This window comes from Caretta caretta, chromosome 1 (genome assembly GCF_965140235.1).
Source record: "Caretta caretta isolate rCarCar2 chromosome 1, rCarCar1.hap1, whole genome shotgun sequence".
Classification (NCBI taxonomy): Eukaryota; Metazoa; Chordata; order Testudines; family Cheloniidae; genus Caretta; species Caretta caretta.
Window position 1 is genome coordinate 345,344,002 of NC_134206.1, and position 144,179 is coordinate 345,488,180.

The 144,179-nt window shown below is 49.4% G+C and overlaps 1 protein-coding gene across 3 annotated transcripts; it reads right to left on the bottom strand.

Annotated features, from left to right (window-relative positions):
• Positions 1-366: 366 nt before the first annotated feature.
• Positions 367-93,593, bottom strand: PODXL (podocalyxin like). 3 transcript variants are annotated; one of them, XM_048836686.2, is made up of 11 exons: positions 93,368-93,593; positions 68,849-68,893; positions 66,695-66,739; positions 64,986-65,030; positions 36,906-37,547; positions 34,310-34,572; positions 31,518-31,589; positions 19,211-19,358; positions 16,237-16,298; positions 15,464-15,631; positions 367-8,405 (listed from the first exon to the last, which is right to left on the bottom strand). In XM_048836686.2, exons 1-11 carry the CDS (start codon positions 93,408-93,410, stop codon positions 8,211-8,213), a joined length of 1,728 nt encoding a protein of 575 aa, XP_048692643.1. In that variant the 5' UTR covers positions 93,411-93,593; the 3' UTR covers positions 367-8,210. The 3 variants fall into 3 exon arrangements, with proteins under 3 accessions (XP_048692643.1, XP_048692645.1, XP_048692647.1); XM_048836688.2 differs by lacking the exon at positions 68,849-68,893; XM_048836690.2 differs by lacking the exon at positions 66,695-66,739.
• Positions 93,594-144,179: the final 50,586 nt, after the last annotated feature.

Genomic DNA, 144,179 nt, shown 5'->3' on the forward strand with positions numbered 1-144,179 from the left:
AAGGGCTTGGCTATGCCAGCCAGTGGGTCTGGACTTTGAATTCCCCAGAACGGGAGGACCTTAGTGACCTGGCAGGAGAGCCACGCCATGAAGAGGAAACTGCAGATCTGGGAGTGAGTACGGGCTGCAGAGCAAGGCAGGACGGGGAGAAGATGCCACTGGAGGGAGAGCACAACCCTGGAAGAGTTCATTCCCAGGGTGGCCAGCAGGCGCTGCCACTCACAGTGAGTGGACCCTGTGTCAGGGATGTTTAACTCAAAGCAATCTTAAATATTGGAAATATACTTGCAATTTATGCTTCATTTGTGGCAATGTTCCTTTATCGCAAGCAGTCCCCCCTTCGCCCCAACCAAAAACTAAGTCCTGTTTTACACACAAGAATGTTTATTGACAGAAATACATGGTGTCTTCAAAATATATTTTGTAGGAAAATGCAAGAATTATAATCTCTACAATCCAGTTGCTCAGTAACTTCCAGTGTAAATCAGACTCCTGTCCCTACGAGAGATGCCACTCTACAGCACACAAGATAGCTGTATTGTGTACATGTGAAACATTCAACAACAAAATAGCCTCTTTAAACATGTATTTTCCCTCCCCACAGTCTGTTTTGGGTATAATTTTTCTGTGGTGGCAGTAATATAAACCTCCTGTCAGCTGGACCATGGCATATGACTATGAGCATAAAATATGCATTATTTACACTTTCCTTCTATGATTCTGAAAATAGAAGTCTTGCAAGAACTTGTCTTACCAAAATGTGAAGGTAACACTCTCTATTTGTACAGTGTATCTTTACGTTAAAGCTATTGTTTTTGGGAGGATTTTCATTTTTTTGGTCTAACACACAATTATGGCTACATTATACTATGAAGTTTTAAGGCCAAATATGCTCAAAGTTGCATTTTCTAGTTCTCCTATTTCCTAGCGGACTTTGAAGAACATGATCTATTCTGCATCACTTTCCATTCTTCACAGGAAATCTTTATTTAAAAAGTGGGAGGGGAAAAAATCTATATTTTAAGTTTCTTGTGGTTTAAAAATATGGTGTTATGGAAAAATAAATACATTTCACAATTCCCCTTCAAATGTTTAGTCACTGCTTGCTGAGCAATGTTGTTTGCTCTGAACGAGACCTGTAATTTCAGTGTCAGGCCCTGGGCCTGCACCGTGTTCTTCCAATCTGTGATATCAGGTCTCTGCACCCCGTTCAGCAAAGCAGTTAAGTATAGATCTGATTTCAGTAGGGCTTAAGCATGCGCTTAAAGCTGAGAACCACTTTCTGCTCCAAGTGCAAGGCGCATATTTTTGATCTTGCCTCCTCTAACATAAATAGCAACATGTATATTTAAAAAACAAAACAAAAAACACCCTAGCATGCCTAAACGTGTGGTTTTCGGCTGTGGTTAGGGTGAGAGAACGAGACAGATGTTCGTCACGTGGCAGAAGGCACTCGGGTGCTCTGGTGATGAGCATGGTATAAGAACATACATAGAGAAGAAGTTAGTTGAATAGGGATGATTTGCTGAATTGAGGCCTTTATGATGATATCCTGCAATTAAAGATTCCTTGGCACAAACAAGCAAGAGAGACCCAACATTATGTAAAAGGGCAGCCACACAAGCTTGCAAATGGCTGAGTTGTCCATTAGAACAACTGTGAATCAACATGGTTATGAAAGTTATTGGAAATGCTGAGACTAGCTTCTTAAGGCTTTTTGCATCATCACACCAGCAGGTTGAGCCTGTTTAAATATGAAAACAAAGCTGCTTGTTCTAATGCGACAGCATGCTTCAAAGCCTGTCACTTGGCCACTGTTGGTCAGCTTTAGCCATCCCGCTTCACTCTAGAACACAGCAAGTCTTCTGGGCCTACCACAAATCTTAATCTGCAGCTCCCATTGGCAAGCTATAGCCTGAAATGAACATCCCCTTAGTTTGGGTCAGATTCTCATCCCCCTGCTGCAGGCGAAGAAATACTTGCCTGTGTGAGTACTCCTAGCCATTTCAGTGGGGCTGCTCGCAGAGCACTGGGCTCTGAACCTTCGCTTTATTTCCCCCCCAAAGCAGTGCACAAATATGCAAAGTGTGCTAAGTACATTGCCACACCACTAGCAGTAATATTTACATATTGAACATACACTTGTTTACCACTTTTCAGACTCTCTCAGTGTATGAGAGAAGGGGGAAGGGTTACTTCATATCAGAGAGTTTACCGATTCCTTGTACTGGGTATTCAGTTCTGGTCGAGATCCCTTCCTCCCCCCTAACCTTTAACCTGTGTGAATACCTCGGCTGATTAACACCTGAGACTCCAAAAAGTCTGTTACTTTTTCACCATTCCTGCTGCTCTGCACTTTTCTTGGCCTGGATAGAGAAATGCGTAACACTCCATGCATAGCTCTCTTCCTCAATAAATCTGAACCCGCTCTACCAACGAGAGTAAATATTCCCCTGGATTCACAGATCAGGATCTTGGGTAACATTTTCCCATATTTGTACGTGTCAGACATGTAAGCACCTTGGGCCCATTGGCTTTCACTCACAGTAAGGCTCCTTAAGTGTCTTTTGCTTTTGAAAATAGGACTTTGGTGCTGTTTCTGGAAACTTTACACTTTGAGAGCACAGAGATTAAGGGCCAGATTTTTAAAGGTACGTAGGTGTAACGCTGACAGATCCTGGGTGGGATGAAACCTGGGACTTCTGAGGCTTAGTGTATGAGCCTCTACTGCATGAGATAAAAGCCATGTGCTGCTTAGGTGAGGCTGTAGCAGACTCATACATCTCTAGATGGTCTCGGTGCCACTAGAAGTGGACAGAACATATTAAGCAGGCCTGGGTTACATACTTCCCCTACCTCAGGAAGCATGTCCCAAGCTTCAGAGACTTCCCTGTTATCCTGGGCAAGCTCCCACTTGTAACTGAAACCAATGGAAGTTAGGTGCCTAAATACCTTTTAAAATCCACCCTGAAGTGTTTTGCCCTAGGTTTCCGAGCCAGGGCTAGAACCTATATCTCCAGACTCCCAGTCTAATACCCTGTCCTCAAACCACACTGCCTTTGAATGAAGGAGGTTATTTTCATTTTCTGCATTTCCTGATCCAGCACACGACAGTCTCTGGGTTCACAATGGTGCAGATTAAATTAAAGGGACACGATCCACTTGAGCCTGTTTAAAGTAACTTGTTACCACGACACCTGCCCACGCGACTTCCTGTCACCTATTGTGGTTTCAAGATCTGGTTCCTGTCTTTTAAAATGTTCTCACTGCTGCTGTTGTGTTAAAGACCCACAAAAACAAGAGAGGCTGGTTACACAGGGAAACTGAATTTGATCACGAACAAACTGAAAAGGCAGAGGAAAAATGATTATCTAATCGCTTTCTGTTACAGAAGATGAACAAGATGGTCCTTGTAACAGTCGAGAGTACAGTGTTTAGGGCCAGAAGTGAAGTGAGCTGTAGCTCATGAAAGCTTATGCTCAAATAAATTGCTTAGTCTTTCATGTGCCACAAGTACTCCTTTTCTTTTTGCGAATACAGACTAACACGGCTGTTACTCTGAAACCTAGGGCCAGAAGTGTGATTCCTGTTTTAAAGTGGATGGTGTCCCTTTAAAAAGAGAGAGCAGAAGTAATCGTTTTGGGTTTTGTACTGTGAAAACCTTTTTTTTAAAAACGCACCTAAATTTGGAGCCTAAATAAAGTCAAGCCCTTTTTAGAGAAAAGGATAAAATTATTGGGGCTTGGGGAGTTTTTTGTAAACATTGGTCTGAAGTTCTTATGTAGGCAAAAATCCCTTTGATTTAACCAGCCCTTCTGCTAGCCCAAGGGCTATCGGGGCTCTGTCGTAATGTCTGAAACAGATAATGGGTTCTTCAGCACCAGCACCCCAGCCCTACGCCATGAGCCACACAAGGATCCTCCTTGCACCTATCCCAAGCTCCACTGACTTCGGTGAGCTGCAAGGTGGGCGTGAGGGTCTGCCGGGGCTGATCAGATGGCAGGATTGGGGCCTAGATGAGTTTCAGATGGGGAAATACCCTCTTTCTTGTACCCGCTCAGACTTCTGCTTCTTGCCTTCGGTGACGCCTTTTGCAGATTCTTAAAATTAAGCCTGTGCTGGAGGGAGACTTGATAAGAAATCTGGGAAGAAATTCAGAACTTGCTCAGGTTTAGTTCCTGTAGACAAAGCAGCCCTGGGATGATGATGGGTCTTAGGGGAGAGGAGGGAGACAAACAGACCCTGCAAACTCACCGCTAGATCAGACTTTAAAAAAAAAAAAAAAAAGTGTCTCAGAAATGTGAACTCTTCTGTTCCCTCCTCCAGCACCTCCTGGAATGAAATTTTGATCTGTCCTGCAATCCTGGTGTATTTCAGGCTAAAGCAGCGATGCCCCCTCTAGTGGCTGGAATCTGTACAGTAGCTTGACTTGGCGACTGCCCCCAAGCTAATGCCGCTGCTCCTTTTGCTCATACTTTATCCGCTGGTCCATCCCTGCCCATGACCCAAGCAAGGGCAACACTTAAGAATTGCTCTAGGGTGCCCAGCCATGAAGGGGAATAGCGCTGTACTGTGTTAACGTGAGTGATGCTAGGCTGACCACAGCAACCATGACCTTGGAATTTAAGTGCAGCTCCCTGTGGTTTGCCTTCTGCTGATACCTCTCAAGGCTCTCGCAGGTTTAGATGCCCTGCCTGGCACAATCCAAATCAATAGGTAGGTGATTTCCAAACTGTTTGCCTCCTAAGGTGGCGACATGAAGAGGTGGCTTTTGCTTCACTGACGCTTCCCCGCTGCAAAATCTCATGAACACCTTAGCTGTGGAATGTGTAAACCAAATTGGCCACAAAACAATAGTTTGTGCAATTCATAGCTGCCCTTTCATCTCTGCTACAAGCAGAAGCTAAAGCAAATTCTCTTTTGATTTATAGGTGACTGATGAGTTTGTGGGAGCTGCTAAGCAGAGGAACCTGCAGCCCCAATTATGCATAGGCAGGAGCAGAGTGTAGCCACCCTTCTCTATAATACAGAGGTGCAGCCTACAGGGACCACAGGTCCCAGCACATTTTGATCCAAGTGACTAGGCGGCTCAGATCAAAAGAATACTGCATGTTGGGAGATGTAGTCTCCACACCCTGCACTTCTGTTCATCCCGGCTGTTACACTTTTAACATGCGCCAGGACACCTGCCCGACGTAGCTCACTGGTGAGTTCTCTATGCCTTCAGCAAACCCATAACCCAGCTGGCTCGTGAGAAATTGCTGTGATCGTTCTAAAGTAAAGTAGACGCTACGCTGCAGAGTGGATTTAGTGAAATGGCCTTTTCCTGGGCGCCTTTGTTAATAAACCTTTGCAAAGTGCCCAGAGCAGTGGGGCTTTTAAAGAAAAAGGTCTGAATGTCCAAATCCAGCCCCGGATTTGCCACTGAAGTAAAGTCTTTTCAGCGTGCATCTCAGCACCATCAATCAGCAAACACAGGCTTTTAAAGAAGAAACACTAGAGGGGCCATCCAGACATACCAGTAATACCAGCCTCGTTTGAGAGGTAAAACGGTAACAGAATTGAGGGAACTGTCTGCATGCAGGTGAGAACACTATCCATGTGCTTTTCTTTGCACTTACATTAACTTTTCACAATAGCTGACTCCATATTTAAGAAAATATCCTACACGCACATCTGTTTGAGGCTTTGCAGTTTGTATCTCTTGTAACGTTTTAGATTAAATATTAAGTCAAGCCTTCAGAGCTTGATGCAACCTTCATTCACCTTTCCTACCTTTGAAATCTGTTGATTTCAACTAGGTGTGTGAATTGGCAGAAATTCACCCATGCCAACTGGATCTGGATAGGACATTGGGCGAGCTCCTCCCCTGATTGATTGCTGAGTTCTCTTTTCCCTTGCAGCTTGGCAGAGCTTTCAAATGAACTGATTGCACAAAACTCTGCCAGAAATGGGACTAGCTCACTTCACTCAGACCAGCTCCAATTTTGGCACCGACTTTAGGTTCCCAGTTCCACTGGGCCCTAACACATTCTTCTGCTTATGGCACAGGGAGATTGCTCGTGTGTGTTTCAGCAGGTCAGTTTCGGTCTGTAAAACAGCCTCGGTCTGTTTTCTTCTAATCCTGTGTTGGGGGGCCTTTGCAGTGTTTCTGACTGATCTCAGGAGAGAAACAAATGTCCTTAAAGGAAACCTGCAGTGATTCGCTGACGAGAGAAGCGATTACTGCCCACCATGGAACAGGTGACTGGTTTGGCTCTTTCTAGAAATGCCTGTTGCCGTTTTGCTGTCTCTCTAATAGTGACTGGATTTGCTCTGAGAGCTGCCGGTGTTACTAACGCTTTCCCCCTAGGAAGCCATGTGTGATGCCGCAGAGTCAGAGCTGGGGGGGGGCTAGCCCTGTTCTGGCACATGACAGATTTTCAGGTGTGTAAGAGAATTTTTGGGTTAACAGCAGCTACTTCACTAAGTTTCTCCCCAGCACTAGCCCTTGCCTTACATAATGAGTTTGAATCTCTCCTTTCCATTCATACATTCTTGTCAGAACTGCATTTCCGGACTCTGCCTGCGCACCACACCATCAAGATGGTAGTTTCCTATTTGCCTGCTGTTAGATGCCTTTTATCATCGGTGAGAAACTTCAAGGCGCGTTTTGAGTGAGTTTGTCATTAGCTACAATGATGAAACAGGGAGTTCAGTCCTGCTTCAAATGCAGATCTCACTAAGGACCCTTACGGCAACCCTCCCTAAATAAGTGGTGAGCTTCCTACGCACTTGCCCTTTAAACTTCTATGACCTTTGGGCTAGGAGCTAAAAAAACGGGCTTGGGAATTTCATTTGAATGGCAGAGGCAGAGCAGGTACCTCTTGCTTAGCCTGTTTATGGACACGAGTCCAGCCCAGAATTAAATAACTCTGTTTTATTCGCTGTAGTAAGGACACTACGGTATCTAAAAAATGCTGCATTTTAATGGCTTGAGAAGGCAACATAACACGGCAACATCTACCTACAATGGCTAAAAAACCCCAGCAGAAGTGCAGTCTCGGAGCCTTAACATCACCCCCGTCCTGAAGGAAGGGTGTATCTGCAGTGTCAGTCACACTGCAGGCCAGGAAGGGCCATGTAGGACAGAGGGAGTATTAAGGACCCAGGAGTGATCACTGATGCGTGGCAGGGGAAGCTTTGGTGAATGCAAAGCATTTTCCATAGGGATTCCAGGGAGACTTGGCAAATGACCAGGCAATCATGTGGCTTAGGATGAGGGCAGTCGCTGCTCTTTCCCTTATCTCCTGTGACTTAATAATTGGCACGTCTATAAAGCTTCTCTGCATATAACAAATGGGAAAAACAAAACCACAGAACACCTAAGTGACTTCTTTGAGGTCACACAGAATGGACCCCCCCAAGTCCCCCGATTATCCTACCCCCAAGCTCTCACCACTAGATGGCACTGCCCCCTCATTTGATTGGAGTGGAACCTGGAGGTCTGACTATTGAGCTGCAGGTGACGGTGGAGTTTACATGGGGGAAAGATCCTCCTTCTCCTGGGGAGCAGTGATGGAAAAAGAACAAACAGGATGCAGAGGCTCACAATGTACTGGGCACTGACACCAGGTGATGCACATGACAGCAGAGCAAAGAGCTGACAGTAGATCGCGAGCCCTTTGCCTCCAGCCCTTCCACCCTGAGTAGCATCCTTCGCTAAGGCAAATCCGCTATGATGCTAACTCGGTTTCTGGAGTACCCCATTAGGCACCAGAGGCTTCTGATCATTCTGTATCCAGGGTTCTCAGCCCGGGCAGGGGGTCATGACCACTCTGCCCGTCCCATAATACTAGATCCAGCTAGACAGAAGAGGTACCAGTATGGAAAAGGATGAGAAGCCCTGCAGGACGCCGTCAACTCTCATCCTTTTACGATGGCCAGAAGCTGAACTTTCTTGTCTCCTCTAGTCAAGGCTTAAATACAGGCACTCTCCCGCTATAGAAGCAAAAATACAACCTAGTCTGGACAGTGAATATGTTTTGATTGAACGACGTTTGGGCCAGAGCAAACTCCAGTCATGGTCTCCTGCCTCAACGGGGCATTCAGGCACCAGTGTGTCTCCTTGCTCCACAGGATGCTCCAAGCGATGGCACTTGTGGCTCTGATCATTTTGGGGCTGCTTTTTTGTTTTGTTTTTTGTTTTTGCTGGTAGAGTTTCATGTCACTTATAAATGCGTGTCCTCCTCTCCCTCCAGCTCCTCTTTTGTGAGGTTGTCCATGGGGACAATCCAGCTGTCTCCCAGCTCCCCGTTCAGGTTCACCTTCTTCTCCTGCATCTCTGAGGAGGTCTCCATCACCTCCAGGGTCGGGTTGTCATGGTAGCCATTCTCCATGGTCTGTAGCTCTTCTGTCAGGCGTTGCTGGAAGGGGACAAGAGAAAAAAAAAAACACAGAAATCTGTGGTGAAAACAAGTGTGTGGTCTGTCTGTGGATAAACGTACAGCATTTCCTAGCTGCCAACCTTATCCTCACAACATCTGTCCACACTGCACAGTCATCTCACAACCAGACATGTTAGTGTGACGTTCCTGGCGATGACCAAAACTAGACTAGGCAGGGGTGCTGTAGGCCAGGGTGGAAGTGTGCAGCAATGGGGATGGAGGGGCATGGACTGGAGCAGGCCGGGGTACTGTGGGTCAGGACTGAGGTACCGTGGTGGGGCTCTGTGGAGAATCTTATAACACATCTGCCAGCTATGCCTGCCTTTGACGCTAGGCAATCAGTGAATTTTAAAAAGAGAGTGAGTCTGAAGTGCAGTGCAGCTGGTGGCTCGGTTCTACCTCAGCTCCTCACGCCCAGGGCCAGAGACGGGCAGTCTCCCCGGCTCACCTCACTAGCTCCTGATTCCTTCAGCGACGCCTTTCCTGAGCTCAGCGGCACATCGTCATTCAGAACTAGCCTGCTCCACTCTGTTTTCTGCACCTGTCTTCCTGGCATTCCCAAGGCAAGAAAAACCCTGCTCTTCAGGTCTGAACCTTCTTTAACCGGGGCCACCCTTGGTTTACAGTGCACTTAGTCACAAAGTGCCTCTATATAAATAATACCATGGAGTCCTATCTTAGTCCTCTGTTACAGAAGTCATAGATGGGAAAGGACAAATAGCCCATCCGCTCCATCTCCCCTTAGCCATGAAGAATTGTTCTCCATTCTATGCTCCCCACTGTCTTTCTTGTCCAGGCTCGTCCCAAGGCATTGGGATTCACTATTTCATGCCTGATTCACCTCATCTTTCTAGTGATATGGTGCCTGGAAATGAATCTGATGCTCTAAGAACGGTCACACCAGAGCGGCAGGGATTATTAGTTCCCTGCTCTGGCTGTGATGCCCAAGCATGTGCAGCTGGATATTACGCCGGCTCATCTTGCAGCCGTGTCTCATTGCCCACTCCCGTCTAACTTGCTGTCCATGGTCCCTCTGTTGTCTCTTTGGGCATTGTTGCTCCTCGCAGGTGTCTTGCACTGGTCAGGTGCCTGAGGGAGCATCCCCCAGATGTCCTCACATGGGTCTTTCCCAGTGCATATTTCTTTTCTGCCCATGTTTCCGATCTCTCTCGGGCTCTTTAGAGGATTTGTTTGTCCTGGTTGGTTCTTACCACTTCTTCCAGTTTTGTATCATCAGTCTGTGTTCTGAACGGGGTGTTCTAGCCATGCTCCTAGCTCAGCTATGATGCTAACAAGCCATCACTATAGAATGTGGATAGACTTCTGCCCCAGCTACATTGGTTTACCATTACCTGGGGTTTTGCCTTTTACTAGTTCTTCGAGTGTTCCTATCCAAGCCAGTTCCAATAAGACTTTGAGACGCTACATCAAATGCTTTGCTAAAATCCATTTGACATAGAAACATAGAATATGAGGGTTGGACAAGACCTCAGGAGATCATCTAGTCTAACCCCAAGCTCAAAGCAGGACCAACACCAACTAAATCATCCCAGTCAAGGCTTTGACAAGCTGGGCCTTAAAAACCTCTAAGGATGGAGATTCCACCACCTCCCTAGGCAACCCCTTCCAGTGCTTCACCACCCTCCTAGTGAAATAGCGTTTCCTAATATCCAACCTTGACCTCCCCCACTGCAACTTGAGTCCATTGCTTCTTGTTCTGTCATTTGCCACCACTGAGAACAGCCGAGCTCCATCCTCTTTAGAACCCCCTTCCAGGTGCTTGAAGGCTGCTATCAAATCAAAGAAATGCTATCTTCTCTGCTGCAGACTATATAAGCCCAGTTCCCTCAGCCTCCCCTCGTAAGTCATGTGCCCCAGCTCCCTAATCATTTTCGTTGCCCTCCTCTGGACTCTCTTCAATTTGTCCACATCCCTTCTGTAGTGGGGGGACCAAAACTGGACACACCAATGCCGACTAGAAGGGAATAATCACTTCCCTCGATCTGCTGGCAATGCTCCTACTAATGCATCCTAATATGCCATTGGGCTTCTTGGCAACAAGGGCACACTGCTGACTCATATCTAGCTTCTCGTCCACTGTAATCCCCAGGTCCTTTTCTGCAGAACTGCCGCTTTGCCAGTTGGTCCCCATCTCAGTCCAGAAAGCAAAGCAATTAAGTTTCTGGCAGGATTTCTTCTTTATGAAACCCACCGATTATGCTGCTTATTGCTCGTGGCTCTGTATAGTTACTTGGTGTTCCCCTTCTCAGTTTGACACTGGGTGGAAATTGGCCTTCTGGGCTGATAACAGCCAGGATCACCCTTCCTTCATTTTTTGGGAAATCGGCACTGGATTATACTTGCTCTTCCCCTACAAACTTCTCCCCTGCCCTGTGGACTACAGCAAACTGGCCAGCGGGATGACTGTTCTACCAGGCTGAACGTGGGCGCTGAACCCTCCCGTGTAATGCGGCCCATAACAATGAAAGACACAGCAGGGACCAGGGGACAGAGCACATGTCAGAATGGTGGGTTCTATCCAAACCTCTGGCACTGACCTGCTGTGGGACCTTGCGCTTCTGCCTCTGATTTGCCTACCTTCCACACTCCGTCTGTCTTGTCTATATGGAAGAGTTGTTGTGTGGGCGGGATATTTGCTTTGCTACAGCCCAAGGAGCAAATTTAAGCCGCTACAGTTATAAGCGAAAGGAATTACTATTAATATAGTGGCATAACGTCTGCCCCATCCCCATCCGGCCACTCATTCCTGTGTGTGGCTTTTTTTTAAATTTAGCTTGTGGTATTTGGGAAGGGGCTTAAGCTAAACCAGAAAAGCTGCTGTTCTACCAGAATCAGAGCGTGCACACTGGCGGGGTGGTGGTGGGGTTATACTGGTCCGACTACATGGACATAACTGGCACAACTTTCCTGTGTAGCCCAGACCTTAGGCAATAAGCTCTTCAGGGCTCAGAACTGCTGTCGGTTATGTGGCCGTACAGCACCTTGCACAAACAAGGCCTACTAGCTGCTACTGTTAGAAATATTAAAAGCCAGGCTGCTGCCATGGCAACTCCTCGGGAGCCAGCGGCTGGAAGTGCTGCTTTGTAAATAAAGCCAGCAGCTCTCATTGGCGCTCACACAACTCAGGCCGGCTGCATTCACTTCCATCACTTACATACTGCGGCAGGAGACTCTTCGGCGCTGCGTCCGCAAACCACCCGCTTCTGAATGTTTCCCTGGAGATAGATGGGGAGCTAAAGCGGGTGTTGATCCCAGCAGAGCATCACTCAGCCCAGCCCATCTCCCCATATCTCTCAGAGCAGGGTTTCTTAACCCAGGGGTCGGGACCCACAACTGGGTTGCCAGAATGTTTCAAAGGGTCGCATGGCTGCTCCTGTCCCACAGGTCTGGCTGAGCTCGCCTCTCTGCTCCAGGCACTGCACCCTCTGGGGTCCCAGCGCCCCTCAGGGTTGGCCCAGCCGCCATGATGACGGGAGTCTGGGTAGGCCAAATTTGAGTGAGTGGCCCTGCCACCCCCTGAGCCAGGCCACAGCTCCACTCACACAAATTTAGTCCAGTCAGGGGTGGGGCCAAACCTGAGCCACGCGGAGAGCCAAGCCCAGCCAGCCCCACAGCACTGGAGCTGCAGGAGCTGCCACTGTGGGGTGAGTGCTGGGCAGGACCCAACCCTACTTGGGGGCAGAACAGGTGCTCTGATGATGTCTAAAGAAGGCCTGAAATGTATTTGCCAAGGGGAGAAGAGAGATCATCTGCTTGTCTTTTACATTAGATCTTCAGGCCTCATCTGCCCCGGAAGACTCCTGTGCTCTAGTCCCTTTAGTCCCAAGAGGCTGAGAGCTGAACCGTGTAGCTCAGCTACATGGGAAGGGTTTGCTCTGATGTAGCTGCACCGGTGGAAATCCATGGCGCACAGCTCCTCAGCTGATGGGCAACGGTTTCAAAGAGGGGTAACTACAGAAGGGAAGGGATTTTCAAGTCTGGGTGCTCCACACCCATTGCTTTTTGTCTCTGCTAAGAGTGCCTCTGCTCTAATGAGTGCTTGGGACAAAGTGAGTGAGTGAGAGTTAAAGATGGCACAGCCTGCCCCTTCAGGTGTAAGAACCCACGATACTGATCAGAGCCCCAAGGCCTCCAGTCAAACCCAGGAAGAGCAGATGGGCTGTTCCAATTTCTTAGCTAGCCTTCTAAGTCACCACTAAGGCCTGTCTTCCTCAGGGCAGAGAGAGCCTTTCTTCTCAAGGATGCCAACCTGACTCCAGCCCAGGCCCACGATTACGGATACCTGTTACTGTCTGTGCCTGGCCAGTGGCCCTTTGGCACATGAGTGTGCTGAGCTGCAGTCCAATTCTTAGCAGACAGGTGTCCACATTGCCGTGAAAAGGACCTAAAAATCACACTTCTGCCTGAAAATGTGTTTAAACCTTTGAATGACAGTAGGCAACACCCAGCGCTGACAGGTCATGGTGTATAGTCAGTGTCACTCCTTCCCCCATACAGCGAGTTGCACCTGTTGCTGGGCCTCTCTCAGAGCAAGAAGAGTGAGAGAAACTTGTACGCTCTAGTTCTGTGTGTACAGTGCCTAGCACAATGCAGTCCAGGGCCAGGACTAGGGCTCCTAAGCCCTACAGCAATACAAGGAATTCACACTGATGGGGGGGGCTCCAGCCCAGGTGGGTTCTGTAACTACTTCTAATGCCTTTTCATTTTTATAGTTAATTTCAAGCTGACAGTGTCCCTTTAACATCCCTGGATTTGGCCTTGGCACAGTGACCAAAAATTAAATGGACCTAGAGACCAGCCTGTCTTTTCGCTCCTGCTCACAGAGGTGGGGCACATGAGAAGCAGCCCCGAGTGTAGGAAGTTGGTGCTGTACCGTTCTGTGGATAAACAGAGGACTGTGGTCTCCGGGGCCAGTGATGTGGCACCTTTCATCAGCACATGGGTCTCTAAGGCCTGGTCTACACTAAAGGTTAGGTCAATGCAAGGCTGCTTTATGTCGACCTCGCTGTTCTTTCCAAACTGGTTTTGAAACTGAAGCTATGCCTACACTTAACACACTGCGACGCGATCGCCGTAGCACTTCAGTGCAGACGCTCGCTACAGCGATGGGACGGCCCCTCTCCTTGCTGCTGTTAATCCACCTCCCCAGGTAGCTTGGTCAACGGAAGAATTCTAGTGCTGTCTACGCTGGGGCTTAGGTCAGCTTCACAACGTCGCTCAGAACTGTGGATTTTTCACACCCCGACACGTCATAACTGGGTTGACCTCACTTTTCAGTGTAGACCAGCCCTGAGTGATCAGCCCCTGTTATAGACATTTCTAAGCCAATTGAAAAGAGGAGTCTAATTCTCTGACAAATCCCACACTACCCTCAGGATAACTTGTGAAGACCTCTAGTGGTTTTGTCGTATCATAGGATTCTTGCACATGACTGTCAAATTCCTTCTCTTTTGGATCCAACTTTTATCAGTAGCAGTTGGAGCTGTGTAAACCTAGGGAGCGGTGACTTGTACTTTGCTATCTTTTGGCTCTTTATGCTGATTCTACTGCCAGCCTTTTCGCTCACAAGCTTGGCATCAGGTGTTGCCTTTATCTGTTAGGTTTGAGACCCGACTCTGCAAAGGCAGAGCAAAGGGATTTCCCTAGCAGTGGTAAACTAAAGGGTTAAATTGCTACCGCAGCGTTGATCTGAAGTGCGTAGGGCCGGTGCCCTCCTGTGGACATCAGCCATCTCTGCAAGTCACATCTGCATTTCCTACAGCACAGAGCGATGCAATGACTCTCCAGCAGAGCCAGTGAGGGGATAGTAGGAGTAACTCAGTACAGGCCAGTATTCAGATCGGTGGGGAACCTTTGGGCACAACGTTCCAGCCTGTTCTGCTGTGAGCCTGATCCTCCCAGGGAAACTCAAAGGGACATGAGCAGGAGAAACGTCTGACGCCCTGTCAGCCTACTGTAAACCCTACCGTTCTGCTCACAACAGACTCACCCACCTAAGGAGGCACTCAGGCCTCGAGCCCCAAAGGTATTTAGGTGCATAACTCCCGCTGGGGCTTTGATCCTCTGCTACCTTAGCTACACTGTGAGCACCTAGAGGGATGGAATGCAGGCTCGGGGAAGGGAGCCAAGCTGCCCATCACTTCAAAACCAGCTTTTTGGGCTGCGTGCTCAGGGACTGACCCTGTGCTCGCTGTGTGAGCTGGGCTCCAAGGGAACATCTTGGATTTAATTTGGACGGGAACCTGAGGGAAAAGCTTGCCACCCACTTAAAAATGTCAGACATGTGGGAACTGTCAGCCCATCTTGTCCCATATTCTGTTTCTGATAGAGGCGAGCGTTAGAGCCGTTACAGGAGAGCGTATGAAATTGCATAACGGGCAGATTGTTCTATAACTTTCCCCTGGGGGGCGTCTCCTGGTTGATTTCCTGAGGGGGTGGAGTCTGGGGTACAGCTGGTTGAAAAATTATTTTTTACCAGAAATTTAAAAACCCCCAAAACTTTTTGAAAGAAATCAAATCGCTCTGCGGGGGTGGGGTTTCATCAAAAAAAAAAATTCAGGGGAAATTTTGAAGAAAAAATCCCCAAAACCTGTTTTTTGATAACCAAAATTTTTACCCATTTTTGTTTTTCTATCAGAAAGCCAGTTTCATTGCCAACAGAGTGATTCCCCAAGAGCATTTTTTGTGCTTGACCAAAAGCAATTTGCATCAAAACCAGGTTTCCTGGGACGAAATTCTGACCAGCTCCTGCCAGTCTAATGTAAGGAGTGGGGGGAGGGGGATTACTCCCTATCATTTCTCCCAGCCCAGCCATGCTGACCGAGCCGGCACCCCCCCCTCCTCTGCTTGTGGCAGAAGCCTAGGCCCCGTTCGGGCACAGGTCCCTTCTCCCCCGCCAGGCAGGTCACCCCAGCCTTCTGTCTGCTGATTGACTAAACAAAACGCCCCTCCCGTGGAGGGGGCCAGGGCCGTAACGGGAAGCCCCCGCGGGCGCACGGAGGCTGGGAGCAGCTTACCTGATCCTTCCTACGGGCGACCCGCTGGTGGCAGCAGCCGTAGATGGCCGCGATGAGCAGCAGGGAGCAGGCCATGCACACGATGGTGATGATCAAGGGCATGCTGAACCGGTCCTCGGTCTCCTCCTTCAGCCACTTGCTGGCATAGGTGACGTTGCTGATGCCAAGCTACCACGAGCAAGAAGGTTGAGGGGGCAGATCCAGCAGCACCCACACTCCCTTCCCTCAGGGCCTAGCCTCTGCTGACAGAGCACCCGCCCCCCCAGGTGCCCCCTACAGTCCTCTTTCTGTGGCACCGCAAGTGGCCCAGCTCCTGCCCGCTCTCCCCAGCCTGGGCCTGCATGCAACAGCTAGCTGCCGTTCAGCTGGGCGCATGCAACTGTGGCATACATCACCCAGCGCGGCGGGGGGGGCCGCTACGCTGTCCTGCCATGGCAGGGACTCTCTGCAGCCTGCGCAGAGGGGAGGGATGGATGTCCAAGGACAACAGCTGGGCTGAGTGAGACTCCACGCCTGTGTTCCCGTCCCCTGCCGGTCCAAGCAGCGGGGAACTGGCTCCTCTTCGACACAGGCTAAAGCCCTTTAGAAATGGAGATGCTGATTGCCCTGGGGCTGGCACGGCAGGGAGAAGTGGGACTGTCTCTAGCGCCTTCCAGCCCCAGAGCTCCAGCCAACGTCCTCTCGGCAGCTGGCCCTGAGCAGCGTTCACCCAAAGCCTCCTCCCAAGAAATGGGAAGTGGAGTTCGTCCGGGGGGGGGGGGAGACTGACTCACCTGCTGGAGCTCTCCCTTCTTCGTCTCCAGCAGATCAAACAGCTCCTTGGGCGCGGCATTGGCTGTAGGGAGAAACCAGCCAGAGGTGAACGGCGGCCCCTGCGTAACGGCTGCGAGCGGTTGTGCCATGCGGAGCTCGGGCCATTCAGCCTCTGTCTCACACATGAGGAAACGGTGCGACTTGCCCCAGGCCCTGCAGTGAATAAATGGCAGCCCCCTCCCTGCCGGTGCCACCGTGATCAGTGCCTTGGGCCTCTGCAGAGAAACCCAGGATTAAACGGGGGAGGGAGACCGCCCAGCCCTCTCTGCCGTTAGGCTTGGTGCATGGGGTTAAGGAGGCCACAGGCCCCAGGAGGCTGTGCTCCTGGTTGTGCTTTGCCTACGGCCTGGATGCTTGTTGGCTTGGAGCCCAGGGCTGTAACTCTAATACCTTTCCGCAGCGCGACACCCAGGCCCAAAGCACAGTGGTTCAAAGGAACGTTTAACCAGGGAGATTTTGGGTGCCAGAGCTCCAGCTGGGGGAAGGGCTGCCTGAGCCCTGCATGGGGAGCTATGATGCAAGTGCTGCAGAGCGGGACGATAACAGAAATCAAAGCAGGAGCAAACCTCACAGGACAGCTAGTCCCTGCCCCCGCCTGGGCTGGGCTGGTCCCTCCACGGGATCCCACAGCGCTCTGTCCACTCCAGCTGTCCTGTTTGTGCAGCGGCTTAGGGCCACGTGGTGAGCGGCTGCAGCCCAGGGGCTGGGAGCCGGGGCTAGCGAGATCAGCTTTGGGGGTTGGTTTCCAGCCTCACAAGCACCAAGTGTTTCAAACAATCACCCTAAGCACGTACTTGAGTCCCTGAGGGAAGTCTACACTACAGTTGAATACCCATGGCTGGCCTGTGCCAGCTGACCTGTGCCAGCTGACTTGGGCTAAGGGGGTCGTTCTAAGGGGCTGTGTAATTGCAGTGTAGACGTTCGGTCTTGGGCTGCAGCCCGGCCTCTACGACCCTGCGAGGTGGGGGGGATCCCAGAGTTCAGGCTGCAGCCTGAGCCTGAATGTCTACCCTGCAATTAAACAGCCCCTTAGCCTGAGGCCAGCTGTGGGTGCCTCACTGCGGTGTAGACATACCCATAGCCCAAGAGGGCAGCTCCGAATCACAGCCCCTGCGTACCCTGTGCCCATGCCGCGGGAGGGCTTTTACACCCGCCGGCTGTTTCTGGCCATCAGGTAGTGCTGTGTGCGATGGAAGCAGACAGCACTGGGGAAGGTGAGACAGGGAGGGTGGATGGCTGAAGAGCAGCTCACAGGCCAGGAGTCACTTCCCTGCCCCCAAGGGCAGGCGTCCTTCATGGAGCACGGGAGGGATCGGATTGTTACCCGCAGTTTGGCAAACAGCCTCTGCCAAGCAGCGGGCTCCTAAATCTCCTGAGGAGGTGAGGCTCTTACTGAGGTGACCATGCAGCTGCAGGGGGGTTGGGAGACGCCGTAGCAGGGCTGTGTGCCCAGAGCGCCAACTTGGATTATCTAGGTCTGCCTGAGCTTTGAGATCCCCTCTCTGCACACTCGCCCGCATGAGACCACTGGCCAGGTCTGGTACCAGCAGCTCTCCCTGGTGGGTAGAGGGGGGAGCACCATGCATCACTTTCACTTTCTCTCCCCCGCCCCCCCTGCCCGCCCCACGCCATGAGTGGCATTAAACAGAGAGGCAGGTGCTACCCTCCTCAGCTGTGAGAGCAAGTCCCCGCTCCAGTACCAGCTGCCTCAGAAGAGAGTAAAAGAGCCCCCGTAGGGGGCAGTTACAGAATAGCCTGCCCCAAGGGGAGATCTCTTCCTGACCCCAGACAGCTAGCAGTTAGCTTCTGTCCTGAAGCATGAGAACTCTGGCCTGTCCTGCTTGTGTAAACTGGCTGTAAGCTCCTGGCCTTGCTGAAAGAAGGGGAGTCCATCTCCAGGCCCTGTACAACACTGTCCTCACCTCTGTGGGTGCCCAAAGGAGGTCAGTCCTTGTGGGGCACTTTAACCATTGAAGCACCTGCAGCCTGGACTGAAACCTACCACCTCATTTCACGTCAGCAACCCAACAGCCATCGAATTGACGTTCGGTCACGCCTGAGCTGGGCTGGATTTGAACTGGGGCCCTTGAAGTGAGAGATCACTGCACAGCTACTCTCCTGCGCCTCCATGGGGTGAGGCTTTTCCTCCCTGGGCTGGGTTCCGTTCCCTTGTTGATATTGACTAATGAGTCATAACCTTACTGGAAGATGAAATTAAGCTGGTTCCCACTGATCCACCTAGCAACTAGGTTTGGCACCAGAGCAGTGGCCTAGCGGTTCACTGATTACTGGGGCCACTGGGCTTCCATCACAAGCCAAAGGATGACAGCGGGAACAATGGCGCGGAGCCCCAAACCAGCCCTTAATGGAAAGTACGGGAGTCCCCAGTAAGGCTGATTACACAGCTCCATGATTTCCACCAGGCTTCCCAGGCTTCTCCTGTGCTTCCTGAAAAGACTAAAATAGTGGTGCCCAAACTTCTTCTTGCCTCCCCCGCCCCTGCAGTAATGGAATGTGTCCGCACCTCCACCTTCCCCCACCAGGCCTGAAGCAGAGTCGTGGCCAGGCTGGGGCCAAGAACAGAGGCCTGAGGCCAACTGTGCGAGCTCAGGCTGAGAGCAGGGGCTGGCGGCTGAGCCACAGCCTGGAGCAGGGCTGCAGCTGGGTGCTGGGAGTGAAACCAGGACCACAGCTATGGCTGAGGCCGGGCCAGAGCGGGGTTGGGTGGGGCTCCTCCCTGCCCTCCATCCCTCATGGGGGGCTGGCCCGGGCCACTGCCTCCCCCCGCAAGCTGGACATTCCTCCATGCCCCTGTAGAGAGGGGCACACCCCACAATTTGGGGACCACTGGGCTAAAAGGTCTTTAGCAGTAAGATGCCCCCAACCTCTTCCCTCTCCCTCCTGCAGAGCCCGTGGGCAGCGAGCAGGGCTCACTTTGCACAGAAACACCGAGCACAGCAATCCTGTTGGGGGCATTCCCAGCGGTGTTCAGGCGCACGGTGCAGATGTCTCGGCTCCGGTTGAACGTGGCCTTCACAGCTTTGCAGAGCATGTTGTGCAGGGAGGGATCCCCAGGGATGCCCTGCAGGGACAGAAAGCACACATCAGACAAGCCAGGGCCAACTGCAGCACACAGCAGATACAGCTTCCAACCAACCTTCTGGGCTCCAGGTCTGCCTGGGTCCAGCTCCCCAGGTCAAATTCCACCCAGCACTGTAGTGCAATGAGCCTGACAGTTCTCAGCCCTGTTCTGGGGGAAAGGGCAGGTGTTTACAACACAGAACCACACCAGCACTGGGCACACATTGGCCCCTTTGTGGGTGGAGTGTGAACAACCCTCTTGCCCCAAGAGGTGGTACCAGTGCTACGGTGACCGGACACCTTTGAAATGGAGGCCTGGCCTGATTTAGTTTATCGCTCTACGGTACTTATACGCCCCCCCCCCCCAAAATAACCCCAGTATCTGAGCACCTCCCAGTCCTTAATGCAGTTATCCTCCCACGCTTTGATGGTTTTAGCCTCACAACACGGATGGGAACGAGACACAGAGAGGCTAAGTGACAAGTCCAAGGTTACATGGGAAATCTGCAGCTCAGCCAGTAATGACCCCAAGTCTCCCACACCCCATGCTAGAGCCCTAACCACGGGGCCAGCTTCCGCTGCACTAAAAGAATATGGTCGGGGGCTTGCTTTTGAGACACTAAAATAGTGGCAACAGTTTCCTGCCTGGGGAGTCCTGGGGATGGTCTTGCCGCCAATAAGGTGTTTGTGACACTGCAACCCCTTGGCAAAGAGTGCCCTGTTCTTTGCAAACCCCGCTCCCCTCAGACCTGACAAACTCACTACACCAAACAGGTCTCGCAGGGTATTTGCCAATAAAGAAATGCTCCTAACAGGTCTGGATTCATAATCATGGTGAGCTGTAAATATGATAGTTGATAAGGTATTGCTATTGAACGTATGCTTTATGGACTTGGCGTACAAGTTAAGCCACCTGAGGATAATGTATCTGCGCAGAAAGCAGGTGTCACCTGGCCCTGCTGAGCCAGCAAGGTAGTGCCAGGTGCTATTTGTTGACACCCCCCCCACACACACCCCCGCTCCAACCCAAGACCATCAATGGAAAACCCCCAGAGACAGCTGCAAACAATTGAAACCACTTGGAGATGAAAAGGAGCATTATAGCAGGCAGGCGCTGACCCTGGCTGGGAATAAAGACAAAAGACTAATTCAGTGTATGGCCGGGGGGAAACGACACACATGACCTACTTTATTAACTAGGAAAGGGTGTAGCCCCAAGTCTGGGTTGTTATCATTTTGTTTTGTATTGTAGACATGTTTCCACCCCCTCTCTGTTGTTTCTCGCTAACTCTCGGTTCTTTCTTAAATAAACCGTCTTTTATTTCATGACACATGCTGCGTGGTTTACAGGAACGGGGATTTAAGGTAAAACTGGGGCCCTCGGCTCCTTTGGGCGGCACAACATCTGGGATTTCTGCAAGCAGCCGGGGCTGGATAGCACAGGAGAACGATTCGCAGGGACTCAGGGCCTGGGACTTCCCTACTACTAACCTGTAAGGAGAAGCCAGGGCGGGCAGAGGCCAAAGGAGAGGGCTTGCGAGGATGGTGGTGGCAGAGATCCCCCTGCACGTTTTGCTGAGACTCTCACAGGTGGGAGGCTTGGGGTAACAAGGCTGCTTTCAGGCCCAGGTGCCCCGAGAGGCATCACAAGGTTGCCTCTCTTTCTAGACCCCCCACCTCCAAGTTCTCCAATGACCCACATTGGCTGCCTCCCTCCCCATGTAAACATGGGACCAGTCTCACGCTGGTCTCGCATAATATCCCCAGAGAAGACTGAGCGCTGTTGGGCACCACACCACTGGCTTGTTGAGCGGCAGTGGGCTTCTTGCCCAGGGCTTTTTCTCTGCTGCGCCCAGATGCCCCAGCTGCTCAGGGTCCCATGAGCGTCCCTCCTGGCTGTGGAGTCCACTGCCTCCCCACTTCATCTGCCTTGTGGCTCAGCCCCAAGGCAAGGAAGAGTTTTGAAGCAGTTTCTTTATCACAAGCCAAATCCACTTGGCCGGAGTTCTTCACCAGGGCACGGCCGGCCTTATCTGAGGGCTGCAGCTTTTGGAGTTACAGAAATAGCAACTCCCCGGAGGGGAGCCAGATCACAGGGGTGGGGGGGAGTGTTTTAAAAGGCAAAGCCCAGCCAAGGGAGAGGGTGCAAAAGCCACCCCGCATCACAATAACCAAGTGCCGCTTGCACGTCCCTGGCCCCGGCTTCAAACGAGCTGGGCTGTGCGATTACTGAGACATGGGCCAGGGGAAAGGATGGGGCAGGGTAAACAGAGCCCTGCAAGAGAGCAGGCCCGACGGATTTGTACAAAGAGCCCCAAGCCCCAGAGGCAAGTAGGGCCCCATTCAGCTCCCATCCCACAGGGATGTGTGAGCAAATGGTTGGGCTTGTGACACGGAGCGTGTGCTGGGCGGGTACCTGCTAGTCCCAGGAGAATGACCAGCCAAGCAGCGAGCCAGCCCCGCCTGCTGGCTTTTAGCGTGCTCCGGCCCGCCACTGGCAATGTACTCTGGTTAACACCACCCTCCCCGCCACCGTGGGATGGGGGCTGCCCTCCACCCCATGGTTATAACCCACAGCACCATCAGCCCCCAGGGAAACCCCAGCACAGAGAGGGCCGAGCTCAGACTGTGCCAGCCAGTACGGCAGCAGCAGGGGGAATGCTGAGCTGGGGCGCAGAGTGTGGAGGCTGGCAGGAATGCCAGTGGGCACCTGGAACAGTGCCAGGCAGGGCTGGGGAGCAGAGCCCAGGAAAAAGGGGATGTATGGGAGCTCCTGGAACAGTGAGGGGGGGGGAGCTGAGATGGGGCTCCCAGGCAAAAAGGGGGTACCTGGAGAGTCCCGGAATGGTGCGGGGAGGGGGGGGCTGAGCCGGGGAGCAGAGCCCGGGGGAGAAGGGGGTGCCCAGAAGCTCCTGGAACGGTGCGGGGTGGGGGGGGGCTGAGCCGGGGGGCAGAGCCCAGAGGAGAAAGGGGAGCCCAGGAGCTCCTGGAACGGTGCGGTGTGGGGGGCTGAGCTGGGGGAGAAGGGGGTGCCTAGGGAGCTCCCGAAACGGTGCGGGGGGGGGGGGGGGGGGGGAGAAAGGGGAGGCTGAGCTGGGGGGCAGAGCCCGGGAGAGTAGGGAGCACCCAGGAGCTCCTGGAACACTGCTAGCCAGAACTGAGGTGGGGAGTGGAGCACAAACACTGCTCCCCCGTCTCTGTCTGTCTGTCTCCAGCCACTGCCTGACCTTATGCTCCCACCGTAGCTCTCTGGGGGTAGGGACCGTCCCTCTGTTCTTTGCACACACAGAGCCCAGCGCAACGGGGCCCTACCATCTTGGTGCTACCGCAACACACACCGTACTAGGGCAGCCGGGGAAGCAGATGAGCATTGATGCTGCTGCTGGGAACTGGAGCACAGGGGACAGTGAGGTGGGGAGGAGGCAGCCGGTGTGAGCCCAGAAGAACCGAGCTCCCTAACCCCTCACCTCCTAGTTAATTCCCTTGAGCCATCCCACTCGGCCTCCCTTTAACTCCTGGGCTAGGAGGAGCCGGGCCTAGCCACACAGCAGTGACCCAGAAGCTGATGCTTCCTTTGCCCGTCCTCAGCCCCGTCCCGTGGAGAGGCAAGCCCGGTCTCTCTGCCAAGCCCCTGGGCTGGCAGCCACCAAGAGCAGAGTTGCTTTATTCCTGTCCTCTGCACCCCTGACCTCCCAAGGAACAACCTCGCCCCGTCTTGTCTAAATATTTGCGAAAAGGCGCCCGTGGCGGTGACAGGATGCACATGCTCCAGAGGAAGGAATGTTCCCCAGCTGCTAGCATGGGGGAGTTCGCCTGCATTGTTAGCCCCCCAGCAGGGATGAGGGCCCTTGGCCTCAGCTCCATGAGACCGGGGAGAGCTCCAGGTGCTGCCCATCTCCTGCCCTTTCGCTTTCCAGTGGGAAAGTCAGGCCCTGGCAGGCTCTTCAATCGCACAGCGAGCTCCTCTGAGACTCCCACCTCCCTCTGACCCAGCCAGCCCTGTTCACTGGTCGAGGCAGGGATCTGGAGGTGCTAGGCCTTGGCTATGGCACTCAGCGCACTTGCTGCTGAAGGACCCACAGCAGCGTGCCTAGGGGCCTGCTAAGTGCCACGCGGGGCCACGCCTGCCCTGCTGGCAGCTGTTGTTCCTGGGCACACTCCCAGGGGGCCAGGCGCAGCTCCCGTAGGAGGGCCGGACGCCCTATCCCGAGAGCTGACAACGGAAAGACGAGATGCAAGCAGTGAGAGGAACCAGCAAAGCGGAGGTAGGGCGCTCGGGTGGCCCCCCGCGTTGGCTAATGACGCACAACGGGACGGGGCTAATCATTTACTTATCTTTTTAAATGACCCCTTTAAAAATTCCCTCTCAAACCACAACCCTTTGTGCTCCCTTACCATCTGCCTCTGTCCCTCCCCGCCCCCCGCCAAAAAAGGGCCTCGGCTTGGTATGCTGGGGGAAGGGGGAAAAGGGGGAGCAGCATTGGCTGCCTTTCCCCCCTCTCCCACCTGGCATTACTAGGTCCTCTCCCCACCAGGGACATGGCTGATCCAGGGCTTGGGGTGCTAGCCTGGGATTTAGGAGTTCTGGCTTCAAGTCTCTGTTTGGCTGCAGCTTTCTGTAGGCCCTTGGGTGAGTGGCTCAGGGGAAGGTCTTCCGAAGACACCTATTCGGCCCCTAACGCCGTAGGACCAGGCACCTTGTTGCTAGTGGTGCTTTTGGAAACCTTCTCCCCTTAGGGGCTGTGGGCCTCTGCCCCCCAGATCATAGCACGGTGCGAGCGCCCAGGCACGTTGCAAGGGGAAATCCTCTAAAGACTGTGAGGCGCTCAGCTAAGCTGGGGAGGGGGTTCAGATGAGAACCTGACTCTTTCAGTGGGGCCCGCTCCATCTCTGGGGGGACCTGTGACTGTTAGAGGAGATCAGTGAGTATCAGCCTGCTGGATGCTGGCTCCCAGGGGCGCTGACTCCTCTTAGGCTCTCTGTTCGAAGGGATCTTTTCCATCCCTCCATCCCAGCTGAACGGGCTGAGGAAATCAGTGCTGCCCCGAGATCGGCTTTCTCACACACCCCGTGAGCTGAGTCCTGCCCCATCACAGTCCACTGGCAATGGGACAAAGGCAAATCAGGGTCCCCCCCTGCTGAGGGACAGACAGCAAAGAGGACGTCAGCATGGGGAAAGGCGTGAGGACAGGCAGAGCCCTGCCTGCCTCTGGCACCTCCTGCTGTGGGATCTCACAGGTCTCAGGCAGGCTCAGAGCACACCAACAGGATGGAGCCCTGCCGTTCCCCCACCTACTTTGAGACTCACTTTGGGGCCTCCGGGACTTTGGCTTGAGCGACGACTCTGAACAGCTCCTTGGCAGTGGGGCGGCATCAGGGCTCGGGTGGCTTTGTGAATGCTGATTGCCAGAGACGTTGGTGCACATAGGGATTTAGGGGCCTACAGGGTTAGGCAGCAGGGAAGTGGCAGTTTTGAAAATGCCAGCGGTGTTTAAGAAGTGGCCGCAGGCACCTACCTAGTGGCCATAGGCGCCTGCATCCCGCTGAGGAGCTGGGCTGAAGTGGCTTGCCCCAGGTCACACGGGCAACTTGTAGCAGAGCTGGGAACTGACCCCACTCTCTAGTCTTGGTCTCTTCCCCTCCCTGGCTGCTACAAATGAGCCTGGCCCTGCAGAGCCATTGCTGGCTCGATGGAGCAGCGAGCGCAGCCGCGTTAACATCAGTGTTGCCAACTCTTACGGTTTTTTCGGGAATGGAAGGATTTTGGTTGGGGCTGGATCCGGGCTTCGGCTGATGTGAGAAGCTCCAGTCCTCTAGTGACCCACCAGAGCTGCTGCAGAAAGAGCTCTCTCTCTCCCCTTCCCCAGGGAAACGCCAAGGGAGGAGGGAGCTAGAGACCCCAGCAGCTCAGCTCCTCTCCTTCCTCCTGTGAGCAACCAGGAGGGGACGGTGCCTCTGCTCCTCTCACTCCCTGCAACACCTCCCTGGGGAGGGGTGAAGAGTCCCTGGGAAGCACCCAGCCTGGAAGGAGGAGAGGGGTCCCCACTGCAGCCCCCCAGGCTTGGGAGAGGGGGTAAAGAGCCACAGGAGGAGCAGAGTGGGCTGAACTAGGGAGGTGGGGGCTGGGTGGGATGAACTGATGGGGCGAGGGCTGGGCGTAAAACTGATGGGGTGCTTAGGACAGGCTGAACTAATGGGGATGTTGAACAGGGTGTTGGGGGGTTGAACTGATGGTGGATGGAGGGAAGAACTGATAGGGTGAAGTAAGATGGGCAGAACTGATATGGGGACTGGCTGGGACAGGACTGATTTGGAGGTCAGGGGCAGAATTAATTGCAGGGCAGGGGATGGGGAGATGTTGGGGTGAGAGCTCCTGCAGTGGGGGACGGGGGGCAAATCCCCTTACTCAATACATTTGGGAGAGTGAGAGGCACTAATTGTCTCACAGACCCACGCTGGGGCTGGGCAGGGGGAGTTGAAAAATCAAAGGACAGGCCAAAAAACCACACTACCGTCTTTTTAAAAAATCTCATGATATTGTGGGCTGTCCTCCTGATTTGCTGGGGTTATGCTGTTTGATCTCTTGACGTTCCCAGTACTGCAACATTCCCACAGGGGCCTGTCAATATGATGCTGAATGCCGCAGGAATCGGTCTCCCTAGCAGCTGGCTAATTCTGCAGCACTTACTTAGCGCTGAATAAGGGTGCTGAACTATTTAAACCCTGCATGGGACTCACCAAAGTAATGGAAAGCCTGGCCCCCTCAGGTGAAGGGGGGGCCCACAGAATCCAGAACTGAACTGAAAACGGAGGGCAAAGAATAAGAAACAGGGATGGGGTGCAGCTCACAGGTCAAACTGAGGGACCCAGAGGGGAACGCCATGCACAGAATGCCAGACAGAGTCCACTGCTCCCACAAGGAGTCAATGCAGTCGGCTGATGCCATCCAAGGAACTCTGCACAGACAAGGGACTGGCAAACGGGCCTCCAGTCACAGGAACACTGCCTCCCTGTCCTGCTTTGATGTGTGGCTGTCCTGGCCAGTGCCAGGCGCCTGACAAGGAAGCCTCAGGACTTTGTGGGGCCATGGATGGGTCAGCCCAGGAGACCAAAGGGCTCTGGTTATCTGCAAATGTCAATTAATCACTCTGCTCGGACATGCCCTGGAGTGGCTGCCTGTATGGGCAAGAGGATGGTCCTGCCTTCATGGCCCATTCGGTCACTGCTGCCTCTACAATGACTGCCGGTGGCTATGGATGCCTCTCCACTAGAAACCACCAAGCTCACCACCTACAGGCTCCCAAAGAGCCATGGGACAACTTTAAGTCCCTCCTGACTTGGGCTGGGGTGGGTCTGCTGCCCTCTGAGGCAAACATCTCTGTTCCTCATCCCCAGTCTTCTGAACCTGCCAGTCCCCCATGGTTTCCATCTGCTCCAATGCCTCCCTGCCCCTCGGAGTATTTTACATTCTTTGGCTGGAGTTGACAGGGCCTGACGGGCTGATCTAATCTGGTTCCCACACTGGCTGGAATCTTAAACTAACATCCCCAAATGAGGTAACAGCACTTGAATCAACAAACCGCCCTAAACAGATGGACAGGGAGAGAGAACAGAGATTTCCCCCCTCTGCCACTCTCCAGCTCAGTGAAGTAACTCAGTTCGGCACTGAGCGTGGCTGACGTGGGAAAATCCGGGCTTCAAGACAGGGCTTATAACATAGCAAGCTTGGCGTGCGCCTGCCCCAGTCGGAGGCCTGCTTTCCCATGTCAGTCGCTGTGGGGGTGAAGCTGCCAGGCTGCGACAATCCACAGATCTCCAGGAAGCAAAGACCTGCTCTCCCAGCCCTATTCCTTTCCTTTTCAGGGGGTGAGGGAAACAAGTTGTCACGGGCCCTTTAAACAACAAATCAAATCAATGAGATGAATGATATGGTGTTTCTGAGAGGCCCTGCCTAGGGAAACCAGCCCAGCTCCGGACATTATACTGAGCAAGGGGCTTCCCCTTTAAAAATTCTTCTTGCTACCATTAAGGATCTGGGTCTGCACCTTTGTGTGATGCTGTTTTCCTCTTCCACGCTTTGTCTGGGTTGTCTAGTTAAATCACAAACTCTTTTGAGCAGGGCCCGTCTCTCACTATGTTCATGTACACCACATAGACCACTGGAACCCCAATTTGGGCTGGGGCCTGTAATACACATTTGAATCAATTCTGGAACGAAACAGTCCTCTTTGGTAGCTCTTGGTTTGCCGCTTTCCCTTGTGTTACGAAGTGCACGAGATTCTTTCACCTGACTGTCAAGGTTTGGCTAGAAACTTGTTTATCAGATCATCAGAAGGGGGAAGCAGATGCTGCAGGTTCTCAGTTATCTGCTTAGCTTGGGAGACATACAAATCGTTCTGATTTTCAGGAGTTCCTACCATAGGGCGTTAAAGGCAGCGGAGCGGGAGGCGTTCCAGGAGCTGGTGAGGCAGGCACCTTCGAATGCTTGTGGGATGCATAATCAAGATCTTACTGCAGCTGCTTAAATATTTAATTAGCACATCGTATTAACATTTCAGATAATTGCCATGTCTCTAAGAAATTGGAGTTGCAGACTTCCTGATGAGCCTGCCAGACAGTGCGAAAGTGCAGGTCCCATAAGCACACAGGAGATGTGGACGAAGCTAACCTATGATGTTCACATGCCGACTACCCGGAAATGAGCCAGAGGGGAGGGTTGGTGAGGTTGGCTGTGTAGAGACAGACACCATCATCAGGAGAGGACTAAGTCCAAGTCCCTGCTGCTAAACTCCTTTAGCTGTGAGTAGCAGGCTGCTACAGTCACGCTCACACACACTAAGCTAGTGTCCATTCTCTGCACACACACCTCTTCTGAACATCTGAGGTCGATGGGAGTTCACGTCCCTATCTAGGGTGTGATTTTGTAACAAAGATGTATATACAGACAGACACCACAGGGTCTCTGCAGGGATCAAGCCCTGGGACTGTCAGCACCAGAGCACCAACCCTGCCACTTAGGCTAAAGGAGGAACTTACTCCTTGAGCTGTACGAAGCAACAAGTTCTTACAGTCGCTAGGGTCTGCTGCAGGGAGAAGAGAATCCCTGGCTACAGCCAGCGTGTTAGACAAACAAGATTAAAAAAAGTGACAGCCAGTTTAGGTGCAAATTTTAGAGTTTGTAAATAAAATACAGGAGAAACATTTTCATGAATGAATATGTACACAGGGTGGTTGAAAACTAGAGGTTATTTTTGGTCTGGATTTAAAGATTTAGAGATTTAACAGAGATTGGGATGGGACCTAACGTGGGGAACAGATTATCCCACATCTGCCTACAGCAGAGTTCTTATAGCTTCCACTGCAGCACATGCATCTGGCCAGCGTCAGACAGGATACTGAAGCAGATGGACCTTGGTTCTGATTCAGTCTGGCAAACTATGTTAAACAGCCCCCTGCAGTTTGCAAACCTGTCTAGTGCTACTGACTGACAACATGGAAGTGAAACTAACTAGAAACACCAGCGAAACAGGCCAGTGTATCTTCATCCTCCAGTCCAAGTGAAATATACCAGTGGGGAAAAGTAAAGAGGAAGGTAGGAAGAGCCAGACTGGATCAGCCCTGAGGTCCATCCAATCCAGGATACTGTCTCTGGCAGTGGCCAATACGAATTGTTTCAGAGGAAGGTGCAAGAAACACTAAAGTGGGCAGTTCTGGACTAACCTACCCAGAGAAGTTTCCTCCTGACCTCCGCAGTGAGAGGCTGGCTTATGGCCTGAAGCATGAGAGTTTATCCCTTCCAGACATGTATTGTTATTTTAAATCCTGTTTAACTATGGATGCTTTATCCATATTATCCATGTTAATGCCGAATGCTTTTTGGAACCCTAAGCAATTAAATCATCAGAGGGTGTTATTAGCAACACAGATAAAGACCCAGATGGGGTTTTTAGTCTGATAGTATCCATTTAAGGAGCTAATTTCCCCCCAGTAGTGGCAAGAAAGAGAAGGGGTGACTGATGACCAGGTGGTGGCAGCAGCGAGTCATTTCCCATCTCAGATGTTGCCTCTCAGGCTGCGATTTAGGTGCAAGCTTGCACCAACCCCACAAGAGTGCTTTCAAGGGGCCCACTGGCCAGCCATCAAGCTATTGTATTGCTTGAGAGGCCAGAAGTGGCTCAGAGGCCCTGCATCTCAGAAATGTGCAGGGCTGCCACTCACAGAGTCCCTGCCATTTTCAGGCTCTCGTTTATGTATGTTTTTTAAGCCTGCATGGTGGGAAAGGGGATTGACTGTACTTTCAAAACTACTTCCGAGTCCATCCCTAACATCCATCCCCAGAGCCAGGGGTTCAAGCTGGACCCAGCCGGGAACATCTTCACCTCTCAAACCAAGCACTCCCGCCCCCCCCTCCCCCTCCCCCCCCCCCACGAGTGACAGACAGGGATTAACAGGCTGATAAACAGAAGGGGGAAGGTCTGCTTCCTGGTCCTGGCAGCTTCAGAACTGCCATGATCTGTATGAATAACGATGTGTACTGCACAACAGACTCTTTCATCAGAGGATCTCAATGCATTTTACAGACATTCGGGAATTGCATCTCCCTGCATTCCAGTGAAGTTAGGATTATTCCATTTTACAGGTAACGTGAAGTTTAACTGACCGCTCTGAGGCCACGCAGGGAGAGCCACGAAAAGGACCCAGAAGTCCTGACCCCCTCTGACTCGGTATTTATACTACCATGAGAACCACCGGCGCCAGAAACTAGAGCTTTATACTGTCCGAGAGCAACTCCGAATCTGAACTGTGCTCCAAATCTGAAGCAGCCGCTAGTGTTCTGTGGCAAGTTGGCTGGTCGCATAATGCTGGCTCCTCCTCCTCATTTCCAGGGTGCTACATCATATTACAGACAGCGAGAAATAAACTAAATACTTTCCCAGATAAGCAACTGCTGTGGTAGCCACTAGGATGTTATGTGACAGTGAATGACAAGTGAGGGGTCCCTGAGCTGTGGTGTGGGACACATTAAGAAAGAGTCCGAGTACTTTTGGTAGAAAAGATAAGTGCCGGGTTCTCCTTTCAACCTAAACCAGTTTTACAGCTGGTAACTCCACTCACTTTAGTGGAGTTGCTCCTGATCTTCCCCAGTGCAAGCAAGAAGAGAATAGGGACTTTTCTCTCTCCCTCTAGGGTTTTCTCAGAAATTAGCTGTTAAAATCATGTCAGAACTGAAGTGGAGGGAGAGGGAGCGAGAAGGTAATCTGAATGGTGTGGTTTACTGGTCCACCCTCACAACCTGCCATGGCCAGACATGAATCTCATTTCCTGCTGGAACCCCAGTTTTCCAGAGCTGTAAGGCATGTGGGCCTAGTTCTAACTGTCTGCAAGATACAGGACTGTAACACTGTGTCTGGCCCCTTGGTCTAACAGGGCTTTTTGGACCTTAATATAGTGAGTCCCAGATTGCAGGTCATTTGCTGTAAGACGAGCAGTCATGCTACCTTCTGCCGTGACGTTGCTAGGTCTCATAAAATAAGCAAGGTCTGTCTGTGCTAGAACTTGGATGGGAGATCTTCAAAAACCAACCAACAAACCACCTAGCTGCTGCGCTGAATGGTGCTGGTGACTCGGGGGGGCCACTGTTCACTCAATATTGAGCAAGCTCCCCAGCATGCTATCGGAGGCCAGTGCGCCCCTGGAAGTATCATCTCGTAGATGAGATATAAATCCAAGGTCCTGACCACTTCTGGGATGAAATTCTGGACCCAATCAAGTTAATGGCAAAACTCCAACAGACTTTAACAGAGGCAGGATTTCACCCTGGTCTTTAAAGCTCCATCTGCACTTTCCCCAACCAACTTGGGTTGGTTAATGCTTGTTTTCTGACCATCTTCCTACTCTGCTGATTATAGTCTGCCTATCTTTAACTCCTGCACCAGTTTCAACTGGATATGGTCTCTTGCCTTATTGGGAAGTATTGCTGTGTACTGTTAAGCAGTTGCCATTTTCCACCCCAGAAGTGATTGCATTTCAGTAGCTGGTGAAATCATTCCTGTGCCTACAGCTTGTCAAGCGCTTTGAGATCCCTGGGGTTAAAAGCTGCAGGGAAGTTGCTGTTGTAGCCAAGGACAACGGGGTGTTGTGTGTAAAGGGGGGTACTCACACAGCGTATAGGCTGGTTCAGGGTTAGAATGATTGCTGAGTCGCTGGACAAGTTCTGGTTCTCACAAATGAACTGGAAAAAAAAAAAAACAACCCAAGTCATTTCTGCGTGGTGGAAGGACAGCTGGTCGTTGATGCAGCAGACTGATCAGAGACACAGGGTTGCAAACACTTAGAATCATAGAATCATAGAATATAAGGGTTGGAAGGGACCCCAGAAGGTCATCTAGTCCAACCCCCTGCTCGAAGCAGGACCAAATCCCAGTTAAATCATCCCAGCCAGGGCTTTGTCAAGCCTGACCTTAAAAACCTCTAAGGAAGGAGATTCTACCACCTCCCTAGGTAACGCATTCCAGTGTTTCACCACTCTCCTAGTGAAAAAGTTTTTCCTAATATCCAATCTAAACCTCCCCATTGCAACTTGAGACCATTACTCCTCGTTCTGTCATCTGCTACCATTGAGAACAGTCTAGAGCCATCCTCTTTGGAACCCCCTTTCAGGTAGTTGAAAGCAGCTATCAAATCCCCCCTCATTCTTCTCTTCTGCAGGCTAAACAATCCCAGCTCCCTCAGCCTCTCCTCATAAGTCATGTGTTCCAGACCCCTAATCATTTTTGTTGCCCTTCGCTGGACTCTCTCCAATTTATCCACATCCTTCTTGTAGTGCGGGGCCCAAAACTGGACACAGTACTCCAGATGAGGCCTCACCAATGTCGAATAGAGGGGGATGATCACGTCCCTCGATCTGCTCGCTATGCCCCTACTTATACAATACTTCAATCAGTTCTATAGCCTGTGTTAGGCAGGTCAGACTAGATGACCTAATGGTCCCTTCTGGCCTTAGAAGCCATGAATATGAATCAAGGGGCAGAGATGGCAAAGGCCTGGCAGGTCTACGGGGCCCATCTTCCAACCCTTTATAGGTAAGTGTCCTGAACAATCTGGGCACTTCTAACCAGGAAACTGTCATCTGACCTGTATTTGCTAGCATATGTGCCAAAACGGGCTTAGGACCTAGAGCAAGGGGTCAGGTGGAGAGATCTGGGTCTCACCAGCGTGTTCCTGCCAATAAGTGGTTCGAGTCCGACACTCCGTCACGTGATTTATGGGAGTCAGCCATGATGCATGCCCACCCACTGTGAAAACAAACCCCCAAAACATTTCCCTCTCCCTGCTTCCTGTTATCACAGCCCCCTCTCCTGTGCCTGATGCAGCTCACGTCCTAGCCTCATCATCTAATTTCTGTTGTTGTTTATAGCATGCCCAATTTCTAGAGCAAACAAAATGACCAGATATGGCCTCTGTCCAAAGCCATAACAATCTAATTCCTCTCCAAGTCAGTCAGGGCTGGATTCACAAAAGTACCTGGGTGCCTAAACCCCAGATTTAGAAACCTAAGTCCCAGTTTTGGCTCCACGGCAACCCTCAAAACTGCCGCTGAACCCAGGAGATGCCAAAACTCCCTCAGCACCTGTGTTTGCCTTAAAAATTGCCGCCATGCCTATGTTCCTGCCTCTGGGCCTCGGCACTGATGCCTCACTCTAGGTACCTGGGCCCCTATCTCCCACTTAAACTCCAGAGCAATTCACAAACCGGGGGAAGACAGGCGTTTGGCCGTCTACATCATCTGTGGGGCGAGAGGTGTGCTCAGAGATCGTCTACCAGACTGGGCCCATCAGGTGAGTTCAGTGGAGGGAGGGGAAGAAAAAGAAGAGCTCCCACATAACAACTGCAGCAGGAGAGATTGAGGAAGCCCTACATCAGTGTATCTGGTAGCCTAGTAGTTAGTGGCACTCACCTGGGATGTGGAAGACACCCCCCCACCCATTCTCCCACTCAGGCAGAGGGGGGACTTGAATTGGGGCGGGGGGGGGAGTCTCCCACATCCCAGGGGAGTGCTCCAACCACTGGGCTGAGTAGTGAGGGAGGTAGGACCTTTCCCTCTGCTGCTTGGCTTCTTGCAAAAACCGTAGATGGCAAACCCCACAGCTGGGACTCACAAGCGGAGCTAGGCACCTCCCTGCAGCCCAGACTTAGCTCCAATGCAGGGGCAGGGCTTAGCACTCCCCCCCCCACTCCCCGCTTGGCATCTCCCATTGGCCAGCTTAGGCGGCTCCGTGCCTTGCATGCTGGTTTTTGTGAATTACAGTGTAAGGCACCTGTCTGTCCCCATTCATTGTATAGAGAGCCTGGGCACCTACCTCCTGTGATTTTCTCGGCACCGAGTCACTCGGTGTCACAAAGCCTAAGGACCTTTGGGAATCCAGGCCTCGCGCCCTCCATTATACTCCCCATCCCACCCCGCAAACGAGATGTCTTTCCTGAACAGCTTCCCAACAGTAGTCCTCCTTCGCCCCATCTCCAAATCTATACACTGCGGGGCGGGGGGGGGTCTGTCCATTCCTGTCTTGCGGGCTCATGTGTTTGTAGAGACTTCCCTTGCAAGAGATCACCCCCTGACGACAACAGAGATACATACGCAATGACACATGCCATAAGGAACCCCTGACCTATGCATACATTGGGTGCTACTTCAAATGAATACGCTGTTTTGGGAATAAAACACAAGCCCCTGATCCTTGAGCAGAAAGAGGGTCTCTATTTGCTGTCAGCAGCAGTAGTAGGGCTTGTATCTTTTCAGTGGTCCAGCCACCAGAGAGAGACCTGATCACACATATTGAACCTGGCATGTTCCAGCGCCATAAGGCTTGACAGTCTTAGGCCGCCCAAGAGGACTGAGCCTGTTCTTCTGCTGGCTTTGGGCACGCCCACCTATACCCAGGCCCTTGTTACCTGACTTTTGAGCAGGGAGTCAGTGGGCTTGGATTCCCTGCCAGGAGTTGGAGTGTGGTGGCTCAGTGATGTGCTGGCTGTAATAGAGATCACAGTTCCAGAGCTTGAGGCTGGTGGCTGTGATATAACACCCGACTGCCGTGTGGTTGGAACTGCAACTTTCCCATGTTTGGTAGTACTTTCCGTAGATGCCACAGGTTTCACTGACTGATGTCCATTCTGGGGGGTATGTTCCTTGTCCGCAGTAGCACCTGAGCCCCTTACTAGACATCAGAACACAAACAAACAAGACGTTGATCAGTTATAGCGAAGCCCGACCAAAATGCGAAGAGCAGACAGGCACCACGAGGAGCAATGAACGGTGAACTGCAAAAGGAAGCTTTTGCCTAAACTTTACATGACATTTATTGGCAGCCCTACCTGTATCCTGAAGTTTTTTGTCTAGGAATTCCTTAGTGGTGTTTATTAAAATAAAAGGGGTGGGGGGGCAGGTTAGAGAATACTGATATGTAAAAACTTGCTGTAGATTGTTATATTCCCTTGAGATGAAACCTCACCACTCTGGGGCCTGAAGGCTGCCCTGCTTTATGCCAAGTTAAAGCCACTCTCTGAGGAGATCTGCCAGGGGCTGTGATGGGGGGAGGGTGCCAGCTGAATGCCCCCCATAAATCCCCCTTATAGAAGGATCTCGCTGATTTCTTCCAAGAGAAAACTGACAAAAATCGTGACCTTCCCCGTCCCCTCAGCTCACCTCCTCTCCTACAACTCTCCTCCTTCTCCCCTGTCACAGACGCAGCAGTTTCTCATCTGTTCTCCTCCCCTAACCCCTTCACTTGCCCCAGTGGCCTCCTCCCACCTTATTTCCTGATCTCCCTCATGTCTAGGCTCATCCCCTCCCTTATGCTTCTCCTTAACCTCTCTCCTCCGACTCCTTCTCCTCACAACACAAACATGCTTTGGCCTCTCCATTTTTTTTTTTTAAAAACCCACCACCTCTGTCCCCACTTGCTGCTCCAACTACTCCCCCCATTTCCCTTCTCCCTTTCATCATGAAGCTCATTTAATGCAGTGTCCACAGCTGCTGTCTGGAGTTCCTCTCCTTCCGTTCCATCCCAGACCCTCACCAGTCTGGCTTCTGCCCCTTGCAATCCACTGAACTCGCTCTTGACAAAGTCTCTAATGACCTGTTCTTAGCCAAAGCTCAGAACCAGTCAGTGCTCCATCCTCACCCTCCTGGAGCGGACAGCTGCCTTCGATACAGTCAGTCCTGCTCTTCTTGAGATCTTGTCCTCCCTTGGCTTTCATGACTCTGTCCTCTCCTGGTTCTCTCTAATCACTCCTTCAGTGTGTCCCCCTCCGACTTTCTATGAGGGATCCACAAGGCTCTGTCCTGGGTCCTCTTCTCTTCTCCCTCTATCCTTATCCCTGGGTAATTTCATCCATAAACACTAATTCAACCACCATCTCTATGCTCTCTACCTCTCTACTCCAGACCTGTCTCCTTCTACTCAGAATCAAATCTCAGCCTGCCTCTCTGACACCCTGTGGATGTCTAGCTTTCAGCCTAAGCTCAGCATGGCTAAAAGAACTCTTAAACTCTCCTGCAAAAAAAAAAGGAAAATCTCCTCGTAACCTCCTCTCTTGATCACAGGCCTGTAACCTGGGCATCATCTTTGATTCAGATCTCTGTCTAGGTCCTCACATCCAGGCTATGTCTACAGCATGCCGATTCTTCAAAAAAGAACTACATAAGTTCATGGAGGATAGGTCCATCAATGGCTATTAGCCAGGATGGGCAGGGATGGTGTCCCTAGCCTCTGTTTGTCAGCAGCTGGGAATGGGCGACAGGGGATGGATCACTTGATGATGACCTGTTCTGTTCATTCCCTCTGAAGCACCTGGCATTGGCCACTATCGGAAGACAGGATACTGGGCTAGATGGACCTTTGGTCTAACCCAGTATGGCTGTTCTTATGTTCTTTCTGTATAACCTCTCTAAGATGCAGCTTTTTCTATCCATCCACACAACTAAAATTCTCATCCAGGCTCTCATCTTAATTAGAGCAACGTCCTTCATTCTGGCCTTGAAAAATACAACCTTGCCCCACTCGTATCCAGAATGCTTCTTCAACGATCGTTTTCCTAGTCCATTGTGTTGACCATGTTGTCCCTTTCTTGGCATACCTCCACTGCCTCCCCCTTCTCCATCATGTCATACATAAGCTGGTTTCCATGGCATACTTGCTACATTTTCAAACAAGCACAGACGGGGCCCTGGTAGGGACAAGCGAGGAATTTGGCCTCTATGCTCCATTTGGTCCTGAGCCTCTTTTGCTGAGGCTGTCAACAAGGGGGGCACTTGCTAGGGTGGCTTTTGTGATAGGGACCCCTGGCCATTGGACTCCGAGACACCAGGTGATCTCATGCAGGCCGCTGAACGGCTGCTGGGTGGCAGCGACTGCAGCCATGGCCAAGCTGAACTCGACACGAACCCAGGACCTAACCTAGCCTGGAAAGACTCCATGACCCATTTTCTATTCCGGAGTCAGCCAGCATTCCCCCAGCCTCCAAAGCCTACACACAGTCCTGCTCATACCTGTAACGGTTTCTGGTGTTTGGAGCTTCTGCGACGGAGACACGGCGGCCGGATCAGTGGCATCTCCAGAGCTGGGGATGTAAGCAGTGATGGTAGGGCTCGGGGCAACAGCCATGGGAGCAGCTGGGGTGGCCACGGAGCTGGGGACGGCTGTGGAGGTGAGGACATGGACAACTGGGACAGTCAGGGCACGGACAGTGAGGGGTTCTGCAGAGCCGGCAGTGGTGCTGACCACTGCTGCTGCGCCCTCAGAGGGAGCACTAACTTCAGTGGGCGGGGTGTTGGTGTCGGCAGGGGGCAGAGTGCTTGCATGAGTGCGGGATGGGACACCGGTGGGGGGCAGGGTGCCGGTGCCCGGCGAGGTTCCAGCATCAGCGGAGGATGGGGCGTCGGCACCACCTGGTGTACCAGAGGTGGGGGGGGGCAGGGCGCTGGCAACAGGCAGGGCCTTGGTGGAAGTCGAGGCAGTAGGCAGGATGCCGGTGGAGGGTGAGGTGTCAGCTTTGGTGGGGGTCAGGGCGTGAGTGGGGGTCGGGGCACCTGTTGCGTCAGTGGGGGGTGGGCTGCCCTTGGAGGTGGCATTGGCAGACGGGGCACTTGTGGTGGAAACAGCAGTCGTGCCTTCTTGTCCAGCTGCACCTCCTAAAAAACACAAAAGGGCCAAATGGTTACAAAACGAAAGGGAGGGTTTCCTGCCTTCCCTCCAGCCCGCCCCTCCACCTGCTCTTCCCATGCACCAGGTCCAGCGCGGACACGTGTGTAAATAGTTAATGTGCGGGAACCAGCCCCTGCCCACTGCTGAGAACACTCGCTCAGCACTTCCCTGGCAGCCCCTATAGGACCAGCTCACTGTGTGGGATTTTCAGAAAATGCCCTAAGGAGCAGCGTGGCAGAGGGGAGGGCTGAGGACGAGGTAAGGAAAAGAAGTGAAGAAACCAGTCTAAAGGGTACAAGTATCATAAATTGCATAGAACTTGGAAGGAGGAGCACAGATTGCAGGAGGGAAGAGTTTGGAGGAGGCACCAGGAAGTCGGTCTGTGTGCACATGGCTGGAATGCTAGGTGCAGACACAGCATCTCTGTAAATAGTTCTTACTGAAGAGCCTGTTGAATTTTACAAGCGTTGAGCCCTTTCATATTACCACCTAGACTGAGGCACATGAAAAAACACGTAACAAGCCAATGGAGGAGCATGTGAGACTTGCCCTTGATACCAGGCAGGCTCTTTCCCTCTTGCCACCCCTCTGCATTTTGTTCCCACGTCACCTCCAACCCAATCTTCAAGAATACCCAGTTGAAGACTGAGTCTACAGAGAGGATCTGTGGCAGAGGGCAGCAGCGAGACAGCTCAAAACCACAAAAACCCAGTTCAGAGGGGTGGGCAAAAGAATAACACCAAAATTGATTTAAATTAACAAAAAAAAAAAAAAAACCAACCGAGCAGCAAACCAGACAGGATACCTTGCACAATATACATTCACCAATGGCTCCTGCAGCTGTCTCCTGTAGCCATTCTCCTCTGCCAACCAGGGGTGCTGGAACAATTTGTATAGGGGAGGTGCTGAGAGCCACTGAATCAAACTGTAAACCCTGTATATGATGGAAACCACGTCAAGCCAGGGGGTGCAGCAGCACTCCCAGCACCCCTCATTCCAGCACCTAGGCTTCCAACTGCCTGAGTAGGGTACGTCTACACTTTCAAGCTGGGGGTGTGATTCCCAGCTCACGTAGGCATACGCATGCTGAAAGCGGAGTGGAGCCGCGGTGGTGCAAGGTGCTGGCCATGCCAAATACATAAGGGGTGGCTAGCCCTACTCACGCTGCCATGGATACAATGTATTTTTAGCATGCTAGCTAGGAATCGCACCCCCAACGCTAAACACAGACATACCCTGACAGACTCTCCCCCAGCTGGAAGACCAGGGGTTTGATATGGAGAGAAAGGAAGTCCCCGCCTTAGGTCTCTACTTGATTGACAGCCCCCTTAGTCAATTGGCTTTACACTAGGCTCACACCCGGGTATTTTGCTGGCTTGGGTCTCACTGAAAGCCTCCCCACCAGTACAATCGCCACCCTCCAAGCCATCAGTCCTGCTCACTCTCATCCTTGCACAGATTAGGGCCTGGGCTGAGTTCCCAGCTCACCTGCTGAGTGTCCTTGGGCAAGTCACTTCACCTCCCTGTGCCACCTCTATTCACCATCCCAGCTTTCTGTCCGTCCTGTCTTGTCAGCATTTTGGGGCTGGGAGATTACGCGTATGTGAAGTGCCAAGCACAATGAGGTCCTGATCTCCGCTGGGGGCCTCTAGGTATCGCCATACATATTAAATAATAAGAATATGTTGGGGATCTGATTTCCCCCAAAGCTGTGGTTGTTGACCCTGCCAGAGCCAATCAGGTGTCCGCCTGGATCGCAAATGGCCTGTGTCCATGTCACCTCCAGCTGTAGTCATTTCATACCCTCCACCCCCTCACATGTTCCTCCACAGAGGGGAGCTTCCGTTAACTCATTCCCAGATACAAAAATCTGCAACCTGTGACTTTTCCTGGATGGATGAGAGCTGCAGTTCTCACTCCTCCTGCCCATCCTACGTAACCAGGCTCCCTCGCACATGGACAGCAGTCTCAAGAGGGACACGGGCTGGAATGTAAGCAATGGAATTCCCCCCCCCGCCACACCCTTTGTTGCAGCTGATATCAAAAGGCATAACAGAGAGAGAGAGAGAGAGAGAGCGAGAGAGCGGAGAACGAGATCTCCCGCCCACCCGCGAGCCCCTGGCAGGAGTGATCTATCTATATAAGAGGCATCTGTTAGGTGGGACCATCAACCCTGACAAAAGGCCATTGTTTCAGCACAAACCCTGTGATGCAGTCATGGGATGGTGAGGAGCCTTGGGAAGCCCCTTGTTAAACACCCCTCCCCCCAAAATTCATCAGAAGGTGGGGGTGATTTTTTTTTTAAACCTCTGATGGAGCTCAGCTCAGCCCTGGCATCTGCCCAACCCACCCCACCCCACCCCCCGTCCAAGGACAACTTATCTCTGGGCCTCAGGCAGATTCTTCTGAAGAGCAATTTTTGGCGGCTGGAATGGAGCAGATGCCCTAAATGGTATGCAGGTCCTTAAGCTTCCAGGGGAGAGGAAGTCCTCAACCCCGTCACTTCTCCCCATCTCAGCTGACACACACCACGTCCTGGGATGTATTTTCAATACACTCATGTTGCCAGCAAAGTGCAGCTTAGGCTAAGCCTTGGCTAGAAAGACCAACCAGTGGCTGAGTCCTTGCCACTGGTAGGAAGCCAGTGTGTCCATACCCATGTTTGCTCTAATTTACTTTTTGCCATCCATCTATTGGAGAAAGTTATCCTGATGCCCAGCAGGGGCAAGGAAGCTCCTATCACCGTCAGTTCAACTAATGGACTGCCAGCGAGGACGCATCTCACTGCTCCTATGCTAACAGGTTAAACAGTCCTCCTGCTGCTGTTTCACAGACACTGCTAAGGAGGCCAGACTGGACATTTCGGGGTGATAGCATCAGGGTGAGGTTAGTAACACCTCATTAACTGGACTTCCATCTCTTGTAGCATGCCAGGGAAAACTAAGAGATACCCCGTTAGTCCCCAGGTTTGTTGGAAGACAGTATCTTGGAGGTGGAATCGTCATGGCAGCTTAACAATAGTTGCGACAAATCCAAATCCTGAAAGCAAAGGCATGTGGCATGGGAGGCTTTGAAAAGGCAATTAAAAATTCACACACACGCAGCAGTTTGAGGTTAAATAGTCTGGGAGGAATAAGTGCCCTGAATAAAAGCATAACATGATCATGTCAGTGTGCATGAGAGATCATTTGTCTCCCTCGAGGGAAGTCCTAGCGTGGATAAGAGTCTCTTACCGAATGCTAGCTACAGGAGTTACCCCCTCACAGCAAATGAGGTGGGTCTCTGGTTGCAATGCTGAAAGTGCCAAGTTCAGTCCTCGCTGATGACTGAGCCTGATTCTCTGTTGCCCCGTGTCTTGTGTAGTCATTCATGGCAGCACAAAGTGGATGTGAAACGCTCCTGTTCTGAACTGATCGTACTTGGCGGTGGTGCGAATGACCATCTGAGCGGCTGGGCAATGAAGAACCTGCTTCTCTGAGCTTCATGTTGTTAGGGCTTGTTCCGTTTATCCAAACCCAACAGAGGGCCACATCATTGATTGGTGTAAATTGGCACAGCTAAACTAAGGTCAACAGAGTGATGCTAATTTACACCAACTGAGGATCTGGCCCAGAGTTTTAAAACTGAAGCTCTGGGGGAGGAGGGGGAGGAGGAGAAACTGTGGCAGGATTTATTCGGAAAGGGCCCCCGCCTCCAGACGAGGGAAGAGGCGGGTCCCCGGCTCCGGGAAGAGGTAGGCCCCTGGCTCCGGGCACGGGAAGAAAAGAAAAACACACCAGAGCAAAGCGCCTAGAAAAGGAACGTCCCGCCCCTAATGCCATCTAAAGCCACCCCTCTCCTCCTTGCAGCTCCTGCTGCTACGTTCTTTCCCCATCCAAGCCCTTTAATTTCCTCTCTCTGTAACTCTCCCTCCCCCCAGTCACCTCGTCGAAAGAGCTCAGATTGGCTCCAAGTCTATTAATAGTGGGAAAAGGAAACGCAGAAGAATAACCTAGGAAATTGTGGGCGACACACCCCACTCAGCCTGTCAAGCAGGCAGAGTCCCACTCACACCGTTGCTGGCCAAGAGCCCCTGCTTCTCTTGAAACCTGATGGGAGACCGAGGGGCATGAGGCCGTGCGGTTAGTGGGAGGGGAGAGACAAACTGGGGCTGAACAGACCTTTGGAAATGCCTGTTTCTCCTTTGCAGCCTTTCCTGCTTAAATAAGGGCAAAGGGTTGACGTCATTAAGGGGAAGATGGGATTTGGAAACCCAGCATTGACAGGGGAGGGAGTCAAGAGTCTTCAATTCTTTCCCTTTCATCACGCAAGATCCCACAGTGCTTTGCAAACATTACTTACAAAGAGCCACTCCACCTGTCACTGAATGGCAGCCACCGCTGGGCAGCAGCTGTGCCGGGAAGTGAGGAAGAACATAATCTCCAATTGAAACCGGAAGGGAAATTAGACAGAACATAAATTACTCATACTGGAATGTGGTCAGGGCACCGGGGCAAGCGCTCCAACTGCTGACTAACGTGAGTCAGGATATTTACTGATCACATGTGGGCAGGACCGCCGTTTTATGGCATTGTAGAAAGACAGCATTTCTAGCACAGCGCCCCCTGTGGACCTGCTAGCACACTGGTCACAGTAGTTATATTAGTCATACTCTAAGCCAGTGACACTCAGACTGAGGCTCGGGAGCCGAAAGTGGCTCTTTAATGTGTCTCCCGCGGCTCTTTGCAGCACATGACATTAAAACACGGTGTGATATAACTATTAACCAATCAGGATGCTTTCACTATGTTAATAACCAACTGTAGCTGATAAAAGAATAATACCTGGTCAGTCATTTTGCTGTGGCTCTTTGAGATAATGTTGATCGCTACTTTGGTTCCTGAGTATCACGGCTCTAAGCCAAACGATGGGGTTACAGCGCAGACAATAACCCAGTGCCATTTACCCCATAGAAAAGCAGGTGTCCACATGACAAAAAAACACTCACTAATTGGCATTAATTAATCCCTTTGCGGCTGACCTCACGAGAGGCGATTAAGAGGTGGAGAATGAACTGATCCCCTCACCTCTTCTACTCTGCCCCAAAGAGAAATCACAGCATGTGAGGTCCTCCAAGCAATGATACTTGGCAACACACAGCAAGCACTGTCAAAGCACTTTACAGACAGTCGTTCATCTGTCCAATTATTGCATTGTACAATATTAAAGACAGGGCCTGGCACCCGATAGAATGAGAAGTACAACATCTCTGGAAAGGAAGCTACCCTGCTTGGATTCAGATTTAGTGCAATGGGGCCTGCTTTCTGTAGGGGGGGGGGTCTGTTTACCCACCCCACCCCACGGCAAGGACTCATTGATGCGGACCTGACTTTTGAGTCAGAGCTGTTTAGAGCTAGTGTTTGAGTGACACAGAGACAATCAAATCAAGGCAATAAAACACGCTGTGTCGTCTCTGCTATCAGACAGGAACAAGTCCAACGCTTGTGCCCAGAAGGCCCCACCTGATAAACCCTGACTGTCTGAATCAAGGGAGAGATAAAGGCAGGGCATTCTTCCGATCCTGAAGCATCCTGTTCTTATCGCCCCAGTTCAGATGGAGAGCTGGTAAGGGCTCTCAGTGGGTCAGATTTCAATGGGCACCAGCTGCAGAGACCGTCTCCCTTCCTTTTGCCCACCCCCTTCAACAGGTTGATGGATGCTCCAGGCCACCAGGCCGCCGCGGGAATGATTTAAACCAATGATGTCCACAATCATGAAAAGGGACATTTACCCACAGGCAGCAGCCGCCTGGCCAGCCCTCCCCAATCAATCTCCACATGTGAAAACAGAGAAGAGACGCTTCCAAGAGGGTGGCCTTGTGAGTCAGGCACTCAGAGGGCTTCAGGTCCCAGCCCTGCCACTGACTTCTCCTGTGAGCTGAGGAAAGTCACTTTGTCTCCCAGTGCCTCAGTTCCCATCTGCAAAATGGGGCTAAGCATCCTTCCTTGCTCCCGGCGTCTGTCCTGTCTGTTTGCACCACACGCTCTTGGGAAGCCTGGACTGTCTCTCGCCACGTGTTCGTACAGTCCTTAGCACAATGAGCTACTGTAAACCAACATCAGGGTTAAATCTAGCCCCTTGCAGCGGGTGAGACTAAATGACCCTTCCAGCCCTATGATTCTACAGTCAACAGCGATGTCTCTGCTAGGATGGGCCGGGGATTTTAGTCTCTGTCACCCGGCAACTGCAACAAGGGGCTGGCTTGTGATGGTGGGTTTTGTTGGGTGAACATGTGGGCCCTGAACTAGACTTAGACCCTCAGCTTGTTTGACAGAGGGTCACAGCGTGGACAGAGCCTGGTGCCGGGAGCCACGAACTCCACTTTATGAGTTGTGTGTGGCACTGGGCAACTCAAATTTAGTGTATTTTAGCTTCCCTCTGTGTAAAATGGGGATCATAATAGCTCAGGGATGCTGGGTGACCTGATGCGTTCATGTTTATGCAGCACCTTGAATTTATAAAGCACTGTGTAAGTGCAAACTATTTTTATCACCACCAAACCCCTATCAGACGGCAGGGACTTTGGTCACCACCCAAGCTGGACTGATTCAGGCCACTGACCTAGAGCTAAAAGCCCATCACTGATTCCCCGAGCCAAACACTGCTCCAAAAGAAATAGACTTTACATCTTCAGCCAGACGTCTCCCCTCATCGCACCAATTCTCTGGTACTTCTGGACAACTTCCTCTGTGGGAGAAGTGTTCCTAGCTTCCCGCGTCCCCTTAACACAGAGTCTGCTTAGTGTGGCAATAGCTCTGACCAACAGGTCCTATGAAAACCACCCAGCACCCAGAGGGCAGGGACAGCAGCTGTAGGCGGAGGAAGGACAGCCCAGTGCTAAAGGCTGTAGCCTAGACTTAGAAACCCTGGGTTGGAGTCGCTGCTCCACTACAACTCAGTGTACCTTGGGTGAGTCAACTCATCCCTCTGGGTCAGCTTCTCCAATGGGAATAGCGCTTCCCTGCCTTGCAGGAGTACTGTGAGGTGCTCGTGTACTAGGCTGATGGGGTACCTCAGCCCAGGCCATTTAAAGGTAATCCTGCTTTTACATTTTCAAAATATTGGGGGCGGTGTGCCTAGCTTGGCTTTTCTGCGCCTAGGAAAGCTGGCTCCCTCCCTCCCCCCAAAAAGGCAATTTAATTTTCTTTAATATCAAGCTTGACCTTCCTCCGATTTCACTACAGTCAGGTGATTGTTAATGGAAAATGGAGCCCTTCACTCTTTGGTTGTGGATTCAAATCCTGCCTGTCACAGGGTGACACTGACCCTTTAAAAGGGAGCAGGGCCGGTGCACCTGTGACTGGTCAGCTGACCCCAGCTGAGCTTTGAAAGAGGGCACCTGGGTTTAGAGAGAGACTCTGTCTGACTGATGGAGGGAAAGCCTGGGTGAGACCCGCTGAGAGCCAGCCAGGAAAGGGGCACAGAAAGGGGGGGCATGTGGCTCTCACTGCCTCCTCCGTGGGAGCCCTAGAGAGCAGGAATGCCTGAGTTCCCTTCCCCACCCTGGGGATGCAGGTGTAGCAAGACTGCCAGAGTGCGCCGGGAGGGGGTGCAGAAGGGCAGGGAAAGCCCTGGGAGCTGTAGCCTGGGGCAAGTTGAGGAACTGGGTTTTTTGTTGACCTAGCCTAAGTTTGGTCAATAAAACTGCATGAAAGAGCCTGTGGATCTGGCAGTGAGGCTTTAGCAAGCTGGGGGCAGGTCCCTGCCTTGTGACATGTCCCAGATGGGAAGGGACTGGACAGGATCATCCTCAGACAGCTATTCAGTCAACCTGTGGATCTCAGTTCAGATGCTGATGGACAAGGGTTGCCAGAAGTGTCTCACCTGGCCCCCTTGATGGCAGCCTCAGCAGCATGACCAAGGACTGAACCTCAGGTCAGAGCTGATGGACACTGGGGGGGATAATGTGATGGGAGCTTGCCCAGATGCTGCCCTATAGATAAATACAGGACTTCCAGGTCCAGTGCTGTGACTCCAGGGCCTTTCCCCAGTACTCCTATGTGCATTCTGCACTTAAAATGTCAAATTAAGTGGGGAAGAGGCAAAAATCAATAGCCTCATCTACAAAGAGTTTTTTTGTAGCCTCATCTACAGAGTTCTTCATGTGATTGCTAAATAGGAAAACACACACACACATATACCCCACCATTCTACATCTCAATCCCCATGTCATTTAGGAAATTCTTTTAAAGCTTCTACAGTGCTGTGGTTCGATTTCGGAGTTGATCAAGCTTCCCCCCATTCCAGCCCATCACCATTCCCAGGCTGCTAAACTAAACAGCGAGGGACCCTGCGAGGGACCCTAGAATAAAAACCTTGTCTACCTAAAACTGCACCACTCAGGAAATGACAGAGGAAAGGCTGGGACCGGAAAAGCAGGGAATGCAGGCCAACAGACCAGCATGTCCCTACTGAGCCTCCTGTTCTCACTGCAGCTCCATAAAGACAAGAGACCCAGGCTTGAAACCCTTGTGAGGGCTTGTCATTTTAGGGGGGTTTCCCCCATGGAAACAAAGCGGTGCCAACCTCTCATAATTTTACAGAGTCTGAGGCCAGAAGAGACAATTTTGGGTTGGCCTTCAGCAGTGGTTCTCAACCCGGGGTACGTGTACTCCTGGGAGTACGCAGAGGTCTTCCAGGGGGTACATCAACTCATCTAGATATTTGCCTAGTTTTACAACAGGCTACATAGAAAGCACTAGCGAAGTCAGGACAAACTAAAATTTCATGCAGATAATGTAAGTACAATATTTATATTCCAATTGATTTATTTGATAATTACATGGTAAAAAAATGAGAAAATCAGCAATTTGTCAGTAAGAGTGTGCTGTGACGCTTTTGTATTTTATATCTGATTTTGGAAGCAAGTAGTTTTTAAGCGAGGTGAAACTTGAGGGTGCACAAGTCAAATCAGACTCCTGAAAGGGGTACAGTAGTCTGGAAAGGTTGAGAGTCATGGGATCAGATGACCTTGGCATCTACGATTAGATCATATAGTTAATCAGAGCTGGTGCTGATGCACTGTATCCCCGTTTCAAACTGGTGCAAAATATCCCTCATGTAAACAAGCCCTCCGAGGAGTTTTGCCATTGAAGTTTGTGATGACGATGCTGGTATAATGAGCTCTGAAACCCTTGGATTCCTGCAAGTGCTACACTGGGGCCAACGAGAGAGTTTCCAAGTAAACCAAAACATTATTGAGAACTTAGATCAGAAAAAAAGACCTCCACCACCCAGGTTCACTCTACAGTAATCATGAGTCAAGCCCCCAAAATCAGGAGATCGGCACTACAGTGATACAAATAATAAAACTGCCTCGGCTCCACAGGCCAACTACGTCAGCCTCATTGCCTCTTCCTGCCCCAATCTTAACAGAGACCAGCCACAGGGGAAGAGGCAATTGGGTTCGTGCCTTGCTCAGTAGCAATAGGTTATGCTGCAGGCAGGCAGACAGGCAAAGTGGTAGGAAAATCTGTGCTAAGCATGCAGAGTCACACACTCATAGGCCTGTGTTTGTCCAGTAGCAACCTGGTCACCAGTTTGCATTCTGGGGTGTCACACCAAACTGGGCCTCTCCTGAAATCTGACCCTCTTTCTCCAATCCCACTCACTGTATGACGGAGCTTCTTCACAATACACAAGAAAGGCCTGAAAGGTTGATCTGTTTAAAAATGAGGCCGTTGGGTGAGTTTTTCTGCTTGGTTTTATGTTAGGAAGTGAACTCCTCTCTAACCTGCTTTGCCTAGAGGACTCTATGGAAGACTGAAGATGTAGGACATCCAGAGTCACCATGGAGGCCTGACCAGATTAACTGACATGGGAAGCAATTTTCATTCAGACTGGCTGAAATGCCAAGTTCTACCCCCATTTGCAATCCCTGCAAACTCAGGGTTTGTTTCTGCGAACACCTATTTAACTCAAACGCCTGAGAGGAAAGGTCTCTTTGTTAAGGATTCTGCACTCTGTAATTAACGCTGGCATTTCCTGGCTCGAGTGTTGAAACAGTGGTCTCAATGTCACATTAACAGATTGTGCTGTGTTTTAATTTCCTGGTTTGTTTTTCTAAAGAATGGTACTTCAGCTTTGTACCTGCAGAGATCTACTCCTACATTCAGAGAAAGAGACCAAGTCTGGTCTCACTCCTCATTGACACCAGGGTAACTCACTGAACTCAACCTTCAGGTGGGCCAAGTTTATATTCATCCACGCTAAGGAAGGTGGCTCTACCTTTCCTCTCTCCAAATCCTGGGCCATCTCCTGACTGAAACGGCCCCTAACAGACTTTAGAGCAGCTGCTGGGTTGCTCTAAGTTACATAACCTACAGCTAGAGGCGGAGGCAGGTAAGTGCAATATGCTCTGTCCTAACCCCTCCCTGTACCTAGCCTTGAGAGTGGGAGGTGGGGGGGTCAGCCAGCCAGCTATGCCTGCTTTTGGCTGCCTCTTTAGGGAAACTCCCAACCGTCCTACTGCTGTCTCAAGAAGCAAAGCAGCTGGGGCACAGGATTGAGCCCAGTGGAGTCCCATTAATGTAAGCGAATGGAGGATCTGGCTTGGAGAGTATACTGTGTATTCCTGTACCCAGGATGTAACTAGCTGGATGGGATGGGGAAATGCAGGGCTGTACAAACCTACCTGTACAGCACGCATTTTTCCTGTCCTTCCCCTGTATTCAAGTCTTCCATGTACTTCCCTCCCACTTGCCATGAGGTTCTTCCTAAGGGACAAGTTCATCCTAAAGGACATTTATGATTCACATGCCAAGGAGAGATTCCAAGGGTGGGTTTGTACACCGAGCGCCTCTCCTACCATGCACTATCCCAAAGTGCTTTACACTGCAATAGGCACTGGCAGAACTGAGACCATGGAAGAAAACACAGCAACACAAAGCCCACATGCAGCTTGGGAGGTTAGACCAAGAGGGACGGAGGAGGTAATGGACTGGAATTAGCACGGACTCCCTTTCAAAAGTCATCCTGGACTCTGGACAGCAGTAACTGCAGAAAGGCAGAGGGGACCTCTGCTTAATGGCTCATCTGTGAGACGAGGGAACAATAGGGAAAATAAATAAAGGGAATTGGGGCCTAGGATGGAATTTCTGCCCAGAGCGAAGGAGCAAGATCCAGCTTCAACTCCCTGTGGTGACTAAGGCAGACCACGGAGCTGAACCCACATCACAGGCAAGTGCCCAGCCACTGGGCTATTGGCTGGGCAGGTGGGTGTGTCTGTTTCTCTCTCTCTCTCTCTCTCTCTCTGTGAAAAATTTCAAAAGGTCTCACCTGAAACCTCAGAATTTTTCACAAAACGGAATTCTTCATTTTCAATCAGCGCTGGAAAACAACGGTGCAGGAAACGTCACACGCTGGGACTGGCTTCATACAGGAAGCGTTGTCTGTAGGTGTCCCATATTCAGTGTTGCTGATGTCCAGTATTTACAGTGGGTGGGGGGGAGGCAACACGTTTGTACGAGGCCTGGCATGAAGGAGAGCTGAGCTCCAGCACATGGACGAGGAGGAAATGACCACACACAGCTCGAGAGTTACAACACATACATAAGGGGAGCACAGCTGTGCCCTATCGCTTGTAGCGCAAACACAGAAAAAATAAAGGTGGGGGGGAGAACTTCACTGAGATTAGCAGATCCTGTCGTGGAATAATACCCTGGTGCTCCAACCCACTTGTCCTCTGAACCGAGCATGTGTAGGTAACTCTGTGTGCAGGCCCGACCCTTTGTACCTCCCTTCCCCCTTCCTCTAGATTTATGGGCAGGGATCGCTCCCCAGCAGTGGCTGTTCCCTTCAAAACTCCCAGCTGCCTGATCATATCGCACAAGAGGAAAAGGAGAAGAGTCTGGACCTAGAGCGCCATAGGCACGTAAAACGCCCGCTGACGTGTCTGGACGAAATTCAGCAGAGACCTAAATGCTGAGGTGAGCTACACATCCACCATCAGCTGGCCAGTATGCAGGTGTCGGTGACAAAGCCAGGTCACTTTGCAGTGGTTTGGCATCCAGGGGACCTGACTCTCCCCTGCCTTGCTCTTCCTCTACTTGCTTTGCCCCCACCCTCATCCCACTCCCAGTGCCGCTGAAGGGGAACGGGTGGTGTGAGGGCGGGGGCTCCGGTGGAAGGAGTGGTGCGAGGGGGCGGGGCCACGGTTAAGGTGACGGTGCCCCTCCCCCCCACTTTTAGGGACCTTCTGTCACCCCGGCTGAGGGAAGGGAGGTACAAGGGGCCTGACCTGCATACACAAATACACACTTTGCCTCTGACGAAGGGTGCCGTCATCCCCAGCTAGAGCCATTCAGCCCTTTATCCCGCCACACCCACCGTCTGTCTTTATTTTAAGCCCTGATGAATGACGCTGGCCACCCTAGCGTTCTCACACTGATCTCATCCATCTTCCTGGTGAACGCTGATGTCAACGGGTGGAGTACATGGACTTCAATGGAGTTATGCTGGTTTACCCCAGCCGAGGGCCCTGTCCCTACGTGAGACTTCACCTTCACTTTTCTCTTCTACAAATTACACACAATAGTTCTGTGCTTTCCCCAGCCTTCAGCTACGGCCAGAAAATGCTTTCATAGCCTTCTCCCTGCAGGAGGGCTTGAATGGCAGACATTTCTGCCTTCCCCTCTCATCTTTGCCGGCACATGCGGCTTGCTAACTCGGGTCCTGCAGGAAGTGGCGTGGGTGCTCTGTCCCCTGAGTCAGGTCCTAAGGCAGAGGGTGTTGTCATGCCCACGCTGTCTTTTGGAGTTAAAAATCAAACCGATCCTCTTTGGTCATTAAAACTCCATGGCACTTCCACAACACTAAGGAAGTCCTGTGATTAAGAGGCAGGAGCTCTGATGTCCTGGCCAGGTTCGAATGGTGGTGTATTTACTTTAAATTCCTGTAGTTCCGACTGGAGACAGAACAACTCACTTCCTGCCCTGCACTGTTGTGTAGCGCTGCGGGGTGCACTGTTAAAAAGCTGCTGTGCTCTACCCCAGAGGGGGCTGCATTTCGCTTGTGGCTGCAGTGACTAATAAAGATACATAGCGAGACAGAGATCGTAGGAACTACATCTGATCGGCGTCTCTGTGCAAAGTGATCATTTCAAAGTACCTCAAAGGCTCTCAGGCAAATGTCGTTCTTTTCCAAGTAAAATACCAGCTCTGCTACGCCACCTACTTTTGCTGCAGTCACTTGAGACAGGTTTCACTGCAGAGAGTTTAAGAAACTCTTGGGGATATGCTAGGACTAAAGATGTTCTACCCGAACGTAAACTCCCACGCCTGACCCTGCAGCCAAACATCAATGGGAGCTTTGCTTGCTTGGGTCCACAGGATCAGGCCCTTTGATACAGTCACATTGTTTAATGACCTTTGGTAGCTGGGGGTTACTCAGCCAGAAGCCTGGAGATTTCCTGTTAGTGTCTCAAAGAGGGCTGTACATTTCCGTGCAGTCTTTTGTCTGTGGATGCTATTTATGGTCCCACCTTTTTGCCTGTAGTCCCCCACCCACCATTCCTTTGCAGTGGGCTTTACCCAGTCCGTTTTGTTAGCTATATATTTAAAGGCTATGCATGCTGAACCTTCAGGCATTGACAGGACACGGTTGGCTTGGCAAGAGACCATTCTTTAGGTGGGGAAGAGTGTAGGAAGGGAAGGACACAGCTAACTCTCCCTCCTATTCAAAACTATTTAAAGACTGTCTGGCACAAAGGTCCCTTCCCAATGAATGGCTCCAGTGACCATCTCGCTTTAAATCTGCGTAATCAGATCAACTTCTATTGTTGGCAAATGCATAATGGCTTCATTATTTAACTCTTGTGATAGACGTTCCAGAAATAGGAAACCCCTATTCGCTTTATTTCGGTAAAAAGGAGCATTTGGACCAGTGTTCTGTTTGAGGAAGAGCTTCTGTTCTCCCCCCTTGTTGACATAATACAGGTCTCAGAGATGGATGAGACCTGGTGTAAGAGATGACCTTACCTAACATACTGTCAATGCAGAATTCTTCCCTATGGTTTATCTGTGATACTGGTAAACCAAGTGGAGCTCTGGCCAAGGCCACAGGCGTTAGCTAAGAACTGAAGAACTCATAGATGGAATCCAAACCAGTTCACCTCTATGTTAGTTTTGTTCAAAACAGGGATTAGTCTTATAAGAATGTATTTAGTATTTAGACTCTACAAAACGCTTGTAAATTGCTGCATGCACTAATCTCAGTCCTCATCCTAAACGGAAACCTGCACAACCCTTTCAAAAGACGAGCCTGGGAGCTTCAATTTCATAACTGCTAGACACTAAAAATCATGGACTGAACCGAGGGCAGGTCTACACACAAAACGCTGCAGTTTTGCCGCTGTAGCACTTCAGTGAAGACGCTACCACACCAACAGGAGAGCTTCTCCCGTTGGTGCAGTTAATCCACCTCCGTGAGAGGCAGCAGCCTTCCCATCCACATAGCACCGTCTACACTGTGGGATGCATCAGTATAACTGTGTTGCTCAGGAGTGTGGACGTATTACAACTGTCTGTAAGCCACTTGGCCCCTCTTTTTGTGCTGTGGCTGCAGAGATGTTAACAAGCCACTCTACCTTGAATGGTCTCTTAAGAGAGTGGTTCTCAACCAGGGGTACGTGTACGTACGCAGAGGAATTCCAGGGAGTACCTCAGCTCATCTAGATATTTGCCTAGTTTTACAACAGGCTACATAAAAAGTACTGGTAAAGTCAGTACAAACTAAAATTTCACACAGACGATGACTTGTTTATACTGCTCTATATACTGTACACTGAAATGTAAGTACAATATTTATATTCCAGTTGATTTATTTGATAATTGCACAGTAAAAAATGAGAAAGTGAGCAATTTTTTGGTAATAGTGTGCTATGACACTTTTGTATTTTTATGTCTGATTTGGTAAGCAAGTAGCTTTTAAATGAGGTGAAACCTAGGGGTACACAAGACAAATCAGACTTCTGAAAGGGATAGAGTAGTCTGGAAAGGTTGAGAGCCACTGTTTTAGAATATACGCTGTTTGTGCTAAACAATCTGTTCCACCTTACATTTAGCAGTGATGCTCAGAGTCCCTTTCCCAGACCTGAAGAAAAGTTGGTCCAATAAATGATGTTATCTCACCCACCTTTTCTCTTTAATCCCATCCATAATGCCTGTATTCCAGACTATAAGGAAATACATACATGTGCATTATAACTTTGAAAGTCTTTGTTCTGAACTTGTGAACCCAGGTAATCATCCCTGCTGCCCACTCAGGAGGCCTATCAAGATTCAGGCTTTGTCTACACTGCACTTTTGTCAGTAAAACTTTTGTCGGTAGGGGTGTGAAAAAAAAACACACCCCTGACCGACATAAGTTTTGCCGCAAAAGTGCTGCCATGTCAGCAGGAGGAGCTCAGCAGCTACATGGGAAGGTCTGTAGTGTAGACATAGCCTAAATGGGCCATTATTCACACCCCTGGGGGACATAAGTTGTACCAAAGTAAGTGGCAGTGCAGGCCTGGCCTTAATGTAAAAGCTAAAACAGGGTCACAAGAGAACTTTTCATCTCTTTGCTGTTTGAACTGTCATAGGTCCAGAGACTCTAAACTGAAGCAAGAGATCCCCTAGGGTTATCCCTGGGTTTGCCCTGATACAGTTTGCAGACATGCCAACTCTTCCAAATTAATCGCCAGAGATGCAATTTGTAAGTAAAATTAAGCCCAACCCATGATCCTGTGACAGAACTCTCAAATGTCAGGATTTTTTTTTTTTTCAGCAGCTGGTCTCGCTCTCAGCCCCAGTCCGGGGGGAAGGTGGGGGCCTCCCACTCTCAGCCCCAGTCTGGGGGGGGGGGGGAGGCTGCAGCTCTCAGCCCCAGTCTGGGGGGGGGGGCTCCCACTCTCAGCCACAGGGGAGGTGGGTCTGCCCCTGTCAGCCCTAAGGCTCCTCTGCCAGCCTGGGAAGTGGGAGAGGGGACCCCACTTCAGCCCCCAAGACTTGGGGACTGTGAAGAACCCTAAGAGGATCAGAAGTGAGGCAGGGAAGGCTGAACTATGGCCTGGGGACTGCAGGGGGCTGAAATGAGGGAGGTGGGGGACTCTATTGATGATGGGTTCGGAGCAGATGGGGCAGTGCTGGGAGGGTGAACAGAGGGCGGTGGGGGGGGTCAATGGGTCAGGGGGGCTGAACTGATGGTGTGGTGATGATGGGGGCTGGGGGACTGAACTGAGGGGACTGGGGGCTGAATTGACAGAGGTTGGGTGAGGACAGAACTGATTGCTGGGCAGGAGATGGGCAGATGTGGGGGTGAGCGCTCCTGCAGCAGGGGCCAGAATCATCTTATCCAGTATATGTGGGAGAGCGGGCGACACTTACATGCACAGACATTGGGGATGGGCAGGGGGACTTCAAATATCAAGAGATTGACCCAAAAATTACAATATCATCTTTTTAGAATCTCATTGATTTTGGGGGGTCCAACATGATTTTTGATCACCTAGAGTTGGCAATACGGATTTTGAATTATCACTACAACTCTGTCACTCTTAGGATTTATGTTTGCTTGAACCTGTAAATAACTCATTTCTTTTTCCTAGTTAATAAACCTTTCGATAGTTTATTACAGGATTGGCTACAGCGGTGGTCTTTGGTGTAAGATCTTGGGTACCAAGTGATTGGTCTCTTAGGACTGGGAGCAACCTGAATATTTTGTGATTTTTGGCATAAGTGACCATTTATCACTAAGTTCAACTTGCCTGTGTAGCAGGATAAACTAGAGAGCCCAAGGGGACTGTCTGTGACTCTGTGGTAAGACTGATATAGTGATCTACGAGTTCACGTTACTGGGTTGGTGAAATCTTATTACAGAACATACCACAAGTTTGGGGTGTCTGCCCTGTTTTTGACAGTCTGCCCTGAGGTAGGCACTCGTGGTCATGAAGCACTCCAGACAGCGTGACATTATCCAGTGTTTTCTCCAGTCTATGTACAAATAACACAAATGAAGGGGCAACCGCCACCTTCCCCACAAGAGCAAGGATGGTCTTGTGGTAAAGGCACTGAACTAGGGTTTGGGTTCAGTTCCCAACTCTGCCACAAAACTCCTGTAAGGCCTTGGGTAAGTCACTTAACCTCTCTCCGTGTATCCAGGTGCCCCATCAGTACAAGGGGGGGGATAACGTCCTGTTTAATTAGACTGTAAGAGTATGGGGGCAGGAACTGTCTCTCGTGTGTTTGTACAGCACCTGACACAATGGGGCCTCAATCTTGGTTACGTGCTACTGAAATACAAATAATTAATAAACACTCTCTTGGGCCACGTGACAGATGCAGTGCTTTGGAATATTTCTAAGATTATTATGGCAACTTTATAAATGTTGGCTGTACCTTGACGGGCTGGCTGGGGATTGTATTCTTGGCTTGATGGGCGAGTGACAATCGGGGGGGGGGGGGGTAATTACTGCAAATCCCTAATGCTGAAACAAGGCAGGTCACAGTCTGTGGAAGTTCTGTCCCACAAGGAAAAAGCAGAGATTGGTTTGACTTGGTTCAAAAGGCCTGTCAGAGAAAGAACTTGAAACTGTCTAAAATATCCACCCTGACCAGCTAAGAGGGTCACTCACACTCAATCCAAGATCTGACATGAAACTGTGACCAAGAGAGACGGGTCTGTAACTCCTATCAGGGTCTCCATGTGGAAGAGGGGTGACTGCCTGGCACACTAGACATATATTGTTTTAAAGAGGTTTTCTTTGCAAGACTTTTGTTCTGAATAAATAGTACTTTGGTTTATGAAGACTGGCCGGCCACTGGTTAACCCTGTCATTGCCCTGGAGAGACCAGGACTGCAGGTGCTGAGCTGAAGTCAGACCCACACAGATCATCACAGTCAACTGCAGGAGTCTGCAGCCTAAGTCCCTGGTTTGGAGAGAGAGGTCCCCACCCCAAGAAAGGTGATGGCTAAAAGCCCGAGACCTAAATCTCAGAGGGGTCACAAAGCGGTCAGAGAGGGGCAGTTAACGCAGGAACTGTGAGAGGAGGCTACTGCATTTGGGTAGATCCCATCCTCCCAAACAATTGCTCCCCTTCCGTGCTTTGAACACCCTACAAAGAAGCTGCACTGTGCTTTAGGCTGTGACAGCAGCCTTGGTAAACAGAGACCCAGAATACTCATGCTCAGCTGGACCTGATCAGCAGTAGCAATGTGCAGAGTGAAACCTGTTTTAAGCAACCACTTAAAGGATTAAGAAAAACTGGGTCCTTAACAGAGGTGGGGTCCTAATAAATGTGGCTCAAAATTGTACTCCGTGCATTTGGGGATACTCTGGAGTGTCCCTTTTGGGCAGGTTTACTGCACTGTATATTAATTATAATAATCCCCAACTCTCATGTAATGCTTTTCATCAGTAGTTCTCAAAGCGATTTACAAAGAAGGTCAACATCATTATCCATATTTTACATATGAAGCACCTTTCATCCAAGAATCTCAAAGCACTTTACGAAGACGGGTAAGTGCTAGAAGTTGGGTGACTTGCCAAAGGTCACACCAAGATCAGTGGCAGAAGAGAGTATAAACCCAGGAGCCTAGAATCACACAGGTTCTTGCTCTGAACAGCCTCTGCCTCTTGATTCCTTTCACCTCCCCTGCAAGAGGTGCAGAGAGGGGCTTCGAGCTGAGACAAGCCAGAGGTACAGCCATGAGCGGGTTCCTTTCTGACTCATCTGACTGGTCTGCTGCCTATAGACCATGAGGGTCTTGGTTTGGGTTGGGGTTGCACAACAGGGAAGGAGGAAGAGGCTTCTCATTAATTCTTTGCCCATCAACAGGCCAGAATAATGGCCCAATAAAAATGCTGAATCATCTACCAAGATAGATCCTACCCCGGAATCAGCCATTGTTTTAATTATTCAATTAACTGTGACTCTGACAAGGTGGAGGAACCTCAATAAGACTTCGCTGCTGTGTTTGGCTCCTGAACGGCATCACCCTTCCAGCCAGCCTGTCCTGTTGTCGTGAGTCATCAGAGGAATGAAATTTACAGGGCAACTGAGCACCGCAGTTGGGAAGGATTCCAGGCACTCGTGTTCGTGAGGGAATCCAGCACCCAGGTTTAGTGCTCGGGGGTTCCTGGGCAGATGCTGGATTTTAATGGTGCAGTTTTGAGCTGCGAGATTCTCGCTTTCGTGGAAGATGGAGGGCTTAGCTTCACTCCCCCCAATATAAAATGAGATCTAGACGCAGCTCACAGGGGGCTCAGGTAGTGCAGGGAGAGAGACTACATGAGCATATCACCTGGACAGTTGCAAAGGCAGCCTGGCAAAGTTTGGGCCTCAGGAGAGTCTCTTTGGGGGGGGGGGGGGGGCAGGGAGAGCTGAGTGGTGTCCAGGGAGCACTGAGGTAGGGGAGAAGGGTGCATGAATGGGGGCTAGGAACAACACAGGGTGAGACACAGGCACCAACCCCACCAAGGCAATTCTGGAGCCTTCTATAAGGGCGTGTAGGGTCAGCACTAGAGGATCCTCAGTGCTTCTCTTCTCACCCTGCCCCCTAGATTCCTCTCCTTCGCACCCTGATATGGGGCCATAGGAGGAATGCTATGTGGGCAGTGTGAGGTGGGGGACAGAGAGGACAAAGGAAAGAGGAGGGGCAATGAAGGGGCACATCCTCCCCTAGCCCAAGGTTAACTATCCCCATCTTTCTTTTAGAGAAGTTGGCCGGTTTGCAAACTCCACGCCCAGGTTCCTCTCAAGAGCTGGCTCACGAACCTGGCCACTGCTCACAGCCGCAGGGGAGTTGGGCTTTAAGAAAGTATCTAAACAATTCCGCTCTGGGGACCTTACTGTCTGGTTCCCACCATTCGGCACGACAGTGAAATGTTGACACAGTATGTCTGCGAATTTCCTGAAGGAATGCTGGGCTGGGATAGCAGCAAAGGGGGCTGCAGGCCGGTGCACAGGCCGGGCTGCATAAGGGCCCACAGCTGGAATAAGACAGCGTACCACTAGGCAGGCGCATGCTGCATTAGCAATGCTGGGTGGAGCTAAGGCTGGAATTACAGTGAGTGCTACTGGTCAGAGCATGGTATATTGGCAGGGCTCTGGAATAGCCATTGTGTTTGTGACCCAGCATCCCTGTGAAACGTGCCTATGGGTACTATGTAAGGAGCGATGTATCTGTACCAGAAAAAACTGTGTTCTTAAGCATGTGAATGAAAAGCAGGGCTTAGATCGGTTTCTCCAGACAGGAGATAAGAAATGTGTCTCTCTCTGTCAGGATGTAAATTAAGCATTGTAAGAGGACACAATGGATAGCCATTTACATATGAAGTTAAATGTTAACAAAGAGAGGAGAGGTCAATAGGAAAAGAGCACACAGGAAAGAACAAGCCATGGGGAGGTAGGGGTTAGCGGTGAGTAATGACAGTGAACTTTGCAGGTATTTTTAGAAGCAAGAAGACTTCCTAGCTTCCTGTACCTAGTTCTGGTTAAACTTGGATTTAAACTTGGAGAGTGGTCAGTTTGGATGAGCTATTGCCAGCAGGAGAGTGAGTTTCTGTGTGTGTGTCCCCGGGAAAAAAAAAGGAGGGGGGGGGGGTGAGAAAGCCTGGATTTGTGCTGGAAATGGCCCACCTTGATTACCATGCACATTGTAGGGAGAGTGGTCACTTTGGATGAGCTATTACCAGCAGGAGAGTGAGTTTGTGTGTGTATGGGGGTGGGGGGGTGAGAAAACCTGGATTTGTGCTGGAAATGGCCCAACTTGATTATCATGCCCATTGTAGGGAGAGTGGTCACTTTGGATAAGCTATTACCAGCAGGAGAGTGAGTTTGTGTGTGTGGTTTTTGGAGGGGGGTGAGGGGGTGAGAGAACCTGGAGTTGTGCAGGAAATGGCCCACCTTGATTATCATACACATTGTGAAGAGAGTGGTCACTTTGGATGGGCTATTACCAGCAGGAGAGTGAGTGTGTGTGTGGGGGGGGGGGGGTGGAGGGTGAGAAAACCTGGATTTGTGCTGGAAATGGCCCAACTTGATGATCACTTTAGATAAGCTATTACCAGCAGGACAGTGGGGTGGGAGGAGGTATTGTTTCATGATCTCTGTGTGTATATAATGTCTGCTGCAGTTTCCACGGTATGCATCCGATGAAGTGAGCTGTAGCTCACGAAAGCTCATGCTCAAATAAATTGGTTAGTCTCTAAGGTGCCACAAGTACTCCTTTTCTTTGTACCTAGGAAGTGAACAGACAGCACATTTGCATTCAGGAAAGTGGTGTCTCAACCAGCCTGGGTTGAAAATGTTGGAGAACTTTGGGTGAGATAAGTTCACCTCCTGGCTAAAGGAGTTTAAATGCAGTCTCTAGAAAGCATGTTTATGACTTGGTTTTATATGTAACCTTTTGTTTCCAATATTCTTCCTCACTTGAAACTGTTCTTTGACAATAAATGCATTCTTGTTTTCACGATAAATGTCTCTCAGTGCTGTGGTGTTAAGCAAAGTGCTGGCTCGGAGTTGAATCTTTCAGGCTGGTGCGTACCGTTCCTTTGGGAACAGCGGGCCTGGTAATTCTGTGAGCGTGCAGTGGAAAAGGGACTGGACACTGCAGGGAGGGCTCTGAGTCCTATGGGGGTGCACTGGCCCCGAGGGAGCGAGGTCTGCAAAGGCCAGGAAGGCAGTGCTTGCGTCGCCCCGGGCTGTTGGTCTCAGAGAGCTGATCCGCAGCAGGCGCAGACAAGACTCCGTCACGCTAAGGGCAGGCTGTGGCGAGGTGCCCCTCAACCCTGGCTACCTTTGGGGAGCATCCCAGCGCTGCTGGTCAGGAGTGGGGTGCATTGGTCAAGCTGGGTTCTCTGCACACATCTCACCTCTGCCGCTACACAGGCAAGTGATTGACCACCAAACCAATACACGCTTTGTCGCATCAGATTCTGTAGCACTTCAAGATAAAAGACAATTCAGAAAAACCTCTTCCCTGACCCAAGAATGGCAGGATGGAGCACGGAGTAAGTTTTGGGACAACCCTAAAATATTCATACTTTCAGAGGAGGATCTAATCATTCAGATGCTTGGGGAGACACCAAAGCGTACCTGTACCGCTAATTATAGAAGCGCCGCATCGCGAAATTGTTACTCAGGCAAAACTGCCACAGACTCCAACTGGAGTTCCTGTGCGTGCTCTCTAAATCAGGCCTCAGTGGCCCCAAACCATATGCCAGAAATGGAGTCTTATTACAATAGCACCTAAACACCCGGCTGAGATCAGGGCCCATGGCGCTAGGCACTGTACAAACTCACCGAAACCGTATCTGCCCCCAAAGAGCTTACAACCTAACTAAACAAGACAGAGTGAGAGGGGAAACAGGTACAGAGAGAAGAAATGACTTGCCCCAGATCAGCCAACAGGTCGGTGGCAGAGCTGGGAATAGAGCCCAGTTCGCCTACTCCCATCTTCTAATCAATCAATAGACCATCATGGCACTGCATGACCACCCCTCCCAAGGTAATGTCTCTTCCACGTCCTTTCCCATGGGGAAGCAGACAGGGGTTCATGGGGAGACGGGAGGAAGAAGGAAATATATTTTCAGGCCTCCAAAGAAGTTGAGATTTGAGTTCTGGGAGAGGGTTGGGAGTTGGAGTCATTCTTTATACTAGCTGAAGTCATCTGCCCGACACGAAGTCGTCAGCCTACCCCCCACAGCCCTCCACTGCACACGGTAAGTCCTGTAAAAGCCTTTTAAGCTAAATCTCCCTTTCTTAGTGTCCGTGTCTTGCATCCCTTGCCCAAGCCAAGAAGCGGTTTCAGACCACACTTGCTCGAAGCACAGTCCAGCTTCTGATTTTGTAAATAAATTTCAAGCCACTGGGGACTGACCCAGCCTAGAAGACGGAGCTGTATGTCTGTCCATAGACAGGCAGCCTCTCTCACCACTGCCCCAGCCACCACTCAACGGACCTCACTGTAGCAAGACTGAGAGTAACAGTTATGTCTACTTCGTCTCTCTACTGAGACTGTCAGCCACTAGGACTTCTTTGCATCTATGCATTAAGCTCTAGACTGAAACTAGCAAGCCATGATTCAAACAAGTGGGATTTCCCCACCTAAAGTTAGATGTTAGAGTTGGACTCTTTCACTGCAGCAGATGGTAAATTCCTTCATTGCCAGAGGAAGTGCTTCAATATACTTCCGCAAATGAAGCGGAAGCGAGTGGGCCAGACACGGGAGGTCAGGAAACGTAGCTAGGTCGTACATCATAAACACGGGAAGCTTGATAGACCAAGTTCCCCGTTGGTGTAATTCCACGGGTGTCAACTGAGTTATACTAGGGACAAACTTGGCCTTTATGTCTCAGATAACTGGCAATGGGACATGGAGCCTTTTACCCACAGGAAGCTGGCTCAAAGCCAGGTCAAGTCAGCTCAGCTGGGACCAAAAGCTGTTACCATCAGACAGCTGTTTAGCGGTAGCCCATACGGGAAATGAGTTTGTTGGTCTCAGCCAATTGCTGGGGAGACTGAGCTGCCTCTATCATCAAACCACCAGCATGTTTGGCTCTCCTTGAGCCTCTTGTTGGCAGACTCACTAGATGGGGCCCAAACTGAATTGGGTCTGGACAATTAGCTGCCCATGGACCCCATGCACCCAGAGGCAGGGCATCAAAGTTAAACCCTATTAGCAGGACATTCTAGTCTAGGGAGGCTTGCCGGTGCTCTGCCTGTTCTGGGGCTAAATGCAGGAATCCAGCCTGCCTACCTGTCTGCTCAACACCTTGTTTTATACCTTGCTGGTCCTGGTCCTTAACAGGAGAGGATGGCCTTTTTGCTAAACCACAGCTGGAGAGCAGAGCTCTGTTCCTGGCTCCGCCAATAACTTCCTCTGTGATCTCAGCCCCCTCTCTGTGCCTCAGTTTCTTCATCTATAAAATGGAGCTAGTAATACCTTGGGCGTCTGTTTCTAGGGGTTTATTCATTTCATTTTTCAGGGCTTATTTTTAGTAATCTTTGAGTTTTATGTAGATGTCCAAAAATTGGTGCTTTTTGGAGCTCTCACTTTGAGCATACTGTAATGAGTAATGTAGATCATACACATTACTCATTACAGTAGTATATACTGTACAGCAGTGGTCTCCAACCTTTTTACACCCAAGATCACTTTTTGTATCTCAGGGCAACTCAGGATCTACACCACACCACTCACTCCATCTCCCCCCAGTTGCTCTCTCTCCCCCACCCTCACACACTTTCACCGGGTTGGGGTTCGGGTAGAGTGACCAGACAGCAACTGTGAAAAAATCGGGATGGGGGTGGGGGCGGGGGTAATAGGCAACTATATAAGGCAAAGCCCCAAATATTGGGACTGTCCCTATAAAATCGGGACACCTAGGTTTGGGGCGGGAGGGGGTTGCAGGCTCTGGGCTGGGGGTTCACAGTGTGAGCGGGGGCTCTGGGATGAGCCTGGGTCAGGGGGTTAGGGTGCAGGAGGGGGTGAGGGGTGCAAGCTCTAGGAGGGTGTTTGGGTGCAGGAAGGGTCAACAGGCTGGGGCAGAGAGTTGGAGTGCAGGAGGGGGTACAGGGTGCTGGCTCTGGGATGGGGGGGTCAGGGCTGGGGCAGGGGATTGGGGTGCAGGACGGGGTATGGGGTCCGGGGTCTGGGAAGGGGATCAGGACTGGGGTGCAGGAGGGGGTTCGGAGTGCAGAAGGGGGTATGGGGTGCTGGCTCTGGGATGGGGGGGTCAGGGCTGGGGCAGGGGATTGGGGTGCAGAAGGGGGTATGGGGTCCTGGCTCTGGGAGGGGGATCAGGACTGGGGTGCAGGAGGGGGTTCGGAGTGCAGAAGGGGGTATGGGGTGCTGGCTCTGGGAGGGGGATCAGGACTGGGGTGCAGGAAGGGGTTCGGAGTGCAGAAGGGGGTATGGGGTGCTGGCTCCAGGAGGGGGCTCAGGGATAAGAGTTGGAGTACAGCCTCCTGCCAGGCAGCACTTACCTCCGGTGGCTCCCGGTCGGCGACAGGCACAGCAAGGCTAAGGCAGGTTCTCTGCCTACCCTGGCCCCACACCACTCCCGGAAGGGGCCAACACGTCCCTGCAACCCCTGGGGTGGGGAAGGCGGGGAGCACTTGGCTCCCCACACTGCCCCTCTCTGCAAGCACCGCCCCCGCAGCTCTCCCAGCAGTGGCCGCTTCCGGGAGCGGTGTGGGGCCGGGGTAGGCAGGGAGTCTGTCTTACTGCACTGCTGCCAGAGATCGCAATCAACTGGGAGATCATCTAGGATCGACCGGTTGGTGACCACGGCTGTACAGAATAATCTCGGTCATGTTCCCTAGTGCACTTGAACTGTTTCAAAGCGTACTACATTCAAGCACGCTAGGGAACCTTCAGCGTGCACCAGCAAGGTCTACATAGACCAGTTAGCATGCAACATGTTAATGTGCTTTAGAAATCACATCCTCATAGTCCACATTACTGCTCTGAGTGGACAAATCCTTAGATACAAGTACCCTTTTCCGGTGTTTTTCCAGTATTTATTGGATAAACACCGATTTTATATATATATATATTTTTAATAATGGGTGTTTTATTGGTGTTTATCAGTTAAAACTGAAAATCAGAAGCCTTATAATACCTCAATCTGCCTCAGGGTTGTGAGGGTACCTTCTTTGATATTTAGCACTTAGAGCTCCTCAGATGGAAGGCACTGCAGAAATCCAAAGCACCGTTATTCATTGGTGTTCTTTGTCCAGGGACATGGTTTAACAGGGTACACGCACATCTGTTCAAGCTGTACAGATGTTTCTGAAAGCATGGAAATCTGTTCCCCACCGCAGTGATCACAGAAGGGTCAAACTGCAGGATGGGAATGAAATAATAATAATAAAAATGACAACAAACATGGCCTTAATGTAAATTAGCTTGCAAAGCTTTACAGTCACTTCCCCGTTCAGACAGCTGCTAACAGGGATATTCCTGCCTCAGAGCTCTGTCGTCTTCGGCTGTTGAGTTTCTGTGCCAAGACAGAGATAAGCCCTGGAAGTCAGTGCCCCAAGATTGCTGATCTGAGCTGGATCATGAGGGAACCTTCTCTAAAAAAGACCAGCTGGACGCACTTTTCCTAGCGCATAGACCCCTAAGCATGCTCAAGAGAAAATCAGCTTATGGCTTTGCATTGCTGCAACCCCTCATTAATGAGCCCCCTTCCTAATCGGATTGGAGTTGTCCCATCACACATGCAAAGAGGACGAACAAACAGAGAAAGCAATCATAGGAAAAACAAAACAGAGGGCAGAAATCCTATTGCGTTTGCTCCACTCTAACACAAATAAAAAGCAAATAGCTGGCATTCTTTTTGCATGGCTGTTCCAGAACTATTTCTAATTAACTGGCATTCTCAAGGACGAGCCAGCTTCTGGGCTGAAATTCAGATTGCAGAGACCTTTTTTTGTTTTTTCACTGAGATTGTTACTCCTATTACTCCGTGTAACAACACTACTACTACTGAAAGCAATGGTTGGTAACGGTGATGCTACTGCTGAAAGGAGCCATATCAAGAGCAAAAACAACAGATAAAAGAAATCATCTCTTAGCATTCTGTAGTATCTGTCCTCCAGAAGGAGATGTGTAAACAGGAGTTCGTGAAATGCAGGTACCTGAGGTAGAGCAAGGCAGCTGTTTAACAGTTTAGGACTGGAAGTAAAGAAAAATACCAGGTACAATTGGAACTGTAGGGGAAATCAGGGAGGCTGAATGTAATGATCCATATTACAACTGGAGCAAGACCAATGTTCCTTCTCTTGCAGACAGTGCCTCGAGATCTTTAATGATCACAAACAGTCAGGGCTTGGGTTTCACATCCCATCTGAAAGACAACACTTTCAGCAGCATACAGCCCTCTTAGCAGCACACTGGGGCACTGGCTGTCTAGCGATGTCATCTCTTGAATCATTCGCACCACTTCCTGTATAGGCTGGGGTTTCCTTGCAGGTTTCCCATGCATGTGATGAACAGCCCCGACGCTGCTTACAAGATCAGACACAGTCACGACTGAATACATTAACCAAAGCTGAAGCGTAGCTCGTCGGAAATGCACGTTTGCTTCTTGCAAAAACCAGATCAGGTAACCATAATCGCTTTTTCTGATCTGATCAGTGGAATGAAAAGCCCCAACCCTTCCATTGCCGACACTGATGAGGAGCTGGGCCTGGTCTTAAACTTAGAATTTGTGTACACTAGAAATATAATGCAACCTATATTAGGTCGATTTACAGCAATTACTGCAGTAGTGCATGTCCACTGTACCCTCCTTGGGTAGACGTGCACTCCCGGACTAGATCCGGTTAGTTAGACCAGACACTCACCCATAGACAACGCAGCGAGGGATAGGGTGGGTCTGAGACAGGGTTACTTACCTCCCTTTGATCCATCGGATTCTGCAGCCTCGTTACCGGCAGTACCTGAAGGAGGCAGAAAAACACCTTTGCTTTATTGAGGGTGTGTGTGCGCATGTGAATATGTTTATATTCCAAATCTCCAGGGTCCTTAATCCAGCCCCCTCCCCTTCCTTCCTTCTCCTTTAGTAAATAAAGTGTTATTGTGAGTTCATATCCGTGTGGTGGTTTCTTTTATTCCAGCTCTGAGAGATGGGCTTAAGGGGGGACTCAGCGGGAAGTATACTGTAAGGCTCCCCAAAGTCTTCTGCTCAGATAGGCTCCCTAAAAAATCCTTACAAGAGGGGAAGTATGGGGAGCTGATCACTTGATCACTACCTGTTAGGTTCACTCCCTCTGGGGCACCTGGCATAGGTCACTGTCAGAAGAAGGATACTGGGCTGGATGGACCTTTGGTCTGACCCAGTATGGCCGTTCTTATTTCTGAGAGCCCGGTCTCTCAGTTCTGCTGGCAGCTCCCTGGGGGGAGCCAGGCTGCCCCACAGGCTCCTGATGGGCTGATCCTCGTTCCCCACCTAGGGCTTCTCCCTTCCCCGTTCCCAGACGGGAGCCAGGGGAAGTCGCCTGGGGCTTCTCACCCTTGGGAAGTGGGGTCCAGCTGCCTGGCTACTCAGCCCCTCCCCCCCGGAGCTGAGCACCCTTGTGAATTGTGACATAATTAGATTGACATAAGCAGCCTTATGTTGACCTAAGTGTGCAATGTAGACCAGCCCTCAGACTGACTACTTGATTATACGCAGCCGACACCCACCAAGGGACAAACTTCCCAGCTGGTAGAACAAAGGAACTAGGTCCTCAAAGGTATTTAGGTGCCTCATGCCCAGTGATTTCAGTGGGAGTGAAGTACCTAAATGCCTTCGAGGATCAGGGCCTACGTTTTTCTCACAGGTAATGGAAAGCCAAAGCATAGCTTGTCGGACATGCACGTTTGCTTGTTGCAAAAAACCAGATCAGGTAACCATAATCTCAGTTTCTGATCTGATCAGTGGAATGAAAAGTTCCCCCCTTTCCGTTGCTGACACTGATGCGGTGCTGTGCCTTGTCTTAAGTTTAGGGTTTGTCTACACTAGAAATATCATGCGACCTATATTAGGTCAACTTACAGCCATTGCAGTAATTACTGCAGTGGTGCATGTCCACTCTACCCTCCTTGGGTCGGTGGTGCATGTCCTCACCCTGAGCTCTTCCCCCCATCTAAGAGTGTTAATTAAAGCCTTGGCAAATTCTTGGGAAGGCACACACCCAGCTGGATTTTAGGGCTTTGTTTCTTAGGTGGCCATCTTGGTCTGGATAAGAACAAGGTGACTTCTCCTCGTTCCCCTATTCTGGGCAAAAGGCGGGAAAGTGAAAAGAGCGGGAATCAGTTGTTGCCAAGTAACCGGTTTCTATACAAACAAATGAATGGAGGGGCCAGGGGCTCTTGAGCGCTGAAATCTTTGGGGCTCAGGTGTCTAAAAGCTCGCTCTCTCTGTGGGGTAGTACACCTTCCACATTGGTTACTGGCCTGCAGTAGCCACTCACTGAACTAAGTTGTCATCTTGGGGTTTATTAGTTATTTTCTTTTGGGGAGCAGACGTGCACTCTCGGACTAGACCCGGTTACTTAGACCTGACACTCACCCACAGACGACGCAGCGAGGGATAGGGTGGGTCTGCGACAGGGTGACTTACCTCCCTTTGATCCATCGGATTCTGCAGCCTCGTTACCGGCAGTACCTGAAGGAGGCAGAAAAACACCTTTGCTTTATTGAGGGTGTGTGTGCGCATGTGAATATGTTTATATTCCAAATCTCCGGGGTCCTTAATCCAGCCCCCTCCCCTTCCTTCCTTCTCCTTTAGTAAATAAAGTGTTATTGTGAGTTCATATCCGTGTGGTGGTTTCTTTTATTCCAGCTCTGAGAGATGGGCTTAAGGGGGGACTCAGCGGGAAGTATACTGTAAGGCTCAAAAATGATTAGGGGACTGGAACACATGAGTTATGAGGAGAGGCTGAGGGAGCTGGGATTGTTTAGCCTGCAGAAGAGAAGAATGAGGGGGGATTTGATAGCTGCTTTCAACTACCTGAAAGGGGGTTCCAAAGAGGATGGCTCTAGACTGTTCTCAATGGTAGCAGATGACAGAACGAGGAGTAATGGTCTCAGGTTGCAGTGGGGGAGGTTTAGATTGGATATTAGGAAAAACTTTTTCACTAAGAGGGTGGTGAAACACTGGAATGCGTTACCTAGGGAGGTGGTAGAATCTCCTTCCTTAGAGGTTTTTAAGGTCAGGCTTGACAAAGCCCTGGCTGGGATGATTTAACTGGGAATTGGTCCTGCTTTGAGCAGGGGGTTGGACTAGATGACCTTCTGGGGTCCCTTCCAACCCTGATATTCTATGATTCTATGATTCCCCAAAGTCTTCTGCTCAGATAGGCTCCCTAAAAAATCCTTACAAGAGGGGAAAGTATGGGGAGCTGATCACTTGATCATTACCGGTTAGGTTCACTCCCTCTGGGGCACCTGGCATTGGACACTGTCGGAAGACAGGATACTGGGCTGGATGGACCTTTGGTCTGACCCAATATGACCGTTCTTATGTTCTGAGAGCCCGGTCTCTCAGTTCTGCTGGCAGCTCCCTGGGGGGAGCCAGGCTGCCGCACAGGCTCCTGGTGGGCTGATCCTCGTTCCCCACCTAGGGCTTCTCCCTTCCCCGTTCCCAGACGGGAGCCAGGGGAAGTCGCCTGGGGCTTCTCACCCTTGGGAAGTGGGGTCCAGCTGCCTGGCTACTCAGCCCCTCCCCCCCGGAGCTGAGCACCCTTGTGAATTGTGACATAATTAGATTGACATAAGCAGCCTTATGTCGACCTAAGTGTGCAATGTAGACCAGCCCTCAGACTGACTACTTGATTATACGCAGCCGACACCCACCAAGGGACAAACTTCCCAGCTGGTAGAACAAAGGAACTAGGTCCTCAAAGGTATTTAGGTGCCTCATGCCCAGTGATTTCAGTGGGAGTGAAGTACCTAAATGCCTTCGAGGATCAGGGCCTACGTTTTTCTCACAGGTAATGGAAAGCCAAAGCATAGCTTGTCGGACATGCACGTTTGCTTGTTGCAAAAAACCAGATCAGGTAACCATAATCTCAGTTTCTGATCTGATCAGTGGAATGTAAAGTTCCCCCCTTTCCGTTGCTGACACTGATGCGGTGCTGTGCCTTGTCTTAAGTTTAGGGTTTGTCTACACTAGAAATATCATGCGACCTATATTAGGTCAACTTACAGCCATTGCAGTAATTACTGCAGTGGTGCATGTCCACTCTACCCTCCTTGGGTCGGTGGTGCATGTCCTCACCCTGAGCTCTTCCCCCCATCTAAGAGTGTTAATTAAAGCCTTGGCAAATTCTTGGGAAGGCACACACCCAGCTGGATTTTAGGGCTTTGTTTCTTAGGTGGCCATCTTGGTCTGGATAAGAACAAGGTGACTTCTCCTCGTTCCCCTATTCTGGGCAAAAGGCGGGAAAGTGAAAAGAGCGGGAATCAGTTGTTGCCAAGTAACCGGTTTCTATACAAACAAATGAATGGAGGGGCCAGGGGCTCTTGAGCGCTGAAATCTTTGGGGCTCAGGTGTCTAAAAGCTCGCTCTCTCTGTGGGGTAGTACACCTTCCACATTGGTTACTGGCCTGCAGTAGCCACTCACTGAACTAAGTTGTCATCTTGGGGTTTATTAGTTATTTTCTTTTGGGGAGCAGACGTGCACTCTCGGACTAGACCCGGTTACTTAGACCTGACACTCACCCACAGACGACGCAGCGAGGGATAGGGTGGGTCTGCGACAGGGTGACTTACCTCCCTTTGATCCATCGGATTCTGCAGCCTCGTTACCGGCAGTACCTGAAGGAGGCAGAAAAACACCTTTGCTTTATTGAGGGTGTGTGTGCGCATGTGAATATGTTTATATTCCAAATCTCCGGGGTCCTTAATCCAGCCCCCTCCCCTTCCTTCCTTCTCCTTTAGTAAATAAAGTGTTATTGTGAGTTCATATCCGTGTGGTGGTTTCTTTTATTCCAGCTCTGAGAGATGGGCTTAAGGGGGGACTCAGCGGGAAGTATACTGTAAGGCTCAAAAATGATTAGGGGACTGGAACACATGAGTTATGAGGAGAGGCTGAGGGAGCTGGGATTGTTTAGCCTGCAGAAGAGAAGAATGAGGGGGGATTTGATAGCTGCTTTCAACTACCTGAAAGGGGGTTCCAAAGAGGATGGCTCTAGACTGTTCTCAATGGTAGCAGATGACAGAACGAGGAGTAATGGTCTCAGGTTGCAGTGGGGGAGGTTTAGATTGGATATTAGGAAAAACTTTTTCACTAAGAGGGTGGTGAAACACTGGAATGCGTTACCTAGGGAGGTGGTAGAATCTCCTTCCTTCGAGGTTTTTAAGGTCAGGCTTGACAAAGCCCTGGCTGGGATGATTTAACTGGGAATTGGTCCTGCTTTGAGCAGGGGGTTGGACTAGATGACCTTCTGGGGTCCCTTCCAACCCTGATATTCTGATTCTATGATTCTATGATTCCCCAAAGTCTTCTGCTCAGATAGGCTCCCTAAAAAATCCTTACAAGAGGGGAAAGTATGGGGAGCTGATCACTTGATCATTACCGGTTAGGTTCACTCCCTCTGGGGCACCTGGCATTGGTCACTGTCGGAAGACAGGATACTGGGCTAGATGGACCTTTGGTCTGACCCAGTATGACCGTTCTTATGTTCTGAGAGCCCGGTCTCTCAGTTCTGCTGGCAGCTCCCTGGGGGGAGCCAGGCTGCCCCACAGGCTCCTGGTGGGCTGATCCTCGTTCCCCACCTAGGGCTTCTCCCTTCCCCATTCCCAGACGGGAGCCAGGGGAAGTCGCCTGGGGCTTCTCACCCTTGGGAAGTGGGGTCCAGCTGCCTGGCTACTCAGCCCCTCCCCCCCGGAGCTGAGCACCCTTGTGAATTGTGACATAATTAGGTTGACATAAGCAGCCTTATGTTGACCTAAGTGTGCAATGTAGACCAGCCCTCAGACTGACTACTTGATTATACGCAGCCGTCACCCACCAAGGGACAAACTTCCCAGCTGGTAGAACAAAGGAACTAGGGCCTAGGTCCTTAAAGTATTTAGGTGCCTCATGCCCAGTGATTTCCGTGGGAGTTAAGTACCTAAATGCCTTCGAGGATCAGGGCCTACTTTTTCTCACCGGTAATGTAAACTATTCTCTTTCCTACATGCATTTCTTCCCACAATGCTGGGCCCCAGCCCCACACACACAGTGACAATGGTGTAGCATTTTTTGGCAGTTGAGAGAGAATCCCCTACGGACAGTGACAGTCCCCTACGGACAGCTTCTCCAATTGCTCCACCTAAGGTCAGGATTGACCGCAAGTGCAGCAGCATCCCGGGCAGTGACAAGAATGATGGTACATCTTCCACCAACCCCTGTACCCGACTCCCTCCCAACCAACCTCGCATTCCTCTCCCTGGGCCACCTCCTCCTCCAAAAGGACAGCTCCGTTTCCGCTGAGTTGTCCCATTGTTCGTGTGTCTTGGTCAAACCAGTGCTTCAGAGGAAACACCACAGCAACCATCATGCAAGGGATTCTGGGAGGAAGCTAAGCCCAAGAGCAGCCTGTCATACAACAGCATGCAGCAACCGGGAGAACACCTATTTTGGAGGGGGAGACCAAGCGGGCAGAAGCTCGACAGCCAGAGAAGAGCCATTCGTTCAGGGCTGGTTCCTCGGATGTGGTGCTCTACATGATCACCTACATAGCCCATACCTAAGGCCTCTCCTCCTAAGCTACAAGCAAGCAAGCCTGATCCTTAGGTCCGTGTCCCCCACAGAAGGGACCTTGATGTGCGATGGGACACTGAAGGCCAAATCTTGAACCCCTTACTCAGGCAACACTCCCATTGGGAAGGCAACCATCTGGGAAGCTTCCTAATGGTAGCTTTGCCTGAGTACGAAACTGAGTAAGGCCTGCAGGAGTTGGCCTGTGAACGAACCAGAAGTGGGTGCTATAGCAACGTCAAGATCGGCTAGCACAAATAGGCAGGACTTGAGCTGCTGGGCCAACATGCAATGACTTTGATAAGGAGTTGACATGACTGTGCATAGGCAGAAGGCCAGGATCCTGTGCTGATGCAAACGCTAGAATATCTTTCAGCACTGGCGAGGCTGTAGGACCCCAATCCAGTAATTACTGGTGGGGGGAAGAAGTACACAATTGTGTTGGAGGAGAAGACTGCTTTGAGCAGTTGACTGCATAATGAAGACGTTTCCTTTGAAAGGTGCCTCCCATGGCAAGGCGCCCAAGATAGATACATGGGCAGGGATGTGTCACTTGTTGAGACAGGCTACTTAATGATCCCAGAGTGTTGCGTTAAGCGGCAGCATGTGAGATGTCAGGCTGCAAGGGAGAACATTCTTCTGCTGCGCTGGAGGTGGGGGATGCATCCAAACAGGGCTGGGTGGGGAGAGCTGGTCTCAGACAGGTCTTGAGGGCTTGCGGTTTGTTTTGCTCTGTTCCTTTAGAGACAGTGTGAAATGGGCTTGTGGCCTTCATTACTGTATAGAGCCACACAAAGGGCTGGCAGTGCACAGGCTGCCTGGGGCATGCCAGGCTTGCCTTCAGGGAATACACGACAGTAGAGGCTTGCCAGGCCAGGCCTAGTGTCATAAGAGCCAGGATGGCAGGATTACACTAGGCTAGCCCTGCTGGTGAGCAGCATGCTCTTGACATGAGACGCAGACCAGACCAGGACAGGTACATTGAGAAACATTTCAGCACAGATCAAAAGACCCCAGGCTGGTTGCACCTGGAAACTACAATGCAGGACAACTGTCAACTGCTGACCTGCCCTTTCTCTGTAATCAAGCATTTAATGTGCACACCACTGCCCTCTACTGAATGGACTTGGGATTACTCAGCTGTGCATCCTAGGTCCTATATTGTTAACAGCTGATGAAGATTCCCCTTTAGGTCAAGTGATAGAGCCTGAGCTTTATGGAGCTCAGCAATATCTGAGTTTTATTCCTGCTGCTATTTAAAGTTCCTAAGTGGTCACAATGATTGTTACATTTTAAATCAATATAGCTGAAGGTCACATCCCCTTTTAGCTACCTGCCAAGACCTGAGTTCAGGGTTCTCCATTTGCCCTTTGGCAGCAGACAATGTGGCAGGCACTGTGGGCAGAACACCCTTCAGGCTGCTCAGACTTTTGTGATGTCATCTATCTGCTGGGGAAAACACAGAATCCCGAATGTGGGTCCTAGCAGGAAAGAGGATTTTAAATGTATTGTAACCAATCCATGACCAGTTAGGACTACCTGGCATCATGCAATGGTGCACAGGATGGGAAGTTGGGTTTTCATGGCAACCATAGGACTGAGCTTGGATCCTCCTCCTACACAGCACTGGTAATCTAAGGTAGACATAGGAAAAACTCCTTCTCTCTTCTTTAAGCATCATTCCATCCACACGTGAGACCAACTACAGATCCAGGGCATTTGGAACACTGAAGTGCTGAAGTGACGAGCATTAAAAAACCCTAAAACTTTCCCTAGCTTCATTGGGAGTAAACGGTCTACATTCTTCAGATTCCAGGGGCAGGAAAATGCTCCCTAGTCACAGAGACTCGGGGTTTGGACTCTGTTGATATTGTACCAAATCTGTGGTCACGTCATAGCTGTCACTGTTGCAATGTCCCATCCACATATCAAACTATCAGGAGTATGCTAGGCGGATAGGATATGACAAGATCGCTTTGTTATGGGAAGAGAAGGGAGAGGCCTTTATGGAAGGTCAGATTCTGACGCCCTTTACTACTAGCTCACCAGCAAGAGGAAGGGCTTCATGGTCTGGCTAATAAAATTTCGTTAATAGGGAAACTAATAGGATTATATAGCCATTTCATTGGATTCTATAGAAATTACTTCAACCACCCCATCGAATTGAATAGAGGAGATCTCTCTATAGGGCTTTTTGAACCATCCTATAGAATTCCAAAGCAGGGATATAGTATTCTACTATGTTCTACAGAACAATTTTTAAAAAGTCTATTTTTTATTAGATTCCGCAGACTTTTCAATAAAGGAAGGGCCATCATTGGTTCAAATGGTGCAGGCATCTCTCTCACACTGGCTGCCTTTTTTTTTTCCTGGAACTGTGACTAGACAGCAGTCCCGGGAACCACTAAAAGTATTCTCCTGTCAGAAGCTGTCACACAGGTGGGCAGAAGACTATAAGTCAGGGGTTCTCAAACTGGAGGTCGGGACCCCGCAAGGCGTCACAAGGCTATTACATGGGGGGGGGGGAGGTCGCAAGCTGTCAGCCTCCACCCCAAACCCCACTTTGCCTCCAGCATTTATAATGGTGTTAAATATATAAAAACGTGTTTTTAATTTATAAGGGGGGTTGCACTCAGAGGCTTGCTATGTGAAAGGGGTCACCAGTAAAAAAGTTAGAGAACCACTGGTATAAGTAATACTTTTCACACACACACAGCACTTTCTGCCTTTGTTTGCTGCCAGTAACATTCATTAGTCACCGCAGTGTGGGCTCACGTTAATTCCTGTATATACAGGAAATTACGGAATGTGCAGAAGAGAGCATTCGGAACAATAATTCGGGTCACCAAACAGGGTGAGATTCCTTCTTTCACAGCTCACACAAAACACAAGGCCAGGTTCTGTCCCTCCCATGTTTTGTTGCAGTCCTATGTAGCTTGAGTCACTCCACACCTTGAGCACCACGCATGTGCAGCCCAGCACAAATAACTGAAGCCCCTTTCATCAGACGCTCCCAACACACTTTACCAAAGTTAACAGAGCCTCACAGCACCCCGAAGAAGTAGTTAAGTATTATTCTTACCCCAGTTTTACTGATGGGGAAACCAAGGGACAGAGGGGTTAAGTGATTTGAGTCCTGACTCCACACTGCGCTACTCTAGCCGCTAGACATGCTCTCAGGCAGGAACAATTTAAGTGAATGTACTTGCCAAACTGGGCTTTGGCTAGGATGCCATGCCTGCTCCGCGGGACCGCAAGTAAGCAGACCTCTGTTTTATATTGGAAGATACAGCACCGCCAGCAGGGTGGCCCCAACTCATGCTGTGGCCCAGGTTCAGGAACGAGCAGAATGCACCGTTACAGAACTGCCAGCATGGCCGTGATCCCTCACACCACATCAGAGCACGCACTTAATACGGCCCCAGAGGGAAGCGTGGCATCTGCTGAATACTCAGCATCGCTTCCTGCGGCAGCTGTGCTTTTCGAGGGAGGACTCCCGCCTGAGTCCGATTCTCTGCTGCCTTACATCTTGTGTCGTCGTTTACATCCGTGCTATCTGATCTGGTACCATTTTACAACGCAAGGCAGTGGTGACTCTGGCCACAGCTATCTAGATCAGCATTTGAGAAACTCTGGCAAGCTGTGCCACCCTTCAGGAAAACAAAACCAACTGCCCCACCCCACCTCTCTACCAGACAAGCTGGGTAACATGGGGGAACCTTTCACTGCCAGTTTGCCATGCCCCCAGGTGGTTCTTTGAACACCCCTCCCTACTCTCTGGGAAACACTGATCTATGTACTCATGTACCCTTGGTATCAGTGAGATGCTGCTGCTTCTTCACCAGAAAAATCAGATGTATTCTTCACTCAAGTTAACTGACCCCAGGTAAAATCCTAGTGATGACAAAGCACAAAAGGGAAACAAACAGGATCAAAGTCAATGCCATTTTACACATTCTTTCACTCATTTCGGTGATCACCGGCGTCAGGTGGCATTTTCATTTAGGTTTAAATAGTAATATTTTTAAAAAGCTTTCGATAGGTGTCAGGTGGCCCCCAACACATCATTAAATAATACCATCAAACCCCAGCACCATTCACATATCAGCACATAATAGGTAAGGCTCATATTACTAGTGGGTCTTTAACACACCAGAAGGCCTGTACCAGTCTAACTATTTTGATTAGAGGTGTGCATTTTTACTGATACAGTGACTCTGCCAGCAGTACAAACTCCCCGGTGGGCATGCAGTTATACAAATAAAAAAGTGCTTTCTCCTGATATAACTTATTCCCCTTCTCATATGAGACTAGCTAGAGCACTTTAAGGACTTTTATACCAGCATAGCTGCTCGGGTTGCCAACTGTCTAATCACACAAAACCAAATGCCCTTGCCCCACCCCTTCTCTGAGGCCACACCCCACTTACTCCATCCCCCTTCCTCCACTGCTCGCTCTCCCCCACCCTCACTCACTTTCACTGGGCTGGGGCAGGGGGTTGGGGTGCAGGCTCTGGGAGGGAGTTTGGGTGCAGGGGGGTTTCAGGGCTGAGGCAGGAGGTTGGGGTGTAGGAGGAGGTGAGGGTGGAGGCTCTGGGAGGGAGTTTGGGTGCGGGAGGGAGCTCAGCGCTGGGGCAGGGGGTTGGGATGCAGGAGCAGGTTTGGGCTCCGGGAGGGGGCTCAGGGCTGGAGCTGGGGGTTGGGGTGCACGAGGGGGCGAAGGGTGTGGGCTCCATCCATGCAGTGCTTATCTCGGGCGGCTCCCAGTCGGCGGGGCAGTGGGGCTAAGGCAGGCCCCCTGCCTGCCCTGGCCCCGCGCCGCTCCCGGAAGCAGCTGGCACGTCCCTGTGGCACCCAAGGATGGGAGGGCGCTCTGCATGCTGCCCCTGCCTGCAGGAGCTCCGGATTCGGCACTAGGGGCGGGGGCGGCATGCAGAACCCCCTGGCCCACCCCCAGGTGCTGCAGGGACATGCCGGCCACTTTTGGGAGTGGCACAGAGTCAGGGCAGCCAGGGAGCCTGCCTGAGCTCCGCTGTCCCGCCAGACTTTTAGTGGCCTAAAATCTCCTAGTTTGGCTTCAGTAGCCTCCGGAAGATAGAGCCCAGTTCTGGGAGACTCACGGCAAAACTGGGAGGGTTGGCAACCCCAATAATTGCATCCAGGCTAGAGGGGTTGTACTGCTTTCCCTATACTGGTACTTGTTTGTCTAGACAAGGCCTACATAGACTTGATAATGTTATACACAACACACAGTGGCCACCCTTAAAAACAATCCATTTGCCTTAGTTGCTAACAAAAATACTGAGGTCACATTATTTAAAGTTCCTAAATTGTCCCTCATTTGGATATACATTGGGATTGCTCACCCCATATTCCCGCACTCCAGACCCAGGGGAAAACTCCCTATTGTTATGTTTCAAAGAGAAAGTCTTCAGACGATAGTTTCTCAAAACGCTTCTGCCCATATATATATACAAAATTTAATTTATTTATTTAAGGCTCCTTTCTGTTAAGCTATTCAGAAACCAGTAATTTTCTTTTCATCAAGGTGTATGTGGACCCTGTACAGCAAAAGCCACTTAAATCAGTCCCCTGATATATGGCCTGCCTGCTAAATTGTGATAATAACTAGTGCATAGACTTAATATGGCTCCAAACAATGGCAAAAGGGCAAATCTGGTTAATAACTTTAAGCCAAGTTCCCTCCTCTGTTCAACCAGATGAAATCCACTTGGAAGACAGCATTTGGCCCTTTATTATTAATATTATAGGGTCTGATCGTCGCACTGCAAGATACAAGACGCCCCCACTGATCTCAATGGGAGATACTAGTACGCAAATGTTTATGCTAACATAATTCTACCCACTTGACTAAGTCACTCATGATTCACACCAGTGTAAATGAGAGGAGAATCGGGCACACTTCAAAATGTCTGATTCTCCACTGCCTCGCACCCCCATTTACACCTGTGCAAGTTGGATGTAATGCGCTACCAACGCAGACAGGTAGAATTCTCCATGCACTTTGCGATCACTCTGCACAGGGGTAAATCAGCAGGAACAGTGGAGGCCCTGAAAAACCAGGCCCTACAATGGTTTCTAAACCAGTCTATCGCCCCTTGCTTAATTGTACAGCACGTCATGAAATAACAGTGAACCTCTCCCAGATCAACAAGAGCCCCTTGAGCTTGTGAGAACTGGGACAATTAGATTATCACTCTGCCATTAACATTGTCAGCGTACAATACAAACTGGAACTGCCGAATCCCTCCAGCACCACCATGAAAAAGTGAGCAAGCATTATTATCCCCAGTTTACAGTTTGGGAAACTGAGACACAAAGAGCTTACTCTGACTTGTCAGAGATGTTGAGTGATTTGACTAAGGCCACGAAAGGAGACAGTGATAGAACCCAGGAACTCTTTGCTTCTAGTCCACGGTTCAGACCACTAGACCTCATTGCTTCACCCCTCTGACTTGTTCCTGGGTCAGACAAGATTTGTGCCAGGGAAGCCAAATGTGTTGCATTTACCTGTTTCGTGCAAATGAACCAACACATATTAAAGGAATTAGCCAATGAGAGTGGGGGTCTAGAAGAAAACATTCTGATATAAAGGGCTGGAAGTGGGGTTCAGTGATTAGAGCAGGGGGCTGGAAGCTAGCTGTTTGGCATTCTACTCCTGCCTCTTACTCACTGTGGGATTTTAAGTAGGTCACATCCCCGCTCTATGCCTCTGTTTGCCCATCTGTAAAACAGGGACAATAATTCTTATTTACATGCAGGCATAATGCAAGGATCAATTCTCTACTGTTTATAAATTACCTTGCAATCCTCGCATGCAAAGAGTGTTGGCATTTGAATCAGTAACACAGTCACTTCCCAGAATGCAATCTGGGTTTTCCTTGGTATGCAATCAGCCATGGTGCATGCAAATTAGACACATAACTGCATCGCACGAAGATTTTGTGCGCACTCACTACCTTCATGAGGCTCCCTGTGGTCAATTGTTCTTTTTTCAGAAGAAAAACAATGTGGCTCACTTGCTTTTGGTTATTTGACGGAGCAATTCATTTACAAGCTTTGCAACTGTCATGAGAGTGATAAACGCACTAAGTGCACAGAGTGTAAAAACCAGCCATTGGGAAGTACTGGATGCAGTACTGCCAACCTCAAACATTCAAAAATCACGAGATTGGCTTAAAAATCATGCAATTTAAAAAAAAAATACTGGGTTCTTTTTATTTGCTTTCTGTTTTTTTGCAGATGTTAGGGCGACCTTGCTTCACATTTTCAAGCTTTGCTCTGCAATCATGAGGGCTAGAAACTCGATTTTAAATGAAAGTTGTGCTTCTCCTGCAGTACTATGATTCCAGAAGCTAGGGCTTTACGAAAAAACACTAAATTATGACACTTGCAATAAAATCACGAGAGTTGGCATGAAATGGATGAAATTCAATAAGGACAAATGCAAAGTACTTCATTTAGGAGGGAACAATCGGTTGCACACATACAAAATGGGAAATGACTGCCTAGGAAGGAGTCCTGTGGAAAGGGATCTTGGAGTCATAGTGGACCAAAGGCTTAATATGAGTCAACAGTGTAACACCGTTGCAAAAAAAGCAATCATCATTCTGGGATGTATTAGGAGGAGTGTTGTAAGACACGAGAAATAATTCTTCCTCTCTACTCCGCACTGATTAGGCCTCAGCTGGAGTATTGTGTCCAGCTCTGTGTGCCACATTTCAGGAAAGATGTGGACAAACTGGAAAAAGTCCAGAGAAGAGCAACAAAAATGATTAAAAATCTAGACAACATAACCTATAAGGAAAGATTGAAAAAATGGTTTTGTTTAGTCTGGAAAAGATGACAGAGGGGACATGACAGTTTTCAAGTATATAAAAGGTTGTAACATGGAGGAGGAAGAAAAACTGTTGTTCTTAACCTTTGAGGACAGGACAAGAAGCAATGGGCTTAAATTGCAGCAAGGGCTGTTTAGGTTGGACTTTAGGAAAAACTTCCTGTCAGGGTGGTTAAGCACTGGAATAAATTGCCTAGGGAGGTTGTGGAATCTCCATCATTGGAGATTTTTAAGAGCAGGTTAGACAAACACCTGTCAGGAATGGTCTACATAACACTTAGTCCTGCTATGAATGCAGAGGACTGGACTAGATGACCTCTCGAGATCCCTTCCAATCCTATGATTCTATAACTAGAGGACACATCTTCTCTCCAAGATAAAGTGATGCACTTAAAACACAGGCCGAATTCCACTGTCACTTAGGCTGCAATAAACAAACTCCCAGGGAGTCGGTGGAATTAAACCTCTGTGAGGGGAAATTCAAATCCACAGCATCTACCAAAAGTAGCAGAGGGCTGGAATTATACAGAGAGGCCATCTCCTCTTGGAGATTAATTACACACAAATTGATAGGCCCTGAAAGCCAAATTGCAATTTAGGGGAACAAAGCGAGATCAGTTAGCATTACAGCGAGTTCTCTTCCAACACATGCTTTATTATGGATGTGCATCTAGAAGCAGATGTTCCGGCACCCTGACTGCCAGCTCCTAGAAATAAAGACACCCCTTCCAACTCATTATCGCGTGCCTCTCCTGCTCCAGGCGGTCTGAGTGCTGCGTTTTACAGTAAGTGGCACAGAGATAGTTTTTATAATTCATTTGCCCTCTCTTTGCACCCTGAAGTACTGTCACCAAGCTGTCACCAGCATCTGCGACACAGAACTGGAGCTCTCTTGGCTTGTGGCCATACAGAGCAGCATCACGTCTGTTCTGTATGCGATTGTACAGCCCCAAACCCGGATTGGGAGCGCTGGGTACTACTGCAATACAAATACATAAGAATAAGACACTATTATAAAGCAGCCACATCTAGGTAGCCAGGGAATCTAGACAGAGGACCTGCCAGGCCATAATCTCCCTCTCAACTGAAGGCATCTGTCAGCCACAAGGTCCCCTTGGATGCCCTGATATTGGGTGTCCCTCTCGATCCCCATGTAACAGCTTCAGTCCATTTATAACTGGCCAGGAGATTGCTCCCTTCTGTGACAGACGGGCCCTAGCCACAGTGATCTACACCTTTCCCACCTCCACCCTACTCTGTGCAAGATTCGACACCTAGGGCTGGCCATGAAAGCCACGTGACGGTTCCAGCAGGGTCAGATGCAGCAGCCCACCTCCTAAGTGACACAGGCCATCCACAACTCATCGCCCCGGGGCTTTGTCCCCCACAGTGCTCACCCATCCAAGGCTGAGTCCAAATCAAGTTCCCGGGCCTCAGCTACAAAGCCCTAGCTGGGTCAGATGCCCATTTATCCCAGCGACAGCCTCTCAGAACAGCAGCTCCACTCAGCCAGCACAGGCCATAGGGTACACCTCACAGGGGCTAGGGGAAGAGCTTTTACAGTCACAGAGCCAGCGTCTGCCGGAGACTAGGCTGGACAAGTCCTGGGCACATGTTCTGAGCTGGGGTCCCATCTCCACCTGGAAAATGAGCCTTCTCATAAGAATCTCTGAAGGGGAAAGAGGCAGGAAAGCTACAGTCCTGTGCCTTTAAAAACTGTGTAGGAAGGTGATATCTAAAACATTTGTTCCTCTGTAGAAACAAGGGCTACTCCCACCCCAGACACTTCCTTTTTTAAAGGCTTGCTTCCCTAATTGGGCCCTTCCTCCCAAGCCTGGCAGGTCATATATTTCCTTTGGGGCAGGTTGCTGTCCTTTTTCCTCTTAAGGGAAGCTCACTAACCCCCTCTGTAGATTGCTGGGTTCAGGGCACAGACATCCTGTCAGGTAACCTATCTAGCATACCTTACGTACAATACATAACCCACATTTATCCTTTCTTTCCCCCTGCTCCAATCATTAGCTAGAAAGCAGGTCTGAGATATTATTACATCCTTGCAATTCTTCTTATAGCCCAGGTCTTCACACTGGAGCTGGAATAGGGGGTGATAAAAGATCATAGAATATCAGAGTTGGAAGGGACCTCAGGAGCCCGGTCCAACCCCCTGCTCAGAGCAGGACCAATCCCCCAATTTTTGCCCCAGATCCCTAAACGGCCCCCTGCAGGATTGAACTCACAACCCTGGGTGCAGCAGGCCACTGCTCAAACCACTGAGAAACTCAACGTTGTTCAGTAGAATTCACCCTACAGGGGAGAAGGATTTTAAAAAGGGCCAGGACTGCTCCTCTGCAGAGGTCACTCTTTATACTACACTTTGGGGTGTGTGCACCTAAATATTGCGGTGACAAGCACCTTCAGAGGGTATAATAAATATTAACCAATCATTAACAACAGACCCTCCAAAGGTGCCCAGGATGCAGGCAGTGGCCTACCCCAGTTTTTACTTTATTACTGGTATTTTCCCTTCAGTGCTCTTTATTCCCAATTTGATTTGCATTTTGTACTGAGTGGAAGACAGGTCAGTGCTCTGCTGATGCTGTTGGGAGCTGAAACATACCTGTGGACTTTGTATTATTCCATCAAAAAATGACTACATTTGAAAGGACATTAAGCACTCCAGACTCAGGCAACACCAGAGCCCCCTTATGCATTACAATTCTGCTGGTCTGACATGGTGTAATTCTTCTGGGTCTGATTCTCCACTCACTCCCCACCTTGTAAATCGGGAGTACCTCCATTGAGGCACACGTCCTCCGTGAGGGCTAGCTCCCTGCCAAATTTAAACCCTCTAGTCATGGTCATTTTGTTATTATTGTTTGTATTATTGTAGCATCTAGAATAGGGTTGCCAGGTGTCCGGTTTTCAACCGGAATGCCCGGTCGAAAAGGGACCCTGGCGACTCTAGTCAGCACTGCTGACCGGGCTGTTAGAAGTCCAGTTGGCGGTGCAGGCAGGCTCCCTACCCAGATCCGTGCAATTCCTGGGAAGCTGCCAGCATCTCCCTCTGGCTCCTAGGCGGAGGGATGGCCATGGGGGCTCTGCACACTGCCCTCACCGCCAGTGCCAGCCAGATCCGTGGCCAATGGGAGCTGAGTGGGCAGTGCCTGCAGGCGCAGGCAGCGCGCAGAGCCATGTGGTCACGCTTCCACTTAGGAGCCGGAGGGAGATGTCGCTGCTTTCTGGGAGCCGTCTGATGTAAGCACCACCCGGAGCCTGCACCCCAAACCCTCTCCTGCACCCTAACCCCCTGCCTCAGCCCTGAGCACCCTCCTGCACCCCAAACCCCAACCCCACCCCAGAGCCCACACGCTCAGCCAGAGCCCTCAACCCCCTACACCCCAACCCCCTGCTCCAGCCTGGATCCCCCTCATTTCTGGCCCCATCCCAGAGCCCACACCCCCAGCCCAGAGCCTGTACCCCCTCCCACACCTCAACCCCCTGCCTCAGCCCACTGAAAATGGGCAAGTGAGGAAGGGTTGGGGAGAGCTAGTGACAGAGGGAGGGGGTATGGAGTGAACAGGGGCGTAGCCTCAGAGAAAGGGTGGGGGGCAAGGGTGTTCAGTTTTCTGCAAAGAGAAAGTTGGCAACCCTAGCCTAGAGACACCAGTCGAGATAAGGACCCCATTGTTCTAGGCACTGAACAGACACATCGTGAGAGACAGTCCCTGCTCCAAAGAGTTTACAATCTAAATCAGGGGTCTCAAACTCAAATGACCACGAGGGACACATGAGGACTAGTACATTGGCCCGAGGGCTGCACCACTGACCATGCCCCCACACCACTGCCCCGGCCCCGCCCCCACTCCACCCCTTCCGTGAGGCCCCACCCCTGCCCCGCCTCTTCCCTGCCCCATTCCAACCCCTTCCCTGAAATCCCCACCCCAACACCACCCCCTCCCTGCCCCCAGAGGGTGCAGGAGGGCTGCAGGGTGCGTCAAGGGGCTCAGGGCAGGGGGTCGGGGGGCAGGGTGGGACAGGGTGTGGCAGGCAGTTCAGGGCAGGGGGTCGGGGTACAGGAGGGGTGCGGGGTGCAGCAGGCAGTTCAGGGCAGGGGGTCGGGGTACAGGAGGGGTGCGGGGTGCAGCAGGCAGTTCAGGGCAGGGGGTCGGGGTACAGGAGGGGTGCGGGGTGCAGCAGGGGACTCAGGGCAGGGGATCGGGGTGCAGGAGGGGTGCGGGGTGCAGCAGGGGACTCAGGGCAGGGGATCGGGGTGCAGGAGGGGTGCGGGGTGCAGCAGGGGGTCAGGGTGCAGCAGGGGGCTCAGGGCAGGGGGTTCAGTTGCAGGAGGGGTTCAGGGGGCGGATCCAGCACCTGGAGTGGGGGGGCACAGGGGTCTGTACCTGGAGGAGCAGCCAGGGCAACACACAGAGCCCTTGCCACCCCACCTCCCCCAGGTGCTGGCCGCTTCCCGGAGCGGCGAGGGGGCAGGGCAGGCAGGCAGGGTGCCTGCCCAGCCCCCAGTGCACGCCAGGCTGGAGCTGCTCTAGGTAAATGCTGGGGGAGCGGGGTTGCCACGGGGAGCTGGCGGGCTGCAGAAAATAACTCCGCGGGCCACATGCAGGGTTTGAGACCCCTGATCTAAATAGACAAGACAGTCACAGAGTGGAAGGGGAACAGAGGCACGCAGAGATGACTTAATTCGCCTCAGGGAATGTAACAGGTCAGTAGCAGAGATAGGACTAGAACTCACATTTCTTGACTTCCAGGCCACTGCTCTACCCACTAGACTACACTGCCTCTTAGCACTAGGGTTGATCACAAGAAATTTTTTACATGACGGAAAAGTTCATTATTCCTTCCCCCCCCGGAAAAAGGGCTAATCCCATTTTTGCTCCAGCTTGTCACAATAATTCACCTTCGGACAGAGACCACAGCCAAAAAATTCCAGCTCATAAAATGAAAGAGCAACTGAAAATGTTGTAATATTAATGCCCAAGCAACCTTAACTAGAGTTACGGCTTGTACTCCAGCTGGAATAGATAGTGAGAATTTCCCACCAGTCTATTACTGTTTTTAGGTAGGGATACATCTTCCTGGAGGACAGAGGGAAACATTAAGAGATCTGAGCATAGCACTAAAGCAAATAATTATGCAATTAGAACTACTAAAAGTTGACAAAGCTCCAGGCGCAGATACTCCAGAATAATGAAGGAAGCGGCAAGAGAAATAGAAAAACCTCACTTCAGTGGCAGGGGAGGCTGGGAGAAGGGACAACATTATAATATTTAGTACAAGGAAAAGGAGAGGGATTTTAAATTAAGCTCATGATTGACATATGGTACGGGCTGCGCCTGTGAGGTGCTGGCAAATCCCATTGACTTCAGTGGAAGTAGCAGGACCTCAGCATCTCTCAGGTGCAGACTCAAGTCTGCTTGAGTATCTGTTGTTTGAGGGACTGTCTACATTGCAATTAAAAACTCACAGCTGGCCTGTGCCAGCTGACTTGGGCTAAGGGGCTGTTTAACTGCAGTGTAGATGTTCAGGCTGAGGCTGCAGCCGGCGTTCTGGGACCCTCCCACCTCGCAAGGTCCTTGGGCTCGAACATCAATACTACAATTAAACAGTCCTTTAGCCCGAGCCAGCTGGCACAGGACAGTCGCAGGTTTTTAACTGCAGTATAAACAGACCCTTACAGACAGGAAACAATTACAGCATGGGAACTAGGTGGCTCAGGGGCTTGGCTGCAGCACTTCTAGGCGTCTGATTCAACTCCAGCCTAGGTTAGGAGTGCAGAATACCCGCGATCATCTGACAGCTCTTGGTGATCTACTACACAGCATTAGTCTTGCAGAGAAGTGTCCATCCACATCACAACCCCCACCCCCAAAAAGAACGAACTCTGGCCACCCCCGGTGAAAGTCTTAAAGAGAGTTTTCGTTCTCCACACACAAAGCACAACCACGAACTTAGAGTTTACATGAAGAGAAAAAAAAACAACAAAGCAAGAAAGAACAGAAGTAAAGTCTCCACCAATGCGAGCAAGAGCACAGTGTCTCCTCTGCAACAAGCTGCAGCTGAACCAACCACAAAATGGCTGCTATCTCCAGCAAACTCCTAGGGAATTAAAAGTGCAGTGCAGCCAATAAATAAAATGACAAGAGTACATAATCTGTCAGTGCAAGCACGGAACCACGGAGGGTGACCAGACTGCCCATCCATATGGTCTCTCCAGGTCAAAGATGAGGCACGTTGGCAGGGCAACAGAACGGAAACTTACCCCGAGGCTGCCCATTCTTTGGCTAAATAGAGAGCGTCAATCTCCAGGTCTTCATGCCAGCAATTCTCACAGACACTTAATGCTCTTAAAAATGTAAGGGGAAAATCCTGGCAATGGCAAAACAATCAGATGGGGCAGTTATTCAAAGCAGGGGGAAGGCAGCAGGTCGGGGTTGGGGAATAGCCACAAGAGTCAATCTGAGGGCCAGGATGTTGTATATAAATGACCACAAAGTGTTAGTTTCAAGAGTGGGACAAGCCTGATGATAATATTGGGGAAAGGGGTTTGGGAGGAAACAACAACAGAAAGACAGATCAAATCAACTCCAGGTAGAGCCCATATATTTGGCTTCAGGCAACAATGCAGTGGAGAACTGCTAGATTTTAAAATAAGAATTACCAAACTGGATCAGACCAGCGGCCCATCTAATTGTGTTTCCTGTCTCTGGCAATGGCCAGCCCCAGATACCTAAGAATGCACTGAAATCCCTGTAATGGACAAGTAATAGAAATTGGAGAAGTTTTTCCAAAGCCCCCCAGTGAGCATTTGGCTTATGCCCTGAAGCATGACGCTGTATGACCCTCATCATTGTTATCCTAACTAATGGGAACAGTGGATGTGCTCAATAGGTCCATCAATGGCCATTAGCCAGGATACATAGGGATAGTGTCCCTAGACTCTGTTTGCCAGAAGCTGGGAGTGGGTGACAGGGGATGGATCACTTGATGATGACCTGTTCTGTTCACTCCCTCTGGAGCACCTGGAACTGGCCACTGTCAGAAGACAGGATTATGTTACGGTTATGTTTCAATATCCCCATCCCCATCCTTTCTTTAATGGATCAATGGACTCCCTTGGCAGTGAGTTCCACAGGTAGCTAGGCACTGTATTAAACTACTGCCTTTTGCCAGTTTCAAATTTGTTGCCTTTCAATGCAATTGACTGTCGTCTTCTTATTATATTATTATATTGTCCTCTTGTTATTATATAAAGGGCGAAAAAAGGGATGCCAAATTTACCTTCTCTATGACATTAATTTATTGCAAAGGACATCACAAGAGAAACCAGAAAAATAACCTGAAGCAGCTGGTAACTGACTATTATGCCAAGAGTCCATCTGCAGAGACAAATTTATCACAATAGTACACAGTTATAACATAAAGAAAAGGAGGACTTGTGGCACCTTAGAGACTAACCAATTTATTTGAGCATGAGCTTTCGTGAGCCACAGCTCACTTCATCAGATGAAGTGAGATCAGATCAGGCTGTTCCTCTGAAACCAGTTATAACATAGCTTAGTCTTGCCTGTGTGGAAAGCACCAATCCATGCTATAATACGAGATTCCATTAACATGCCTGTAACACAGCTGGGTCCTGCCGTCTCAGTGGGATATAGCCTGGTGTCCCTTGGATGGGGACACACAAGATTCAACAGCAGGTAGCTATTAGCAAGGTGCACACTGCCTGCAGCTCAGCTCATCTTATTATATAAGAGAGATTGTGCACAGGGAGGGAAAACGTAAGTGACTTGGGTACTCCAGGATGTTAGCAATTCAATAAAGCTAAACAAACAAGGTCACCATTCTGAAGAAAATAGGACATTGAGAGACAACCGCTGGGAGGTGCACAGAATTCACAAGAGGGGGAACGGAGACAATAGACGCCCCAGAGCTATTTGCGCCCCCGTCAATGAAAATAACAAGAGGGTGGGGTCGTGAACTCTTCCTAAAGGAAAGGGCAGGCGCTCCAGGAATTCAGAAACCTTTTTTTTTTTTTTAAAAAACAGGGAAATGTGGCTAATTATGGAAGAAGCTACCTAGGGCAGCCATAGGAGCAATGGGTATAATCAGGCTCTTAGAAAACAGACATCGGGGCAAGCATGTAAAAGGAAAAAGTTACCAGGGTTTCAAACAAGTGAACAGAGCTAGATAGGGCCAGACATTCTCCTACACCGAGTAATTTGGCTGGGTCTGTTCCCTGCTTCCTTCAAATTCTTAACTGTCCCAGGATGTTTGGATCTTGGATGATCTGAACTTAGCCAGGAGCAGCATGAGTGATAGCCAGACATTTTGGGGGACTTTTCAGCCCCGCATGTCATTAGCTCCTAGCAGTGTAGGGCCTATCACACCCAGCAGAGCTGTTCTGATCTCCCCAGGCTATCAGCCTCCTTCTCTGGTCACGGAGACAGAAGTTCGCAGAAAGAAAGAGGGTGGTATACACGCACTCAGCTTGGGAGATAAGAATGGTCTGAGAAGGAACCAGCTGGAGGGTGAAACAGGTCCAGGTGTTGGGCGAGGTAAGGCAGGTGGCAGCAAAGGCAGAATTCAGATCCTCCTGCTCCAGAAGCACAACCCCCTTCTATTTGACGTAGAAGGCAAATCTCTATTTGGTTAAGTAGGGTGACCAGATGTCCCGATAAAACCAAATGTCCTGATATTTAACCCTTTGTCCCACGTCCCGACTGATGTATGATCAGGACACCATTTGTCCCGATATTCAGGTAAGGAGGTAAACGGGAGGGAGGCACCGACTCTGTGGGTGCTCCGGGGTTGGAGCACCCACTGGGAAAAATTAGCGGGTGCTCTGCACCCACCAGCAGCCAAGCTCCCCTCTCCTCCCCCTCCTTCCCAGCGCTTCCCGCCACCTAACAGCTGTTTGGCGGCACTTTGGACTTTCCGGGAGGGAGGGGGAGGAGCGGGGATGCGGCGCGCTCAGGGGAGGGGGCGGAGAAGAGACAGGGCAGAGGCGGGGACTTGGTGGAATGGGGGCAGGGCGAGGGCGGTGCAGGGGTGAGCACTCACCGGGCAGAGGGGAAGTCAGCGCCGTAGGGCTGAGTAGCAGGCGGGTGGGTGAAGAGGCGAGCCAGCAGCGGGAGGGGTGGAGGGGAGTAAGGAGGCGAGTGGTGGGTGGGGGACTGAGGAGGGATACAGCATTACAGCAAGCCAGCAGCAGGTCGGGGGATGATGAAGGGCGTGCTGGAGGGGGGGCGAGCGGGACCTGGAGCAGGATCTGGGAGCAGTGGGGGTGGACTGTGGGCAGGGCTGACAGCACCCCAATGTGTCCCGATATTTCACTGTTCTGATCTGGTCACCCTAAGGTGAAGGGACCTATGATACACAGTTGGGCCTTTCCAGGTCCATTCAGCAGAGGGCTGCCCTGCACGTTCTCACTAGCCAGGCCATCACAATGGCCCTCAGGTGAATGGGTAAGGCATCTGGCACCTTCCCCCCAGGGCCCTCCGTGCTTGGAGCCGGCACTCTGACAGGGCAGCACTCACCTCCGCTGCCCTGAGTTCTAAAGGGTGCAACATCTCAGATGACGCTCACAGCATCCCCCCAACCTGCCTTGGTTTTCTCTGCTCGGTCAGAGCCCAGTCATGCTCTGCGTGCAGCTGCGGTTCCCCCTCACAGGCTGGCACAGGAGCAAACTGACAGCTTGATGGCTCGATGACAGAGTAAACAGAGGACCTTGGACACAGGGACAGCAGCTGGGCACAGACAGAGACTCTTGCATGGGACGGTTGGTGCCCCAGATGAGGAGGAAACAAAGTCAGAATTGCTGCAGGCAGATGGAACTGCACTCGAATCAGTGGAGTGGCTCAGAAGCGTAGGCTCCATGCGCTCCTCTCTGCTCCCGTCAGAGCAGGCCAAACCCATCAGAATCCAGCCAGGGTGTCCACTGCAAGCAGCCTCCTTCTTCCTGATCCTGCAGACGCTCCTCTGACCCAAATCAATGGGGCTCTGAGGCATGTGTGCGGAGGGGAGGGGAAGCAGCCATTCTCCCCACTCATCTCCCCTCCTACCCACAGGGATCTCCCCATTGTAGATAATAGTGATGGGGTTCAGCACTGTCTTCTGTGCTGTCCCCATCTGCCAAAACACTCATCTCCCCCATGTACATGCAGTGGATCGGCTCTCAAAGGCGCACCACTGCCATAGGAGAAGGGGGTTCCCCTGGGAAGTAGCTAACCAGCACCAAGTCTCTTTCTGCAAGTCTCAAGATCTGCAGGATTTGCCACATTGGGTGAGTTTCACCCCATCCACTGTTGGGGGGGGAATCTATCTCTTGACTGCAAGCTCCCATGGTTTTAATGTCACAAGTGATGGTGAAACTATTCCACAGCCTAAGAGATCTCACTGACCCTAATTAATCTCATACGCCTGCCACAAAGCCCTATGCACACAAGCCCCACAGGGTGTATGTCACAAATGCAAGGGCTAGAGCCCCAAAGCTTCACAGAGCTTCAAACAAGGTGCCAGGCTCATGTACAGTGTTTAGAAAACAGCTGCAGCATCACTTCAGCCACCGGCATGAATAATAACAACAATTCTTCAAAGAAACCCCCCGGAATTAAAATAAACTACGATGTCACATTGCTACAGGTCCTTTCATCCACGGACATCCAGGTGCCTTGCAAACCATTCGTTAATTAAGCCTCCAAACCGCTCGGGGGAGAGGGGTATACCGTTACTGTATTCATTTCACTCCTTGGGGAATCACCAGCACAGCGCAATTTCAGGAACTTGCCGAAGGTTACACCAGGGACAGAATGCTCCACCTCTGCCCGCTAACGCAAGTTACAACCACAACTTGTGTTGTCCACATTACAATTTAATGTGTTAGTTAACACATGTCTGCCAATGTGTTTAAAAAAAAAAAAAACACCTTTGTTCCTAGGTAGCCCCACCCTAGCGACTCTCCTGTTTTGACCACAATCCCCTCCCAGCAGCCTGTTGCCCCTTCCTATAATGCAATAAATATCATGAATATTTGAATGAAAAGCAAGATCACTCAAAGTTTCAGCAGTTCATGCACAGACCCTTAGATCGAACCAACCTTTGGCTTCTTTGGAAATGCTGTAGCTCTGGGACTGAAGAGGGGGAGTTTTAGAGACACGAGTTTAAACCTTGGGTGAAGGGACTGTGATGGCTTTAGATTAGGCGAGCAGCGGGAAAATCCAGTCCTGGATATTTAACCCTTTGTCCCACTTCCCGGATAGGGAAAATCCAGTCCTGCCATTTCCAGTAAGGATTATTTAAGGCTTTGATTCTTTTTATCCTAAAAATAAAGGGGTCAAATTTTTCCTCCCATGTCAACACCACCCCCATATCTTCTAATGGAATTTAAAAATCTAACAAGCGTCCCCTGAACATGCTGAAACAGGCATCTTTGGGCCTCTCTCAACAGATTGTCTGAATTTGAGGCAATTATGCTTCAGACCATCTCCATGTGTATGCTGTGCCAGCCGGACTCTGATCTGACCTACCCCAGTGTCAGTCAGGAGTAGCTCCATTGAAGCTAGTGGATCACCCTGGTGTGAGCTCAGCATCAGGCCCAGATTACATAGGAAAACAGCCTAAGTTGAAAACAGCGGTGTTTTTAAACCTGCAACACCATAGTCCTGATGCTGAGCTGCCTTGTGCACTGTGCTGTCATTTATTTACAGCTGTGTGAAGCCAGGGTAGAACACTGCCAAATCAGAACCCTCCACTCGTGTGCACAGATGATAGTGTTTCACACCCCCCTCTGCACAGCTATAGCTGGCCACACACAGTCAGGAAGAGGGCAAGCAAGCTCCTTGCGGTTTCCAGTTATTTCTTTTCCTTAAAAAAAATTGCACATTTTAATTCTTTCCCCCACAATTCTTTCCTCCTTTAGGAAAATAAGGGACAGGGTTGGCCACCCTTCCTGACACGCGTGGGTCCTTGCTCCTTGAGCGCACCCATTGATTAGAACGGGTTCTGCTCATGGAATTAGGTATGGCTCACAAAATGGTGTAATCCGCTGGGCAAGCTGAAGTCAGTGTAAGAGAGGCCCAATCTGTCCCTTAAAAAAAAAAAAAATTAAAAAAAAACATCCACCCTTTCTACAGAAGGGAAAGTACAAGAGTACCTGCAGTTCACAGATTTCAAACCGTAACAGCAGTAGCTTATGGAAGGAGACGCTGTGAGACAGCCAAGAGGAGCCCAGCAGGATCACTTGACAGAGAATATAACCGAGCCATCAGAACGCCTCCCCTCATCACCATCACAGCCCTAAACCCCACTTCCTACAACTCAAAGTGGATTTGACGCGAAACCCTGGGAAAAAAATCTTCCGAGGCGTTGCTGGGCCAGGTTCTGTCTGATGTAAAGTGCAAGGGGCTGCATGACTTCAGTGCGGTTACTCCTGATGTACACCAGCATCACTGAGATCAGAGTTTGGCCTAATCCTCTCATGTTAAACAACAAGAGAAATCATTTTTTCAACACCTCAATCCTTTTCATAACAGCCTGACCTCCCTGCACTTGTTGACTCAGGGCTGGTCTCCACTGCTAAAAGAGTGGGGCTTTCTGTACGGGGGATAACTATACCGCAGGATAGCTCCTGCGCTGAAAACACACTGAAGACAGGGCACTTTAGTTTTAGGGGAAGATTAAACTCGCTGAGCTCAACCCTGCACCTCTGCCTGGGGCAGACCTTCACTGTGCTTTGAACTCGGGATAGTTACTGCAAGGTAAAAAACCGCAGCTTTTAGCAGTGAGGGCAAGCTGTCAGATGGGCAGAGAGTTCACTGCAAGACCTCCTCTAGCACAGGACTTCACTCGCTGTCTTCCATCCTTTCTCCCTCTTAATGTCAAGAAATATTGCACGCCTTCGCTGTTCTCACCCTTCCTCCCGTTTTCAACAAAGGGAGGAATTCCCTTTCCGACTATTTTTCTTTTAAAATGGTTCATGCTGTGAGGGCATTTTAAAACACACCTTTCAGACGAGACATACAACTGAGGTCTTGGTGGCGTGGGGCCCATTAAAGATCCTACGGCAATTTTCACAAGAGTATGGGGTGTTAAACCCAAAGTCCGGGATGAATACAAGTCTGGATCATTACTTCCTCTCATCAGATCCCCTGGTATGGGGTCCTGATTCCAACTGCACTCACGCCAGCGTAAGTCAGGGTAAGCGAACAGAGGTGCTCTAGCTAGGGCACTGCACGGGAAGTCAGGAGATCTATTCCTGACTCTGCTACCCACTTGCCGTGACCTCAGGTAAGATGCTTTTCCTGTTTCCCCTCCTACCTTTTATCTGTCTTGTCCATTTACATTGTAAGCTCTGCAGGGCAGGGACTGTCCCTCAGGGCTTGTCTACACTCACTGGGCTGCAGCCGGTGCAGCTGTAGGGCTTCATGAAGACGCTCCCTACATCGAAAGGAGAGCGTCTCCCATCGGCGTAGGTACTCCACCTCCTGAAGAGGCAGTATCTGTGTTGACGGGAAAAGCCCTCCTGTCTACACAGCGCTGTCTACACTGGGAGTCCAGTCGGTGTAACTGCGTCGCTCAGGGGTGTGGATTTTCCACACCCTTGAGCAATGTAGGTATACCGACATACGTCTGTAGTGTAGACGAGGGCTGTGTCTGTACAGCACCTGACTCAGTGGGGCCCTGATGTTGTTTGGGGTGTGCAGGCATCCTGCAAAAAAAAAGTAAAAAATAATAACTCCAGCCAAGTCAGTGGAGTGATACCAGCATGAAACTGGAACTGGTGTAAGATCCAAATCAGAACAGTGTTCTTTATTTCCTGCTCTAAGCTGCTAGGTGGGCACTGTTAAACAGCTGCTCCACTCCAACCTGGAGACAGCTGCATTTCAGCATGGGGTAAATTGATTCCTGTAATAATTACTGAATAACAGCATAAAGTGCTCTGGATTCCTCTGGGATGAAGAGCACTATATAGATGCAAAGCATTACTATGCAGACAGGGTAACCTGTGTTCCTACTTTTGTCTGGCTGGGCCATTTCCACTTCAAACTCAGCAAAACCAGGAGTGTCTGCTGGACGTGCAGCACACGCCAACTGATTCGCCAGCTTCAGAAGAGCCACTGGGCGAGAGAGAAACACCTTTTCCTTGTTGCTAAATTTTCACTTGCTTTGCTCCCCTGGAAGAGGATCAAAGCCGCCTGCAGCCTGAGCTTTACTCTGCCCTGCCCTTCACTCAGCCCGGACTGCACTGAGCCAATGCCTCCTAACGCAATCTGGGGCTGCTACGATCAACTGCAGCATAAACTAACCCATCTCTACCCGAGAAAGCTGGATGGTTCAGGGGCTCGCCAACGTGATGCTAGACCCCTTTCCCCACCAGGTTGCCGGTTCAGCTCCGGCGTGCGTCAGTAGTTACCCTTTGGTGGCGTACATGCAGTGAGTTGTTGGGTCTCAGCCTGGTGCCTCTCTGAGGGGCAGGGGAAGATCCATCCCTGCAGTTAGCCCCGTGGCTGGCAGCCTGGGGCTAACTCCCTCTCTCCTCCCGGAGCCGGTCTCCTGGCCCCCACCCGGCGCAGGGAGAGGGCAAGGCTGCCGTTGGGGGTACCCACGCACCAGCGGGCTGCGGGCCGGCACCGCTGCCTCCCGGGGAAGGGGCAGGGAAGGAGACTGGCACTTACCCCTGCAGCAGAGCAGGACGAGCAGCAGGAGCGGGCAACGCATGGTGCCTCCCTGGATCGCCGCTGAAGGTTTCTCTCTCCCGCAGCCCTGCGGGGACGGCCGGCGCCGAGGCTGGGCAGGGGGCCGGCTCTGCGCGACGCACCGGGGCTCGGGCGGGGTGACAAGCGCCCGTCGCCCGTGGAGCCGGGGCGCTGCTCGGCGCCGGTCCCTAGCACCGCTTTGCAGCCCCCTCGCTTCCCCCCCCCCCCAGCAGCCTCTGCGACCCCCGCTTTGCACGGGGCTTGGGGGGCTCCGGGGAGCCTGGCTCGGGGCAACTCGCCTGCTCCTGCGCCCGGCGCTGCGCTCCAAATCTCCCCGCCCGGCAGCGCCCTCTGCCCGCCGTGCCCCGCGGCTCCCCCTGCCGGGTTCCCTGCGCCCCCAGGCGCCGGCCGCAGCTGCCTTTGTCGAACGCTGCAGCCGCCGCCGCTGCCCTGCGTAGCCCTGCGGGGTCCCAGCCCGGGCACCGCTCCGCACTCCCGTGCGGCTGAGCCAGGGGCGAGCGATTGGTCCGCTTCGCCCAACCCTGCTTCCTGACTGGCTGCCCCCCCGTCCGGCCCTGATTGGCCACAGCAACGGCCTGTCCACTGCGGGTCCCACCCTCCCACTTGCTGATTTTAGGGCTGGTGGTAGGGGGCCTACCAAATTCACAGTCCAGCTGGGTCAATTTCAGGGGCATAGGGTTTTTTAGTCCATAAATTTCATGATTTCAGCTATTTACATCTGATATTTCACAGCCTTGTGATTGTTGGGGTCCTGACCCAAAGAGGAGTTGTGCGGGGAGGGAGGTCACAAGGTTATCGCACGGGGGGCTGCGGTACGGCGACCCTTACTTCTGCACGGCAGCTGGCGGTGGCCCTGCCTGCAGAGCTGGGTGGCTGGAGAGCGGCGGCTGCTGGCCGGGAGCCCAGCTCTGAAGGCAGAGCCGCCGGGAGCACCAGCGCAGAAGGAAGGATGGCACAGTAGGGCATTGCCACTCTTTACTTCTGCGCTGCTGACTGCAGAGCTGGGCCCTCCGTCAGCAGCCACCGCCCTCCGGCCACCCAGCTCTGAAGGCAGCGCAGAAGTAAGGGTGGCAACACAGCAACCCCCCTAAAATAACCTTGTGACTCTCCCTTTTGGGTCAGGACCCCCAATTTGAGGAACATTGGTCTCCCCCATGAATTCTGTATAATATAGAGTAAATTTTACAGGGGAGGCCAGATTTCACGGGCCGTGGCATGTTTTTCATGGCCGTGAATTTGGTAGGGCCCTCCCCGTTTGCACGGGTGCAAAGGTAGCAGGGAGTATGCAGGAGGCTCACTGCTATTCCCATACATTCCCCCACTGCTCACTGATGTGTGAAGCTTTCCCTTGGTGGTAACAGAAAAACCAGAAGGATTATGGGGGCTGGAGTTGGTTCTACTTTCAACAGCTGAAACTGTATGAAAAACGTTATGAATCAAAGTTTTACACACATCACCTCTGATCAAAACCAGACTGAACGATACCAACTCTCAGTAGTACTTAAGCTGCTAACTCCTTGAGGCAGGGACTTTTAGCTCTGTGTATGTACAGCCCCTAGCACAGTGGGGGTCCAGATCTATGACAGGCTCCTAGGTGCAACCGCAATACAAATAATAATATGCATGTTTTTAAGTATATATTATCTGAGATCCAGAAACAGCCTTCATCCCGCACTGTGCAAAATTCCTCTTAATTTGAGTAACAGATTTGAGCAAGTGTAAATGACACAATACTTCTAAGGCCACCCCAAATGACATGGCTCTGTGATGGCGAGACAGTTCGGAAGCGTCCAAGGCTTTATTTCAGTGCAAAGTACTGCCCCATCTAGGGTGATCAGATGTCCCGATAACATCAGCATTGTCCCAGTATTAGGGGCTTTATCTTATATACACAACTCTATGCCCTCTTGAAAAGAATGTGTCCCGATTTTTCACACTTGCTATCTGGGCACCCTACCTCCATCAAACTCCCTGCCCACAAATTGCATTTTCAAATGTTGCTTGCATAAACAACTGGGATTTGAACATTTAAAAAACCCCACATTTTTTTGGTTCAAGAACACAAAAATAAGCAATATGTGAAAAATAAACTTAGCAATAAGGCAACATTTGCTACATTTATTTGTTGCTGCTGGAAGGTCTTTATCTAACATTTAGCGACGTCGTATTTTGCTGCTACCAGGAGACTAGAAATAAGCTTAGAGGTTTCCACTGAACTATCCCCTCTCTCTGGGAAGTCCAGACATATCACTAACGTGTCCAGTGACAATCTGGATTTAGTGATATCAAAAATTAAATTAAGGACAGATGTCCGAAAAGCAGCCAGCCTTGGATACTGCAGTCTGAGGTTTTTACAAGGTTGTTACCACGGGCAGTGAGTAGCATAGGTTGGGGGAGGCTGTGCCTCCCCAAACAGCCTGACGTGACCCTGCCCATGCGCCCCAGACCCCTCCTACCTGCTTCCAGTTCCCTTCCCAGTGCTCTTCCACGGCTGAGAGGCTGGAGCCAGTGCTCACAAGGCCCGGGGCTGTGGGGTCTGGGGCTGGGGCCACGCCACACTGCCCGTCTGCCCGGCGCTGGGGTTGGGGGTTCGCCAGCTATGTCGCCCACCTGGCACTGGGGTTAGTGGTGCTCCAGGCACGCTACCCGCCCAGCACGCTGAGGCTGGGGGCGCTCTGGCAGCGCTGCCTGCCCACCGTGTTGGGGTTGGCGGTGCTCCAGCCATGCTTCCCACCCAGCACTCCAGGACTGGGGACACGCGGCGGCATGTGCTCTGGGCTTTGGCAGTAGTGGAAGAGGAGGGGCGGGGCCTTGGGTAGAGAGGGAGGGGCCAGGGCTTAGCCTCCCACAATGGCTCGTTCACCAGCCGCCCATGGTTGTTACAAGGTTACAAAGGTTGTTACAAGGAGGAGGGAGAAAAATGGTTCTTAACCACTGAGGACAGGACAAGAAGCAAGGGGTTTAAATTGCAGCGGGGCGGTTTATGTTGGACATTAGGGAAAACTTCCTAACTGTCAGGGTGGTTAAGCACTGGAATAAATTGCCTAGGGAAGTTGTGGAATCTCCATCATTGGAGATTTTTAAGAGCAAGTTGGACAAACACCTGTCAGGGTGGTCTAGATAATACTTAATCCTGCCATGAGTGCAGGGGACTGGACTGGAAGGGACCTCGAGAGGTCATCTAGTCTATGATTCTATGATTTTATGTTGCAAAAGGTAACTTTCCTTTTCATACACACACATTCTCGACAGCAAGTCCGAGAATTTATTTTTATTTATTTTAATGTGAAGAGACTTTGAAACATCACCTTATAGTGTTCTTATTTTAATGGGATCATATACTTAGACTGTAAACTCTTTTGGGGAAGAGACTGTCTTTTTGCTTTGTGTTTGTATAGCACCTGTCACAATGGGGTCCTGGTCCCAGGGCTCCCAGATGCTACTGCCATAGAAATCAATAATGAAAAATTCATAACTTCATAGATTCTAAGGCCAGAAGGAACCACTGTGGTCATCTAGTCTGACCTCTTGCGCAACACAAGCCATAGCACTTCCTGCCAAATAATTCCTGTTTGAACTACAGCAGATCTTTTAGAAAAACGTCCAATCTTGATTTAAAATATTTGGAACCCTCCACAACCTTTGGTACGTTGTTCTAATAGTTAATTACTGTCACTTACAAACGCACCCCTTATTTCCATTCTGAATTTGTTTAGCTTCAATAAATAATAATAGGATGGAGGCAGGTATTTCCCAGTCTGGGACCACTGCTCAAAGGAGATTTCTTTTCCTTTCAAGTTTTGCCTGTTTTAACACATGCCAACTTTTCTCCTATGTATAAATTTTCCATATAAACTGGAAATTGAATGTTTATAGCCTGAAACCGGGATATTAATATTGTCACTCTTGTAGGAGGTCTTTAGAAATACTTTGCAACCTGGGGGTTGGTCTCCACAGGAAAATTAGCTTGACTTAACTACATGACTCGGGGTGTGAAAAATCCAGGTGCCTGAGCGGTGTATTTAAGATGATTTAACCCCCCCAATGTAGACAGGGCTAGGTTGATGGAAAAATTATTCTGTCAACCTAGCTACTGCCTCTCTGGGAGGTGGATTCCTTACGCCGATGGGAGAATCCCTCCTCCCCTGTTGGCATAGGTAATGTCTACACTGAAACACTACAATAGCGCAGCTATGCTGCTGCAGCATTTCAGTGACAAGCCCTGCGTATTAAGGACATATATCTGAAGTGTAGATGGGGAGAAGAGGCATGTGGGTAAATTAAACATGATTATTATTTACTATTTGCATTGAAGTGGCACCTAGACACCACCAATCAAGGATGAGGGCCTCATTGTGCTTGGCACAGTATATGCATATAATGAAAAAACAGACCCTAACCTAGAGAATTTACAAATATTTATGCCCCACATCTTTCCAGTATCAAATAAATGACTCTCAGAGTCTGGCCATCTCTCAGAGCGCAAGTGTTGCATCCTGATCCCTAGAGGGAGAATCTGGATTATTTCGAGTTGGAGTTAGGCCTGGTCTACAATACAGATCTATATCAGTATAACTACATTGCTCAGAGGTGTGAAAAATCCACACCTCTGAACGACGTAGCTCTACTGACTTAGCCCCCTCACTCCCGCCCGGTGCAGACAGTGTGATGTGGATGGGAGAACTTCTCCTGTGAACATAGCTACCAGCTCTTGGGAAAGTGGATTAACTATGCCAATGAGAGAAGCTTTCCCATTGGCATAGTAGTGTCTTCACTAAAGTGCTACCAGAGCACAGCTGCACTGGTGTAAGTGCACCCTTGTAGCGCTGAATGTGAAGACAAGCCCAAAGAAGGGAAGGGGCAGTACTAATTCTCCTAGGACATTACTTCTCCACGAGGACTGACTGCTGAGGATCGAGTGCTTTTCATCAGCCATTTGGGGAATGAACAAAACACGTATCCGTTTTAAAAATCGGAGTATATTTTAATTTGACGCTTTGTCCTCCAACTCTCTAGAAAAATATCACCTCTGGGCTCAGACCAAGCATGGAAAGTATTTTCAGAAGGTTGAGCGGTTTCAAATGAGCGCAGATAACAGAACCCCGGGTGGATCCTTAATGCCGAGGAATTCCATTGTGGTACAGTGTCAGAGATGTCCATTGCACAGGCATGGCCAATGATTTTGCAAAAGAACTTTCTCTTAGACAGCTTTCTCTTAGACAGCTTAGACAGCTGCTGATGCATCCACCGGGAGACGTTACAAAAGCCAACTCAAGACAATAAAGAAAAGACAAAAGAAAAAGAAGATCCAAGGAGAAGAAAGAAAGAATAGAGAATTTGGGGGACTCCAGCTTCCAGCCCAGGATGCCACTAATGTAACAGCACAACATGTGTATCGGCTGCCTCTTTAATGAAATCATTTATTACACTTAGGACCAAAACCAATAGAGCTATGCTGATTAACTCTAGTGAGAATCAGGGCCCCTTAGTGCTAGCGATGGGCACGTTTTTTTTTACACTACATATGCACCCCATTGGGCCAGAGCCACCAGCATGTTACTTCAGGAAATTAGTGTACATGCACTGGAATCAAGAGATACACGAGCCCATCTGGATCTATGCCATGCTGAATCAAGCCCACTGTATGTAGCTGTGCCATACTGCCTAGTAATGTTTATGCCAGACATTTATTAGCTGCTCTTGGAGCCAGATCAGTGTATTAGTCAGTGTACGTATCATTTTGAAGACCATGAGACTTTTACTTGCATAGGAACTACAGGATCAGACAGATTTTCTGCACCAGTTTATGTTTTTTGTAGGCAGAATTTTGTGCTCATGATTAACTGTCCACACTTGTCTGATTGTGCCCATTTACATGGGACTCTGAGTGCAAAAATGCAGAAACAGTCAATAGCCGGAACAAACTTCTGCCCGTGGTAAAAGCAGGCCAGTTTTAAAATCACAAGTGGCTCACAAGGCTGCTGTGGATTGGGAAATGGAGTGTTAATGCTGCAGCGGTTGTACTGTATCGGCACATGGAGAACAGGGAGAAACCTACTGTCAAGGCCGATTCCCCACTCGGGCACTTTGAGTGCAGGTGGGGGCCCACAAGGATTCTAAAAATTAATACTGGCCACTCCAGGCTTGGATTAAACTCCCAAGGTTGCAGCTTTTCGCTGACCTTAGATGGGTAGATGCTGCCACCACCCAAGTGCAAACCCCCCTTTTTTAGAACCCAGGAAGGCGCATTTGGGAATTCCTTCCTGTCGGGTACCCTCAAGCCCTTTCACGCCTCCTCTGGGGAAGAGCTGATAAAGAAAACAAAGGAAATCAGCTGTTGCCACCAGCTAAGTAAACAACATATGCACAAAGTGCTCTTAGGACACAAAAATCCAATCCTGTTCTTAAAAAAGGTAAATTTTATTAAAAACAAAAAGAAAGAAAATACATCTGGAATTTAGGCTTTTTGCTAGATTAAAAAAAAAAACAATTTCAAGAATTAAGCATCAAGATAGCTCTCTTGAGGTCCAGCTTAAAGGTTACAAGCAAAACAAAAGCACCTGAAGTTAGCACAGAGGAATCCACAAGCTACAAAGAAATAAAAGAAATAAACCTAATTGTGTCTTCTTAGACATTCCCTGATCTACTTACATATCTTGGCTTTTAAATGAGTAGTTTCTAGGTATGATCTGATGATCTTTCATACCTGGCTCAAAGCTTTTTATAGCATAGTTCCAGCCCTGACTCTCCTCTCCAAGAGAACAACCACAGACAGACAAAAGGGGAATCTTGTTTCAATTTTAAAAAGTTCTAGCCTTCCCATTGGCTCTTTTGGCCAGGTGCCCACTCACTTCCTTTTACCTATGCATGCAGTCAGATTTTTTAACCCTTTACAGGTAAAGCAAGTAGAGAACAGCTACCAAGAGGGATTTTGTAGCTAACTGGCTGGCTGGGTCTATAAAAGGGAGCTACCCCCGTCCCCTTCATTTATCACACCTACTCAAATGGATTTATTGGGAGTTGTATGCAGAGCAGCAGAACCATGCTCATTTGCTGGCTTTGTGCAGAGAGGGGTGAGTTACTTTCACTAGTTGTGTTGTAAAGCTGGTAACAAATAGCCTGAGTGGGTGTGGCTGTGTAGTGCTATCTCATACCCTAGGGAGTGGCCTGCGGGCAGGCAGTCTCGTCCTCCCCACGGGAGGTTTGTTTCTATTTAGGCCATGCAACAGGACACATGGGCACATCAAAGTCTGGAACTTATGCCCTAAGGCTGTGGTTTTCAACCTTTTTCCATTTGCGGATCCCTAAAAATTTCGAATGGAGGTGTGCACCCCTTTGGAAATCTTAGACATAGTCTGCAGACCCCCAGGGATCCGTGGGCCACCAGTTGAAAACCACTGTTCTCTGGTTGTGACAACCTTTTGCAGACCCCTTAACTCCACGGCCGTCCATGGCGAATTTGCAGTCTGGCCCTAAGGTAGCTGTTAGGCTGGTAGATGAAATCCCAATATAGACACAGCCTCAGATTGTATAGTTTTGCCATATGCATCAACACACAGCCAGAAAAGGAGAGCCATGCACTGATGAATCCCCTGGTGGAAAATGTTCACGCAGGGTGACCAGAATATTTGTCTATGAAAGGTTCTGCCTGGACTTTAGGATGGCCATTAGATCCCCTTTCTCTTCCATTTTGGGTGGGAGAGAGACGAACATTGGAGGGCTTTTGTGTACATAATATAGAAACACAAACACCTCACCCCACCTCTGAAGCAGCATTATGTCCCCCTTTTTGGCTGATCACCTTTAAAATGGGGGCTTTGTTTATTTCTGTTTACTTTTGCAGCCCGCCCCATAATGCAGCTGTACAGAGCTATGCAATCTTAGAAGTATTTCCAGTAGTGATAGATTAGTGGGCAGAATGCAGGTGAGGAGGCCAAAGATACTCGGTCAATGCAGTTAGGCAGTTCCAGAGTTTGTCACATGGGTATGACCGCCTCTTGCATGGTGTTTATACATTTAACCTAAACACACACACAGTAGCCAGGTCACAGTGGCCAGGTCATGATTTTATCAAGAGTGTCACAATATTTTACGGTTTTCTGAAAGCCCCAGCTGATGGAGTCAGTTGACTGCATGAGAATCTCATCTTGCTTTTTTTTTTTTTTTTTTAAATGTAAGTTTCCAGACCTCATGGTGGTGGAAAAAAACTTGAACCATGATCCTAGTGCAGCATTTCTCAAACTGGGATCCCTGGATGAGGGTACTCCAGAGGGTCTGCCAGCCCCACTGATTAACTCCTCCCGCTCCCTCCCTCAACTCCTCACCCTCCCTCCCAGTGCCTCTTGCACACCGCGGAACGGCTTGGGGGAGGGGGTGGAAAGAGGCAGGGAAGAGGAGGGGATGGGGTGGAGTGGGGGCAGGAAGAGGTGGAGCGGGGGTGGGGCATTGGGGAAAGGAGTGGAGTGGGGGTGGGGCCTGGGGCTGAGCAGGGGGCTTGAGGGGTACATGGAAAATTTTAAATCAAAATGAGGTCCTCGGGTTGCTAAAGTTTGAGAACCGCTGCCCTAGTGGGGCCCAAGATCTCAGAGACCAGAAGGCACATAAACAACTCCAACATGTATTGTTATTATTTTGTTAAATCTCATGATTTTCAAGACAATCTCATCATGTTTAATGCTTGAGATTGGCAATACCGCGCACACGCGTGTGCACGTGCATATACACTCATCTGTGCACACACGGAGGTTTCGTAGAAAGCAAACCCCCTGTGTTCTACTTATTTAGTTAAAGATTCTGTCAAATAGCAGGACTGGGATGTGAAATGGAGCTTTACACAGGTAGACCCCATGGTTGCTCAAAGGAGTATAAAAAGGAATGATGGGACTGAAATTACAAAAAGAAGAATGGTGGCGGCATTTTAGGGAAAACTTCTTAACAGTGAAATCTGTTAGACTCTTTAATAGTCTCCCCGGGGAAGTGATGGAAGCCTCATTACTTCAGACATTTAGAACTAGACTAGACGAAGCACTGGAAAATAGAATACAGGGAACAATGCTGCCTCAGGGGAGAGATGGGCCACATGACCTAACAGAGCTGTACTTTCTCTGTCCTGCATAATTCGCTTAGGGCTGCATTCAAGTTTGCGATCAGATTTGACTGACATTGACAAAACCACTGCTGTATTTACCTCCATCGGCATGTAGCTAGCGAGGAAAACCTCAAAAAGAAAAGGAGGACTTGTGGCACCTTAGAGACTAACAAATTTATTTGAGCATAAGCTTTCATGAGCTACAGCATCCGATGAAGTGAGCTGTAGCTCACGAAAGCTTATGCTCAAATAAATTGGTTAGTCTCTAAGGTGCCACAAGTCCTCCTTTTCTTTTTGCGGATACAGACTAACACGGCTGCTACTCTGAAACGAGGAAAACCTGTACATCATGGAAGTGCTAGCTCCTGAGTTTGGGCTGGGATCCAGGCTTGGATAATTTAACTGTCTGTCCAAGCTTCCCTGCAATCCAATTTTATTGAATTTCACCACCTATCTTATTTGTGCAATAGGGCCCAAAGTAATAACGTTTGGAATTCAAACTTGGGATTAAGGCAGGATGATGAGCTGAAGTGCGCCAACCTGCTACCTATGGGATGAGTAACAGAATGAAGAACACTGGCTGCCACTGGGGGTCAAGATAACCACAGGCTATTTCAGGAAGATAAAGAGATCCCTGCAAAAGGCAAACACATCTACAGTCCGACAGCTGGCTGGCAGATAACCCCAAGGAAAAGAGAACATTTATGGAAGGGAGCCTTCAGAAGCAGAGTTGCAAAAAAAACAACAACAGGTAATGTAGTAAAGCAGGAGGGGCAGAGGGTCTTAAGGTAGAAATTAGGAAGGAGGTTTGGTGTAATAGTCAGAGCACAGGACTGCGAGTCAGGAGATTTGGGTTCTATTGTGTAGGACGCATCCCATGCAGCAGAAGAAACTTTTGTCATGTCCTGATATGCACAATGCCTTGTAAGTAGGAACTGTTTCATAAAGCAATCCCGTTAGCAACGTAACACAAGGCCCTCGCTGATAGCCATGGGGAAGCCTTGGGGCACACTAGTGAAGAAGTAATAACAACAGGAAGGATGGTGCTGTTAAGACATCGAGCTGAACCCCAAGAAATCTGGGTTCAATTCCCAGCTCTGTCACAGACTCCTGGCCATTGAATCTCTCTGAGTCTCAGTTCTGCATATTTACAATGGGCACAATAGTACTTCTATTGTTCCACCTTTTGTCTGTTTCGATGGTGAGCTCACCAGAGTCGGGGACTGTCTCTTACTCCTATAGAACCTAGTGCAACGGAGGCCTGGTGTCGACCGGAGCCTCTAAATGCTACTGTCAAATAAATAATAATAATAATTCGATCACGCACGCATCCCACACTGTGGAAGACACTTTTGCCATGCACAGTACATTGTGTGTGTGTGTATTAGGAGCAGCTTCATGAAGCAATGCCAGCAGCAGTGTAGCCTAAGAACCAAACTGATGTCAGGGACAATCCTTGGCACATATCAGATAAACGGACTGCATCTATATTACATTTACCTAGCACCTTCCATACTGAATAATTTCAAAGTGATTTACAATCTACAATATAAAGAAGTCAAAATTGCCAGTTCTTTGGGGGCAAGGACTGTGTTCCCAGTTGTGTTTGGGAAGCAGCTAGTACTTGGTCCACAACACTGCAATATAAATTATTAATGATTATTATTATTATGCAGATCTAACTGGACCCAAGACCTGGGTCAAATCAGAATTATGCCCAATAGAAATGACTTTGGTGATCTCAGTCCAGATTCTAGCCTCAGGATTTTCATCTGCATCACAGGAATGACTAGACTGTTGATTGGATTGAATTAAATTGATTGGAAGAGCAGGCCAGGACTGAGGGGCACTGGCAAAGCTGTGTGTGGATGAAATCCAGTGGAATAGCAGGGGCTGTTACAGGTCAGGCTTGGTTTAAACTGGCAGGGATGTGGTGGGTGAGTAAGGACTGGCATATCAGAAGCTGCTGCATGTCAGGATTCATTCGCATTGGCAGAGAGTCTGGAGGGGCAGAACTGGACTAGTCTGCAAGGGTAGTCAATAGGCAGACCACGGGCCAAATCGGGACTGCTAGGTGCTTTTGAATGGACTGCGAAATCCTTTTTATTTACTTATTATTATCATTACATAGTTCTGTTCGATATCTGCATCAACCAATTAGATAATGGCATGGAGAGTACACTTATAAAGTTTATGGACGATACCAAGCTGGGAGGGGTTGCAAGTGCTTTGGAGGATAGGATTAAAATTCAAAAGGATCTGGACAAACTGGAGAAATGGTCTGAAGTAAATAGGATGAAATTCAATAAGGACAAATGCAAAGTACTCCACTTAGGAAGGAACAATCAGTTGCACACATACAAAATGGCAAATGAATGCCTAGGAAGGAGTCCTGCAGAAAGGGATTTGTGGGTCATAGTAGATGACAAGCTAAATATGAGTCAACAGTGTAACACTGTTGCAAAAAAAGCAAACATCATTCTGGGATGTTTTAGCAGGAGTAAGAAAGTTGTAAGAAAGACAGGAGAAGTAATTCTTCGGCTCTGCTCAGTTAGGCCTCAACTGGAGTATTGTGTCTTGGTCTGGGTGCCAGATTTTAGGAAAGATGCTGACAAATTGGAGAAAGTCCAGAGAAGAGCAACAAAATTTATTAAAGTTCTAGAAAACATGACCTGTGAGGGAAGATTGAAAAAATTGGGTTTATTTAGTCTGGAGAAGAGAAGGCTGAGAGGGGACATGATAACGGTTTTCAAGTACATAAAAGGTCTCTACAAGGAGGAGGGAGAAAAATTGTTCTCCTTAACCTCTGAGGATAGGACAAGAAGCAATGGGCTTAAATTGCAGCAAGGCGGGGTTTGGTTGGACATTAGGAAAAGCTTCCTAACTGTCAGAGTGGTTAAGCACTGGAATAAATTGCCTTGGGAGGTTGTGGAATCTTCATCACTGGAGATTTTTAAGAGCAGAACCTGTCAGGCATGGTCTAGAATACATAAGCCTGCCATGAGTGCAGGGGACTGGACTAGAGGACCCCTTGAGGTCCCTTTCAGCCCTATGATTCTATGATTTTTGTTATTGGGTTGTGGCAAATGATTCTCCGGAGTCTAGACCTTGATGTGGGGGGGAGGGATAGCTCAGTGGTTTGAGCATTGGCCTGCTAAACCCAGGGTTGTGAGTTCAATCCTGGAGGGGGCCATTTAGGAATCTGAGGCAAAAATTGAGGATTGGTCCTGCTTTGAGCTGGGGGTTGGACTAGATGACCTCCTGAGGTCCCTTCCAAACCTGATATTCTATGATTATACCTTGACCAAGAATTTGGACCTGGACAAACAGTAACTGACCACCCCTGGACTAGTGGGAGTGCTGCAGATTAGTGATCCATTGCACTGGGAGAGCTCAATGGGGGCATTCTATGCAGCATCTGCTGTGCTTCCTCTGTGGCTGCCTAGTGTGACTGGTGTGCCCCTTTCATAAGTGCTAACTAACATTTGCATAATGTAAAAAAGGGGGAGAGAAGAGAGAAAAGCATTAGAAAAATAAACAAGCAGTCCATTAAGAAGGGCGGGCAGGCGGCTAGACACATTTTCCACTGTTAAAAATAGCCATTTGAGGAGGCCTGTATTTCTGCATGTCTCTTTCACTCGTGCAGCTAAATAGGTGTCTCTTTTACAAAGCCATTGCCAGTGGAAAGTCACATTGCCGCTTTGACAAATTATGTAATTCCCATCACAAAGGCCCCAATTCAACACCCCCGGCCAGTTACTGCAGAGATCCGTTTGCTGGCAGGGCCTCTGGGCTTTTCGTCTCCCCCTTCCCCGTTGCTGAACTAGGGACCGTCAGCATCCCCACCAGCTGAGTTAGGCCTTTTGGGCCCAAACCCAAAGTCATTGAATTCAGTGGAAAGGTTCCTATTGAGTTCAATGGGCTTCAGATCAGGACTGAAATGAAAACTGCCCATAGAGTGATGTGTATCTCTCCACTCTGAGCAAACATAAACCCACCCGGCTGGGGAAACCCTGCTCTCAGAACTCCTTAGTCACATTTCTTTCAATGATACTTCCCTCCCTCCTCTTCCCTCTTTGACTAGGATTTGCCCACAAACAGCCTGGAAGTTGCCACAGCAACACCTTAAACCCTGGCGGAACAGATCATTGTTTAATTCCTCCAGCCGCCCGGAGGAATTCGCTATTTGTTTTAGAGAGAAAAGGCACAAACGTCCCACATTCTTCTCCAATTTCACTCTCCATTAACCACATTGCACTGTTATAACAAAGAGCATTGGGTTACTAGAAATGAGCTTGGTCTCTTTAAGACTACAGCATGGGGAGAGAGACTTTGTGGTTTTCTTTTTATTGTCCCCGAATGAACATCCATTGATAATGTGGCTGAAGCTGATACTTGATTAGGGCTTTGCCAGAGCATGAGAGGCAATGTTGTCCAGTGGGTAGAGCACTGGCTTGGTAATCACAAGACCTGGCTTCTATTCCTGGCTCAGCCATTGATCTCCTCTGCGTTTCCTCTTCTACCCATTGTCTGTCTTACAATCTGCAAGACTGTGAACTCTTCAGGGCAAGGACTATCTCTTCATCTGGGTCTGTACAGTGCCAAGCACAATTCAACAGCGGAGCAGAGCTGGAACCTGACACAATGGCGTTCTAGCTTCACAACAACACTGAGTGCACTGTTCTGCACAGCGTGGGGGCAGGGTTCGAGCAGTGTTGGCGAGGGGGCTAAAAAGCAGCAGGGTTAGAGGACCAGGCTGGCGGGGAGACGCTGCAGTTTAGAAATTCGCCAGTGACAGTTATTATTCGTATTGGGGTAGTGCTTAGGAGCCCCAGTCCCAGACTGTGATCCCATCAGACACACACTTCTTTTTCAGGTGCTTCAATATAAGGATGCCCCATGATGAGCGACAGTCCCTGGCTTCTGGTTCTTAACCTTAAGGTCCTTCACAATTTGGCTGCAGTCTCTTATCTCGCTGCATTGTGATATGCCGCCTGCTCTCGGGCAATGGTGGCAGACACTTTCATCCGCTTCTCCCCCAAACACCTCCTACAGCTGTCCCTAGTGCCTAGAATAGCCTCCCTAAATCAGTTTGCACAGCCACAACCCTGTCCTTTGCAAGATTCACTTCTCCCAGGATGTCTAGCCATGATAACGGCCCAACAATACTGTCAAAAAAAGGTGGCCCGTCAGTGATTCATTAGTATCTCTTGTCCAATAAAAAAAGAAAAATTCTGTTGAATTTCCAGTTGTACACATAGATGGGATTTTCAAAGGCCTCCAACTCCCATTGACAGCTGAGCGCTTTGGAAGATCCCACCTCTAGTATATAAATGACAACATCCTGGCAAACAGGCTTAGGCTGAAATTTTCAGAGGGGCATAAGAGGGAGTGAGGAGTCCAATTCCCACTGAATTAATGGCCTTTGGGCTAGCAGGCTTTGTAACGCTGAGAAAACAAATTTAATGTTGCCGGCGGAAGGATAATCCAGTGTTTAAAAATACAGGATGAGGAGTCAGGAGACCTAGGTCATATTTCTAGTCCAGGTACTGACTGGCTTTGAGACCTTGGGCAAAGGGCTTCCCCACGCCCCTCTACTCTGTACTTCAGTTTCCCCGTCTGTAAAATGCAGATCATAGTACCCTCCTGCACAGTGGGGTTAACCAGAAACAATTCATGGATGTTTGTAAAGTGTTTTGAGCGTTGCAGAAATGCAAAATATTATTATTCCATGAATTGGACGCTTCTGCATACAAACTCCTCCATGTATTCCCCTCCTTGTTTGTTAGCAGCTCAATATTTTATGTTGAAGTGGCCTGTATTAAAAAACACGCATAAAAAGCAGATTAGAAGGGACTTGCGAATTGAAGTATGTTTGTAATGAAAAGAGCTTCCTACCCCTTCCCTCTCGTTTTAGTAAAGATTAATTTTCGGGGACAATCATCCAGTTAGTGGAACACTTGTCAGCATTAATGGGAACTGCATGCAGCCACCACTAGCGGAAAGGACCCTTTAATCCCTTCAACCCAGGAAAGATAAATGCAACTCACCGCACATTTTGTTTTTGTGTGGCATTTTTAATGCACAGGAACACAAAATGAGGCTTCACTGAGACCTGCTCACTAACCACTGACATGAGTCATAAAAGAAAATGAAATCTCCTGGCTGGGTTGGGTTATTTTACGGCATGAGAGACAATTAATTCTTTTTAAACGCGCACAACATTGTTAAAAAGGTGCCAGATTTATAGCCCAGGAGACTCAAGCCCAGTGTTTGCCCACAGGACACGTACAGAGCAGATGATGGCAGTACCTGTGCCTATCACAGCACATCACCAAGGTACTCAGCTCCACCCTGGAGCTCATTCAGTCCATGGCCCAGTCAGTCCTTGGTCTGTCTGCTCAGACAGCTGGCAAGATGCAAAGGCAGTTTTGGGGATGTCGACTGAGACCCACCAAACTCATTTCATATGGATGGTAACAACCTAGACCTGCTACTGACCCGTGATGGATTCAAAGGGCTTTCCCAGAGCAAAAATGGTCAATTCATAGCCCATCCGCTCAGCTATCTATCTTCCCTGGGAGGTGATTTTAAAATATGTTGTTGTAATGAGAACCCATAACAACAAGTTGTAAGAGCAGCAATAATTTCTCCAGATTTGGGCTGCATGGAACCCCACCCCCCACTTATGGCCTGATCCTCCTCTGACATTGGTGTAAATCAGGAATAACTCCATTGAGCCATGGGCCAGATCCTCAGCTGGAATAAATCACAAAGCTCCATTGAAGTCTGCTTGCACTTGAAGAAAATCTGGCCCATCAGTTATACTGGTAGGAAAACAGATTCAGGCTCACTTTCTTTTGGATGACACTTAAATCTCAGGTGCTGAGCACACCTGGTAATTAAGTATCCCCATGAACTGTTCCCTTTAATATTAATATATTAAATGGGTCACATTTTGTTTCATTGTTCTAAGGCAATGTATTGCAAAGCAATTTGGGCTCGTGGTTTTAATCTGAGGTGTTTTTTAAAAAAATTAATAGCATATAAAGCACATTATGACAAACACTATTTTAATTAATTAAAACAAACAATTATGGGATGAATTATAATATTTAAAACTGATGTTTATGAGGGGGACCAGCCTTTAAAACTGTTATACTAATGGTGCACCATTATTTGTTGAGCCTGTGTGGATATTTTTAGAATTTTAGTTTTCTGGTGCAAAATCGCTAGACTTTGTGTTGGTATTTTTGTTTGGGTTGCTGCAGTTAATTGACTAATTTGCTTATTTTTTTGCTAGCTATTGGTATGAGGTGGTTTAATTAACCCCCAAAGCAAAATGAAAATTTAGAGCATTATTGGTATTTATTAGGTTATCATTTTTATTGTTATGCATTGGAAAACAGTAAGTTATTGTGGGGGGTTGCAGTATTGTTACATTGCACAGACATTGTTGTACAGGTGGCTTTTGAGGGTTTTTTTTTTTTTTGCTATATAATTTTTAAAAATTTAATCATATTTAAGTGGTGCTATTATTTAATTCATTTTAGTAGCATGTTGCTAAATGTTTGTTTTGCATGAAGCAAGGCTTTTTTCAAATTGGCAAGGTGGGGCATACCATTGTCGGGTAGTTTATTTCTTTCATACCTACAGTGATTACTTTTTTTTTATTTAAATATATTTTTGCTAATTGTGGGGCTTAAATATGCTAATAGGTATAAACCCAGCACCGGAGGTGTTCCAGAGAATACCTGCCTAAGTGCTGGAAGGGCTGCCTGGGGTGAAAATAATGGCAGATGTTAACCTCATTGTTGGTGAAGGGAGCAATAATACAGAAGCTGAATGAGGCCATGACAGAACACTACAAGCTTTTCTACAGTGATGCAGGGACAAGACTAGAAAACTCACAACCCAGAAAAAATGTGACCCAAACAACGTGAGGTGACATACATTGGACATCTGTTCACAGCAGAGGGACTGAAAGCAGTTCCCAGTGAGATCAAGGTAGTCAGAGACATGCCAGCTCCAGGGATGTGAAAGGAATGCAGCGTGTCATAGGAATGTCACATTTTCTGTACAAGTTTTGTCCATACCTGACTGCAGCTGTCTCCGCCTCCCTGATTAGGGCCAGGTTACCTCCAGCCCACTCTAATTTGTCCCCCTCACGAAGAGCAGGCGTGACAGAGGCACCCAGGTCATGTGAGGTGACTATGCCAGAGGGACACGTGATCCAAAGGAACAGGAGACACTTATGAGCCAGCAGACACAATGCCCAGAGAGAGCGTGCAGAGGCAGAGAGATCATCACAGCACAGAGGGACAAAGAAACACCCAGAGGCTAACCCCCCAGGGAGGGAGCAGACTCAAGAGAGATCGTTTGCTAAACTTGGAGACATAGGTGCCGACTCCGTGGATGCTCTGGGGCTGGAGCACCCACGAGGAAAAATTAGTGGGTGCTCTGCACCCACCGGCAGCCAAGTTCCCCTCCCCGCCCCCCGGCCCCACCTCACTTCCGCTCCGCCTCCTCCCCTGAGTGCGCCACATCCCCGCTCCTCTGCCTACCTCCCAGTGCAGGGGCCGGGGCAGGGATTTGGGGAAAGAGTCGGAACAGGGGCATAGAGGGGGCGGGAAGGGGCGGGGCAGGGGTGGAGTCGGGGCGGGGCCGGGGGCAGTCGAACACCCACTGGCGTGAGCAGAAGTCGGCGCCTATGTTTGAAGACAGGTGTCAGGGAGACAGAGATGGATCGTTACCGGTGTGGTCACCTGTTGAGGAGACCAAACTATCTTAAAGACGATGGAACCCAGCTGAGTCTGTGGTAATGACAAGATAGCAACTTGGCTGTGTGCTAGCAACCTCTGGTTGAAGGGCCACAGCGTGGGACTCTGGGCATCAATTATTTGTTTTTAATGTTAATATTAAAATGTTTGTAAAATAGGGACGATGTATCCTGATCAGTGGAACTGGAGTCAGAGGACCCATGTTCCCTCGAAGGACTGTTATTGATGGGACTCAAGAGGAACAAGGAAATGGTGGAGTTAGAACACGGCCACATGGAAAGAGTGGTCAACAAGTTTTAATAAAGTTCCACTTGTTCATCTTTTGCATTCAGCTTCACTCTTTGCTAATGACACAGTATTCCATTATGGTAATAAGGTTTAGGTTACATAAATTCCCTCTGTAGTTTCTAGGGTTGCCAACTGTCTATTTGCACAAACGCAAAACCTTGCCCCGCCCCCTTCCCTAAGGTCCCGCCCCTGCCCTGCCCTTTCTCACTCCATCCCCCCTCCCTCTGTCAATCTCTCTCCCTCACCCTCACCCACTTTCACCAGGCTGGGGCGGGGAGTTGAGATGCGGGAGGGGGTGCGGTCGAAGGGTTTGGAGTGTGGGAGGGGGTGCAGGGTGCAGGCTCTGGGAGGGAGTTTGAGTGCAGGAGGGGGCTCAGGGCTGGGGCGGGGGTTGGGATGTGGGAGGGGGCTCAGGGCTGGGGTGGGGGTTAGGGTGTGGGAGGGGGATCAGGGTGCAGGCTCTGGGAGGGAGTTTGGGTGCAGGAGGAGGCTGGAGCAGGGGGTTGGCGTGCAGGAGGGGATGTAGGGTGCAGGCTTTGTCTGGGCAGTGCTTACCTCAGGAGGCTCCTGGAAGTGGCCAGCATGTCCCTGCGGCTCCTAGGCTCAGGGGAAGCCACCGGCTCTGCGCACTGCCCCGCCTGCAGGCACCGCCCCCCAGCTCCCATTGGCTGCGGTTCCCAGCCAATGGGAGCTATGGAGCCATCGCTCAGGATGGGGGCAGCACGAGGGACCTCCCTGATTGCTCCTGTGTGGTGCTTAGGGGCCTCAGGGATGTGCTGGCCGCTTCTGGGAGATGCGCGGATCCAGGGCAGGTAGGGAGCCTGCCTTAGCCCTGCTGTGACGCCAACAGGACTTTTGGCCTATTAAAATCTGCTGGATTGCTTTCAGTAGCAAACAGGATATTGAGGCTGATTCCTGGAGACTCCTGGACAATCCGGGAGGGTTGGCAACCCTAGTAGTTTCACGAAGTTATGGTATTCTTCTTCACTGAACTCATGTGTAGTGCATTGCTAAGCAGTGACTGAATTCCACCCCAGAAGTGGCTGCATTTCAGCTGAGAGCGAAGCAATTTCTTTCACTCAGCGTGAGTTCACCTCGCTAGTTAGAGCAACAGTCTGCCTTCATGCAGCTGCACTGACTCCAGAAGAGATGCAAATGAGGATCTGTGGCCAGATGAAAGGACGTGTGAACGGGCCACATATTATTAATTTATTCTAGTTATTTCTTAATTATTTATGATCATTTCCTGTTTCCACTCTTTGGCTATTAACTCCCCTCCCTCTGCCCCTTTTGTTCACAGCTGCATCCTATTGCAGCTGAAGATTGACATCTTCTCTATCCCTAGAGCAGGTTGTGTGTGTGTTTGCAAGAGAACATAACATATGAACATCAGAACGGCCATACTGGGTCAGACCAATGGTCCATCTAGCCCGGTATCCTGTCTTCTGACAGTGGCCAGTGCCAGGTGCTTCAGAGGGAATGAACAGAACAGAGCAATTTATCAAGTGATCCAGCCCTGCCATTCAGTCCCAGCTTCTGGCAGTCAGAGGCTAGGGACACTCAGAGGAGGCGAGGTTTTGAATTGGAGGCCAGACCAAAGCCCACCCTCCATATCTAACACTCTAAGCATTACGGAGGACTTCAGATCCAAACTGACCTCCATGCCCGGAGCCCCAGTCTCCCACCTGAATGGAAGGAGGACTGTGTGTCAATGAGACTAGTGCAGCGGGTTTCAGATCTACAGCACTGAATTGTGCCTGCGATCAACATGATTCATCACAGCTCAGTGCTGCCAAGGAAATGGAAAGGATGAAAGGTTCTGGGGAAACAAAGTCCTGGCACTGTGCAGCTTCTGTCCCCTAGAGAATCACCAGCAGAGGCAAATCACTTGAAAGATCAGGGCCTCCCCCTGCCAATCACATCATTCAAACACGAGTCTTGCCTTGCAAGGCGCCACTTTCCTCTAAACAACCCTTAATTAGAATGCCCATCAGGTGACTTATTTTGCCTCGTTCCTAACTGTGACCTGATTCTGCTCTCTGCTCCCCTGGCTTAAATCAAGAGCAACTTCAGGGAAATCACTGAGTTCCACCAAATCAGGCCCTTTGCATTTGAATTTCAACTTCTGTATGAGGAGAGGTTAAAAAAAACGGGACTTTTCCGCTTGGAAAAGAGAGGACTAAGGGGGGATATGACAGAGGTCTATAAAGTCCTGACTGGTGTGTAGAAAGTGAATAAGGCAGTGTTACTTACTCCTGCACATAACACAAGAACTAGGGGTCACTCAATGAAATTAATAGGCAGCAGGTTTAAAACAAACAAAAGGAAGTATTTCTTCACACACCGCACAGTCAACCTGTGGAACTCATTGCCTGGGAATGTTGGGAAGACCAAACTGTAACAGGGTTCAAAAAAGAACTAGATAAGTTCATGGAGGATAGGTCCATCAATGGCGTCCCTAGCCTCTGTTTGCCAGAAGCTGGGAGTGGATGATGGGATGGATCACTTGAGGATTACCTGTTCTGCATATTCCCTCTGAAGAACCTGACACTGGCCACGGTTGGAAGACAAGATACTGGGCTAGATGGACCATTGGTCTGACTCAGTATGGCCGGTCTTATGTTCTTATGTTACTAGAATGTTACTGGGTTCTTGTCCCTCCCATGAGAGCCTATGAAAAAAGGAGCAGAGAGGGGTAAAGAGAACGAGTGTGAAGCAAATATGCACACAACTTACAGGCCTAATCCAAAGCCCACTGAATCCAGCCCTGTATATGCGCTGTTAGGGTATTCAGCTGAGCAAGCTTTCTGGGTGCCCTGTGTGGAGGTACCACTGTCACAGGTGTGTCGGAAGGAGTCACAAACAGCCCTTGCAGGCTACTCGCAGTTTCAACCACTGATGCACCCAGTCCAGGGATAATATTTCCTGGGAGGAAGTGGAACCATGAGCTTTCCCATTCTCCACACCCCCCCTGATCTGCAAGGCTGACTGACCTTGAAAGGGGATGGACACCACACTCTCCCCTGGGTAGTACAGCAGCTGCATTCCCCCTGTGCTTCCCCGTGGAGCAGCCTGGCTTCTCAGTGCCCTTACTTAGAGCTGTGCTTAATGGGATAGCTCTGAGCCAAAATGCAGCTTTCTGCTGGCCACAGAAAGGGGGGAGGGGGAGGGACGGGGAGTCAGGTTCTTATACAGGATTTGTGGAGAGATGGAGACCCAAGGAGGCAGATGGCTGATCTGTGGAATCATAGTTCATCTTCAACAGGAAGCTGTTAGTAAAGAAAACAGCTGCATCTACAGAAACAAACAAACAAGCCTCCACGCAGCATGAGCTCCAACTCTGTCTCCCTTGTTTACCAGGGTCTGTATACTGCCTGGACTGCTATACAGCACATGGATACATCTAGTGACTGAATAATATACTGAATATGAACATATCCTTACTGCTATGGGGCACAGGGAAGCTGTTCCAAAGACCAGGAGCTGCAGAGGAGAGGACTGTAATAATTAATACCAACACTTACTTTGCTTTTCATCAGTAGATCTCAAATTGGTTTGCAAAGGAAAGGAAGTAGCATGATTCCCATTTCACAGATGGGGTTATGGGGCACAGACAGCTTCAGACTTACCTTATCAGTGAGGTACTGCAAAGCCAGGAATGGTGGAGCCCAAGTCAGACTTACAGTCCAGTGCCCGATAGCTCGTGATGCTCTCTTCATTCAAAATAATCCAATGAACGTATTTGTGGTAACAGGGAGAAGGGCAGATTGTGCCCTTTGTTTACAGCCATGCAGCTCCAAGGACTTCCCTGGAGCTGAGGGCCAAGTTTGCATCCAGAGATTGGCAATATAATGAGCCCCTGAATGGATCAGTAACAGGATTTGAACCTGTGACCTTACGAACCACAGCAGAGATCCACTTACCACTTGAGATAAACAAGTAACGCTGTTGGCCATTAGCGGTAGTAAGCTGTTACCCTCTAATAAACCAGCCTCTCAATGGGAATAAGACACACAGTTTGCCACTCTGTTGCACAGAATGAATTGGGTTCAATAAGAAATTGACTCAAACCTTCAACTCAGGCTTGAATAGAACCTGAGTCAAACTTTTTCCAGATTCATGAAGTTTGGAGGATTTTATTTCTCTGCTGTTTTCCATTTTGGAGAGAGGGCGAGGGCAGGGCTGCTGCCTCATTTTCTGCTTCTGGCTACGTCCGCAAGTGGAAGCGCCGCAATCTCACAAGAGAGGCAATTTCCATGGCGATCCCAGCCCGCTGCCAGCAGGAAGGCTTGCCGGAATGCCTGTTCTCTTGGGATTTGTTACAGACTGAAGGGGCTAGATTCTGATTCTCCTCCTGCCCCAGCCTTATGCTGGCCTAACTGTGCTGAGTGTGGTGGAGTCGCTCTTGATTTATCTCAGTGTATGTGAGAGGAAAGGACCAACTGCTTAATTAATTGAGGACAGTACAATGCTTTGATGATGAAACAGGCAATATTAGCACTAATAATTATTAGCATTTATTATTGGTGTTTTGGTAGGTCCTAGACTGAGTTCAGGGACCCACTGGGCTAGGAGCTGTATAGACACACGGCAGGAGATAGACAAGATAGCTTCTAGATAACTGTATGTTATAACATGATGTAGGACTGTGATCAATGAACCCTCTGAGATTTTGTGATCTGCCTCAAACTATTCCTTGGAGTTTGAAAGGGGTTCACACAAAACTTCCATTCTATTCCTCATGTTTTACATAAGGTACATTCACTGCATAGCAGTCACCCTGTAGTTACATGTATGTTAATGTTACATATGCTCAAACCGACACCATATTACTGTTATGATGTGCCTGAAAAATTAGTTCTATGTAGTTGCACTCGTGAACATGTACTAAACATATACTTACGACAGTGTTCTGTTTCCAACGCTAGGCACCTGTTTATGTCATTAGCAATGTTCACTAGTAGCTCCTCTGCATCGGCACTTAATCAATAATGCAACTGCACTGATTTTTCTGTGCAAAAGAGATGCCTTTTTACGTGTAACCTGCGGCAGGTTCTCGGACCCGGCATAAAGATGCAGAGCTCTTTTGCTGACTCACCCTGGTATCAGATGCAAGGATGTTGCACAGAAATGCATTTATTTTTGCTCATCCAGGAGTATAAAAGGGGATTGAATCTCTGAGCCAAAGGGAGCTAGGAACAGGATCAGAGAGGGCCCTGCAGGAAACACCCAATCTCGGGAGAACACTCAAGCTGGGGTTTATGTTTTGTTTGTTGTTGAAGGTAACAATAAAGGGAAATTCCAGGGAAAGGAGAATAAACTGGACCAGGTCCTGCATGTGTGTTTGGGCATGCTGCATTAGGAGCAGGACGAGAATGCCACCTGCTTACAAGTACTTTGCTCAAATTTCTGTAACTAGAAGGAAATTCTTATTATATTGCTACATCCTGTCAGGGAAAATATTCAGGCCCACTTATACATCTGTAAAAGAGGCAAAACAAACTGAGCGTGTTTCAGCTAGGAAACCTGCAGGTTGTCTGGGAATATTGATTTTCATCCTTCCGAATGACAAATCCCCTCAAAGGAAATCTGGGATCCATTCCCAGCTGACTTGCAAACAGCAAAAAGCTCTAACCCCATAACAAATAACGATCACGCTGAGTAAGTCACCCAGCTTTGGTGAAGAATGTTACATGCAGAGCAAGGAAAATCAGAGGTGGGGGGTGGGGTTGGATAGGAGGGGAGGGGAAGGAGCTTTTTACACTTGGGCTGACTAGCAATAAGTCGACACCATGATCTTCTGATCCAGATCCAAAATTCTCCCAGCCTTGGCAACATGGGCATCTATGTTGAGCCCCATCCTTAGTGATAATCTATCTGCGAGGGCATCTTGTCTGCTTCCACTCCTGGTTACTAAGAAGTTCTACATATTCTACAGTGGTGTTCCCAAGCGATGCGGTTTACCAGAGGTTAAAATTTGCAAAAGTGCCTAAGTGACTTAGGCCTTTAGGAGGAGCTTTTCAAAAACAGGAAGGACAATTAAGCAGCCAGTTCTCACTGAAAATCAATGGGATTTAAGGGCCTAACTTCCATCTGTGCTTTTGAAAATGTCTCCAAAGTCCCATTTTTAAAAGGGACGTAGGCCAAGATTTCCAGAAGCGACTAATGAGCCTGACACCTCCGTTTTTGGGGGCCCCACAGGAGACACCTTAAGGGCCCTGATTTTTAGAAACGCTGAGCATCCACCCTCTGAAAGTCAGATCCCTTTAAGGGGTCGCAAAGCGTGCCTCCCAAAACAGGGCGCTCCAGCTCACTAGCCACTTTTGCAAATCTTGACCGTAGGCACTTAGAAGCCAAAATTCCATGGACTTTCAACGGGACTAAGCTTATGCCTACACTACAGCTTACGTCTGTAGAACTTACGTCGTCCGGGGGCTGAATAAACCATCCCCTGATCGACATACGTTACGCCGACCTAAGTGCCAGTGTGGACAGAGCTGTGTCAGCGGGAGAAGCACCAGTATAGCTTCTTCCACCCGTGGAAGTGCTTTTATTGTGCCGACAGGAGAGCTCTCCCGTCGGCCTAGGGCATCTTCCCCAGATGAGCCACTGCAGTGTTGTACAGGTAGACAAGCCCTTTAGGATCCTGAGTCACTCTGGAAAATGGGACTTTGGTTCCCATGTAACTTTTGAAAATGTTACCCGATGGCCTGACTGTAATATTTTGGACCGTTACCCTAGAAAACTGTTGTGTATTTCTTAATAAGGGCTAGAGATCACTTGTCCTTCTCAAATCTTACCTTCCTTCTCCCTTCAATTTATTATTAATCATTTGTACTGTGGTAGCACCAACGGGCCCCTAGTAAGATTTGGGCCTACTGCGCCAGGCTCTGTACATAGCAAGCAACAGCCCCTGTCCCAAAGAGCTTACAATCACAACAGACAAGCCACATGAAGGAAGGAGCATTAGCCCTGTTGCACAGACGGTGAGCTCAGGGACAAAGAGATGAAATAATCTGTCCAAAGTCACACAGGGAATATGGCGCTAACATGTCGTTTGCTGCCACCACTTTGTTCCCTCTGCTGGTGTGCTCTACCCTGTCCCTCGCCCTGCATCTGTACTGTCTATTTACATTGTAAGCTCTTCAGGCCAGGGGCTGTCTCATACTCTGTGTGTGGCCAGTGAGGCCCCATTCTTCACTGACCCTTAGGCTCTATGGTAATAAATGTGATTAATAAATAATAATAATTAATAATAATGATAAGTTGGAAATTGGAAACAGATTGCCTGGGTCTTATTCTAGCTTTTTATCCACAAGCCCAGCCTTCCTCTCTGATTTGCTCTGTCCAGTATCTTTGAGTTGCTGTACGATCCACATGTGATTTTTAATGTGACTCACAGCCAGGACCAGCTGGTCTCTGTGACCCAGCTGAAAACAAGGGAGAGAGGAAGAGGTGAGGAGTTCCCAGGTACCCTGCGATTGTTGTTAGAAGGTGTGGGGTATGTATATGTGTGGGAGGGATAATATGGCAGCAGTCACAGAGAAACAAGCTTCATTCTGCATCTTTTCCGCTGTCCCTCGTCCTCTCTAGACAAACATTTGTAGATCACAGCGATTGGCCCTGTTTGAGAGTAACTGTCCCTATATTTAACAGAAAAGTTTCCACTTTTTCCATTGCCCTGCTCCAAAAACATACCACCTATGTGTGTCTCTCTTTTTCCGATTCATCTGTTTCTATTTATAGCTTTCCAACACAGGCCTGGATGCATTTGCCAACAATCCCGATTTGCTCTTCCATCCAAAGGAGCTGGAAACAGTTCACAACATGTATGAACCAAGGCTCACAGCCCCTTGTGGGGGTTAGGTGAATATTATGAGCCACATTTTACAGCTGGGCTGAGGCAAAGTGACTTGCCCAAGGCCAGTGAGTCAGTGGCAGATAGAGATAGAACCCAGCTATCCAGGCTATGAAGGCAACCTGGAGGCAGCCGTCACTGTTCTGCAGCACCCCTTGACTTGGGGCAGAGGAGGGTAGATCATACCCGAACAGTGTGGCTCTAATAAGGTTTTAGAGAAGAGTTTGACACAATTTTCTTCTCTTCCCGTGGAAAAACCCAGTGGGAACAATATTCCCTCTTTGTCACATATTGAAATAAAATGCAGTGTGAATGGTGTGTGGAATAGTCTCTGAAGAGCAGAGGGAAGAGCTCCACCATGTGGGACTTTTTAAATTGAGACTGGACAAGATACTAACTAGAGAGATCGAGCCTCCACTGGTTGCAGGCAGATAGACTGGATGACCTATTCCATCTCTAGCTTCTCGGGTTTTTCATGGCTTAACAGGGAGTCCATTTTTAAAAGTGCACAGGACAGAAAGATCCGAGCGTCTGTTTCCTCATTGGCTGCTCTGCCAGAAAGAAAAAGCAATTCTATCTCATTTTTGAAACAATCCTACGAAAGGAGTGAAAAGGCCTCGTTGCTAGAAATCCCAATTCCCTTCCTGTGCTGGGAGGGGAGGGGGAACCTTTGTCTGGTGAAATCTCAGCAGTTTGCATCTCTGTTCAGTTCAGTGCCCAGAAACAAAGGCAGAAAAATCCAAAGAATTTCCAAGTGGCTTCTTCAAACCAGCTTCCCTCTCACCAACCGGCCCACGCATGCACACGCCCCAGTCTGCCTGCTGTTAGCATTTGGGAAGTGGAATATTAATGTGGAGGAAGCAATCTCTGACGGACGCTTTGGCCAGTCACTGAGGGTTACACTGAAAGGCGCGAACATAGCCCAGAACTGGCAATGGGAGTCCTTCAAGACCTTTTGTTAATTTCAGCTCCAGTCATTTTGTTCCTGATTTCTCCCTATTGCCACTTAGCATTGAAAAGTCCTTGAGCCTTTCATTCCATCCCCTAATTGGAGTCAGTCCCCAACTCACAACTGCTCCTCGGTGATTAGCATATGAAGGGAGAAGGAAAACAAAATCATTACTGGCCACTTGTGGATCAGGAGCTGCTGTCTGCAGGCTTATTGGCATGCGTGTTATTCTCTGGTCTGGTACTCGGTTCCATTGTGAGTGTTTTCCTGTGAGAATATGAAAACACTGGGGAGGGGAATGGGACACAGAGGCTGGGTGGAAATCAAAGTAATAGCAGGTGGAGTGTTTTTAATGGAAAAATCCATCCTCTCCCTCACTTTGGAGCTTGGGTAAATTTCTCTGCTCTCCATGGCTTGAATGAAAGGACAATTTGTAACAGAGATCTCAACAGAACTCAAAGACAGAACAAGGGGCTCTGAGAGAAGAGGATCCTTAGCTGAGGATGGAGGGAAAAGGACAGTGTCATTCCCTCACTGCCACCAACACAATGTAATCGCCGTGCCTTGAAATGACCTGGTGGGGAATAAATCCAGGTGTGCACATGGGATTGGGTGCGATGCTCCAATGTGCTTTGGCAGCCAGTGTCACAGTTTGCAGCCCCTTGTGCAAGTGCCTCAGTTTCCCTGCCTGTAAAACAGCTTGAGACGTCCCGCCCTTGCAAAGCATTTTGCGATCGGTGGATTTAAAAAGGCTGCAGAAGGTTTTAAAGGGATGTGCCATTCAAGTGGAAAATGGTGTCTGTCATTTGTTATGAGTGTGTGATGGGAACGTCGATGCCTCGGGAGCTGGCACGTTGTCAGTCCAACCCCACTGGCTGAATTCAATTCCCACAGCTCAAGGTGTTTCCTTTTCTGCACTCGATAATGAAATCCACAAGCTCCAGACAGTTATTTGTAGTTTCCATTGCTGTTGGCGATGTTCCGCAGATACTGGACAAACAGCAGCAAGTCGCCACCAAGCACTTGCCAAGAGCCTCTGGCCCCAGAGCAGTTCACAGGGTGGAAAGATGCAAGAGAAGGGGAGATCACCAAGATCAGGGAAGGGAGTTAATCAAAACACGTGTTCTTTGGATCCACGTCCTCCTTGGCTAGGAGGGCTAACTAGAGACACAGATCTGGACAATGCTGGAGGCCGTTGTCCACACGTCCATCGGGGTGCGAGGGAGGTGCTGGCTACTCTTAAAGAAGCTGTGATGTGTCCTTTGCTCAAGAAACCACCACTAGATGCTGACAACTTTCCATTTCTGGGGAAGACCATAGAAAAGGTTGCAGTGAGTCAACTCCAAGTACCTATCTGTCTCAGGTCTACATGATCCTTATTAATGTGGGTACAGAACTGTGTACGGGACAGAAAAAGCAGTGCGGGACAGGTAGATGATCTCATTCTGGTCTGTGATGATATTGTTAGACTTTCCAGCAGCCGTCCAGCCCTCTCATCCCAAGGTGGTGTTGACTCACCTGGCGACTGCAACAGGAGGATGGTCTAGTGATTAGAGGACTGGACTGGTGCTCAGAAGACTTGGACTCTGTTCCAAACTCTGCCACACATGCTTCTTGTGTGGCCTTGGTCTCATCACTTACCCTTATTTCCCCATCTGTGAAATGGGAATAATAATGCTTCCCTGCCTCATAGGGGTGTTGGGTAAATGCATGAATGATCCTGAGGTGCTGAGATAATATGGCAGGGAGGTGTGTAAAGGACCAGAGGGGATGGTGCTGCTTTTGGGAGCACTCCTCTCTCCTGGCTGAGCATTCCTGGGGGTGGTGCAGGGAGATTGCTCCTTAGAGTGCTATGTGGTGGCCCCCAAGAATCAATCTTACCTCCTGTCCTGTTCAATGCATATGGCAGGCTGTTAGTGAGGGGTGAGGGGCTACCATGCTAATGACACTCAGAGCTTTACCTCTATCACTCTTGGCTCAGGGCTTGTCTACACAGGGACACTCGGGAAAGTTAGCTAAAGGGGTGGAGTTAATGGGGAATTAAGATGAAGCAAAGGAAGCTGCTTCACAGAGCATGAACGTGAGGTTTAATGTGCTTTAACTAATGCATTTTAATTCATACCTCAAGTTGATTTGCCTTCACTTTCCTGGGTGCCCCTGTGCAGAGAAGCCTGCAGACATGGCTGATGACCACCTGTCCACCCAAGGCCTACAGGAGACCAGAGCAGGGATAAATACTAGCCGGCTGAGCTGCAATCTGGATAAGACTGCAGGGATACCGCGGGGAGTGGGGAGTGGAAAAGGAAGCAACCAGAGTATATGGCCAAGGTGATTCATCCACCTTTAACTAAAGATGCATGCATGTCATGGGCAGCAGGTGACCTCCCCTTGGGGGAGGCTAGCTTGCCGGCCCTGCCCCTTCTGCCTGAGGCCCCGCCCCCCCACCTGGAGGAGCTCCAGCCCGCCTACCCCAGCCATGCTGCCTGGCCCCGCCAGCGCTGGGCTGCCCGCACCAGCTGGCCCACCGCCCCAGTAATGGGTTGAGCCACCGGCCCCCCCAGCCCTGAGTCGCTGGTCTGACCCCCAAACCCAAGCCGGCCTGAGTGCTGGACATTCCCCCCCGGTCTGCCCCTGGCCGACACCAACAGATCCGAGCTCCAGGCCGCCAGCTGGAGCTAAGCTCCTGCCGGCTTCAGGGTAGAGGGGGAGGCAGGGCGGGGCCTCGGGGCAGAACATAGGTGGGGCCACGGCCTGGGTCAGGGGAGGCTTAGCCTGCCCTGGCCTTTGATACCCAACGCCCATGCCTGCCATTTGTGACCAGGGTTCACAACTGGGAGGATAGTGTTGAATCCCCAGCACTTGTCAGCTGCTATAGGAGTCAATGGGAACTGCTGGGTGCTGAGAAAATATTGTCCCTAGAGGGTGACCCGGTGCCTGCCCTGAAGGGTTTGCAATCTAAGAAAGGCAGATCACGAGCATACAAAACAGTCAGGCCGCAGAGCCAAAGGAAAGCTCTGAGCGTTGAGATCCCTGCACCTGTGCCTTAATCATCTGCCTTTGCTTTGGTGACTCACCAGCCCATTAGAGCTCTCTTTGTCGGCTAGGATTATAATATATAATGAATCGAATGTACGTCAGGAGCTCGAGATATTCTCAGAGCATCTATTGAACTGGAGGTCACCTTGGGCTGATGGAGGTGAATTATTGCAAATAGGGTTATTTTTCCAGGCTTTCTGTTGTAAACAGGATAAAACCTCACATAACAGCCCCTTTGGTCCCCGAGTGCAAGACCGACAGGCAGGGAGGCATGACAGTAGCACTAGGCAAAGGCTGTGAAACATTTTCCAGTTGATCTTTTAACACTTGTTCACTGCAGCTGGGTGTGGCTTAGCTTTCCTCGGGCGTGCTAGCAAATAGGAGGGAATATTGGCGGAAACAGCATATTTTAAATGAGTGTCATAGCCTGTTCGTGGGAAACCCATTTCAAATGCACAATCTCAAGTATCTGCACTGGAAACCTGATTCTAAGGCCCCACTTTCATCCAACTAGAACAGGAGGGCGTGTGGCACCTTAGAGACGAAGCAGTTTATTTGAGCGTGAGCTTCCGTGAGCTACAGCTCGCTTCATCGGATGCATGCAGTGGGTCTCCTCACTGTATTTCCCACTGCATGCATCCGATGAAGCGAGCTGTAGCTCACGGAAGCTCACGCTCAAATAAACTGCTTCGTCTCTAAGGTGCCACACGTCCTCCTGTTCTTTTTGCGAATACAGACTAACACGGCTGCCACTCTGAAACCTCTCATCCAACTGCGTAACAGAAAAATACCGTCTGACTTGCAGGCCCAATCTAAAGAGCCGAAGTATCCCATGTTGAATACTGACTATTCACAAGCAATTGCTCACAAAAAAAATGGCAGGGCAGGGAATGAGTCCGAGAAATTATTTTAGCAAATAATTGTGGTATTTTTTATGAGCTGTACTACAGTAGCATGCAGGAGCCGCAGGCCTGGCTAACCAACCCACTCAACAAAAATCGCAGCCAATTGGACAATATGGAAAGAGAAAAAGATTAAATTCACTGAATACCACACCTGTTGCAAATCATGTCTCCAGTCCTAAGTAAAATATACCAAAATATAGCTCCTTCTGGGGTGGAAGACACCAGCTGTTTAAGTGTGCATAGAGACATTGCACAGCAGTGGGGGGATTTGGGTAGGCAGAATGGAATTGTCCATTTTAGACTTTGGCTAAGATGGCATTTCTTTGTTGGATGGTTATGCCCAGAGGACTCAGCTCCATTGCGCTGGGCACTGTACAAACATATAGCAGATGGTCCCTGCCCCAAAGCGCTTACAATCTAAGTATAGCGCTATAGGGCAACAGGTAGATACAGCAAACAGCCTGTGTGGGAGCCCACGGGGGCAACAAGATGATAATGAATTATGATCAGAGACAATGATAAAACATTGGGGTTGACATTTTTACTCTTGGAAAGCATGACAAGGAGTCCTTAAATGCCCATTCATTCTCACAACCTTGGCTTCACACACTTCAGCTAAAACGCACTCAACACAATGCTGGGGCATAATTTCAGTATGGAAGAACAGCAAAATGCATTCCTTACTCTCTCACTGATAAGCTTTCTACATAATTAGGGAATATCTGAGAGCACCCATCTCTGATCTATTTCTGGCAGGAGCGGTCATGGTCTGCAGACATCTCTTTCCAAGTAACTTCTATAGATTAATTTCTGCTAAAATCAAGATTTCATTTAGCAACACAGTTCATTATATGCTCACATCCCCTTTAAAGAAAGGCAGTACACAGAGTATAATGGAGGATATAATGAAATGCTTTGCAGACAAAATCTGGGGTTGAGTGGAAATTAATCTGTAACAAGCCACTTGGAAAGTGGTTTCGGTTTTAAAAGTTTTTAAAGCTAATCACTGCAGGTTTCTTTTCAGATACATTGAAAATGTTCTCTCCCTAGTGTATAAATAGCTGACACTCTAAAGAATAATCTAAGCAGATTGACCACTGAGGTTGGATGTAAGCTTTTGCTGGGTAAAAAGGATTTTTAGAAAACTCTAAGCAAATGTAATGGTGGTACACAGCTTTGAGCTCTGGGCATGAAAGATACTACAGAACTGCCAAGTATTGTGGTCATTTGTGGGAGGGTGGGGTAGAAAGGTGGTACTATTATCTATCAAGTGTTCAGAAGGATTTCATCAGGGTCAGCTTAGGGTTTAACAAATGGAAGGTGCTTGGGCCCTTGAAATTCATTTTTCAAGCTGTGGGGGATCACGGGGGGCCACTGGTTGGGGAGAGAGTAGGTTTGAGATGCTTGCCCCCTCCCAGAAGGACTGCAGTTGCACAGAGACAGCATTATTCTATTCACCCAGTGATAGCTAAGCTAATCACACAACCCATCCTAGGCTCCCTCATGGGTGGAGTGAGAGAGGGGATGTGCTGGGGAAAGCAGCCTGCTCTCCTGCCAAGGTATGGCAAGGAATATTCACTGTAGTTGGGGGACAGAGTGCTTGATAACGGAGCTTGAAGACTTACTTATTGGCTAATGGAGCCTCCTTGCTACCCTGATTGCCTGGCACTACCCAGCTAGACTTGGGCCAGGGCCTGCCGGCAGCTCAGCGTGTGAGCCCGCAGTTCGAACAGGCCATCACATTCCACTGCCAAGGATTTTTGCTGAATGCTGCAGCAGCAGCTCTGATTATGAGCCAGCAAACGGGGAACACGCAGCACAAGGGCCATTTGCAATGCTTAATTATTCATCCCTCCTTTATGGGTAATAGTAACTAATAAATTGTATCACACATATCTGTGCAGTGCCTTTCCTTCCCAAGCCTGCACTCAGGACATGCAAAAAGCACCAGGCTGATGCAGCTGCTTCTAGGCTGGAATGCAGAAGGTGTTTACCAACGCAGAGCAGCGATATGTTGAGAGCTTAGGACAGGCAGCGAAGAAGAATTCTGTAGCCGAATGAAATTGCAGACTGCAAAGAATTACAAAGGGATCTCACAAGAGTTACAAAGAGTTACAGACTGAGAAGAGTTACAAAGGGATCTCACAAAACTGGGTGACTGGGCAATAAAATGGCAGGTGAAATTCAGTGCTGATAAGTGCAAAATAATGCACATTGGACAAAATAATCCCAACTGTACATACAAAAGGATGGGGTCAAAATTGGCTGCTACCAAAAGGGATACCAAAGTGATCTTGGAGTAGGGTGACCAGACAGCACATGTGAAAAATCGGGACAGGGGTGGGGGGTAATAGGAGCCGATATAAGAAAAAGGTCCAAAAATTGGGACTGTCCCCATAAAATCAGGACATCTGGTCCCCCTATCTTGGAGTCATTATGGGTAGTTCTCTGAAAACATCTGCTCAATATGCAATAGCAGTCAAAAAAAGCGAACAGAAAGTTAGGAACCATTAGGAAAGGGATAGATAATAAGACAGAAAACACTGTAATACGACTGTATAAATCCATGGTACGTCCACACCTTGAATGCTGTGTGCAGTTCTGGTTGCCCCATATAAAAAGGATGTAATAAAATTAGAAAAGCTGCCGAGAAGGACAACAAAAATAATTAGGGGTATGGAACAGCTTCCATCCATGGAGAGATTAAAAAGACTGGAACTGTTCAGTTTAGAATAAGAGATGACGAAGGGGAGTTAGGATAGAGGTCTATAAAATAATGAATGGTGTGCAGAAACTTAATCGGGATGTGTTATTTACCCCATCACATAAGACAAGAACTAGGGGTCACCTGTGAAATTAATAGGCAGCAGATTTAAAAGAAGCAAAAGGAAGTGCTTCTTCACACCACGCACAATCAACCTGTGGAACTTGCTGCCAGGGGATGTTGCGAAGGCCAAAAGTGTAACTGGGTTAAAAAAAGAACTAGGTAAGTTCATGGAGGACAGGTCCATCAATGGCTATTAGCCAGGATGGTCAGGGACGCAACCCCATGCTCTGTATGTCCCTAAACACCTGACAGCCAGAAGCTGGGAGTGGATGACAGGGATGGATCACTCCATAATTGCTGGTCCACTAGAGGATAACAGCTGACTACTGCCACCAGCTAACAGAGTGACTTCTCTAGCACAAGTGGTAGGTGTCTGTGCTGTGGTGCTAAAGGTCTCAAGTTTGAGCCCTTCTGGCAATGCATGGGGAGTCAAACTTCCTCTGCTGCCTCCAGGAATAAGACCATTCCTACCTCCAACACAGCAGCAAGGAACCGCTGCTTGCACTAGCTTCTGAAGGGGACTTGAGATCAGGGGCTCCGTCATGACTGAACAAGGAGAAGAGGCGTTATCAGGGGCTTTTTCTAGATGATTGAACATGAGCTCACATGAAACTGGAACTATCTGAATATTCACTTTGGGCCAGACGTCTCCGTCTGTATGTGCCTCTGTGTATGTGGGAGGGTTGCCGGTCGCTGGATTTCACCGCACACATGCCAAATGAAACTCAGCCCCAGATGACAAGCCACACATGATGCAGCAGATTTCATGAACCCTGAACCTGCCCACGGTTCGGTAACAGCTGTTTCACGGCATGCAGGAGGCTGGGAGGGAGTGGGGAAGAGTGAGGATGCGGCCCTCTCAGGGGAGGGGGCAGAACTGGGCAGGGAGAGGCGGGGTGGGAGTGAGAAGAGGTGGGGTGGGGCTGGGGCCTGGGGGAAGGGGTGGAGTGGGGGCAGGGCCTGGGACAGAGCCAGGGTTCGAGCACCCCTGAGTACTTTGGAAAGTCGGTGCCTGGGCTAGTGGCCCTGAGAAGGAGAATGTTTCCTTTTGTAGCCATAGCTATCTATCCAAGTGGTGCTTTTCGCCACCCGGGTCCAGTCCATTTAAATTGCTCATTTTAGGGCTGTGATGGTTTGAAGACAGACTGAAGCAATCCCCAAGAGTCATAAGTATAAATGTACTTATATGGTATTATAAAGATTGGAGACCGGAGACCCCACAGGGCCAGGTTCTCTGCTGGTGCAACCCCACTGAACTCAGTGTCGTTCTGCCACCACCAGAGAATTTGACCCACGCTGTGCAATCAGAAAATTGGGCCCCATTCTCCATAGTTACTGAATCGCTCGTAGGAAGCCTCTGATGTTTTAAATTACAGTACAGTCCCCATTTATCTGAATGGACCAAGCAACAAAGGATTCATTGGGAGAAAAGAGGAAAGATCTTATTTAAAGTGAACTTGTACATACAGTGTAAGCTCTTTGGGAAAGGGACTGTCTTTTTGCTGTGTGTGTGTGTGTGTGTGTGTGTGTGTGTGTGTGTGGGTGTGTATGTATGTATACAGAGACAACTAATGGGGCCCTGATCCCTGAGTGGAGCCTTATGGCACGACCATAATGTAAATCAATAGTAAGTGACGTATGTTGGGGACAGAACCCTAAGTGTGGGCAAGGGGAGATTTTAAAGGTCAGAAGGGTTCAGGCTTCCACTGACTATATGAAACATCATTCTAGATCTGAATATATGGATAGCATCCACCTAACTAGCTATCTGTCTGCATGGATCTTCCATATACAGATGCACGCACACTTATTCCTTGAGCTTGTGAGCTCAGGCAGGAGGAAGGAATGTGCTCGGTGGGAGGTGGAGCAATTACCTGCATGCCAGTGAGTTGAGGCAAACATGGACGGCACCTCACTTATCAGGGGGAGCTGGTACACGGTGGAACTGTGTTTAGACGTGAAATCCCATCCATGTCAATGAAACAGAGGAGCATAAATTACAGGGCTGGGAGGGGCGGGTGTGCTGCGAAGCAGTGAACAAGAAAGGAAAGGCACAGTTTGCTTTTAACTCAGCCAGAGGCCTGGATCGTGGAAGGTGCTGAGCACCTGCAGCTTCCACTGGAGTCAATAGGAAGGGAGGGTGCTCAGCTCCTTTGTGGCCTGGACCAAAGCTGATGGACAGCTGGGGAATTATATCCACCTATGATTATTTGGAGCCCCAGTCATGTCCAGGGCTCCGTTGTGCTGGGTGCTGTACAAACACTGAAAAGAAAGACTCTCCCTGCCCCATCTTTCCGTCCATCTCCTCTCCTGCTCCCTTCTTTCCTTCCTTCCCCTTTTCCACACAATTTTTAAAGCATTTATCCGAACCCTGGACTCTGTAAAACAACCACCCTGAGATAATCCCTATAACAAGCCACCCCTGCTACTGAAAGCTGCCTCACAATATTAACAAGTAGCCCGCGCTATCCCAGACTCCAGATATCTTCTCCCAGCCCCTCGACCTCCCCCTCCGGCAACTGCCCTCAAGACAAGATGACCCTTGTCTAGCGCCCGGAAAGTGGGGACATCCAGACCCTGCCGGACCCATATTAATAAGAAAGGTTTCAGGGAGTTGCTCCCATTGTCTGGGAATATAGAGGATCCAAAGAGCTACCTGCTCACTGGGAGGCCTCGTCTGTATTTGGAATTCAGCAACGGGTGGTGCAAGAATCAAGTGTAGACAAGAAAGCTACCATTTACACTGGTCGAGTTCACTCCACCAGCTAGTGCAAATTGTAGCTTTCCTTGTCTACTCTTGGTGTTTGCCTTGGCATCCCAGGCCTCTGAATGCTGAGCCAGGGCTGATCCTAAGTACTGATCCTAACCCTTGGGAGAAATAATCTCTGTTCAACTGTGTGGGGGCTAAGGGCCAGACCCTGCTCTCAGTGACACCGAGGAAGCCAGGAGCAAATCTACTAAAATCCTGATTTACACCAAGGTCAATGAGAGCAGACTCTGGCCCTAATAGTCCAGTGCTATTCTTTCTGTGGTTGTTTCAGCTCAGTGTTCAGATGGCCTGACTTTCCTGAGGTTTTAATTTTTGGACCTAGCTAAGGGAGAAGCGGCCAGAGCAAAATGGAAGGACAGGCCGTCAATAGAGGCAAAGTCTTGTCCTGCTGGGATGACCATGAGTCTGCCTCAGGGCCCCCTCTAGATCAGGAATAACAACACAGTAGGCTTTTGAGGCAGCAAAGTTCTTCACAAGCATTGACTTAACTAACCCTCCCTAACACCCCGGTGAAGGGTTAGTTTTTACGGAGTCTCAGCTATGCGCTCAACCTTGTGCCATTCATGGAGAAAAACACAATCTCTGCCCCAGTTGGGATTATTAGTCCTCGGGGCCCCAAAAATGTGCTAGGCATCTTACAATACAAGCAGGTATTTATTAGCCCTAGTCTACCAATGGGGAAACTGAGGCAGAGTCATGACAGCCCAGATCAACAAAGCTTTTTAGGCTCCCAGCTTTCATTGAAATCAGTGGAAGTTAGGAGCCTAAATACCATTGTGGATCTGGGTGTGAGTGACTCTCCCAAGGGTGCAGAAGGAGTCAATGGCAGAGCTGGAATAGACCCCTAGTCCTGTGCTCAGACCTATACACCTTATGTGTGTCACAGTTACCAAGTTCCATACTGCTGATAATCCAGTAGCCGAAGAGGTTTGATTGCAGGCTGCCCCGACTCTTGGATTTGACAGTCCTTGTCTGCACTCCAGAGCAGGGCAAAGCACAGTAACCCGTCACACCTTCCCAGCGGCTGGAATAGCTACAGGGACGTCAGATGGCCCGTGCTACTGACATCACACGGATCTGGCTGGGCAAAACTCATGTTGCAAATGCTTCCCCCCTCTCTTTGGAGCAGAGTGACCTTAAAGGGCAACAGACACTGCTCTGTCTGGTCTGCAGTCAGATAACAGACAGATCCAAGCTCTGGGTAGATAATTTACTTTCCTGAAGATGCCAAATTATCTCCTTGATGGGCTCTTTGCTGTTTCTCCACCCTAGCAGGGGTGTGTCTCTGGCAGAACAAACGCATACTAGCTCTCATATTTATTGCGCGTGAGAGGACAAAGATGCTGTATAAGCACATCATCGTGGGCTATTGCCTTTCCGGCTGGCGTGCTCATTCACCACTCAGCGAGAACACCGGAGCTTGTTACATGGACAGCAACGCACAGAAGAGCAGATGCAGTGGTTTTCTGGTGCACCTGATTTCCATAGTAGCCGAGCGACCGAGGGGTTATGTTCATGTTACAGAGGCTTTGATGAGATATGGAATCCTGGTATCCTCAGTAAGCAGGTGCCTTTGCCAGCACGCTCTAACACCATCCATGCATTTTGTGAAGTCCAAATTAATCCCTTCCTTAGGCCTTGACTTTGGTAGCCAGTGTGTTCTAGTGGACAGGGCATTGGGATAGGACTCAGGAGACCCGGGCTCCATTTTGAGCTGTGCCACTGACCTACTGTGTAACCTTGGTCAAGTCACTTCATCGCTCTATGCCTCTGTCTCCCTTGTCACTCCTTATCTTTTCTAATTAGATTGTAAACTATTTATAGCCAGTATTGACCCTCATTATGTGTTTTATCCAGCACCTAGCACCATGTGGCCTTTATGTCATTTGGGGCTTCTAGATGCTATTGTGATGATGGTTAGGTAAGAAATCAACAATAAGGTAACAAAGCTGCCTCAACCCCTTTCCTCAGGCTTGACTGCTCCTAGGGTTCCTCCCTCGGAATTGCTCAGCCCACACCCTAGATCAGTGGTGGGCAACCTGCGGGCGGCACGCGGCCTGTCAGGGTAATCTGCTGGCAGGCTGCCAGACAGTTTGTTTACATCTGCACAGCCACCCACAACTCCCAGTGGCCGTGGTTCGCCGTTCCTGGCCAATGGGAGCTCCGGGAAGCGGGGGACAACCAAATGCCAGCCAACATCATCTGTTTTTCCATAAACTGCTTGGGACACTCTTTAAAATGGCCAACCTGGATTAACATGCAATGCTGTTTTTTAATTTAATCCTTGGAGGTTTCTTGAGAGTGCTTTGTCCGAAGGGACTGAATAGTTTATTGATCTTGCCATTCGTGGTTCTTCATTTTTGGGTACTTTGGATGTTTGTTTCCAGGTTCTGCTTCGTTCTTTGTAACATGGAATCAGTTAAAAATAAAAATAAATCCCCCTCAATGTGTCTTACATGAAAAAACCAACAACTCAGAATTTAACTCAATGTAGCCCAAGGGCTCGATGACCTGCTCCTCCAGAGGTACTTGATGGAGAGAGTCTGGGGGAGGAAAGGTCTGCCAGAAGAGCCTCGAGGTGGGCTTGGTGATGGAAACGGATCCTGCCCATACCAGAATCTCCATACAATGGGTCTCCTGGATCCCAGATAGTGGGAGAGGGGGGGGCAATACAGCCAACTCTGTGGTACCAAACCTTTTCACTGGCCCATGTCTCTGCTAGTGCAGAGAGATTCACACAGAGTGGAGTGGGGGCTGGGTAATGGGTGTGCCATGGGAAGGGACATGCATTGTCCCTCCCCCAGCCCGGCAGAGTTTACAGGGAAAAGAGAACACATCCTAGGGCTGTGCTATCTTTCCTCTGGTCCCCTCCTGCTCTGTGGGACCCCCCAAGGCACTTGCAGACAGGGGAGTCTCTGGTAGCGCATCTCCATCGGAGGCATACAGGGATGGTGGAAGAGGTGTGGCATGGGAACTGAGACGCAGAGCCTCCATGTGGATGGCTCTGGCCAAATATGGATCCATGGTGGTGGAAGGGGAGGGCTTGTTCCCGGCAGACATTTCCTCCTGCTTCCCCAGGTTTTAACACAGCCAACCCAGCTCCCTCCCCAGACTACTAATGAAATAGCTACGTGATCCAGTGCTGCGAGCTGGCGGGTTAGCCAGCACTCATAATTAGGCCCTCCAGAGCGGTCTGATTGGGATGTAATTAATCAGGGTGGCAGGCTGAGGGTGCTATTAATTAGCTCACCAGCTGAGGACTGATAAAAAGGCACAGGAAGGAAGCATGAGTGGGGAGGAATGGGGCTAGTTGAGCCCAGATTTGGAGAGATCTTAAGAAAAGGAGACCTCTTCTCCTCTCCAGCCCTGAGGTAAGGGCTGTAGGTACAGGGGACACTGAAAATAGCCTTGCAGCACGGCACTGTGAAGGTGGTGGAGGGAACTTGGATAAACTGTGTAGTGTGGATAACTAACCAATGGAGTCTGAGCGGTTTCTGTGGGGCAAAGAGGCAGTAGCCTTGTTCCTTGCTACCGGAGATGAGACATTTATATGCCAAACCACATGCCTCAAGCTCACTTCGCTTTCTCTGGCTTCAAGAGTATCTAGCTGTTTGATACAGTTCCTTTGTTTTTACAATCCAGGAGGATTTAGCAGCTCTTCGTATAAATCTTTCTGCTAGTCTGGATCACTTGTTGTATAATCAACAGGTTTTCTTTACCAATGGTGCAACTGTAAACTAAAAAGCAATTCGAAAACCACACGGGATTCATAGTTTCAAATCCAGTTGAAACTCAGTGGGTCTGGCTGAGTTACACATGGTGGTACTGGATTTGTCCGGTAATAGGTCTGTGGCCACATAGGGCTTTGTGGTTGCCTACCACACACTGTGCCTGCTTAAGGCCGACTGACCATAAACAAGGATAGGATTCAAGGCCTTCTCTGCTTCAAAAGCACAAGACCTTGCCACTCACACGAAAGGAGAATCTCCATTGACTGCAATGGCTTTAGGACTCGTCATGAGTTTGCTACTCTAGCCAGCAGAGGAAAGTGGTGTATACATGTGCATGCACAAACCTCTTGAGCGTTGTCATTCAAATCCATAGCTACAGCTGCTCAAAAATGTCTATGCAAACTTCCCATCAATGGAAAAAGGCTTTTTCGAAGAAATTCACATTTTTGTGAAAAAAAATCTGTTTTTCTTTGAAACGTTTAAGGTTTTTGTTGCAAAAACAAAAACAAACGTTTTTGGTCTGCGGCAAAAACCAAAATGTCAAAGAACAGTTTTAACGACAAATGTTGGTTTTCATTGCATTTTTCTTGAGGAAACACCAAATCATTTCCCAACCGGCTCTATCTAAAACTCAGAGTAAAACGTCAGAGGTAATGAACCCCTGTGCTAAAAGTATCCCCAAATAATAGTCACCCAAACTTTGGGGAAGTGAATCCACCCAGCTTCAAGGAGTTCTAATAATTCCTGTTTTGTTCAACCCTTTAAAGAACTTGGCCAACACATTTCCCAGTCCTTTCTTTGCAAGACTATGTCACAGTACCCTAGTCTCTATATGTTCTTATATCACACTCGTCACTGTGGTACCTGAGCGCCTAACACTGTAACCCCTCTCACAGTGAGGGACATTTTTAATCCCCGATATTCACCCTACATTTTTCTTAAACTCCATCATTCCTTGGAGCACGAGAGAAGGGGGAATTTGCTATAGTAAATGTGTATGTTACGCTGTGGACAGAACGGCTTATTTGGTAAAACCTTGCTGTAAAGTGTCATTGTTTGTGTAACCTTTTACAAAAGAAAGGCAAATAGAAATCCAAGCTCAGCTGGCACATGGGTGCATTACGGCTTCATCTTTAATCTTTGTTCTCATAGAGGTGGCTGGGAGCTTAGGTTGAAATTAACCTTTCCCTGCTTTTGAATGACCACAGCTATCTGCTTACTGGGAAGGATATTTTTTTTTAATTATGGTGATTTCATGCAGCTGTTGTTGACTTCGTTCACCTCCTATTAACATAACATTCATTAGAGGGTCTCCTTTAAAGGCTCAAAGGAAACCAGCTGTTTTTTCTCATTCTTCCACTTAATTAGGACGGAAGCTTCGACTCCAAAAGACATCAAAAGTCACATTAGACTCTGCATCAAGGAATCATGGGACTAGGATGAGAAAGTCCTACTCAGCTGAACAGCAGTGTTGTCCAGGAACTCTGCAGTACACGTGTCCAGGAGGCTTAAAGTTAGAAATACTCCAGTCTCGTAGCACTTTCCCAAGGGATGTCATTTATACACATCATCAACATAAATGCACATGACGATAATATCTGTTCATAAAGTTATCATCCTCACAGAGCAGAACCTGACCCAACAACCTGGATCTGACCACTGCAAATTTGGGGGTGTTCAAAATCTGGATGGGAAGCTGTGATCTCGAGTTTCCCCTCAGGAACGGGGACTGTGTATTCCACGTTCCTGAATGATCACAGGGGAGACTTTCTCCCATTCCTGCTGAGACAGGACACTGGGAGCTTAGTGAGTGCTGTGCGGGGCACTCCTGCAGCTTAGAGGTGCTCAGTGCAGTTTATGGTGAGCTCGGCGCTTTGCGGGTGGCTGGGACAGAGGGTTGCGCTGTCATTAGAAATGCTGAACCTTGGTTTCAGCAGTGCTGAGCTCTCACAGCTCTGTTTGAAATCCATGGGAGCTGGGAGGGCTCAGCACCTCTGCAGAATCAGCCCCTCTGCTTCCCAGGGGTTTGAGAGAGAGAATTTGTCCTACCAGCTGCAAATCATAGTGTTTGGAATAGAACAAGGACATTCTCTTGCTCCTGGATAACCACCCTCCTGCCTCCAAGTCTGGTATCTCTTGCAAAAACCAGATGCCTCAATCACCTGAGTGCTGATCTGCTTCAAAAGGGTCTCCCTGGGAGAAGGCATTTCAGATACTACTGCTTTGTAAAAAGGGGCCTGCCCAAGGGCCTGTGCGAATTATCTATCTTAAGGTTTTCTGTCATGCCCCGCGCCCTACTAGCTATGAACCTAGTGTTTATCATCAAAATATATGCCCAGCGAATGTGCGGACTATGAGATTGGCTACATATAACCTCACCGGTTTGGATGAGGTTATAGTGCCAAGAAAATGTTTATAGTATATGCAAAAAGAAAAGGAGGACTTGTGGCACCTTAGAGACGAACCAATTTATTTGAGCATAAGCTTTCGTGAGCTACAGCTCACTTCATCGGATGCATACTGTGGAAACTGCAGAGGACATTATATACACAGAGACCATGAAACAATACCTCCTCCCATCCCCACTCTCCTGCTGGTAACAGCTTATCTACCATCAGGAGAGTGGGGTGGGAGGAGGTATTGTTTCATGGTCTCTGTGTATATAAAGTCTGCTGCAGTTTCCACGGTATGCATCCGATGAAGTGAGCTGTAGCTCACGAAAGCTCATGCTCAAATAAATTGGTTAGTCTCTAAGGTGCTACAAGTCCTCCTTTTCTTTTTGCGAATACAGACTAACACGGCTGTTCCTCTGAAACCTGTCTTTATAGTATATAGCTGGGAAGGGGGATAAACTATACTACTATGAATGCTTTTATACTGCTATAACTGTGTCCAGCCTGGGGCTTTTACAAGTTTACATAGTTCTGTAAACATGTCACACCCCTAAACCAACATAGATCTACCAGCAGAACTTTAAAAGAATAGACCAGGGCTTATCTCCTCAAGCTGTTGGCTTCTGTAGCCACAGATCCCTTTGAAATGTATTCCCAAGACAGACCAACTTCCCTCTTCTAATGGCATATTGTCTGCTGATGGAGGCATGGCCGATCGGTTGATTTCAAAGGAGACTTGCAAAGGGAAACTGAGATGTTGCCTGTGATGTATAATGAAAGCCTGAAAGAGGTTGGAAAAGAAAAGGCAAGTTGTTTTGCTTTTTTTCATGCTTTGGAGAGTCTTTGTTTCCTGTCCCCCTCTGCTGATTGGATGATCTGAGTGAGTTCGTTTCTCTGTCTCAAGAGGCTGAGGCTTTCAGTGCCAAAGTACTTGCATCCCTGCATGGCACGTGTTTATTACGGTGGGCGGCCTGGCTCAGTGGATAGGGACCTTGCCCGGGATTCAGAAAACAGGGGTGTGAGTCCTAGCTCTCCCACTAGCCTCTTCTGGGAGGTTGGGCAAATCGCACAATTTACCCTCTCCCTCAATTCCTCCTCTGAAGAAAACCAGGCTAATAGAACCCTGCCTCCCAGGAGTGCTGGGGGAGGACTGTAAGGTGCTCAGATACTAACACGACGAGGGCTCTGTTTATACTTAGACAGAGCGGCCCTGTCTAGGCTGGATGGCTCTGACTGGAGTACGTGTGAAATGATGAAATCAGAAGCCAGAGTGAAAGCTGAGCTATTGAGAGGGGAAGGGTTTTCTAGCTAATATTTAAAGCTCACAGGCCCTAATTTTGAGAAGCGGGTGGCTAATGTGAGCTTATTTAGCTGCCTAAAGATAGATTTAGATCTTCAGCCTTAGGCACCCACTTCAACAAATGCTGACCTTTGGCTTTTGCTAACATCTATTTAACTTCAATGACTAATTAACATTTTGGAGAAAGGGATGTCTTCTTAAAGATTCAGCAGTCCATCCCTTCAATTGCAATGTGAGCACTCACAGCGCACAGGGCCTGAGACATGTAGGAGGCAAAAATGGAGAGGGCCAGACATTCATGATATTTCTAAGATAAAAAAGAAACAGGAAAAAATATTCCAGACCTGTTGGGATTTAATTTTTTTTAAAGTGGGAACCCCTTTTCCCCCCTCCCCAAACCTCTCTCTATCTTTAGGTGCCTACATGGCGCCCATCACCATAGTATCTGAGCAACTCACAATCTTCACTGTGTTGATCTGGTGAGGCAGGGCTGTGCTATGACTCCCATTTGATGGATGGGAAACTGAGGCACAGAGACACAAAGCGACTTGCTAAAGATCACGCAGGGAGCCTGTGGCAGAGCACAGAACCTCCCAAGTCCCAGGCTAGTGCCCTAACCACTGGGGCATCCTTCCTCCTCATCTCACTCAGAAAGAAGCAAAAAAAAAAAATAAAGCATAAGTCCAGTTTTTGAGAAGCGCTTTGCAGGTCACCTTTAACAGTTGCTCAGACTTGAGCTGTCTTCAAAGTTAAACAATTCAATGCAGGTGTTATTGATAATGTCGCAGGAATGTTTTGAAAGCAAGCCGCAGCAATAATGCTGAAAGCTTCGTGGGGGTTCAGAAACTCTGTGGCTTTCCCAGGCACGGAAGGAAAATCTGGAGTGACTCCACTGAAGTCGCTCCAGATCTACACCAGGGTAAATGAGAGCAGAATATGGCCCAGTGACTTCAGTGAAAGCAGCCTTAAAGCTGGAGGTAGTGTTCACCCGAGTATGTTGAGAGACGTCTCCCGTGGCTGCACTCCACTGAGGTAAGCAAAGGTGGGAACGCCAGTGCACACAGCATGCAGGCAGAGCTGTCGACTCGCGTGGTTTATGACGTTGTTCTTGAAGCAGCAGCTGCTGGAATTATGATATTTCATGAGACCCTCAGCTTTCATTTTAAAAAGAAGGGAGTGTCTGGCCCTCCTGTTTGCAGAGAAAAGCTTGAAAATGTGAAGCAGGTGCACCCTAAAGGTGCAAAAAACCAGGAAGCAGATAAAAAGAATCCAACATGTATTACTTTTAAATAAATCTTCTGATTTTTAAACCAATCTTGTGATTCTGAAGGACAGGTAGGAGTCATGATTTGTAATTGTTTAGCACGGGCAATACTGCACGGACCTTTTCACCTTCATGTCATAACCCTGCTCAGAGCAGACCTAGACAACATGACATATGGGGGGCTTCTGAATCGAAGAGCTTTCCCTGATTTACTGGCCTCCATGGCATGCCTCTCTCCAGCTGTTCTTCTGAACAAGCCTCAGGATGCACAACCTACCAGTAGCTGTGTTGTCCTTTGGCTCATTCACTCACCATTCTGTTCCCATGTAATGCACCCTTTGGAAGCTGACTGATGGATTTGGCACTCCTGGGGCCTGATCCTGAGTGGCGCGGGGCACTTGCAATGCTCAATGAAGTCTGTAACATCCCACCAGGAACTTGGAGGGCAGAGCACAGCTTGCAGGAGGAAAGAGTTTGGAGACGGTGGCATGCCAGGAAGTCAGTCTGTTTGCACATGGCTGGAATGCTAGCTGCAGTTGCACCATCTCTGTGAATAGATCTTTTTAATAAAGAGCCAGTTTAGTTTTAGAACCATAGAGTCCTCTCATGTGATCACTCACCACGCAGGACATGAAACAGTGAGTGGGTATGTACTTTGATTATCTAGTGATTATCTAGATCTATATTTCAGTGTAACAAATAACAAAACAATACCAAAGAGGGCTACATTTAAATTGTTTCTTCTACACAAAGCTGAGAAAAAATGCCAGAGCTCTGTATTTCTACTCTCTTTCTCTACTCCAAGGGCAGCAGCCAGCTCTAGGAGCAGGGCTGTGTTATGTTGCAGGTGGTCAGGTTCCCTGTAACACTTCATTAGTGAACTGTAGCTGCTAATAACACACAGCTGATTCGGGATCACCCTGACATATGAATGCAGTGCTTGTTACAGGCTTGGGGTCCTGGCATGTGAAGCATTTTGGGATCCTTCAGGATGCAAAGCATTGCACAAATATAAACTATTAACAGTAGAAAGTCATAATAATCATCTGTCTCCATTATTTCTGTTGAGCAAATATCACAGTCATGTTCAATGTCTTGGTCCTTATCTTCAAGGCACTCAGTGGCCTGGCCCAGAATACCAAAACGATCCCTACAGTTCTAGGATGAAGACTGTGGTCAACAACTCTGCTCCTCTGGCTCAATGGAACCATCTACCACAAGAGTCAAACTCCTCTGTGCAGGAGACAGAAATTTCTTGGGGGCTGGCCCCAGAATATGGAATGAACTTCCCCAGGGACTAAGGACCGTCCCATACCTCCCCACCTTCTGCTCCAAATGCCAAGTGCACTTTTTCAACCTGCTTTCTTCAGTATAACTACAGAGCAACATGGACATTTAAAAAGTCCTCCCGAACTCCCAACTAAAACAAAACCTTCCCCTGCACACACAATTCTCCCCCCATGGAGAGGATGAGGGAGAAAGAACCACACATGACAGATGTTAGTCACGTTTCTCAATGCACGACATGAAGGTGCTCAGATACAATGGTGATGAGGGTGGTTTAAGAACCTACAGAGATCAGAACAGACACAGATTTAATTTCACTTTGCATACAGCTTTATGCCTCCTTTATCTGTTCTAAGTTTGATATCGCTGGATGAATGAGAAGCTAAGAGATCTCTTTAAAGCATCGCTTGCGCAGGAGGAGTTCTCACGTGGCCACTTTTTATGCTTTTTCGTTTACAGGCTCTCCTCCTCCTCCCACAGCCTGATGGGGTTAAACACCTTTGAGGAGACTGGAGGGAGGCATGTTTTAATTCCGTTGATTTATTAAAGGCATCTAAAGATAGCCAGCTGCAAAAGTTAAAACTGCTGTCCTCTGCACTTCAGAAATATCCTCCCAAGTCAGATCTGCGCAGAAGGACTTGGTAATGGCTCAGTGCCCATGGGACATGGTGGGTGTGACACTCTATACTTCAGGGGAGCACCCTGTAACCCCCATATTCCTCATTTATATATAATTGTGATCGTGCATGTAAAGCATGCCATGTAAGGTATCAGAGGAAAGGTTATAATCAGCTGAAAGTAACTGTTCTATTTAAATATGCATATCATTAGTGCATATGAAGTTATGAGATTGCGTTGTATGGTTGTCAGTAAAACATGCTGTAAATTGGGGGAATTGGCCAGATATTAGCTCCCCAGAGACAACAGCAAGGAAAGTAACCAGTGCCCAGGTTGGTGTCGAACAACCATCAACAGCCATTGTTCGTCAAGGGAGCTACAAAACAATGACTCACCTGCATAAGGCCACCTCAGAGGAATTGCTCAGCCTTGCCTGGGGACGCAGCAATGCCCACCCAGACATGCCCAGACTTGTGTTCTTCAAGCACATGGACTAAGGGTATAAAACAGAACACAGTGGCCCCATGCTTGGCCTTTTCTCCTCCCCTCACCTATACTGCAAGCAACAAGGACACTCAAAAGACTGAAGACTCCAACAGTGGGGACTGGCCCAGGTTTCAAGAGTGAAACCTGTGTACTATGAACTGCAATGTCCAGTAGAGTGAGAAAAACTGCTTAATTTAGATGTTGCCCAGTATAATAGGGTTGAAAGTTTAGACTGAGTGCTTATATTTTCTTTTCTTTTGTTGCCTATCACTTATAATCACTTAAAATCTATCTTTTGTAGTCAATAAATTTGTTTAACTGTTTATCTTTACCAGTGAGTTTGCCTGAAGTGTTTGGTAAGGGAATCTGCTCAGGTTTACAAAGGCTGGTGTACGTCCACTTTCCACTGATGAAGTGGTGAACCAATTAATAAATTTGCACTGCTCGTCTTGAGCAGTGCAAGACGGTATATTCCTGAGGTGCAAGGCTGGTAGTTGGGGGGATTCGGCGGGTGCCTTTCTCTGTGTGATTCATGAGTGGCTTTTGGAGCATTCACGCAATCTAGCTGGGTGTGGGGCTCCACACGCAGTTGTGCTGAGTGATCGCAGCGCCTGGAGGGGTTTGCTGCTTGTCACTAGCAAAACATTGTGTGAGACAGCCCAGGCTGGAAAGTTAAGGGGGCACAGCGGTCTCACAGTCCCAGTTTGCACCCCGGGGATCCTGTCACAGTGGGTATGTCTACACTACAGCTGGAAGTGTGGGTAGACGACTCATGCTAGCTCTGCAAGTCCAACCAACCTCCTGGGTCCAAGCTTGAGCTGCCATCCAGGCTGCGACTTCCATGCTGCTATTTTTAGCATGCTAACTCAAGCGAAGCTAGTACGAGTCTGTCTACCCAAACAGGGAGGCCTGTTCCCAGCTGCAGTATAGCCATACCCAGGGTACCTGCCTGGAAATCGACAATGAAATCCAGCCCCAGCCTGCTTTTCGCTACCATCTGCAAACCTACCCTGTCCCCAAGAAATTTTTGGGTCATTGTGCCAGCTGAAAGCTGAGCAGCTGCATGAGTGTCATAGGTGCAGTGCCCAGTATGATACAACTTTATTATAGGCAGGCCTGGTAGCCCAACCAATTAAGGTTGCCTAACATTTCCCATTATAAGACCCTTGTTCAGTTGCTTCTAACTTGATCAAACATTGTCCATTACGGCTGAAATTTTCCATGCCAGGCGCATGCCTCAGGCTGGATGGTTTTCTGAAAGTTTCAGCCAAAGCAGCTCAGCTGTTTCTGAGGACAAGGCTAGGGGAAAATACCTCTTGTCATTTCAAAAAGTTCAGCTGACTCTTTTTCTTCGAAAAGCTGTAGCACCCCCATGTTTTGGAGCAGGGATTTGAAATTTGACAGGGGGGTGGCCTTTGTTTCAGGGCTGTGCCTTTTGATGTTCCCAGGAAAATCCACCCAAATTTGAACAAGTTATAAAAAAAATCTCAGTTTGCACATGCTCAGTAGAAACATCTTAGAATTAAAATCTCCATCTTCACTGAGCATGCTCCAGCTTCTCGCAGCTCATAGTGTTGACCTGACTGTGAATATCCCATTCCCATAGCGTAACTGAGCACGCTCCACCCCAGGTCTGGGACTTGGGAAATAGTGGGGGTAAGGGTGAGGGGAGGATACAGGAGGGGAAATATATCTAACAAGGAGCCAGGGTGCGACAGGAGAACTGGGATTGGCTGGGCAAAGAAACGGCTGCAAGGAGCAGACATGGGTGGGGACACTGAGACCAGATGAGGAGCCCAAGCAGGGAGACTGGGAGACAGTGAGGGAGAAATGGGGGTAGGGAGGTGACTGGGGTTTGGCGGGAGGGGAGGCACAGTTCAGATGAAGATCCACGAGGGAGGGACTGGAGTGGCTGGGCAAGGAGAATGGGGGAAGACTGGGACTCTGACTGGAAGCCCAGAGTGGGAGACTAGGACTGGCCAGATAAGGAGACTAGGATGAGAAGTCTGAGGAGAGGAGACTGGGCAGTCAAGGAAAAGAGGACTGTGATGAGAAGCTGGGGATGGGGAAGAGACAGGCCTGGGAGAGGGACAGGTTGGAGGGAATGAGGCAGACCAGCACCATCTTGTGCACTGATGAAGGCAGGGCTCTTGTGGGAAAAAACAGCATGATGATGATGTAATTAAAGACTGTATCATAATGCATATGCATAAGGAGGCTGAATTAAAGTTGCCTAGGTAACCTTAATTTTCACTTTTCCTAACTTTTGGGTGTTTAACTTTGCAATCTCAATGTTCCTTTAACATGTTTGGTTTTTGTTGTTGTTTAATTTTTGTATAGTCTTTTGGACAAGGTGTACACAAGTGGCTTTAAAGGGTTAGATAATAACAGGGGGCGAAGAAACTAAGAGGTATGGGCAGATGAAGAGAGAGAGTGGAAGGTTGTTTCAGACTGCAGGAGCTGCAGAGCAGAAGGCTCTTGCGCCAACAGAATCTAGGCTACGGAGAGACCAAGGACGAGGTCAATACCAAATGAGGAGGGAACTGGAGAGACACACGCAGGGCCAGATTTAAATCTGATAAACGAAACACTTTTTAACAGAGATGTATAATTAACCTGTGAAACTCCATGCCACGAGATAGTGAGGCCAAGCACTTAGTGGGATTCCCGTTAGATCTGGATAATATATTGGGATGAGCACATATAACAGGAAGCATGATTCAATGGTTAGTGCCCTCACCCAGGACTTGGGAGACCTGGGCTCAATTCCTTGCTCTGCCCCAGACTTCCAGTGTGAAGTTAGGCAAGTCACTTTGCCTCTCCCTGTCTCAGGGATAATCGCACTGCCCTAGCTCACAGGGGGGTTGCAAGGATAAAAATGTTAAAGATTGAGAAGTGCTTTGAGAGCTACTAATGTAAAGTGCTATACAAGAGCTAGGTGCTATTATATAAACCCACTCGCCCACCTATATATATATATATATATATATATATATGGGATGTAAACCCTCATTCTGCATGGCATAAGTTAGCCTCTAACCAACCAAGGTTAGGAAGAAACATTCCCTATGGGTGAAGTGCCTGCTCCAAGGTTTCTTCCGCTGAAGCATCTGATCATACCTGCCAGCATCAGAGCCAGGATGCTGGAGAACGTTGCTATGGCAGGTCTTGTGACGACAAAAGCCCTCCT

Bases quoted from the DNA above. Each gene is read 5' to 3' on its own strand.
- PODXL (XM_048836686.2), bottom strand. From the start codon at position 93,410: ATGCGTTGCCCGCTCCTGCTGCTCGTCCTGCTCTGCTGCAGGG. The intron at 16,299-19,210 runs GTGAGCCCTGCT...TTCTCCCTACAG, and splicing joins GCTCGGTGTTTCTGTGCAAA to CCAATGCCGCGCCCAAGGAG. The intron at 8,406-15,463 runs GTAAGCTGCTCC...GTCCCCTTCCAG, and splicing joins TCGCCCGTAGGAAGGATCAG to CAACGCCTGACAGAAGAGCT.